Raw genomic sequence first — 144179 nt, forward strand, 5'->3', positions numbered from 1 at the left:
GTGATACGTTTCTGACAGGTCTAGAGGAGAGGAAGTGAATTATAGTATAAAAATACAGAATCTGTTCAAAACAGACGTGCTACTTTTCATATCTTCGTAATGAATATACTTACAAGACAGGCAAGCGTGCTGGTTCACGGCCCCCTGATATTGAGGCATAATTTTGACACATTTATAATTTGCTTCGGCACAAAATTCATTTGGGGTGATGAAGACAAAAGAGGCACTCTGTATCGTATTATCTTGTGAATATTCTTCGGATGGCACCCCTTCTCACTCCAAGTTTTAACTTCATGCGATCACGCCAATCTCCTTATAGTCCTCTGGCATCCACCGAGTCATGGACCTCTCCAGCTCCTCTCGGGTTTTTCACGCATTCTTCTCTCTGCTGGAGTTCACTGTCACACTTTCTTTGGCCATAAGCTGTCATCCATCCTTTCCAGGTGTGCATACCATTTTATACCTTTCAAGCGAGCTGTGGCATCTCCAGGCTGGACCACGCACCAAATACCAACTTTCATATATTCAGTGTGTTTCATGTGTAGATCATTGGTACCTTAATGTATACCCATATCACTGTGTTAATTGTTTTTTCTCTGGATCTAACAGTATTCCTGCATACACGTCAGTACCTCGTGTTTTCTGCATGGCGTAACTGTGCTGCAAAATGGACTATGTCTGTCAGTATAGACCATCGCTTTTGCGTGCACACTTCACTGCCTGATCTGCTGCCCAGGGGACGAAAACGTTAATGCCTTGTTTGTGCCACACGTTGTTGGAGGTAATAACCCAAAACATACTACTCGTCATAGCTGTGATTATTAGTTAGTAAAAGAAGAAGATACGGATGTAGTGTTGTTCAGTACACCGTCCTCAGTCATCAATAAAAACATCTGCATTTGTGCCCCTAACGCCTTGGATACTGTGTGTGTGTGTGTGTGTGTGTGTGTGTGTGTGTAATAGAAAATATATAAATTTCATTTTCAGATTAGGGCTGATTGTGCATATAAGCTAGTTAAGTTCTACTGATGAACTGGACCTATTTAGCTGAGTGACCACACTTCACAGCACAGTTTTGCAAAGACTTTTACTTCTACTACTGTTTAATCAGTATAAAGATATATGTAACATCCTATAAGGTAGTTCTAATACAGTTCTTGAAAGTAAGATTATGCTTCAGATATTCCAAATATGCATCAACAACTGCTGAAGGTGGTTCTAATGTTTCATTCTGTGAATTCTGTTGAAATGTTTCTGTCTTCCAAGGGCATCTCTAGGACTATGGAATGACTCATACTCCAGAGAAAAGCAATGTATTCAAATAGCATAACATCTTTAACCTGCATAGCGTTGCAGTCTTTATGTGACAGCTATGTACACGATATTTACAAGGTAACAAGTAACAAATAATCGTTACAAAATGTAAATAAATATTAGACTTAATTTAAGCAAAACGTCCAACACAGCTAGCAGCTGCATTTCAGATGTACACCGAGTGTTCTTTCTCAAACGCATCGTTGACGTGGCCCTCGTCGAACTTCTTATAGGATTCTGGGGTCTCTGGAATATGACACGCTGTAAGCAAAATAAATACGAAGTTATTATTTTGATTTGTACCTTGCAGTACTTGATATATACGACATTACCGGTGAACATTGATTACGCGTCAGAAATTCAAAATTTGATTTTCTAACTCTGTCTCAAGCTATGACTGAAAACTATAAATTATAAAACTGCAATTGTTTCTACAATACTACTTTATGCAACGCAAAGTAGCCTTTATGGACACTTATTTTCTAAACAATTGTAGCAAAAATGTTAGTAAAAATTAAAATATATGAACGTATTAAGGAAGACAAAAGAAATTTTTAAAATTTGTTAGGCAAGCATTTTAATAACCAGTATAATCAGTAACGTTACAGACAAAACGAACGTTAAGCTCTCCTTCTGTTTCTCTCTCTCTCTCTCTCTCTCTCTCTCTGTCTTTAAGCCGAAGCATTTATTGATATTAAAAATGCTAACTGATTACATGGCACCACAGGTTATGTATATATCCCTGAGTCCTTTTTGCAGCAAAAGTAACTAAATCTATTTATGGGGAAAAATCGAAGTTACTTAGGTCTATATGTTTCAAGAGAGGACTGCAAGTACAGTATGCAAACAATGGAATAACATCTGTTACAAACTTTAAAATATTAATTAAAATTCGTTTAGTAACAACTTTTTTGTTTCTCATCCAGAATCTAGATTGTATAAATTCTAGAATGAACCCTCAGTTCAGCAACAACAAGGAGTTTCCTGTGGCAGAAGCATGTTGATCTCAAATCCAACTCTGGACACTTCCTTCTGTTCGACTGAACTTGTGCTCATATGTCAAGGGGATTGCAAACAATGACCTTGTTCACCCCAAAAACTATAAATTCGACACTAGCTTTACTTCTACATACTCGCTTCAAACTTCTAGGTAACCTAGAGGTATCTTACGTACACACTATCTTTTTCCAGCCAGCAGGTTTAATTTAAACTGCTCACGGCGAAGGAGAATGATGTTACCTAACACTCACCCCTCTGCGTTCTTGGATTGTCTTATCTTAACAGAAACGTTTCCCACATAGTAACATGTTCATCGAACTATTTAAAATCTTACACTTTACCTCACGCTCTTCACATCCCCTGGCCCATTCGTAACGGATCTAGGGTATCTCACAACGAAATAATTTATTTTCTCAGTTAGTAAGCCATGTGTGCACCTACTTCGGTTGAAATTACTCTACGAGTTTCTCACTTACAAACCCATTTCTCTCTTCTACAAGTGACACACCCAACGATGTTGCTGGCGGGATCGAAATGTGAATGGAAGACTGAATTTGCTTGTAGGAAAGGAACACAGGCTATGTATGTATGTGATAGGGTGCGTTCTGTTTTCGCTGTCACAAGTAACGTTATATACTGTTTCTCAAGCGCATATTTCCTGAGATGAAAGACAACGGTGAAAGGTTTCCAGGATCTAGTTTCAAAAGGCGGTAAGTGATCTGCTACAGCTGATAATCAGAATCTATAAGTCAACTGGGACAAATCTAAGTTCGTTATCTGATTATCTGCATTGACCCACAATAGTCTTCATTCTAAGAAAGAAACAACGAGTAGAATGGTACAGTTAAGCATTTTTTTCATGATATAAATGAAACTACAGTCTTAGTTCCTTGTATGTGTAAACATTCCAGATATGTCTGATTGTATTAGCCAAGTTACCTACTGCAAATGTCAAAACTTTTGAAATTGTTAAAATCTGATCTGCTGTCATATCTTATTAAGCAACAGCATATGTACTGCTTTAGGAACGGGACGTGGCCAGAATAGGACAAACAAATGAGAAAGGCATAATGTTGATATTAACCGCCGCTTACACAATTTGTACAATATGAGTACTGGAGACGTCAGCGAGGTGCTGTAGATCAATAGATGTACATCTGTCGCCAAAACTGCAACTAACTTTTTTTCAGCGTAAATCAGTTTCATATTAATGCTTTAGCATGTCTACCTACTTTCGCTGCCCAAACTACACCTTCGTGAGTAGCTTCACTTTAATTATAACGAGGAAGTAAAGTGAATGTAGAACGACTAATACTGATCAAAACCATAGTGTCATGGTCGTGAGTACAATCACATGTGATAATGATACTGCCTGTGGCAGCACTTACGTATATACGGAATAACAGCGGTCTTATCACATTTCACCATCTGTATCTATATACAGGATGGAGAAATATTGTGTCACGAGTTTTTAACCCTGGATAGCTGATGCCAGTAGAAACCAAAATTACTAATGTTGTGTAGGTCGACAACGCACCATTTTTAAACTACGGAAACTTGGTGCAAAGCGCTCCGATTGGCCGTGGGATTGCCCCGTTACCATTCATCAGTTGACGGTTCACACATACAAACGTCCCTCGCCCCTTCACTGCCCCAACGTGATAGCCACACGTGTCAAATAGATCTTGCTGTTTGTCTCTACCTCACGTAAGATTCACTTCGCTTCGGAGTACACACACACCTGCGATTTAGTCATGTAGTAAGCATGGCGGCACAGTATTCGTTTGAAGAACAACGAGATATGGAAGACATCATGTTTACGCTAGTGACTGTTAAACTTTTTATTTCCACTATTGCAATTTCGGCCTTAGGCCATTATCAAGTGCAGATGTTTTGGCTTTAAGCCATGTCAACTTTATACACGCTGAAATGGTTTAAAGCCAAAACATCTGCACTTGAAAATGGCCTAAGGCCGAAATTGCAATAGTAGAAATAAAACGTTTAGCAGCCACTGGCCTAAACATGATGTCGTTCAAAAAATTTTACATGACTGTGCATCCCAGTTACGAAAAGTTAACGAGGTATAGTTTATGTTTTTGGACAATCCGACGGTAATGCGCATGAAGCTCGACGGTTGTATGGGGAACCAGCAAGACGCCGCCAACACCCGCAAATGTTAACAGCAACTCACCAGCGACTTAGCAAAACGGGCAGGTTAGCGGGATATCATGGTGATGCTGGAAGACCTCGAACACAACAGTATGCTGCATTTGAAGAGGCTGTTCTCTAGCGCTTCCAGCAAACACCTACGACAAGTACTCGAGCCGCTGGACACGACATGGGGCTCACTCGTTGGTTAGTCTGGGAGGTTTTGAGGGACGACGGCCAGCATAAACTTAGTTTCCACCTTGTCCAACACCTGAATCCTGTGTCGGACTATGAACACAGGCTAGGGTTCTGACGGTGATTAGCCGGCCGGGGTGGCCGAGCGGTTCTAGGCGCTACAGTCTGGAACCGCGCGACCGCTACGGTCGCAGGTTCGAATCCTGCCTCGGGCGTGGATATGTGTGAAGTCCTTAGGTTAGTTAGGTTTAAGTAGTTCTAAGTTATAGGGGACTGATGACCTCAGAAGTTAAGTCCCATAGTGCTCAGAGCCATTTGAACCATTTTTTGACGGCGATTCTGCGACGTGTTGCACGAGATCCCGACTTCTCCCCTATGGTGTTGTTTACCGATGAGTGCACCTTCCATCGGAATTGCCCTTACAACACTCGAAACGTTCATTACTGGGAAAGGGGAAAACCTCGTCACGTACGTCCACGGACACGAAGAACGAATTGCGCTTAACATTTCGCAGGCATTGTGGGTGACCATCTGACTGGGCCGGTCCGTCAACCTGCTCGACTTACCGGGGCGAATTACTCTACCCTGCCTGCTGGAAGATGTTCCTCTGGTCATACGGCTATGCATGTGGATGGAGCATGATGGGGCGCTTGCACATAACAGTTGTGCTGTGCCTTGATATTTAAATGAACTCTACGACGGCCAGGTAATTGGCAGAGGTGCTTGTAGGACATGGCCCCCGCTATCACCAGACTTCACGCCATTGGATTTTTTCCCGTAGAGATTCTTCAAGGTTCTAGTTCACCCACCCCGACGCGAACCACCTAGAAACGAAGAGGAATTAATGGATCTCATACAACAGGCCGCCAATCGCATCAGGGCAATTCCAGAATTCTTTGAAAGAGTTCGGCAAAACACCGTTCGACGTTACCAAGCTTGTGTCGCGTTAGAAGGCCTCCAGTTCGAGCACCTGCTTGAAGTAAACAATGTCCTGGCTACAAAAAAGGGCTTTTTCAGGGCCGACACAATTTGCAAAAGACTTTATGCGAACTAACAGCAGTTGACGGGTTTGTTCTCGGTACGTCTTATCATGAAACTAAATTGGATGTGTCGTGACCCCGGCGGATGCCCCCCCCCCCTCCCCCAGGCCACCAGAGGGGAAGGCTGGCGCGCTACCACCGAGCATGCAGGCCGCCTTGGATACATCGCGATCTGCGGCAGGCAAAGCAATTGCGGTTATGCGTTGTCCAGAGCATCCCGCGACAGGGTAAACCCGCGGCCAGTCGAAGCGCGTGGTGCCAAGTTTCCGTAGTTTAAAAACTGAGCGTTGTCGACCTATGCAACATTGGTAATTTTGGTTCCTATTGGCATGAGCCATCCAGGGTTAAAATTTCATGACACAATTTTTTCCACGCATTATGTACTCCACAAGCCACCGTATGGAGCATAGCGGAGGTACCGTATACGACAACAGGCCATTGGTATCCTTTTCCACTACCAAACAGAGACAGGGGAAAACTAATGTCTTTATACCTCCGCAAGAACCGTAATTTCTTCCGTGTTGCGGGTTTTTATACGAAATATACGCTCGGGGCAGTAGAATCGTTCTGTAGTCAGTTGCAAATCTCTGTTCTATAAATTTTCTCAATAGCGTTTCGCGAAAAGATCGTAGTGTTTCCTTCAGGGATTTTCACTTGATTTCATGAAACATCTACGTAACACTCGCGCACTTATCACATCTTCCTTAAGAAATCTGGCAGTATGTCTCTGAATTATTTTTATATCTTCCTACAATCCGAAATGGAGGGAATCCCAAACATTCGAGCGATACTCAAGAATGGGTCGAACAAGTCTTCTAATAACTGATCTCCTTTATAGATCTACGCTTTCCTAAAATTCTCCCAATAAACCGAAGTCGTCCATTCTTACGTGCTCGTTCCATTTCATATCGCTTCGAAACATTACGCCTTAATATTTAATCGGTGTGACTGTGCCAAGCAGCACGCCACTAACACTCATTGTTGTTATCTCTTGCTGTCTTTCCAAGGATCCATTTACGCCATTGCGCCTTGCTCCTAACGCGGTGCGACTGTGCTTGTTCCACACGCAAGTAGAGGCACGTGTGTAGGTTGCATGCCTCTTGCTCAGCATCTGCATGCGAGTGATTCCATTCACACTTGTGGTCACGTTGGGTGCCTCTGCCTCCAGGTGGGACAAGCCACAGCCGCACGGCGACCAGCTGCGAGGCGCTCACGTGTAAACGCACCGTAATTGTCACCGTCCCCTCCTCCCAGTGAGAGTCTTCTTCGCTCTGTCCTACCAGTACTGTCTCCTCTCGCTGTCACTCTCTCCCTCTGACTCTCTCTTACTATTAGTATCTCATTTACTTCTTCCCACTGCCGCTGTTTCTTCTCACTGGCACTCTCTTAATCGTTGCCAACGGCATAGATCCTCTCCCTGTCACTGGCTTTCATCCACTTCTACTTTCTCCTTCCCACTGGCACTGTTTCGTTCACTCTTTTCCTAGTATTGTTCTGTCCTGTCAACTACGTTCCGCTGCCACTGCGTCCTTTTCTTTCTCTCAGGCTGGTATTGCTGCTACTCCCTTTCTATACCTCAACCACTGTCTACTATCTTCCAGTATCTGTGACTTCTCTGTCTCTTTCCCAATGCCACTGTCTCCTTCTCTCTCAGCATAAAATAGTGCGAATATCTTCGCATGCCAAAATTTTTGCGAAAATTTTTAAAGGTGCTGAGGAAGGTAGAATGGGGCAACTGGTACCTCTTTTCGGTGAGTCTTCTGATAAACAGGAGTATATTCGCCTTTTCTGGACACGGATAGGAGCATTTTTCCGCTGGTACCCTTATTCCCCCCCCCCCCCCCCCAAAGCAGGGCATGTCACTTATATGAAAAGAACTGTATAGACAGCAAAATTTTGATAGTTTACTTATGCGAAATTGAAGTAAAGTAAAACCAATTTTACACCTGAGACTGAAATTTAAGTGCACAAAATTTTTTGCGTATGCTTCAGTTCCGTAACAACGTAGAACTTCTGATGATAACGGAGAAACTTAATGGCATATTTCTCCTTGCTACGTCGCTTTATAAGCTACGGTTAACCTCACAACGGATTTTACGAGTACGTGTAGGGTAACTTAGAGACCTCTGTATCAAGAAAACTTAACATCTTACAAGGGAACCACCCCATCGCACCCCCCTCAGATTTAGTTATAAGTTGGCACAGTGGATAGGCCTTGAAAAACTGAACACAGACAAATCGAGAAAACAGGAAGAAGTTGTGTGGAACTATGAAAAAAAAAGCAACATCAAAGAGAGTGGGAGTCAAAGAGCGTCGTGGTCCCGTGGTTAGCGAGATCAGCTACGGAGCGAGAGGTCCTAGGTTCAAGTCTTCCCTTGAGTGAAAAGTTTAACTTTTTATTTTCAGTTTATGTGACAAACTCTTGTTTTCATCACTTTTTTGGGAGTGATTATCACATCCACAAGAAAACCTAAATCGGGAAAGGTAGAAGAATCTTTTTACCCATTCGCTAAGTGTATAAGTTAGGTGGGCCGACAACATATTCCTGTCATGTGACGCACATGCCGTCACCAGTGTCGTATAGAATATATCAGACGTGTTTTCCTGTGGAGGAATCGGTTGACCTATGACCTTGCGGTCAAATGTTTTCGTTTCCCATTGGGGAGGCACGTCCTTTAATCTACTAATCGCACGGTTTTGCGGTGCGGTCACAAAACACAGACACTAAACTTATTACAGGGAACAGAGACCTCAATGAACGAACGGACAGATCATAACTTTGCAAAAATAAAGAAAGTAAAATTTTCAGTCGTGGTAGGACTTGAACCAAAGACCTCTTGTTCCGCAGCTACTCACGCTAACCACGGGACCACGACGCTCCTGAGCTCACTTTCTCCTTGATGTTGCTGATGTTCGCATGGACTACTCAGTTTGTATATTTTATTAATTTTTTTCATAGTTCCACACAACTTCTTCCTGTTTTCTCGATTGATCTGTGTTTAGTTTTTCAAGGCCTATCCACTGTGCCAACTTATAACTAAATCTGAGGGGGGTGCGATGGGGAGGTTCCCTTGTTAGTAATATATCGTCATAATTTCAGCCATTTCCTGTTTTTAGCGGTCTTGGAATCCACTACATTGCATATACGCTCCAGCGACGCTCTCAAATGGAAACTTTTTCATCGCCCCATGTATAAACGTCTCGTCAAAAACCTGTGCTCGACAGAACTATGCGTCGACCAAATTGTTTTATGTCAGTGTTTCATTGTCACGGTGTGTAACTCCATTAGAATTAAATCTGATTAATTACTGAGCGCGGCTCTTTCTAAAAGTGGCCGACGTTTCGCTACTGTGGAATATTTTTCTGTTATAAAACTCCATATGGTCCAAAGGCTAAATGAAAGAGTGGTACAAAAAGGCGAAACGTGGTTATTAGATAATCGAGGCATGAACAACTGTTGAAATACACGAATGAGCACATTCATACAAACAAAAGCTATGGACACATGGCGAAGACTTGAAAACAGACCACGTATCAACCACAACACATCGTAACACAAGCCACAGTGTCTTTGACAACTGAGTAACGTAAGGGAGCGTGTATTCACATTTTGCTAAACATAACATCTTATCTTAGTTGAAGGATAAACATTGTAGTACTCTATTAGTGAACGTTGGTCCATGAAGAGGTTCTTTCTATGGGGTGTCGGTAGTGACATAAAAACTACGTTCTTTGCGTTGGATCAGCTGCAGTTTGGATTCTGAAAGTTCTTGTGAACACTGATGATTTAAGTTTTTATCACCACCTTTGGAAGAGTACTGCAGAGCAAGTAGAATGGTGCGTATTTTTGGAAATGAGAAGTACAAATCCGTGCACGTCGGTACCGACCTTGTTCTTCAGGCCTGTTCCAGGGCTGCTCCTTGTCGGTGGCCAGCACCAAGTACAGCAGGAACGTGACCAGGCCCACGCCGGCAGAGATGAGGAACATGATGTCCCACTGACCCCTCGTTTGCTGAAACAGTCAGGCCGGACGAGGAATGAAGCACTCGCTATCCTCACTACTTCACAAAAATTATCATTCGTACTAGGAGTTAACCAAATATCAGTAGACCTTTGGTACAAGTTACGTTACGTTTATCACTTTATCTCAAAATTTGCATACATTTTACTGCACTGTCAGCAACGACGCTGTCCACGTTATTGTACAGATCTACAGTGCTTATACATTGTAAGAACTTCCAGCATTGCAGCGCGTCAGCAATCGTAAGTATCGAAATAATTATGAAAAATCCGCCTCGGTTGCACAAACTACCTGGTGTTTACCTAGGTTTCAGCGTGGGTAACCACGCCTTCTTCAGAACAAATATAAAACAGCTTGCCTAAATAGGCATAGTCAAAGGCTAAATTAACACGTACAGCGGCAAGACTCCATAAAAATTTTTTACAAATACACGATACATATGTACCAAGTCAATAATATAACTTATCTCAACCCTGTGTGTGTTGCCTCGCCCCAGCCAACGTACGATGGTCACAGGCTCTCCACCGAACTGAGGCACCGCAGGCTGCTCACATGCGCGGCTATCGAAATCACTGCGCATGCGCGCGGCCAGGAAACGCTCTTCTTATGCACGGGAGCGGGATTACAAAGTTAACACGGATCGGGATCTAACTGATTGCCAAAATTTATCGCACAAATAGCAAACTGAGCAAATGATAAAAGCGGTGATGCAGGAATTAAGACATATTTAAGAGCAACGCACGACAAACTTTGTGCAGCCGGCCGCGGTGGTCTAGCGGTTCTAGGCGCGCAGTCCGGAAACGCGCGACTGCTACGGTCGCAGGTTCGAATCCTGCCTCGGGCATGGATGTGTGTGATGACCTTAGGTTAGTTAGGTTTAAGTAGTTTTAAGTTCTAGGGGACTGATGACCATAGATGTTAAGTCCCATAGTGCTCAGAACCATTTGAACCATTTTTTGAAACTTTGTGCACGGATGGTAAATCAGCCACAAGCTAATATGGAGGCCCTGGAAATAGGTAGAAATTACAACTAAACTAAAAAGATAGCTATGCTGAGGACGTTATTGTTAACGGATAAGACCGCACTAATGATATCTGCTGCAGAAACAGCCATAGTCGCTACATCGTCATAATACTAAGCGGCCGACTAGGCCGTAATCAGAAGACGTTTAAGCTTTATGACATACCTCGGCTCCATGATTTTATAATTACATAGAAGCCAACGAAGATACACAAAATACTTCCTAAAGCGCTCAGCAATAAGAAAATACAAATTGTGTTCATCTAGTCTAATCAAACTCTCAGCACAGTAGGATGGAAAACGTATCAAAATGGGGGGGGGGGGGGGGGGGGCGAGGCGTCGTTAACATCCGTGAACAATCAACATCGTGCGCGTGCATCAACCAACTTCTTCCACGTCATGCAACTTAATGTGAGGAATTAAGTAAGGGACCGAAACCCTCAAAGAAATTTCTGTTTTTTAATTGGAGCTGATCGTTAAGGACATCGTCTTTGGCACACTGTAGGTGTTTAAAAATCTGCATTTCCTCTAAGATGTCCAATTTTAAACCCTTAACTTCAGCATGAAGCAACTCGATATTAGACGGAGGTCTCGGCGCATGAGCCATTTGTATAAGGTGTTCTGCATAATTGGAACCCCTCGTACCATCACCGCTTCTAGTGGGGATGTACTCTTTATATCTAGTCATGAGAGTTCGGCCTGTCTGATCTATGTAAAATTTCGGCCAGTAACCGCAAGTAATTTTATACACTCCAGACTGAGACAGTTTATCATCTGTGATCTGCAACGAGTGGATTAAATTCTTGTGCAGATTATTGTTGGTGGAAAAGGCTACTCTAAAGGTATAGGCTCTAAGCAATTGATTTTAGCCGTTTATTATGCCTATTTAGGCAAGCTGTTTTATATTTGTTCTGAAGAAGGCGTGGTTACCCACGCTGAAACCTAGGTAAACACCAGGTAGTTTGTGCAATAGAGGCGGATTTTTCATAATTACTTATACATCGGCTTGTCAGTTATCATTCATTGCATTTTTATTTCCCAATAGTGAAGTAAATGATTTATCATGGCCAATTATAATCCATATAACGAATTAATCTAAAGAGAGGAAGAAATGGACTGCTGTTCACTCAAGTGTCATTACCTTCAGTGTATCGCTAACGGCAAAACTGTCAGGAAAAGCTGAAATTTTTTTGTTGGCACAGGTGTACTATAAGTAGCAGCAGAATAATTCCGGGTGACAGTTTGTTAGGTTTGCAGCTACGTCATTGCAAACTGTGTAAATCAGAATCTCCCGGAAACCCATGTCGTGCAATTTAGAATAAGTAAACATTACTAACAGCAATGAAAACTATACATTGACAGTCACATAGAAAATGCATTTTGCGCTGTCAGAGTGAGTGTTAAATTCTGCAACGGAGTGTGGGCTGTTTAGCAATCTTGCCACATCATTCCCGTTCTCCTAGTTGTACCGTATTTTGGAGTTCACGCTGGACTTTAGCAACCCACTTAACTGGCAGGGTACATTATTTCAAACGTTGGAGAAAGGCAATATCTACAATAAAATGATGTCTAGTAAAGCGCTGTGGTGCTCAAACCAATCTTCACATAGCATGCTTTACTAGGAAATTTCATTATAGATATTCAGTAAGATATTTGACAGATATAAGTATCACGACTTAATGTATTTTATGCTGAAAAACAGAAATAGGCTGTGACCGTTACTGAAGCGACAGAGTTGCACTGGAGATCTCCCACTGCTGAGCGTGATGCCATATTTTATGAATCTTACAGGTGTACGCAAAGATTAGCGGCACATTTTGTAAAAGCCTGTTGTGAATATTCAACGCACCAAATAATCCACAAAGAGTACGAGCTCAGATGAAATTATTTTGAAAGACCGCAGGCACTTACTAATTTGTAAAAACATTGTTTCAAACCAGAACTACTATGCGTCCTGATGATACGATTGTAAATGGTAAAATCGTGCAACGTACACTCAAACAAAAACAAAAAAAATAAAAAAAATAAAAAAAATAAAAAACTCGCCACAAAGAACTTGTCCGAATGGAATGGAAATCGGTAGTCGTGATATACATGTACAGAAAAAAACTGATTACAGTTCCAGAAAACTTGCCTGATTTATTTAAGATCGAAAGAGCTTCACAAAATAAGCAAGTCAGTAACACATCTGGCGCTTATGGAACCAGTCATTCGGCTTGGCACTGATTAACAAAGTTGTTGGACGTCCTGAGAAATATTGTGCCAAATTCTGTTCAATTGGCGCTGTAGATCGTCAAAATCGGGAGCTGTTTGGAATGCACTGTTCAGAATGCTCCTAACGCTGTCATTTGTGGAGAGATCCGGCGCCCTTACTGGCCAAGACAGGTTTTAGTAAGGACGAAGACAAGCAGTACCAACTCTCACCGTTTGCAGGCGGGCACTATCTGCTGAAACGTAAGCCCAAGATGGCTTGCCAGGAAGGGCAACAAAACGGTGACTAGAATTCCGTCGACACACAATATTGTCGGAAAACCGATGTGGTTTAAGGGTACCGCGGATGACAATCAAAGAGGTCCTGTTATGAAGAGAAATAGCACTCCTGACCATCACTCCTAGTTGTGAGGTCGTATGGCGGGTGATACATTGGTATTCTAGCGCTGCAAGGGGCGTCTGCAGATATGTCTCTGCTACTTACCAGGGTTCACTCCGAAGTGGGACTCATCACCGAAGACAATTCTACTACAGCATGAGATTCCAGGCCGAATATGACTTAAACCTCTGCATACTGGTTTATTGATGTACAGAGGTCAATGGGAGTTGGTGCGAGGGGCTTCGTGAGCTAAGCCCCTTTCCTGTTAGTCGCCTATTAATGGTCCATGTGGTCACTGAAGCACCCGCTGCACTTCGGATGGATATAATGAATCCCGGGTTCTGAGTGCCTCTCTGACGATTGATGATCCTCTCGTCTGTCGTCTTTCTAGGTTGACCAGATCCTTCTTGGGCCATGGTTCACTCAATCCTTAGTAGTGGCATCGCTCCTATTCAAATGTTAAGCGATCCGCTGATTGTACCAACCGGCTTCTCTGAAACCAACTATACGTCATCTCTAAAATGTTGGTATCTATGGACATTGTTCACACCCCTGTCTCCCAGACATAGTTACTGTCCAAATGATTTCACGGAATGAAATTTGTAAAAACGTTATTCTCTGGTATCGATATGCCCGCAGTTCGCTGTTCTTCCCAGCAGCGAAAATGTGCTGCAGCGTACCACATTTATCCATCGGCTGCCAGTGTTTGCATTGTTGCATTTTCCGTCGATACCTGTATGATTAGAGCGTATAACATACTGTCCTAGGGACTCATTTATCCCTATGTCATGTTCCACTAAATCCTTTCGTGTAAATTACTGTCTAAACTAAGTATGAAACATACGGGTAGCAACTCTACTAATGGACTCCGGATATGTGTTAAGTACTAATTTACGACTGCCTAAAGCATATGAACAGTGTAGATAAGTATCAGTGTTTTAAATGTATGTTGGTAATGCGAAAGCCACCATATGTTGTATGGTGGAGGTTGCATAGTGAACCAGAATCATATTCGTCATTTCCTATTCAATTCGCGGATGGCCCACGTTTAGCAGAGCACAGGGCCTTTCTTGTAACATCAGGTCGGATTTTGTACAGTAGTTTCGTGAAACATTTTCGCCAACTAAAAAAACACAAGACGGAGCTAGCAGCTCTTTGAATTTTCTCTAACTTTTCCGTTAGTCAAAATAGCTAAAACGGCCTAAACAGGTGACCATTACGAAAGAATTAGTTTTGTTCGTGACTTTCTTTGTGTGTGAATCACACTACCTTAGGATTTTTCTGATAAATATACGGCATCTATCAAATAAAGCAACATGTAATTGTTCCACCTTAAAGATATCTAACGTTCGTAGCTGATTCCAGCGCCTGATCCTAGAACACACAGTGAAATCATATTGTGTCTTTTTATCTGTATGCGAATAGTAGCTACATGTGTTAATGTTTTGTATTAGCTTTCACAGTCAGCCTCGATCCAAGTGCTAACTATTTTCAAGTCGTCGGTATTTATATAAGGCATATTTTCAGTAAAAGATTTTTTTCTCACTATGTGATCTCCCTTCATAATATAGCGTGCCTCATAATTAACAGTGATAACTAACACTTGTGAAAGTCTAAGAAACTGAAGCAAAAGCGTTCCTTTCGTTTACGAGGTAATTGAGACCTTTGACTTCTGATACGATGTATCGTCCATAGTACAAATATATTTGAATTGTAAAATTTTCAGTCTATTTCCCACCTAACTGAGCACAAATTTCACTCATGATCTGTTACTTGATAAAAGTTATTGTACAGTCGTTTCTGTTACCGCAGGTGTTCTACTTGTCGTTTTCTGCAGAAGGAGAATTCATCCAAACACCCTTCGACCATTCTATTAATCACGACAAGACTGTACTATTCGGACTTCAGTTCTGAAACCCTACGAAAGGGAATGCCACGCCATTCCTGAGATGGTCCCTGAAAGAAAAATCACAGGATCGGGGCAGGTGAGCTAGGAGGCCAAGGCAGAGACCCGGCCGGCTCGACCCACCTATCTAGGACCATAAGGCTTGTTATATGTGATGTTACTCTCGTCAGCAAAATGTTGATGTGGCACATCACGCATGTATCGCATTCCATAACCAAAGTACGTGAGTGAAATTTGAACCCAATTCGTATATATTTTTACTAACTAGAAGAACACTTCATGACGAGGTCTGTGGTGGCTCGTAACTCTACATACGGAACTTCATTGTAAAGTACTCATTTGCTGATATACGTTTACCAGAACCTTTTTTTTGCATCTGTTACTGTATACTTTCACACATGTGAGTTTTTGCTAAGAATTATTATTCACACTGTATAATGGTAAAGACGTTATGATTGATTATCAGTTAATTATCATGCCCTGTAAAGTATAAATCCAAGATGGCGTTGTCCAGAAATTCAGAAATTTTATGCCAGTGGTGGGGTATTCAAAAAGGCAAAATGGCAGAACTAACCTGTTTGTGCTAGCCAGAAATTTAAAAAATCCAAGACAGTAGAACTAGCTCACTTCTATTAGCACCCATTATAATGTTATGTTCAAAAGTATTTGATGCATATGAAATTAGCGAAATGTTCAAATATATCTGAAAAATTGACTTATTCATCATTAATTTCTAAATAATTGTCAATACTTCCATCTAAAAAAAACACATGAGCTTCTTTTTTTATTTTTTATTAATTAGTGCCATCTTCAAAAGTAGTCAATTATTTATCAAAAATGCGTAGAGATATTAACAATATCTGTTTAAAATGGCACTAATGATCTATTTTATAGGTTAAGCAGCACTTGTAAACGAATTTAGTTTGATCAATGTACCACAATTGGAGCAAGACACAGTTGACTCAAAATGAAATGATCACACACACACACACACACACACACACACACACACACACACATAAGCACATCTGCCTTTTGCTACATGCTCAAAAGTGTGTATGCTTCAGTTAAATTGTGTCAGTTGACCCCATATTCAAAGTATCCTAACGTCCTGCATTATTTATCAAAAATACATAAAAGGAATAACTTACAGTAATTCTACATGTAACAAATTTGTGAAAAAGACGTTAGCAAGACAATGTTTATGTTAAGTATTACAATGTTATTTTCACGTCTAAAATAGCCATCAAAATGCGTAAATGGTGTAACTTACAGTAGTTACATGTCTAAGATGTCTGTAAAAAATAGGTAAGTAACACAAACTGGGTTGATATCAAGTGTTGTAATGGTATCTTCAAATATAAACTATCTGTCAGACTACATAAGGGGCGTCGACATTTCGATTGTGGGATTATTTGAGGCTATGTTACTCATGGTACAAAGATCAAACTATGAACACCTGACATTTCAAAAAAATTTTCAGTTTCTCTTCACCAAAGACCATTTTAGGGGGAAGAAGGTAAAGCTCCATGTACCGCACGAGAAAAACATAATCGTTAATACAGATTGGGTAATACTGATTTTTAATAAATTTGATGTAGGCCTACGAGAGATTATGTTCCGTAGGTGGTGCCGAAGTGAAATTTCGAGGAAGGCTGCGACATCTATTGATCGACACTATGGTACCAAGGCTCTCTAACACTGTATTTATCTCCCTTCCCACAATCAGCTACTGAATAATTCCAATATCTAACTGTAATTCTCCAAACATATTGTGTAAATACACTAAATGACGAAAGATAAAGTAACTGACCAAGCACCATTTTAGGGGGGAGGGGGGAGAAAACATTTCGACAAGATCTTTAATGTGTAGCAACACATAAATTACATATTTTCGTAATACATGCATGAAATGCAGATGTAAACATGACCAAAGACAATGATAAACTGGTTTTGACAGAGAGAGAGAGAGAGTGTCTACACTAAAGTAAAATCATTTATCAAAACACAAGCAGGCTGTTTATTGTAATACACAAGTATGATTATAGAGCTCTTACTGTGAACAAGTATTCGATCTTGCACCAAAATACAGTTATTTCTCAAAACATGTAAAATTTTGTGTACAAAACACATGTAGCTATACTGTCGTAACCTGGTTGTTCTATAACATTTAAAAAGTACATGTCTCACATAGTAACACTAAAGATAAAACCTACAGCTTAAACAGTGGTTGTGGATTAACTTAGTTCCATCTGTGTACCACGCATTGAAGAAACCAAAATAAGTAATGATATATCCTACAACATTATTAACATTACAAACACATGTGGGCACTACTGTTCTCTAACTTACAGTACACCTTTCAATGAGAATAGTTTGATCTTTGTAACAATGTAGACAATACTATTCCCGTGACTAAGGTGAATTATTTCTAAAGATAAAAAAAATCTCATCTTACTTCAGCTAAAACCAATAATAAAATCACACCGACATTATAGAAATACCATACTAGGGTATTAACTTTATCCTGCACTGCAAAACCTTGTCGTCTTCTCTTTATAATGGTAAATTTTGTTGTCACACAGTGGAGAGTACGGCACTGTGCCCAAATACATCGTTATGTTCAGGAAAATTGCAACAAATTGTCCTAGACATCGTCATGTTTACAAAACGCATGTGGGTTCCATCCAAGCACTGTAAAGTAATTTGTAAGACAGGCTTTTTACATTTCCGAATGGGGAGACGGGAAGTGAATTACAATAAAAGATTCGTTCTACAATAGTTAACGGATTTATGAGCATACATTTACAAAACTATAAATTTGTCATCATTTTACAAACATTCTGCACTTTGTGTTAGATATGCTTGGTCAGCATGGTCTCATTGCTGTGTGGGCTGCAGCTCATGTCACTGCAGCACAACAGCAGTGTACAGCGTTCGCTTGTCAATTACTTGTAGAGCTTCAAACAGAAACAACTTATTTTCACTGAACTGTGTGTTCAGTAGCTTAATTCGTAAATTTCCTATGTATTTGTGTGCTTAGTAGACATAGTTTCGCATTTTAATAACTATGTGGTCAATAGTTCCACTGCCTGTATCGCCCCATTCTTTGTTTGTTTCGATCTGAACAGCCAGTTCAGCTAGAGCTCAGTAGGGCGGCAGCCTCATGTCCCTGTAGGAACGCAAGAGAGTACAGCGTTCGTTTGTAAATTATTTGTACAAGCTTCACTCCAGAACGTCTCACGTGAGCCCGTATGAGTCCGCTACTGCGGCGACCTCCATCTCTGCCCGCACTGTGGTCGACCCCTCACCCAGTGACGAGTGGGAGGTCGTTCTGAGGTGTGGAATGCAGCAAAAGAGTCTCCGGGGGGCCGGTCGTAAGGCCTCTCCAGCGGGTCTGACAAAAAGGTTTCAGGCGCTGCTTGTGGCTGATAAACATCCTGAGACAAATTCAGTCGCTTGTCCTGTTTCAGGGGAAGGCTCTCAGCCTACAAGATCCGGGCAAAGGGTGAGGTTGCAGGTAGTTGGAGCTCCGATGTTGGGCACATAATGGAGCCTGCTAGGGATATCTCTGTCAAGACGAAGTTTGGTGTGCACTGTGTGTGTGTATACTGTGGGGGAATCACTTCAAATATGGAACTGGTCTTTTCAGATGTCATGAACAGTTCAGGATGTAGACAGCTGCAGGTAGTGGCCCGTGTTTGTGCTAATGATGTGTGCCTCTTTGGACTGGAAGAGACAGTCTCTGATTTGGGACGGCTGTCTGATGTGGTAGAGACTTCCAATCTCTCTTGCAGAATGAAGACAGTGTTCTCCATCTGTAGCATCGTCGACAGGACCGATTACGGACCTTTAGTACAGAGCCGATTGGAGATTCTGGATGGCAGCTACAGGGGCTTCTGCAACCATATATGGTGCAGATTTCTTTACTTGCGCCGAAGTTTGTCGGGATGTCGTGTTCCGCTTAACAGGTGTGGTTTCATCACACACAGGAAGCCGATTCGTGGGTAGTGGATCTGTGCGGAGTGGCCTTTTGTAAAGCTAGAGGACCTCAGGAAAGAACAAATTGGGCTTCAGTCTCAAAAAGAGCAGGCCAAACTCAGGACGAGGGTAGACCTAGAAACATTAGGTGTTATAGTCTTAAACTGCTATATCTGTCATGGAAAAGAACCAGAGCTACAAGCACTGATAGAAAGCACTGAACCTCAAGTCGTTATAGATACTGAAACTTGGCTAAAGTAGGAGAGACATTAAGTCGAAACTTTTGCAGAGGACCTAACGATTTGCAGGAACGACAGATTAAATATAGTTTACGGTAGCGTGTTTGTTGCTGCGAGAAGTAGTTTTTTTAAGCGAAACTTAAACAGGTGCTTCCTGTGAATTAGGACAGATAGAGGTTGCACTGTACAAACTAAACTAAACTCCGTCCGAACAGAATTTGAAAGGCCCAACGGTACCAACCGGCCGCCGTGACATCCTCAGACCACAAGCGTAGATGGATGCGGATAAGGAGGGGCATGTGGTCAGCACACCCCTCTCCCGACCGTATGTCAGTTTACAAGACAGGATATACTGTGCAGCCGGAATAAATTAATAATTGGTTCATTTCACTGTCTCCCGCTCCACCACTGAGCTAATAGGGAGCATCATAACGGATGCAAGATTTGTAATCACAAAGTCATCGTAGCGATACTGAAAACCGTAACATCCAAACCCACCAAAAATAAACGCAGAATGTATCTGTCTAAAAAAGCAGGTAAAAATTCGCTTGACGCCTTCCTAAGAGGCAGTGTCCATGCCTTCCGATCTCATTAAACAAGCAAAGCCATATGATTTTAAATTCAAGTAGTAACGATGGCAATTGAGAGATCTATACGAAACAAATTAATACGAGAAGGAGTTCATTCCACATAGAAAAAAAAAAAAAGAAAAAGAACAGGGTAGGCAGAAGCAACGATAAATGCACAAGAAATTTAACAGAACGCACAATCCCAAGACTGGTGAAGCTTTACGGACGCTCAAAATTTAACACTGAGTCCAATGCGAGATGCATCAGTGGCAGGACATAGTAAATACCCTCACTGCAAGCTAACGATGATAATACTACCGACAACAGTGTCATTAAAGTAGAATTACTAAATACGGTCTCCATCTAAATTCCTTCATCGAAGAACATGAAGTAAATATTTTGGAAATCGAATCAAAAACTATTGCTTACTAGAGTAAGGTAAAAGTAGATATCCTCAGCACAGCGAAGCAACTCGGATCAAAAACTGCAACTTTTCCAGTACAGACCGTGTACCAGTTAGATTCCTTTGACGTAATAGATCAATACCTACAAATCATATACAGCCACTCGCTCGGGGAAAGATCCCTATCCAAAGATTGGAAAGTGGCACAGGAAACAGAAGGAATCCGTTGAATTACAGGCCCGTATCACTGACACTGATTTGCAGGAGGATTCAGGGACATGTACTATTCTCGAACATTACGAATTACCTCGAAGAAAACCATCTGCTGAAAAATAGCATAGATTCAGAAAATATAGTTCTTGTACAACACTAGCTCTTTATTACATGAAGAAATGGGTGCTGTAGACAGGGGATCTCAAATTTGTTTCATATTTCTGGATTTCCAGAAGGCTTTTGATACCTTTCCTCACAAGCTACTTCTAATCAAATTACGTACCTATGGAGTATCATCTCAGTTTTGCGACTGGATTCGTTGTTTCCTGTCAATAAGGTCACAGTTTATAGTATTTGAGGGGAAGTCATCAATTAAAATGGAAGTGATATGTGGCATTCCCCAAGGAAATGTTATAGGCCATCTGCTGGTCCTAATCTTCATAAATGGTGTGAGACAATCTGAGTAGTACTCTTAGATTGTCTGCAGATGATGCTATCATTTAGAGTCTATAAAAATCATCAGAAGATCAAAACCAACTGCAAAATGATTTAAACAAGATATCTGCACAGTGCGAAAATGGGCATTTGGTTCTAAGCAATGAAAAATGTTAGGTCAACATGAGTTCTAAAGGGTCTGTTAAATTTCGGTTACATGATAAATCACACAAAAATATACAAGCTGTCAGTTCAACTTAATACCTAGGAGGGGCAGTTACGAACAACTTAAACTGGAACGATCACATTAACAACGTTGCGGGAAGGCGATCCAAAGACAGCATTTAACTGGCAGAATGCTTAGAAGATGCAACAAATCCACTAGATGGGCTACACTATGCTTATCGTCCTCTGCTGGAGTATTCCTGTGCAGTGAGGGATCCTTAACAGATATGATTCACGGCGGACATCGAAAATGTTCAAAGAAGCGCAGGTCGTTTGTACTCTCATAAAATAAGGGAGAGAATGTCACAGTTAACTTAAGTGAGTTGGGATGCCAATCATTAAAACAAAGGCAATTTTCCACATGGCGGAATCTTTCCATGAAACTTCAATCTACGATTTTCTCCTCCAGATGTAAAAATATTTTGTTGATGCCCACACCTACACGGAGAGCAATGATCGTCGCAATAAAATAAGAGATTTAAGCGTTCGTTTTCCCCGCATGCTGTTCGAGAATGGAACAATAGTCAGCTGTTCGAGAATGGAACAATAGTCAAATAATGTGAAAGCGGTTCGATGAAATCAGGCACTTAAATGTGGACTAAATATGATAAGTCTGTCGTTAAGGAAGCGGTTAATAAAGACCTTTCTTGGGAGTGTGCTTCTCTACGACAGCGAAACCTGGACACTTGGAGAGGACGAAAGAAGTAGGATTGAAGGATTCGAAATGTGGGGTCTGCGAAGGATGTTAAAAATTCCATGGACGGCCAGGATGACAAATGTAGAAGTCCTGCAGAGAGCGGAGGAAGTTCCAGTTCTTTGGAAGACGGTCAAGAAGAGGAGAGATATATGGATGGGACACATTCTGAGACATGAAAGTCTTCTCCACACTATAACGGAAGGCCTTGTGGAGGGCAAAAGGGCAAGAGGCAGACCTAGAAGAAAGTACATAAGCCAGATAATGCAGGACCTAGGATGCGGAAGTTTCACGGAATTGAAGAGGCTGGCCGACAATCGCACTGAATGGAGAGCTGCTGCAAATCAATCTTAGGATTGGCAACTTAAGAAGAAGAAATGTGGACTGCAGAGTAGACATGCAGGTGTAGAAAGGACAATTTGTTTGACACTTACCAGTAAGCGAGAAAAAAATGATAAAGATTCAGTAACTGACACCCACTGTACATACACATTGTAAGCTTCTGGTTGTAAAGTAAAGTTTTAACATGCGTTAGATGACACCCACTCAAAATTTACACTTTGAACTTTTCGTGTTAGAATACTATTTCAGATGCAGTAGCCGACAAACACTGCACATACACACTGTATGCTTCTGTTTTACGATACAGTTTAAGAACCAGTAGTTAACACCTGCTTTACATGCAAATTACCAGATTCCTGTGTTGAATACTATTATTGTAAAAATGGGACTGTCGTAAGAAATAGTATGGGCGTAGGTGGTGTTAATAAATTTTACGAAGTTCACAGACCATCTGTGATGTATAAAATCCCTGGAATAAATCCAATTCTAAAACAGATGGGTCCCTCCTGTATACTCTGTCAGTGTGAAGCTCGTTTAGTGAAGTGGATCTCGTTGGGCCAAGGTATTGTTTCCCTATTAGCAGACGTCAAGTAACACAATGTGTCCACAATCTTGTTGTTGAGCTGAAGCTGGATATTTCATTCGAAGATGGAAAATCTGGCAAGAAATGAATAGGATTTACTTTGCAAAGACACCCAGGCACTGCATAAAGAATTCCAGACGTAATGACCCCATAAAGACGGAATGTTACTCATAAAAGAACAAAGATACAGCATTTGCAATTAATCCTGATGTCAAGAGTTTACAAAGAGTATCACAAAAAGAAGGATATACTGCTATCATGTATGGTTAAAATCGCAGAATGTATGAAAAATACTAAAAATAAAGCATAGTATTCTTTTATTTGAGAATATGTACAAGGTGCATTCAAGTTCTAAGGCCTCCGATTTTTTTTCTCCGGACTGGAAAGAGATAGAAACATGCGCATTATTTTAAAATGAGGCCGCGTTCATTGTCAATACGTCCCAGAGATGGCAGCACCGTACGGCAGATGGTATTTTACCGCCAGCGGCGAGAATGAGAACTGTTTTAAATACTTAAAATGGCGATGTTTTCCTTACTTGAACAGCGTGAAATCATTCGTTTTCTGAATTTGCGTGGTGTGAAACCAATTGAAATTCATCGACAGTTGAAGGAGACATGTGGTGATGGAGTTATGGATGTGTCGAAAGTGTGTTCGTGGGTGCAACAGTTTAATGAAGGCAGAACATCGTGTGACAACAAACCGAAACAACCTCGGGCTCGCACAAGCCGGTCTGACGACATGCTCGAGAAAGTGGAGAGAATTGTTTTGGGGGATCGCCGAATGACTGTTGAACAGATCGCCTCCAGAGTTGGCATTTCTGTGGGTTCTGTGCACACAATCCTGCATGACGACCTGAAAATGCGAAAAGTGTCATCCAGGTGGGTGCCACGAATGCTGACGGACGACCACATGGCTGCCCGTGTGGCATGTTGCCAAGCAATGTTGACGCGCAACGACAGCATGAATGGGACTTTCTTTTCGTCGGTTGTGACAATGGATGAGACGTGGATGCAATTTTTCAATCCAGAAACAAAGCGACATTCAGCTCAATGGAAGCACACAGATTCACCGCCACCAAAAAAATTTCGGGTAACCGCCAGTGCTGAAAAAATGATGGTGTCCATGTTCTGGGACAGCGAGGGCGTAATCCTTATCCATTGCGTTCCAAAGGGCACTACGGTAACAGGCGCATCCTACGAAAATGTTTTGAAAAACAAATTCCTTCCTGCACTGCAACAAAAACGTCTGGGAAGGGCTGCGCGTGTGCTATTTCACCAAGACAACGCACCCGCACATCGAGCTAACGTTAGGCAACAGTTTCTTCGTGATAACAACTTTGAAGTGATTCCTCATGCTCCCTACTCACCTGACCTGGCTCCTAGTGACTTTTGGCTTTTTCCAACAATGAAAGACACTCTCCGTGGCCGCACATTCACCAGCCGTGCTGCTATTGCCTCTCGCCGGCCGCGGTGGTCTCGCGGTTCTAGGCGCGCAGTCCGGAACCGTGCGACTGCTACGGTCGCAGGTTCGAATCCTGCCTCGGGCATGGATGTGTGTGATGTCCTTAGGTTAGTTAGGTTTAAGTAGTTCTAAGTTCTAGGGGACTAATGACCACAGCAGTTGAGTCCCATAGTGCTCAGAGCCATGTGAACCATTTTTTTGCTATTGCCTCAGCGATTTTCCAGTGGTCAAAACAGACTCCTAAAGAAGCCTTCGCCGCTGCCATGGAATCATGGCGTCAGCGTTGTGAAAAATGTGTACGTCTGCAGGGCGATTACGTCGAGAAGTAACGCCAGTTTCATCGATTTCGGGTGAGTAGTTAATTAGAAAAAAAAATCGGAGGCCTTAGAACTTGAATGCACCTCGTATATGCATAACTCTGTAAACTACTTTTACAATAAATAATTTTCTTAAATTCGCTTCCCACCCAATGGAAAATGAATTAGATAGACTTACAAATGACATTAACCTTTAATATGGAAAGCAGGCATATATCTTACATATGACAATCTATGTGACAATTCATTGCAGTTTTCCTGTAACACGATCATGTGTGGGGTGTGATGAGTCACATAGTCTCCACTGTACGATAGCATAAATTATCAACAGAATATGACACATGTTTTGTACTGGAAGAAGAAGTTAATAGCTTGGCGTCACTATAATGATTAGCTAACTTAGACATCAGTTTTAGCCAAGTTAATATATCATTCTGATAAATAATACAGAATGTTTCGACGTGGGGCTAACGCTGTTTATTTTAGTACATAGATCAAACTATTCTCCTTGACAAGTACACTTTAAACTGTGAGTTGTATCACCCATGTGTGTTTGTAATACTGTTGGGAATAAGTTCACATAGTTTGGCCGGCCGGGGTGGCGGTGCTAGGCGCTACAGTCTGGAACCGCGCGACCGCTATGGTCACAGGTTCGAATCCTGCCTCGGGCATGGATGTGTGTGATGTCCTTAGGTTAGTTAGGTGTAAGTAGTTCTACGTTCTAGGGGACTGATGACCTCAGAATTTAAGTCCCATAGTGCTCAGAGCCATTTTTGAACTTAGTTTGCTTTCTTTTATGCACAGTTCATAGATTGAACAAAACTTATCCAAAACCACTGGTTAAGCTGTAAGCTTCATCTGTAGCACCATTATGTGAGGCATGTATAAATTTCTCAAACATTATAGAAAAATTAGGTTACAAGGATAGTGCCACATATGTTTTGTGCTCGAAATTTTATGTGTTTTTTGCTAGATCGAATTTTTGTTTGCAGTCAGAGCTCTGTAGCTGTACTTGTGTATTGCAATAAACAGCCTCCTTGTGGTTTGGTAAATAATTATATTTTGGTTAAAGATTGTGTTTTCGAGATAACAGACTTTCCTCTCTGTGTGGAAGCTTCTTCCATCAGTGCCTACAACTTCTGAACATGTTTCAAATATGAGATTTCTGAGATTCTTTTGAACACGGCGACATAATGGCTGCTAACGCAAGTGAGCTAGTTCCCCAATATTGGGTTTTTGTTACAATTTCCCACTAGCATTACTGGGTTAGCTGCGTCATCTTGTGTTTTTTGATTTCTTGCCACCACCATGTTGCGTTGCTGTACTTCCAGCCAGTGTCATCTTGGATGTATGTATTTCTCACCACCGCCATGCAGCATCTTGGATTCCACAACTTCATCGCCGAAAATTGGCAGTCGCTTGAATTGTGGCCCAGAATCCCTATAGCAACTCTAATGGACCATCTGAGGGTACACGGCCACTTGGTGCATGCCATTGCGTCTGACACCATTCCGCCGACTTGTGTGTCGGTGATGATGACATGAAATAATCAGAGCAATATAAACACCCAAATCCGGAGCGAATAAAATCTCTCATCTGGCTAGGAATCGAAACCATGACCCTGCGATCTGGAGGCAGTGACACGAATTGCTGCAACACGGGCCGTGGATAAATGACTGATAGCAAATCTTTGCCAATGAGAATATCGTTTTTACAGCCAGACTCAAAAAAACAAATATCTCATTTGTCATTATGAGTGGTTAGGCTATTGTTCCTTTGTCGCTGTTGTTCCCTTTATAAGCTCCCTTCGTCTTGGAGATTATATGGGTTAATTAATGATTATTATGTTACAATCCTCTTGTTGTAGTTGCCGGTGTATATCGAGACTTCGTTCATTGTTAAATGCAGTGGTGTGGTACTAACTGATGGAAACGCATTAAGAACTGGTAAAATTTAATTTATTTCCTTTATCACACTGCACAAACATAAACACACTATTATTCAAACTGTGTGCCACTACTATTAAACATAGAGATAAATCCTTCGCTACGCAAGTGCCTTTGGCTCACGCAGCCTACACCTTCCTCAGCCTCTCAACAACTGCATCTGCTTGCGACACTCTGCGCCACTGGGCATTGTCGCCCTCCAAAGAACAACCACTTACAGATACTACACACCAGTACCCTCACACCTTGTCGCTCCAAATGTTACATGAAAGGAATGGACAAAAGACGAGGGCAGCCCCAGTGTGGTACATAAAAGTTGTTCATTGATCATTACACAAATTTTTGATACAGCCTTCTGACTATATACTTCTTATTCAGTGTTCAGCGAAACAAACAGTTAATAAACGGGAAACCTGTAAATGTTCAGTTCTTCTACACAGTCATTTTATGCATGGTGTGCGCGACTTACGTTTCCATTGGTGAGGTAGCCGACGGCGTATGGCGCGAGGATACCAGCGACGTTGGCAAATGTGTTGGAGATGCCGTACAGCGATCCGGAAAAGTTAGGTGCGAGCACCAGCAGGTTGGAGCCGTTTCCGGCATACTGCGCGCCCAGGCACAGTCCGTTCAGCGACAGCAGCCCCACGGCCAGCATGCGGTCGCAACCGGCGCGAGGCAGCAGCAGCAGCGTCAACGCCGCTCCGGCGCCCGCTGCAAGCACAGTGGACAGTATCAAGAGGTGTGCCGGCTACTAAGGTCAAGGCTGAGGTTCAGTAGGTATTTCAGGGAGTACTCGAAGAGTCAAATGTGCATGAACGACCAGCTCTAATTACTTTGGCCTCCTTCGTCTTTCGCTCTAACCCCAGCAGTATAAAAAACAATTATACATCGTAACATTACACTGAGGTGACAAAAGTCATGGGATACCTCCCAATATATAATACCGTGTCGGACCTTCTTTTGCCCAGCGTAGTGCTGCAACTCAGCATGGCATGGACTCCACAAGTCGTTGCAAGTCCGCTACAGAAATACTGAGTCATGCTGCCTCTACAGCAGTCCATACCTACGAAAGTGTTGGCGGTGCGGGATTTTGTGCACGAACTGACCTCTCCATTATGTCCCATAAATCTTCGATGGGATCAGTGTCTGACGATCTGGGTGGCCAGATCATTCCCTCGAACTATTCAGAAGTTCTTCGAACCAATCGCTAACAATTGTGGTCCAGTGACGAAGTCCATAAAAGGCCGCAAATGGGTTCCAAGTAGCCGAACATAACGATTTCCAGTCAATGATCGGCTCAGTTCGACGTAAACACAGCTCACACCATTATGGTGCCAACACCAGCTTGTACAGTGCCTAGTTGACAACTTGGGTCCATGACTTTGTGGGATTTCAGTCACATTCGAACCCTACTATCAGCTCTTGCCAATCGAAACCTGGACTCATCTGACCAGGCCTCAGTTTTCCAGTCGTCTAGAGTCCAATCGACATGGTCGCGAGCTCAGGAGAGTCCCTGCAGGCGATGTCGTGCTGTTAGCAAAGGTCTGCTGTATCGCTACCTAGCCGTGGTAAAAATTGTTGTTTTCAAGAGCGCTCCGCAGCGCGTAGTGTAAAGCAGTCGCCCTCTGTTTCTGGCTGTGGCGCCGCTGCTGCAATCGCAGCTTTGGTGTCTCCCTCTGGTGGGGAAGGGGAAAAGTTGCCTGTCCATGTGCATTTAAGCGGCGCTATGAGCTCGCCAGTGGATCAGTCAGTCAGTCTGGGTGAGTCTGGACTCAGTCTGGGGCCAGTCTCTCGTTCCCAGCTTGCTAGTCTGTCTCTCGTCCGAATTTGTGGTGCAGTAGAGAACTCAATGAGTGGTCGCCCAGTCGGGGGCTTAGTTCCTGCATCTGAGTCTGCGCGTTAGGCCGCCAGTCTGCTCGAGTTGCTCAGGCAACGGTCATTGGCGGTTGGATCGATCGGTTAGTCGGTCGCGCACTGAGACACAAGGTGACTGGTCCGCCTTGAACGTCGGTGCATGTGAGGTCGCCACGTGAGTCCAGTGGGCCGCCCCGTATAGCGAGGGGTAGTGGCTTCGCGGCCGACACGAGAGGAGTCAACCCACGACGTCGGTCGGGCCGGTGCGAGTTGCGACGCCGTGAGACGGGAGATCGGCGCGCCTTCCTGCGTCCGCTGAAGCGTCTGGCAACGGACGGTTCGGGAGAGCGGTTTGGGGGTGCTGCGCCAGGTCTTCGCCAGAAATCGCAGTTTATTAGAAGTTTTTTTCACCTTGTGGAGTAGGGGCGGGTTAGAGCAACCTGCGGTTCGGGTTGTTCGGTAATCGCCGTATCAATCTGCCGTACGTTAATAGCTACCTCTGTCATGTTTGTCGGATTCGGTGTGTCCACGAATTTATTGCTTGAAGTGTAACGGCCTAATTCCTGAAATCATCTTGAGAGGCGGTATATGTGTACTGTAGAGCATGTTTGGCCAACCTTGTATAATTTGTTAGATTGCATTTTTATTGCATTTCATGGGCTTTTATTTTAGTATATAAAGTTGCCAGCCTTCCACCATAATACTTTTCTGAGATGTTAAAAATAAGTTGCACCTTCGGTGGCAAGTTAATCTTTTAATTTTAGTGTTTTGTATCTTTTCCATCCCTCCTACGGGGTACATAGTTTGTGTGTTTGTGTGAATTGTTAAAACTTTTACTTTAAGGTAATCTGGTGTCTTGCAGATTTGCACCTGAGTAGTCTTTCAGAGGTTGTTGTGAGCGGTCGTGACTACGGCCGTGTCAAAAGGGAGCGGCAAGGTTCTCAGCCCAGGAGCTCATACACTCAAAAATTTGTTTCTTTCTGCCTGTGAATAAATTGTAACTTGATATTTAGAGGGTGCTTTCTGCTTATAATTTTAAATCTGTTTCTTAAAAAACAAAGGCTTTTAGGAATAAAATTCCCATTTGTTAAAAGCAATTTCAATTTGATTTCATCAGTTACTCCCTGGCAACTACTTCCACGCTCACATAGTGTGATTAAACGGGTTAATGTTCTTGATGAATCGCTAGTAAATAAAGTAAATTCTTAAGAAAAAGTTTTGAAAGTAAATCCACGGTTCAGCCACCTTTCGCCGCACTGTGCTAACGGATAGGCTAGTCGTACGTCTCACATTGATTTCTGCTGCTATTTTAGACAGAGTTCCTTGTATGTTAGCACTGACAACTGTACGCAAACGACAGTGCTCTCGGTTGTTTAGTGAAGGCTGTCGGCCACTGCGTTGTACGTGGTAAGAGGTAATGCGTGATATTTGGTATTCTCGGCACACCTTGATACTGTGGACCTCGAAATAGTGAATTCCCTGACGATTTCCGAAACAGAATGTCCCGTTCTTCTAGCTCCAACTGCCATTCCGCGTTCAAAGTCTGTTAATTGCCGTCGTGCGGCCACAGTCAGGTCGGGAACTTTTTCACAGGAATCACCTGAACACAAATGACAGCTCCGTCGTTGCACTGTCCTTTTATACCCTGTGTAAGCGGTACTACTGCCATCTGTATGTGGGCTTATCGCTGTCCCTTGACTCTTGTCACCTCAGTGTATATGTCTCAAAGAACAATACAAGAATTAAGGTGTGTTTATAATATGGTATGTTGGCCTTGTGAAAGAGACGACTGTCTAAACTTTCCATTCACATAAAGCGAAATGTTTCGCGACACAGACATGAAAAGGACGAGCTGTCAGTTTCGGAGGCAGCCGTTTTGGTGGAGTGAAGAACTATTCTTATGAGGGAAATCGCAGAGCTTTATCTATATGCCCGCGAATGTTTTTTATATATTGTATCACTGTACTATGCGTCAAACATGTAAAACTTCAGTCGCATGGCGGAATATGGAGAGACGACTTACAGTGATATGATGACGGAACACTGCAGGGGAAGGAAGAGAAAACAATAGATTACGATACTGATACGTATTCGTTGATATCGTCGGAAGGAGCAGAAATAAATCGTCACGGGCAACTTAACAAGTAGTGCTGCAACACGTGAGCTTGTTAAAACATACATGTCACACTGTTGAAAACAATACAGGTTATCATGATTTTTGTAGCCAATAAAATTTCTCTGAGCACTATGGGACTCAACATATTAGGTCATAAGTCCCCTAGAACTTAGAACTACTTAAACCTAACTAACCTAAGGACATCACACACACCCATGCCCGAGGCAGGATTCGAACCTGCGACCGTAGCAGTCCCGCGGTTCCGGACTGCAGCGCCAGAACCGCACGGCCACATCGGCCGGCTGTAGCCAATAACCTCAGCAGCGCTCAAGAGAGAGCATAGAAGCGTTACCGTTCCCTTTCTGAAGACGTGTTCTCTAACTGGCTGCACAATCCTCCTTCCCTTCTGCACTTGTACCACTTCACTATCCAATGTGCGAGGTTTTAATCATTGCAGAGCTGTAACAGAAGACCTAACCGCATGTCCTTTCATTCGATTACTTTGTCTAACACCCCAACTTTTTTTCCAGTGAGTGTAGTAACAAATATCACAAACGCTTAAAATTTTCTTCCGAAAGGCCAACCATACTGACATATATTGTCTAGCTACTTTATAGTGTGGTTTACAACTTTAGAACATATATGTCAGAAACAACTATGTCGTGACATCATAAACGTACGTATATTTAAAATAAACTGCGAGTTATCCTGAACTGTTTGTGGCAGTTACGTAAGAATGTGATGTAAAATTTGGGAAAGAAGAGAAATCCAAGGATTGGTTGTGAGGGAGTAGTGCACACTAACACTACTGAAAAACATAAAACCTCCAGTTAGTATTTGGATTCTGGAGTGGCGTAATCTATACGTTTTTAATTCATGGTGCACCTATTGTCTGTGTGTGACCAGCAACAGGTACTCACTGAGGCCGTTGAAGATTTTGTAGCCGGAGAGAGGCGTCACCAGGCCTCTCTTGATGATCACGTCCAGGATGATGCTGGATAACACACTCGCCACTCCGCCGACCACGTAAGGCAGTGCCGACAGAGCTGCGTTCTGCAAGAGTGATGTAGAACATTTGTTGGACACTATATGGTTTATAAAAACTTATAACCATAGTGAAAGTCACGAAATACTCGCAAATGATCACAATCATCCCACAGTCATACATGATTGAGTTTAAGAAAATGTTCCTGCTGACTCATTAGTTAATCTGCAGCATTCTTCTGTAGCACCACATTTCTAAAGCTTCTATTCTTACCGTCCACGTTTCAGTTCTGTACAAGACAACAGTCCAGGTTAATACCTCCAGAAAATATATGCTAACAGATAAATTTGGATTAGATATTAACAAATTATTGCTGCTGAAAAATGCTTTTCGTTTAGTACATTTTTTTGGAGCCGAAAAAAAAACGAGATCGTCTTTTACGAGTTGTTCTATTGTTCGGCATATAATCCTTGTCAGTATTTTGCATGCTTGATGTATTAAACTGGTGATTCGGTAATATTCACAACTGATGGCGCCTGCCTTTTTTGCAACTGGGATTATTACATGGTTTTTGAAGCCTGACGTTATTTCTCCTGTTTCGTGTATTTTGCACACCAGGTAGAACAGTTTTATCATGGCCGGTTCTCCCAAGGATCTCAATAATTGTGAGAGAATATCATCTAATCCTGGGGCCGTTTTTCGGCTTGGTAATTTCATTTTCTATCGAATTCTTCTCGTAGTAATAAATCTCACAATACGTTTTCTACTACTTCCTCTTCCCTTTTTATAAAACTACCTTCAAGCTCGTTTCCCTTGTAGAGTAATTTTATATACTACCTCCCCCTTTCACCTATCCATTCTTTCCTTAGTATTGGTTTTCCATCTGACTGCTTGGTAGTTATACAACGCCTCTCTCTCCGCCAGTATCTCTGTAGACGACATCCACATTTTTCCTAGTTATGCATGCTTCTACATCACTGAAGCTCGTGTCCGACCCGTTTCTGCCTTGCCATTTTGCACTTTCTTTCAATATAATTTTCTAGACGCTTATATGCTATTTTGGTCTGCTCTGTTTCCTGCATTTTTATATTTTCTCCTTTCGTCAATTAGATTCAATTTCTCGTGTGTTATCGAAGGATTTATACTGGACATTGTCTTTCTGTCTATTTTAACAACTGGTCTGTTTACTATTTCGTCTTCCACAGTTACCCATTCGTCTTCTGTGGTATTCCTTTCCCCGCTTTCGGTCAGTCATTGTCTAATGTCACTTCTGAAACTCTCAACTACCTCCAGTTCTTTCAGTTTGACCAGCTCACATCTCCTTCGTTTCCTATCGTTTTGCAATGTCTTCAGTTTTAATCTACAGCTGATAACGAATAAATTATGATCAGAGTCTGCATCTGCCAGTGAAACGTTTTTCTGTGTAAGATCTGATTTCTAATCACTGTCTTACCATTTTGTAATTTTTGTCAAACCCACCTGTGGCTTAAATGTATCTTTCATGACTATTAAACCAAGTATTAGCGAGGATTACATTCTGCTCCGTGAAAAATTCTACCAGAGGGCTTCCTTTTTCATTCATTCCCGCCACTCCATTTTCCCGTAATAGTTCTCATTTTCTCCTTTTTTCCTGCTTAAATTCCAATTCCATCACAATTAAATTTTCTTGTCATTTAACTATCTGAATAACTTCTGTTGTCATATCATACATTCTTTCAATTCCTTATTTCTTCATCACCTGCATAAACCTGTACTGACATCGTGTTTATCTTGGCTATAATAAGTCGTTAACTATACTGTTCATAGTAGCTTATCTGCAGTGCTAGTTTCTTATCCGCCACTAGACATGTCCCTGCAATACCCCTATCTGATTTTGTTTTTATAACCTTTTACTCACCTAACCATAATTCCTGTTCTTCCTAGCGCGACACTTCACTAGCTCCCAGTATATCTAACGTCAACCTCTTCAACTGCCCTTTTTAATTTGTGTGGCTTACCTAGCCGATTAAGAGATCCAACAAATTTCGCTCCGACCAGCAGAATGCCGGGTTTGGTGTCCCTGATGACGACGTACTGTGGAGTGATCTCCACGTAGAGGTCCAAGTGTGGGACTATTAAGGAGATGGGAGTTGGACAGACTGAAAGAACCGAAGATTACTGAGAGTTTTAGGAGGAATATTAGACAATGATTGACAGAAATCGGGCAAAGGAATACAACAGAAGACGAATGGGTAGCTTTGAAAGGCGAAATAGTGAAGAGAGCGTTTGTTCAAATAGACAAAAAGTAGAGCTGCATGCTCTTGGGAAATATGTCTGTAAGTAGTTTCACCCTGCTTTCATTCGTTCGCAGTACCAGCATAGCGAGGCCATATTGGTTAATGTTACAATGCCAGATCAGTCAATCATACAGAGAGCTGGTTGCCTCCTTCTTCTACTGAAAATTGCCTGATCTCCTCCGCTGTGGTTGCACCAGCGGTACTGTTATCTGTATCGTTATATGGATCATCCAACCTTGACAAGTTCCATGGTTCAATGAGGGACCAAAAAACTATAGAACATTAAACGGTCACCACAACAACTGATTAACCCAACATATTAAACATGGCATTATCATATGTGATTCTTGACATTTTCCCTGAGGAGGGAGTATTCCATGTAGTTTCCGGATTGCAACCGCTTGAAATAGCCATCATGTCACGATATTACGGCTGACAACCATTCAGACATCTTGAGGTAGATGTTTTGCACTGTAGAATATTATTTCGCTTTGCTAACTTTATACTAAACATTGGCGTGGAGATGCACGCGCAAAGACAGCTTCTACATGAGCGATATCTATCTAGCGTAGCGCCATCTTCGAATGTTGCTCAGTCTATGGCACGTAATGGCCATACCACATGCGCACTGTCTGTCGGAATGCGGGCTCGTGGATTTACGATTCAGATATCGAATTAATAAAATTTACTGTGGCTAGACATGTCGTTAAGTATAAAATGTTTTCTTCTGACGATATGGAAGAAATCACTGGTTCCTGCGATTTGATGATGGTGAGGTCCCATTTTCCGAGGATCGTAATGGACGATGCGGAGACCCGCACCGCCTACTAGGCAAGGTCCTAGCGGAGGTGGTTTGCCATTGCCTTCCTCCGACCGTATTAGGGATGAATGATGATGATGATGATGAAGACGACACAACAACACTCAGCCATCTCGAGGCAGGGAAAATCCCTGACCCCGCCGGGAATCGCACACAGGACCGCAAGCGCGGGAAGCGAGAACGCTACCCCAAGACCACGCAAGACCTGTGATTTATACAGCTGAAAACTGCCATAACGAGTAATAAGATTTCCCGCCAATCTGATTTCCTGAGATTCCTTAATTACTAAATCTCAGAAGGATATCGTCGAGGCCAATATTTCCTTGGCAGAACAATCCGTGGTATGTTCTGTGGGGATACAATACTCGGCTGTGGCTTACTTACTGCAGTGCGAAAAACGAGTGTCGCCTTCTCTGCGTGTTGTCTGACCACTAAAGACTTTGATATCCTGGCAAGGTATTGCGTAGATTCCAGCCCTCCACCGTCGTAATGCGTGCAACCGCGCCGGCTCCGACAAGCCGTACCGCGTCGCAACACACACTCTCGTTTCTTCTGCACCAGCCACATCGCGTTTATTTTCACGCTTGAAATAGCAGACTCAGCAATAAATGTAGAACCAGCTGCAAGCAGCGGTATCAGCAGAATCGCGATAAAATCCCCACCGTTCTGACTACATAACCCTGTATTATGCTTCGCGGAACTGGAAAGCCAGTTCGTACTAGCAAAGATATCGTCAGATGAAACCAAATGTAGCTACGTAGTCGCAGCACTAAATGAAGATCTAGCTGCGGAAGTGCAGGACATCCTAGCTGTACCGCCAAACACCCAACGTTATGCAATATTGTAAACGCTTTATTTTCAGGCCTACACCAAATAGAGGCGAAGCGAATGGAAAAACCTCTGTGAGCGGAAGAACTCTGCGATGGGACCCCATCTCAGCTTTTACGACGTCTACGGACGCTGGCGGGTATTACAGTCAGTGACGCCATACCGCGAAACATCTGGTTGTCACGCTTACCTCCGATACACAGAAAATTTTAACGCTTTGCGCCGGTGATTTGAAAGCCCTAGCGCAGACAGCAGTTTAGTGGAAATGTATCCGACTGCGAGTGTGTCTGTATTAGTTTCACAACAAGACAACGTTCCCGCAGTGACTCTTTCATCGTTGCAGTCGCACTTAGTAGAACTAGCTACACAAATCGTTACAATGCAAACGACACGCACTCGTCGTCGGCTACGAAGTCGATCGTCGCGAAGCCGCAAGCGTGCCACGCCGAATATCTGCTGGTACCGTAAGAAGTTCGGCGCGACGACCGGAAATGTACGCCACAGTGCAGTGGAGACATGACGCAGAGCGCATATCTGCAGCCTGCTACTCCTGACAATACCAGACGTCGCCTTTTCGTGACGGACCGTGAAGCAAAAGTGAATTATTTGGTAGCCACAGGGGTGGAAGTGTCAGTGTACCCGGAACCCCGACTACAATGCCGCAGCTCCGACGATGATTACTGCCTATTCGCCGCCAACAACTCCAATTTCAGTACATATTGGTGCGTGACACTAGTACTTAATCTCGGATTACGTCTCAGATCCCAATAGCAGTTTCAGTTGCAGATGTGTCGCATCCTATTCTGGGAGCAGATTTATTGTCTTTTTATGGCTTGGCCCCCAACCTACGACATCAGCAACTGATAGATTCTACTACTAATTGCGCAGCCGAGGAAAGGTATGCTACGTCACTCATACGACAGTAAATACGATTTCGAGAGATACTCCACGACATTTTAGCGATGTCTGCGTCAGAAGCGGAACATCTAGAACATTTAAACAAGATATTGATCGTTTACGTATGCAAGGCCTGATTATTAACCCTGCACACTGTATCTTTGGGGCAAGTTACGAAAGATCCCCGAGATAACAAAATAATCGCACATCCTGGCGCCAGTGAAGCACGCCACAGAACACCATACCCTTATCACACCAGGACCATCAGTCTACGCACCTCCTCGGGGCCAACACCGGAAAAATTAAAAGTCGTGAAGCAGGAATTCTGTAGCATGCTGACACGAGACATCTGTCGAGCTTCCTGTAGCAGTTGGGCAGCCACTTTAAACGTGGTACCAAACAAGAATAATGGATGACGTCCATGCGGCGATTACCGCCAACTCAATGCAAGGACCACTTCTGACCGGTATCCGGTGCCACACATAGGAAATTTCGCTTTCAACATACACGGTAAGAAATATTCTCTGCGTTTGACTTAGTTCGAGCGTACTATCAAATTCCTGTTGCACTAGAAAACTTGCACAAGATGGTAGTAACAACGCCCTTCGATCTTTTGAGTGTGTGAGAATGCTTTTCGGACTGTGTAATGTGGGGCAGATATTTCAACGCCTTATGGACGAAATCACAAGAGCTCTGGAGTTCTGTTATGTCTATATGGACGACATGTTAGTGATGTCTGCGTCAGAAGCGGAGAATCTAGAACATTTCAACAAGATATTGATTAGTACCTCGTCTCCTACCTTCCAAACTTTACAGAAGCTCTCCTGCCAACCTTGCAGGACTAGCACTCCTGAAAGAAAGGATATTGCGGAGACATGGCTCAACCACAGCGTGGGGGATGTTTCGAGAATGAGGTTTTCACTCTCCAGCGGAGTGTGCGCTGATATGAAACTTCCTGGCAGATTAAAACTGTGTGCCGGACCGTGACTCGAACTCGGTAGGTAAAGGTCCCGAGTTCGAGTCTACTACTGCAGTGGATGACTTCTACCTACGAATTATGGCTCGGAGGAACCTTGACAGCAACGGCACTATGTTGAGTAATGTGTTTTGTGCAGCTATAGGACGTCGTGTTACTACTCAAACTGTGCACGTTAGACTACATGATGCGCAACTTCGCTCCCGACGTCCATGGCGCGGTCCATCTTTGCAACCACGATACCATGCAGCGCGGTACAGATGGGCCAGCAACTTTCCGAATGCACCGCTCAGGAATGGCAACACGTTCTTTTCACCGATGAGTATCGCAAATGCCTTCAAACAGACAATCGTCGGAGACGTGTTTGGAGGCAACCTGGTCAGGCTGAACGCCTTAGACACACTGTCTAGCGAGTGCAGCAAGGTGGAGGTTCCCTGATGTTTTGGGGTGCCATTATGTGGGGATGACGTACGCCGCTGGTGGTCATGGATGGCGCTATAACGGCTGTACGATACGTCAATGCCATCCACCGACCGATAGTGCAACCATATCGGCAGCATACTGGCGAGGCATTCGTCTTCATGGACGACAATTCGCTCCACCATCGTGCACATCTTTTGAATGACTTCCTTCAGGATAACGACATCGCTCGACTAGAGTGGGCAGTATGTTCTCCAGGCATGAACCCTATCGAACATGCCTGGGATAGGCTGAATATGGCTGTTTATGGACGACGTGATCCACCAACCACTCTGAGGGATCTAAGCCGAATCGACGTTGAAGAATGGGCCAATCTGGACCAACAGTGCCTTGATGAACTTGTGGATAATATGCCACGACGAATACAGGCATGCATCAAAGCAAGACGACGTGCTACTGGATATTAGAGGTACCGGTGTGTACAGCAATCTGGACCACCACCTCTGAAGGTCTCGCTGTGTGGCGGTACAGCATGCAGTGTGTGGTTTTCATGAGCAGTAAAAAGGGTGGAAATGATGCTTATGTTGATCTGTATTCCAATTTTCTGTACAGGTTCCGGAACTCTCGGAACCGATGTGATGCAAAACTTTTTTTGATGTGTGTGACAGTATGCGAAAAATTCGCCTGTGGCATAGGATAATCTCATTGTCGTCGAGTAAATATCACTCGCCTAAACTGCTCTCAGCCCTATTTTAAGACTATTTCTAATGAAACTCAAATCCAATTCACAACAGAATACTTCGTAACCATTCAGCAGAAGGAGTACTCCACGACCAAACTACTAAACACTTCCACCAAAATTCAGAAACAACATCGTTATATATATTTTTAATACATACAGTAATGCGCCACTTAAATTCCGTAACTAGTTCTTAGTTTAATACAATGTTCAATAATAAATCCGCAATCCTAACATGGCGCTGTATATATTAGTACATGACCAAGTCGAACATATCCAAAGAGTTTTAAATTTCATGGAGTACCTATACGTCCGTCCTTTTGAAGTCAGCTGAACTGCCTTTTTTCCGGAGAATCAGTTAGTGTGCCAAACATGTCGGTTCAATGTCTCCTGTACTTCAAGAGATATGGAATTTCACGTAAAACATATAATAAATTTTCTGTTGTTAGTTAACTGAGCTAGAGGCTGTAATTTATTCATTTATAATATCAGTTGAAGCTATAACTACAAAGATTCAGTTCATAGAACTTATTTTTCTATTCTTTTCTTTGCTTTCGTTACAATAGCTTTCTGACATTATAGTAACCACTTTAGGAATTCTTATTTATCTTTTGTTGGGTTCAGGATACAGGGAGACAGAGAGTGTGTGGAGGACATACGTAAAGTGCAGTTGCTTCATTTCATTGAAAACTATGTAAAATGTATGCGTGGGAAAATCCTTGTGCAGTGATGTATCATGTGATGTATGTCCAGAGTGCATGCTTTTGTATCAAGGCAGCCAGAATAAATGTTACGTGTTAAATAGGTTAGAATTTCATTTCTGGAAATAATAATTATTTTATTTTATTTAAATTAACTTTGGCTCCGTAAATTCAGAATGTTTTCATAAATTTACTTCAGTTTTCTATTGGATGGCATCGGAATTACCGCATTTGACGGCTGCAGCTGATCTGATTGGCTGTCTAAATCATCAGCCAATAGGGTCTAAGAATTTCCCGTGCTATGTGCAGTGCTTTATGGTACAGTTCTGTGTATATAGGATTCGCTCAGGAACAGTCTTATTGTGCAGATCCTTGTGGAAAAGCTGCTTCATATTTCTATTAAGACGAACAACATCTTGTACTTTTTCAGTTGTTTTATGGTATTTATAAAGCGACTTTAGTTTTGAACATTACAGTGAAATGATTATCTAACATAATCAGTCAGTGCAGGAGGCGATCTATAATTTTGTATTGTAGCCTTCTTCTAAAAACCAATTTATTTGTCAAGACCGTTGTTTTAAACACAGTTACAGGATTACTAGTTTCGTCAATATATGTATGTTGCGATCCTCATATCCATAAAATCGGGTAGTGGTGTTACATCATACAATGCTTACATCACTCTGTCACATGAAGACTATACAGTATGCAAAACAGCAGCGACTGTTTTATGCGTATTATATAGTCCTCATGTAAAAGACTGATGTAAGCACTGTATGATGTAGTTACCACTCCTTATTTCATGGATCTGAGGACGTCAAAAGTAGTAGTCTAGTGATTGTGCTTACGTAGCGATCTTTACGAATAAATTGGTTTTCAGAAGAAAACTACTATACATTATTGTGAAAGTTTGGAAGTTAGCAGCGTGTGAATTTCCTTGTCGTACTTGAAACTCTGCATGACTTGTTCCGTGTATACCTCGGGATATTTTGGGGAGTATTTCTTTTCAAGAAGTCACTGAACAATTTGATGCAGCAACTCGCGAATAGCTGCGGGTCATTGACTGTATAGAATGTTAAAATCGTTCGGGTCGAAATCGTGAACTTCTGGCTGCTTTCGTGGAGAACTTTTAATAGAAACTGTTCTTAATTTCCATCGGTATTAATTGGAATGTAAGTAGGGAGCTTGATAGCCATTTACAACATATTTTGAAGCAATAAAGCCTGATTAGTTGAACTTTAAAACATTTTCAAGCAAGTTCCTTAGAATCCCGAACGCCAGATATTTTACGAACTTACAGATGCTGCTTCAAAGCTTGAATTATGCAGCCTTTGCTTTGTAGGTATTTAGTTGGTGTTTCTTCAACGCTACACATTCAGAGTGAAAGGTCAGACAACAGAACACCTGTGAGGGTAGGTGGGATTGTAGCAGTTCTCCATATTCTATAATAACTACATTATTAGTTCGTATTGAACAAAAACTGTTCATTCATGTTCTCTTGAAAAGCAAAATCAAACTCTTGACTAGTCAATACAAAGAACAAATAGAAGCACTCCTTGACCACTTTAATACCATCTCTGAACTGTTGTCGACTCTCGAACATCCGCACATCACTGTAGTAATGCGTCACAGTGACCCTCGCCCACCCCCCCCCCCCCCCCTCCCCCCAACGTTTTGAATGTGGGGAACGCAGTTACCATTGTGCTATTTCCTCTTCTCGACCATATAAATCTTCTCTTGGAAACCTGGTTCCCTGGTACCTCTGGAAACATAGGATAAAGTTGACGGACAGCTTGGGAGAAAACCCGTCTGTGAAACCCGGTCGTCGTTCTAATCTCTGTCGCTGCCTTGTTATTGTACCTTCGGGTGTTAACGCCTTTCCACCACTGTGGTTGTCGGCGGTTGAGTGTGCTGTAGGCAGCATTGCGTCCTCTTCATGTTTCACATACGTTGGCTTTAGCCTCTCTGTAGATACTGTCGTGGTCTTGCTCTGCTGCTGTATGATAAAATTATGAGTCACGCTCCAGACCCGATAAGGTCCTACATGCAGTGGGAACAACGGTGGTTTGACTGCATCTACTCGTAACTACACACGTGAAAATAGCTGAGGATCCTTATTAATAAATATGGGTTTTTGTACCGTGACGAAGAGGGACCTGTGGACTGATCCTTCTTAGCTCGTGATCAGCAATGTAGCAGTTCCCTATGTTCTATAATAACTAGATTATAGCCGGCTCCGCCGCAGGTCTTATAGCCACGCCGTGAAGTTTGAGCTCTTTGATCATACCACTACCCTCCATTTTTATTTTGTAATATTTATTGTAAGTTCAACCCTCGACCGTTTCAGTTATGTGTTCTTTGATGCCTGCCAAATTCTCACTAGGCCGTCGGCTATCCGCTTTTGGTGACCAGTTGTCGGTCGTAAGACTGACAGCAGAGCCCAATGATACATGTAATGGTTTGTACAACGTATTTTCGGAATAGCTTCAACACAGAATTTGTCCCATTTTGGACCATGGTTGCACCCTCCGCTGTCTCTTTATCAAATATCATCTCCAAGTGAGCAGGTCGCGGGGTTTGCTTATAAATTACCACGGTGGCAATAATCGGTAGCTTACAACCTGCAACAGTTCAGTAACATGTGAAAACACCATGCGTGTGTCGCTAAAGTTGCAGGGCTAATTTCCTGAATAACGGGTACACGACAATGTGTGGAGAAAAGGTACAGTTAGGAATTAAGTATAGCCATGATAATTTCCGGTGACATACTATCCTATTCCCGTACCAACAAGAGAACAGACACGCAAGGAACACGTAAACAGGTCATAGGTACGGAATTTGGAGTGGAATTTAGATGAGTTTGGTAGATATACTTACGCTGCGGATGGGAAACCTGAGGATGGCCGCCATGTAGGTGGGCAGGTAGGTGATCTGGCCGAAGAAGTTCCAACCGATGCCCACGTGCATCATGGCGCACGCCCACACTCCGGGGCACTTGAAAATGGAGCACCACGGCACTGGTGGCCTCTTCCGCTGGCCCTGAAACACATGCAACACGCCCACTCAGGTGTAACTGTTTTCAAACGATGAATGGACGGAAATTATTTCCCGAAAACTACTTGTTGAAAGAAACAAGCGAGAATAAGATTGATCGAGTTACTAACTATCAATGAATAAAGATTCTTATAGCAATGAAACAATATCAATAACAATTACGTCGGGAAGTGCACCAACGATTCGTGCTGTTATCAGAAATTTGTGCATGACAAAATTATTAAACTATCGATGAATGAAACTGACATAACAATGAAGCAATATCAATAAAACCTAAGTCTATAAGTGCACCATCGGTTTGCGCTGTAATCAATCTGTGCAATCTGTCTTTCAAGTGCGGTCCATTTCCAGAAAGAGCCAAATGAGACACTAAGTTTTCAAACAGGAGATAAAAAACGCAGAAGACAGATTTTCTTACTTCCACTGTTTTCGAACTTTCTGATGAGGCCATGCGTAAATGACCGTAATACACAGTCTCTTGTAAGATTCAGTCTATATTGTTGTTTGTTTCGAATAAGTTGGAGCAGTATGGAATAAGTGGATAACGTCGCCATGCTTGGAAGAATAAGGTTGGCTTCCAACGCTAAGAAAATGAGAAAAAGTTTGAACCTGAAAAGATGCTGTAAAAACTGCTGTAATACTATTGCTTCTACTTTTCTTTATATATATTAACGAACAGCCAGAAACACATCAAATCACTCTAATTTTTTTCTACTTCCAATTGACGCAAGTCTTACTGTAAAATACGTTCTGACGTTTTTTCGGTTACATCAGTCACTTATTCTTAGCCTTTTGTCTCGCAATCTGACACTCATACTTGTCGGACTATTTCTGAGGGGTACAGCGCTTAGCACCACTTTCTAGTCAGAGGATTGGAGACGCACAGCTGTGCGGTGACAGATTTTTTTCTGACTCACTATTCATACAGTTAATAACAATTGTTTATCATAACATGATTGTAACACTGAGTAAGTTCGAGGGAAAATTCTTAATATTTATTGATTCAAATAATGTATTTTACTCCCCGCCCGGCTAGCCGCGCGGTCTAACCCGCTGCGTCCCGGGCGGGAAGGCGTGCCGGTTCCCGGCACGAATCAGCCCGGCGGATTTGTGTCGAGGTCCGGTGTGCCGGCCAACCTGTGGATGGTTTTTAAGGCGGTTTTCCATCTGCATCGACGAATGCGGGCTGGTTCCTTTTATTCCGTCTCAGTTACACTATGTCGGTGACTGCTGCCCAAACGCTGTCTACACGTTCGCGTACACCATAATTACTCGACCAGGCAAACACTGGTGTTACACTCGTCTGGAATTGCGGACCGAACCGCAAAATAACCCTGGGTTCGGTGTGGGGCGTCGGCGGGGTGAGTGGACTCCGGTCCCTGTTGTAGGGTTGTGAACTACTGAGGGCTACGAAGCCCCTCCGTCGTTTCTAGTTCGCCGGTTCAATACACAATACACACTAATGTATTTTATAAAGCAAATGAACTTAGGTTTGAATAAACAGTGAAAGATGGAGGTGTTTACCTTGAGAATTCGGTTGTGGCTAAACCTGTGTGAACATTGATGAGGATAAAATCTAATAACGGTTTACTCAGCGCCTGCACCTTCAGTAAAAACGTTATTGTCTACGTAGAAACATGTGTCAGAGACTGTAATAGTGCCGATAGAGGTCACACTAAATTCATGTAATGAAATTCCCATTTCACTTCAAAGGAAACCCACAAAGTCTACATTAAGTAATCCCACTTAGTTACTAATATGGAAGGGGGGCAAAGAAGAGGTAAAACGAATAATTTAGTCAGTACCCGTTATGTGTTTTAGTTTTCTTTCAGGTGGTGTCGAATTCATGCGTCTGTCTGTTGGGCATGACAAAGAAACAGGGGACTACTGCGTAAAAGGTGTAAATCAAGGGATACGTTTATAGACTTCCAAGCCGACGAAACGCGTTTGGCAGTGCACGAAGCCTTCAACGACTACAGTAGCGGAATGTTACAGAAGTGCCTTTTACAAAAACGTAAGAAATTATGGCCACATGTAAAGGCTATGAGTCGCACTAATTTTAATGTCCAATAACTCAGAGATGACACAGCAACCGAGATTGAGGGCAGCTAAGCAAAAGATGAACTCTCTTACGAATTATTGTTTCTTTACAAAAAAAAAGATACGGTGTTAACGTCTTAGTTTAATTCTAGCACCACTGCAAAGATGACCGATTTGGAATAGTGCCAGTGGCGTTGAAACACAGTTAAAATCCCTAAAATTAAACTAGGGTCTAGGGCCTGTCAGATTATACGCAGAATACGCAGCTGTGCTAGCTCCCAGTTTCACTATAATATACCGTAGATATGACAACCATGAATAAAAGTGCCCGTTGGTTGGAAGAAAACAACGGTCACACATCTCTAAAAGGGTAGCCGAAGTGATTCACAGAACTACCATCCAATCTCAGTGACGTCCGTCTGTTCTTAAATCTTAGAAAATGTTCTGAGCTGAAACCTACTGAGGTACGGTATCTCAAAGAAAATGATCTCCTCTATGCAAATCATTATCGATTCCTAAAATAATAGTCACACGAAACTGACATGAAATCCTGAAAGCCATGGATAAAGGTAACCAGGTGGATGGTGTTCTTCTTGGCTTCCGGAAAACGTTTGATTCGGTAGCACACCAGTGTTTATTAAGATAAGTGCAATCATGTGGTTATCAGACCAAGTTTGTTACAGGACTGAGTATTTTTGGACAGGGAGGACGCAGCCTCTTGCCTTTGCTAGAGAGATGACTACTGAAATATTTTGAATGCAATGATCCACACTGGCTGTAAAATACTTTTATTAAAAGTCACAAACCGTTTCACGTCAATATAAAACTCATCATCGCGTGATAGAGATTCTTTTAAACAAGTGATAGTAGTACTGCTCTGTCTGCTGACGCTCAACCACCTTCCTGCTCGTGGCTCGATTTAACTACGGACTGCCGTTTTTACAGCGCTATGTGTTTCTACCTTGACGTGAATGATGAGGAGTCGGTCTACGGCAATTAGCTTCCGACCATCACTTGTCAAAAAGAATATCACCTGAGCATGTGTCTTAAATTGAGGCAAAACCGGAGGTAATTTTTAAGAAAGGCATTTTACAGCTAATGCGGATCATTTCAGTGAAAATGTGGAAATTTGCCTGTGATGGCCCTTAATTTAAAATAACATGCTCAAGACTGTCTACACAAATAGGTGTAACATTAGGCGTGCGCCAGAGAAATGTATTTCAACACTTACCGTTTGTTATGTATATTTATGAGCTGGCAGACAATATTAATACTAATCTGTGACTTTTTTCAGAATACGTGATTAACTACGGTGAGGTATTTGAAAAAAAAATTGTGCAAATATCCAGGCAGACCTAAGAATCCAGAACTGTGCAAATATTGGAGAACTGTGTGCTTCATGAAAGGCAGAAAATTAGTATCCTATGGTTACAAGATCAATGAGTCACAGCTACTGTCAAGTCAAATACATAGGTGCAACGCTGTGTATGGATAAGAAATGGGTTCATCATATTGGCTGATAGGTTGAGTAAGTAGCAGACTTCTGTCCATTGACCGGATGCTGGGAATATGCAGTCAGTCGACAAAGTAACTTGCTTAGAAAAGACCTTTGGTAGCACGGATGGTCACACGTTTATCTGACTCAGGAAAAAAACGTTACGGAAATGCTGAAAACCAACCATTGGCAGACTTGAAGATTGGCGCCAATTTCCCCAAGAAGGCCTACCTTTATTAATTGAGAACATCCAACTTTAAATCAACCTCTTAACTGAAAGGGTTAGACTAATTACAGAGCACACGTAGGTGTTCATGTATTCATTCTTGTTGCACCCTATGCGGTAATGGATCGGTAAGAAACCATAACATGTGGTGCAATACTAAATATTCTGTCATGCAATTCTCGCCCCTAGTGTTCAGAGTATATACACTGATCAGCTAGAACACTATGAATAACTACCTAAAAGCCGATATTCCACGTTTGGCACGGATAACAGCGGCGACGCGTCGAGACATGGGAGAATAGAGGTCTTGTTACGTCGCTGGAGGGAGTCGGCACCACACCTGCACTCACAAGACACCTAATTCTGTAAATTCCTGGAAGGGTGGGGATGAGCTCTGACGCCACGTTCAATTGCAGCCCAGATGTGTTCGATCGGGTCCTGATACGGCGAGTTGGGCGACCAGCACACCAATTGGAACTCGCCACTGTGTTTCTCTAAGCACTTTATCACACTCCTGGCCTTGTGATTTGGTGCTTATTTTTGAAAATTTCCACGGTCGTATGGAAACACGATCGAGATGAAGGAGTGTACGTGGTCTGCAATCAGTGTATGGTACACCTTGGCCGCCTTGGTGCCTCGCAAGAGCTCCACTGGACCCATTGATGCCCATGTGAATGTCCCCCAGCGAATAATGGAGCCGCCGCCAGCTTGTCTCCGTCCTGCAGTGTCGAGGAGCTGTTGCCCTGGATGACGACGGATTTGCGACTGTCCGTCGACATGATGAAGAATGTATAGGAATTCATCAGACCATGCAACGCTCTGCCACTGCGCCGACGTACAGTGTGGATGGTCACGTGCCCATTCCAATCGCAGTTGCCGATGTCGTGATGTTAACATTGGCACATACATGGGTCGTCAGCTGCGGAGGCCCATCGTTAGGAGTGTTCGGTTCACTCTGTATTCAGACACACTTGTACTTTGACCAGCAAGGAAGTGTGATGTTAGTTCTACCACAGTACGACGTCTGTCCTGTTTTACCAGTCTGCCCAGCCTACGATTTCTTATATCTGTAATGAGGGGTGGCTGCCCAATACAAGAACACCTGGATGTGGTTTGGCTTCCCTACGGGTTGAAGACAGTCATTACAGTACTTGTAGAACACACAAAAAATCGTTCTGCTTCCGAAGTGCTCCTGCCGAGCTTCTGGGCCATCACAGTCCGCCCTCGGTCAGACTGAGACAGGTCGCGCGCCTTCGCCGTTCTACACATGGACAGCATGCTCACTGTTAAAATACATGCACTGTGCCTGTGTCTGATTAACAGTCAAACCTCAGCAGATGGCGCTGCTATCGCCTGGACGGGTTTACATCGATAGTAGATCAGTGGTCATAATGTTCTGGCTGATTAGAGTATGTACACCTAGATTTTGGGGTGGGGGAAGTGGAAGGGGAAGGGGAAGGGGAAGGCTGTTCATTTTTCCAGTTCCTTACGACGAAGCCGTCAAGGTCTTAATGACATTAATGTCGATGAAAGAGATGTGTTACACGACAATCTTTTCCAGTCTAATTTAGTAATCAATACACGTCCTAATGTAAGAGTGTGTCGTACATGTAGTGTAGATGTGGCCAGAATGCAAGACCGACCTGCAGCTTATCCGCGCCGACTGAGGCCTCGATGTAGCGGCGCTCCTCTTCAGAGATCCATGGATGGTCTGCGGGCGATTCGTAGACCAGCACGAGCCACGGCACGTACCATAACACGGTGATGGCGCCGAACACGTAGAAGACTAGCGGCCAGCCACCGGCCAGGTTAGAGTCGCACAGTAGGCCGGACACGGGCAGGCAAATGCTCAGGCCCAGGTAGCTGCCTGCCGCAGACATACCGTCGCTCATCAACCACTCACAAGCAACAACAAACCTACTACAAATCAAAGTCAGCAACAAATATCTGTAAAACCACAATCAGTAGTCCATATGCAGCACTAGTTTCAGAACATTCGACAGTGTAACACCTGACAAATGACGGAGACATAGGAATCTGCATTATTTATTATAAATGTTAATGGTCTCGATCGCAATATAATATAATTACAACTAGATGATGAGCACTTTCGGTTGATTAATAATAATTCCCCAGTCTGTGTAACCAAACAGAAAAAAATGCCTTTCACTTCACATGTAAATCCCCTGCAATATTTTTTTAAAAAATACACGTTCTATAAATAAATATTATAGCACTTAAATAGTGAAGGATCTACCATGCTTATACTATAACTGGTATGTGGTAATCACAACAACATCATTAATAAGTGCATCTCGTCAATACTAACAGACTGGTTAAAGCATGACTTTTGATGCATAAAACCAGTAGGAGTCTCACTGCTGCAGCTGTTTGCAAGCAGATGCAATTTGAAGAAACAAACGTTATGATGACAGCTATAAAATTATTGAGACAAATACAAAGATATACATTTTATTGATAATCCCAATATAAATATAAAATAGCAAAGAGCAATATGAGTTCGATTGGAATGGTTGTTTTAATAGTTTCGATGACCTATTTTAAAGTTAGTGTTTTGATATCACTAGTGTGCAGATAGACAGGAACCTCTAAGCCGTGAATGGGTTCCCCATGGAAGACTGCCAACACAAATACCCTAGCTTCCCTACGGTTTGCTGTGCTGCGGCATTGTCTCTGCTATGCAAACCTGTCGGAAGTTGGTGCCTCAGCCATGAGGTATGACCATTGGCGATTAACAACGATTTTAGTATCAAAGTGCTGTCCTCGTTAGTTTTCGTTATTCAAAAATAAATTACATTTCTTGGGTAATACATTGTTTTAATAGCTACACATTATTTTCTGTTCTTATGTAATCCTGTACAAGTTTTAGTGTTTTTTATTTGTTTTGGGATTTTAATGTCTTGCTTGCTTATCCAAGAGCTGGAATCCCTTATCCCCAGCGGCTATTGACTACAGTGGCTAGGGCACGCCCTACTCACTGGTACTAATTTGATAGCTGCACTTCTCCCACCACCTGTACTGTTCAGACAGCTAGGAGCCCTCTCCCATTATTCACAAATAGATCAGTAGTATGCATCATATACAATGCCTGGTCTATTTTGTCTTCGTTTTTCTGTATGTGCCGTTCTCGTTCACGTCGAAGAATCCGCTGGGTTTACCGTTTTCGCCTTGGGGATCGTCAACATAGCCGCCCTCCTGGTGACTTCTACCAATTCAGTCATCTCCGCTGCCTCTGCCTCCGCCTCTGCCACCACCTTCACCCCTGTCATTACTGCTGTCACCCCTGCCAACCTCGAAGACGTTTTGTCGCCAACCACTGACTCATCAGCCACATCGACCACTCTACATCACCATCACCCTGGGCACCACTTTGGCTGCTGCTTACACATCACTCACTGCCTCTCGTTGCCATTCTCCACCATGGATCAGTCAACCACGTCAGTCACCTGTACTCCCCCATTTCCTATTCGCACTGCCACCACGTGGAGCACATTATTTCATGCACCGTCCTAAGTTTGTCCTGCTTTACGTACAATATGCTTCACCATCATTACCAATATACATGCACCTCACTCCTTTTCCACACCTCTTTACAATGTCTCTTTCAGCCAAGATTCAGCAGCCAACACTTCTACGATTTCCACATCCAGAACAACCTGCTGAGCAACAGATGATGACACGAACATCCCTTCCACGAGCAACACTGTACCTACCAATGCAAGTCATGCTGAAGGTTCAGCACAAATAACGCTAAATAACGCAATATTACGCCACCCCCATCCCACATCCGTCCTTCCATCCATCAGCCACTAAAAGACCACCAAAACGCCGAAATACGGATGATGCTCCCAGTCCCACACCCAAGAAACATGAGACTCAACTGGACAACACTGTATACATGGACACATCATCCCCTCTCCCCACTTACCTTTTTCATCTTCATCCTCTGCAACTCACAACCACAATTTCTATTACCCAAGTCCCTCGCCCTCGAAATCATAAAATACCTCTCAAACCTACAAATCCAACAAATCATTCCAGGAAAGTACCACAGCTTACTGAAGTCCCTAAACTAACTTTTATACCAACCTACTCTCCAAAAGCACTACATAACCTTTGCTCCCAAAGCCTCCTTAGCACCTCCCACCACAACACCAATCCCTCACCATCCTTGTACACTCACTGTAGTAGTCACAAAAGTCAGCCTTGAGGTCACAAACGAGGATGTGTAATTCTATCCTGATTTAGAGGTCTGAAACATCCTCCAGGTCAATAGTGACCTTGGCCCCCTTAACTCATGTTTTATTCAAAAGGGGGCTCTGAGCACTATGGGACTCAACTGCTGTGGTCATAAGTCCCCTAGAACTTAGAACTACTTAAACCTAACTAACCTAAGGACATCACACACATCCATGCCCGAGGCAGGATTCGAACCTGCGACCGTAGCGGTCGTGCGGTTCCAGACTGTAGCGCCTTTAACCGCTCGGCCACTCCGGCCGGCCTGTTTTATTCAATCTGTCTCCACCTCATGTAATCTGTTTAAAGAGGGAGCCCTGATAAAACACTGCTAAAATAAGATCTGACCTTCCAGATCCCATCCCCAACCCCAAAAGTGTGATATTTGCAGTGATCACCTCTAAGTCGAATGTCAAAACACACTCAATTGTCCAGTCTGTAAGGCTGCTCATTTTCTTAAACCTTGCCCTCCTACCTGCAACAATTCCCAAACCACCTATCCCATGAAATGCAAAGCCAAGCCCCAACCTACCAATACTGAACTCACTGTCGGAATCTGCCCTATCGATAACCCCATGAATCCCGAAAATTCCCTTGAAAAAAACCTCCCTTTGCTGAAGAATTCACAGCATTCATTATGATCATCCTTTAAAGTGTCCATCAATTTCAAAATCGACACACTCTCCAACAAATCTCCCTTACTGCCTATTCCATCTTCCATATGAACACCCAAGTTATTTGCTCGCACAGTCAGGTTCATGTCGTCTTCGTCCCTACCGACACCCTACTCTAAATTCCCTCTAGTTCTCACCCACACAAACCACACCCAATTTCATACTGCTGTGCGACAACACTACAACACCATATTTCACAACAACCATTCCCTTCCAATAAGTAAAGCCTTCTTTATACATAAATTAAACTAAACTCCGTCCGAACAGGCTTTGGAAGGCCCAACGGTACTGACCGGCCGCCATGTCATCCTCAACCCACAGGCATCACTGGGTGAGGGTATGGACGGGCATGTGGTGAGCGCACCACTCTCCGGCCGTATGCACTTTACGAGACCAGACCAGAACCGCTACTTCTCAGTCAGGTAGCTCCTCAGTTTGCCTCACGAGGGCTGAGTGCACCCTGCTTGCCAACAGCGCTCGGCAAACTGGATGGTCTCCCATCCAAGTGCTAGCCCAGCCCGACAGCACTTAACTTTGGTAATCTGACAGGAACCGGTGTGGCAAGGCCGGTGGCTTCTTTATGCATATCCCACACAAATACAAAATCCTTGCCTTGCTTTTAAATCAGACCTTTCTTCAACCCTGTATCCCATACGACATAGATAATTCCATTCCCTGACCAGGGGCTGAGTTGCAGTCGGTCACAAAAAGAATATTCCTATTTGGCCACAACCCTTATACAATGTTCCCACCGAACACCTTATCCTCCTTTTCTTCTTCATAATCTTAACTGTTACCTTGCTCACCTGCTACATCTGACCTAATCATCTCATCCCCTATGACTTGTTCACCCACAACGTTCATACCTTTTCTATCTATGTTATTCCACTGACCTTAACATCCGTAGCAGATCTGTTGCGAGCACCAATGATGTCAGTTTACAGACTCCCTTCAAGGAGACATTGTCCCTATCCCCCAGCACAAATATCTTGAAATATGCACCATCCCAGAAGTCATATTATCCTCTCCCAACACTTGAGGCCTCAATGCAGCGTCCTCGATTGAACTGGAAGTAATCACCTAGCTGTTCTCCATTCTATCCCCTGCACCCTGTCTCTTCCCCCTTCTTCCCATCCCAATCTCCATCCAAAGGATATCTAATATTACTCCCACAAAAACTGGAAAGTCTACAAGGAATCCATAGATATCTTTTGTGCCACGTCTTTTCTAGAGCAGACCTTTTCAGACGCTATCACACTCCTACAGAAACATCCTCATCGCTCCCCCATCCCCCAACCCCCATACACACATGCACTACTACCCCTTCCGAGAACCCCGTCGCTTACACTACTCCTTCTTATGGACGTGACCCAATTACTGGCAAATACAGACACACATCAGGAACTTATCTTGCTTCTTCTCCCCAGAAAGGATTAGGTCTTAGTGACCTGTTCTGGTTTCATAGGACTGTAGGATTTATTCCCATCTTTTCACTAGACTCCTCGCCTAACTGCAACTGGCTTGTATCTGCTAGCTGCTTTTTTTAGTCTTCTTCCACTCGTAAGTTCTGATGGCCTTTCCATTTTTTCATGTAGGTCCATTTTATCGTTTAGTTTACATATTTTCAGACATTCTACAATCGCTTCATTTCTAAATCGATATCGTTTAGAAAACCCTTTCATAAACCTTAGAAACTTCATTTTCGCTGTTTGTACGCGGCTTTTACCTCTCTCTCTCTCTCTCTCTCTCTCACTCTCTCTCTCTCACTCTCTCTCTCTCTCTTTCTTTCTCATTATCCATGGCTCAGTTGCATAAAGCAGGATAGGGATACCGATAGCATTATAGAATCTGAGCTGGTTGTCCTTGTGGCTTTTATTTTTTAATGTTCTTATGCTGCCACATATGATTTGGAACTTATTTAAATAAATATTTTCTCTCTTCAGAGGATGTGTTGATCATTATTTTGGCTCTTAGGAAGGTTTCTTCCTAAGAAATCTATCACATTTATTTTGTTTATGGAAATATTTAGATTATATTGAGTTGAGCACAGCTGAAAGTTATGTGATATTCTTTTCGATCAAAGATAGCGTTTTCGTTTATCATAATTCAAATCAGGGTTCCTTACTAATTTCAGATCTCGATCGATCGGCAGTAATATTAAAAAAAAACTAGCTGAGCACTTCTACTGCTATATAACGTGTTGTACTGAAGCAAAAGAAGTTGAGAGTGTAGCCTATAATGGTTACATTTAATGATATGTGTTTTAGTAACATTAATCTCGAATGATGGGACAGGGGTCGCTAGTAGATATGTCTGTTTCTAAAATTGGGGAAAGGTGTAAGAAAGTATACCTGAAAATATCATGGAGAAACGACTTCTCTCTTCCGGCGGCGACCACTTGGAGATCATATATTGGATAGCTGGAAAAGTCACACCCTGAAACAGAAAACATTCGTAACCTAAATTAATTGTGTTCTCAACCCAATGGTCGATCTAAACACCAGAATACATGTTTGACACAGTTCCATTGGTGTTACGCCCTTCCCTGATTCCGAATCCGGATACAACAAGTAACTTTTCACATTAAGAAAATAATGTCAGAGGTGAAAGAAGATGCAAGCATCAGAAAAAGTCACTACTTTGGCCACATACTGTAATTTAAAATATTTTTCATCTACGTTGTTAATTGCAAGTTTTCGCCCTCCTCCGTCACCCACGCATTGCACCATTTTCAAGTTGATGATTCTTCGCTGCTTCTCGATGTATGTTTATGCCAAGTTTTACAACTCTCTTTCTTTCCAGTTCCAATCAGTACCCCTCCATTAGTTGTCTGATCTACACATCTGATTTCAAGCAGCACCATGTCTGAAAAGTTTCTCTTCACTTCTTATGTTAACTGCTTATCGTTCACTTTTCACTTCAGTACAAGCTACACTCCAGATTAAAACCTTCAGAGAAGTCTTCCTAACTGTTAAATTTATACTAGATATTAAAAAAATCTCTCTTTATCAAACATACTTTTTGTGTTTTAGCAAGTATGCATTTTGTATCCTCTCTACTTCTGCTTCTCATTTCGTTAATCTAATTCTTTCTTCGGCGCCTGATTTAACTCGAGTACATTCTATTACTGCTTTTTTTCCTCTTTTGTTGACATCCATCCTACAACATGTTATCAATACTCTATTCATTCGGTTAATTGATCTACTACGTCCTTTGCCACCTCTTTTCCATGAATGTTAATGCCCTTTGGAAATTTCTCCATATTTCCCTATACTGTTTGCTCAGTGTACAGACTGAGTAACATCAGGAATACGCTACAACCCTCTCCTGCTCCCTTCTTAATCACGGCTTCCCTTACACATTCTTTGGCTCCTACAATTTCTGATTGGTTCCCTGAAGTTTACACCTAATACATTCATAATTTCAAATAACGTATTCCTGTCAATATTACCAGAAACCTACTTTAGATCAACAAATGCTGCAGTGTTTCTTTTTACCGATATTGATATCTGGGGTGTTATGGGTATAGATGGAGATACTACCACTGGTGACTGAACAACATTACGTCACCATTTACATCATCTACAGACGAATAATTGTAGCTATTATAGGACATACGTGCACTACTGGAAATTGAAATGAGAACACCGTGAATTCATTGTCCCAGGAAGGGGAAACTTTATTGACACATTCCTGGGGTCAGATACATCACATGATCACACTGACAGAACCACAGGCACATGGACACAGGCAACAGAGCATGCACAATGTCGGCACTAGTACAGTGTATATCCACCTTTCGCAGCAATGCAGGCTGCTATTCTCCCATGGAGACGATCGTAGAGATGCTGGATGTAGTCCTGTGGAACGGCTTGCCATGCCATTTCCACCTGGCGCCTCAGTTGGACCAGCGTTCGTGCTGGACGTGGAGACCGCGTGAGACGACGCTTCATCCAGTCCCAAACATGCTCAATGGGGGACAGATCCGGAGATCTTGCTGGCCAGGGTAGTTGACGTACACCTTCTAGAGCACGTTGGGTGGCACGGGATACATGCGGACGTGCATTGTCCTGTTGGAACAGCAAGTTCCCTTGCCGGTCTAGGAATGGTAGAACGATGGGTTAGATGACGGTTTGGATGTACCGTGCACTATTCAGTGTCCCCTCGACGATCACCAGTGGTGTACGGCCAGTGTAGGAGATCGCTCCCCACACCATGATGCCGGGTGTTGGCCCTGTGTGCCTCGGTCGTATGCAGTCCTGATTGTGGCGCTCACCTGCACGGCGCCAAACACGCATACGACCATCATTGGCACCAAGGCAGAAGCGACTCTCATCGCTGAAGACGACACGTCTCCATTCGTCCCTCCATTCACGCCTGTCGCGACACCACTGGAGGCGGGCTGCACGATGTTGGGGCGTGAGCGGAAGACGGCCTAACGGTGTGCGGGACCGTAGCCCAACTTCATGGAGACGGTTGCGAATGGTCCTCGCCGATACCCCAGGAGCAACAGTGTCCCTAATTTGCTGGGAAGTGGCGGTGCGGTCCCCTACGGCACTGCGTAGGATCCTACGGGCTTGGCGTGCATCCGTGCGTCGCTGCGGTCCGGTCCCAGGTCGACGGGCACGTGCACCTTCCGCCGACCACTGGCGACAACATCGATGTACTGTGGAGACCTCACGCCCCACGTGTTGAGCAATTCGGCGGTACGTCCACCCGGCCTCCCGCATTCCCACTATACGCCCTCGCTCAAAGTCCGTCAACTGCACATACGGTTCACGTCCACGCTGTCGCGGCATGCTACCAGTGTTAAAGACTGCGATGGAGCTCCGTATGCCACGGCAAACTGGCTGACACTGACGGCGGCGGTGCACAAATGCTGCGCAGCTAGCGCCATTCGACGGCCAACACCGCGGTTCCTGGTGTGTCCGCTGTGCCGTGCGTGTGATCATTGCTTGTACAGCCCTCTCGCAGTGTCCGGAGCAAGTATGGTGGGTCTGACACACCGGTGTCAATGTGTTCTTTTTTCCATTTCCAGGAGTGTATTTAGGTTGGTCAGTATGTCCAAGTACATGTGGCAAGTGCAAGCCATTAATGCTTGTTTTACCCCGGGCAGCAGGTCAGGTGTTGAAGTGCGGACGCCAGAACGCAAAACGGTTAGCCCATACTGGCAGGTGTAATACACTTAGTGATGCCGTTACGACCAAGCAGAAAACATCAGATCGTCCACTTTGTGACATGTTTGTGGGAAGACTGTTCAATGCAGAGAAAATACAACCACCACAATGATATGTGTACATGTTGAGGTACCAATGCACACAATATCTGCACTCATATCTGTTACACACATACACACACACACACACATACACACACACACACACGTGTGTTTTCTCGCTCACTGCATGGAAACTATTAGTCCGACACAAAAATGAACAGGACCTTTTTGTAGAAAATTTTTTAGTTTGTAGTTAAATAGGATAAATTTTTTCTAGAGGCTTTAATTGTCGAATTATCCAAGAAAAACATACAGAGAAACTTTCAAATGTATTTCTCTTGAATAACTTGTAAACCGTGACTCCCAGGGAATACACATCTCTACAAAATTTAACTACATCAAATTTCCTACAAAAAGGTCCTGTTTGCTTTCTCTGTACGACTAAACAGTCTGTGCACAGCGTCCGAGAAAATATGGACATCTCACATGTGGTTTCGAAACCTTTCCATACAATGAATGACCTGTGCTACTTACCATTCGTCACGAACCACATTATACACACTATATTGAAAGATTGTGCTCCAATCAATGCCTCACAATTCTAAATGAAAATGGTTCAAATGGCTCTGAGCACTATGGGACTTAACTTCTAAGGTCATCAGTCCCCTAGAACCTAGAACTACTTGAATCTAACTAACCTAAGGACATCACACACATCCATGCCGGAGGCAGGATTCGAACCATCGACCGTAGCGGTGGCGCGGTTCCAGACTGTAGCGCCTAGAACCGCTCGGCCACCCCGGCCGGCACAATTCTAAATATAATGCTCGGGGCGACAAACATCTGTTCATAATTTTAAATACAAACAAACAACAGCCCATCAAAACCATAAAACGATTGTGCATACTCTATCTCCGGCAGGTCTTACCTCGGCAAGGCCTTCCAACAGGCGTACAACAAAAAACAGGTCCTCTTGCAGCCAGACGGCGAACGGGCTGACGATGGTGAGGATCCCGGTGAGGAAGGTGCCCAGACCGAACACCAGCTTGCCGCCGAACCTCTCTGCCAGGATGCCGCCGGGCAGCTGCCCCAGGGCGTAGCCGTAGAAGAAGCCGGCCAGCATGTAGCCCTGGCGCTCCTCGTCCCACAGGAACTCCCCTGTCTGCGGGTGGCGCATCATAGTGCCGTATTACCCAACGTCATACGACTCTCGTACATAAACATTACCTCATTATCCGATGTACGCAAAATTTCACATAATGGCAGTAGAATGAGTGAAAATGGTGTTACAAAAAATTTCAATTGTTTTCGCAAAAGTATATCCTACGCCTGAACGAAGACAGAAACTTGGGGTGAAATTCAAGTTACGCATTGAAAACGAAGGTTTACCTTGGCCTCTTTCGTAAATTTCCGGTCCATGTTGTTACCGGTAGGAGTCTCTGTGGGACGGCTGGCTCACATGTTCGCTCGTTCTTTCCCCATTGAGGCTCAAGATAACGATAGCACAGCAATAAGTGGCGTTTTGTGTTTTCCGGTTTAGCAGGTCCAATTCAGTTACAACTGTGGGGCGTGATATTTGTCGAGAGCACAGTGCTATGCTTCCTACAGCTCTGAGCAATGTACGTGGCATTAGCGCTGTTGTGTATACAAAGCGAAATCCAAAGGTCACCGCCGTATGATCGAAACGTAGGTTACATCAAACAGTGTTCTGCACATAGTCCACACAAGTCTACTCGTCGTGCCAGCCATGATAAAGTGGGGCGAGTTTTGCGGTGAAATTTAAGGTCCAAACCAAATAGGGTTCTAAAAATTGACATATTACTGAGTGGAAGTACCCGACCTTCGTAATGTTTGTATTATGAGTTATTACATCAACGGTCACTTAGATATACATAAATGAATATTCGTGTTATCGGTTTCGGCAATTACATGCTATCTTTAGAAGTGCTTAACCCAAAGAATATTTCGTACGCGTTAAACATAGTTAAGCTCTTGACATCGTAAAGTTCCTTAAAATTTTAATTAATGTACATCATATCGTCACATAACACAAGACACTTTTGTCATGTGACGATCTGAAGCGCAATGAAATTTTAGACAACTCTAAGATATTCAAAGTGCTTAACTATATTTGTTTAGCCTGTACAAAACTTTTGCGGGCTAAAGGTACGTTGTCCAAGACGCGACGCACACTAGCGACTGCGACGGGTCGCTACGTGACGTCAGAAGTTGCCTGCTGGCGCATGCGCAGTTCGAGTTTGGGATGCGACGCGCGACTGTTGCGGCAGCTGTCGCAGCACTGCACCAGTGAGCAGTGTTGCGACGGAAGTCGCACGACACAAAGACGTACGGCTGCCAGAAAGCCACTCAAGGAAAACTGAAATGAGCCACTCACAGGATGTGATGCTCTGTGAGCTGGTCTCGCTACATCCTTGCCTTTACGATTTGAAGAACCCTAAATATAGAGACACTATGTTCAGAGACAGAATTTGGGAAGAAATTGGTGCACAGTTGAAACTGGCAGGTGAGTGAAATATATAATATTTTCCCATTATGCAAATTTTTCAGGCCTGTTATGAAAATCATATAATCCATGCAGATGTAGAATTAGAATGATGAAAATGAACTTGAAGGTCAATTTTCGCATTACTCTTTTTTGTGACGATAAAAATTGAAAACGGCAAGTACATTATAAAATGAACAATCTAAAGTATAACGAGAAAGTTACATTTTACAATACCTTCACTTCGAAAGGAAACGGTAGATTGGTGTCTTGATGATACCTTCTAGTTGTGAAAAACCACCACCAGATTGTTGTACAGCTTTCTGTAATCAATAGATGTTCGTTTTTGAGGAAGGCGTTTCTCAACAGATTGCGCAAACAGTTTGCTGCAATAAGTAATTTGTCACATTCACTTCAATTCATTGGTAGAAGGTGGTGCTCAAAAAACTTGTGCCAAAAGTGCACTACTGTTTTACAAGGTCCTTCTGGTCTGACACAGTTCACAATTGAAATTCGTCTTTTGTAAATCCTGGAGTCATCTTTTGAGTGCAGCTTGGCAAGATTAAATGTTCATGTCATCCATAACGATGTATGCTGTCAGAATATAAGAATATGGAAGTTCATTTGGATGGGAATAAAGAGTCAGTCGGCTATGAAAGTTGCCTTAGCTTGTTCCAAAAGTTTCTGCATGGGAGAAACTGACAAGTATAATTTGGGGAAATTTTGTGAACAAGCATGGACATTATTTCTTCCACATTTCTGCTAGTGTATACTGTAGACGTTCAGAATGAAAATTCTAGAGATGTTCAAGGTGAAACCCTATCTTGTTGTCAAGAACTTGAAACAATGCAATGACGCTAGCGTGCGCTTATTGTTAATAAACTTATCTTTCATTGGAATTTTAGGTGAAATGTGCAAAAACACATGGAGGAATATTCGGGACTCGTGTCAGAGAAATAAACGAGAAAGAAAGCTTGGAACAGGTTCAGATGCCTCAGCAAAACCAAGAAAATGGGTTCTGCTTGATCACTTGGCTTTAAGAAACCTACATTTCGTGGCATTTTAAATGAAATTGTCAAGAGCATATGGAGAAATATTAGTAACTCATACCGGAGAAATATATGACATAAAATGGTTTCATTGGGTCCAAACGTGTCAGCGAAACAAAACAAATGCATTCTCTATCGTGTGATGACCACACGATTCTCGTTGCGCGTCGACAGAACTGGCGGCTAGTCGCGACGCTCCCGGAGATATATGAGCCCAAATCTCGGAAACGGAGATCGATATCATTCTGATCTCAACTTTAAAAATAATTTCGATATGTTAGCTTCTTTTCATCGGCAACGATGTATGACCTAACGTGAACCATACGTAAAGTAGCCAGCGACCACATTTTTCACTGTACACAATTCAAATTTTATGCAGTAGGTTACTTGTAAATTAAGTATCGGAATAACTGTGACGAATATCGGAAAAATAGACACCTCATTATCAGGCTGTGATGTGAAACTGTAAGATACGCAAACATCAATTTTTTGTGCCTTTTACTTTCCTCACAATTGATAGAGAAGTAATATACAGCGAAAAAAACACGCAAAACCGGAAGGGATACTTTTCAATTTTTTAAAGTAAAAGGAGAATCTGTATCGAAAAAGTAACTCTGGGAGCCGATGTAACTTTGTTGCATTAACATACAGTATTTTTTACAGCAAGAAAATCGGAATTCTTATTTTTCTTATGTATTTGAATCCGCCGCCGCCGCCGACCGGAGCTTGGGAAACGGCGACGACTCCAGTCGTGTTGCGGCCGTGTCGCCGTCTGCCAGGGTGGGAAAAGAGGAGGGGGCAGCGTCGCAGTCGCAGCCAACTGTCGCGTCTTGCACAACGTAACTTAAGACAACCGAAGATAGAAAATAATTTCCGAAATCGGTAATGTGAGTAATCTTTTATATATCTCAGTGATCGTTCGCGTAATAAATAATTTTCAAATTGACAGTTAGGTGCTACAAGCTACAAGAGGTAATTAATATCGTGAAAGATTTTGGAAATTCATTATGGTCGTGGAGAAGTATAATAAAAATTTATTCTTTACTGTTCATTGATGAGACTACATTCGATTTAAGCTGAGAGTAAAGTGCAGCAACTCGAGAATATGGGGAACACAATCGTCACAAAGCGCAGCAGGGCGTGAGGAAGACTCTCCAAAGCTTAATGCGTTATTTAACCGCTTTTTGGAAAAAAACGTTTCATGTACAGTCTTCTATACAGAAAGGACGGTTACAGAAATCATGTACTGTAAATGTATAATTATGGAATAAAAAATTTTTTATTTAAGAAAATTTCATACCTATACCCTAATTTTCTTTTATAATACAATTAAATCACAATAAGTAGTTTCTATTGTTTACTACAGCTATCTTCAGATAGACGAAACTGTAAGAAAGCCGCCAATACGCAGCAAAAACTATCGTTTATCTGAAATTATAGTTACATGCATTCGTATTGTGGGCCAATAAGACAACGATATCATGTAGTTACAAACTTCATAATGAGACAGATAGGTCATGTAGTGTCCTGGATTATCAGATAATTCAGTTAGTTTTTAAGTATCGTGTCCGGCTGGTTGGGCTGTTAGTTTCCACCTTGTACAAGTTTCATAAACATAACTATTCTATACGCTAAGCTGGGTCATTTCTGTGGAAGCCAGGCTCTGCAAATACTGACACTGCATATACTTTTCTCACCATAATACTTGCTATACAGTTACAAAAATTTTTTTACTAATGCAGATAGCCATTCGCCATCTTTATTACCGTCACGTTGTGAAATTATGGTTTTTCAACCTGGCTCGTTCGTGATGTTTGTAACTACATAATGTCAGTCTTGTTGGCCCACAATACAAATGCACGTAGCTACATGACTGCAGGTAATGATGATAGTTTTCACTGCATTTTCATCGCTTCTTTTTCGGTTTCGGCGATGTGAAGATGGTTGGAGAAAGGAACCGAAACTAGTTACCGCGCTTTAATTGTACCAAAAAAATGCACTCTAGACATTTATAATTTACAAAATTTTAATTAATAAATTTTTATGACATTAAGACCTCCGTCTCCTCCCCGACAACACAAGATTTTACCAGTACTTGGATATATTGAAGATTCATTTCTTGTACAATTGAGAGAGTATTCTGAGAAATTCATTTTTCAACAGGTTGGAGTATCGCCGCACTGACACCAGTATTTGACAACAGTTCTTAAAAATGTGCTACCTCATGGATCGACGGTAAAGTGCATACGGGATCATGGAATGTGATTTTTTGGGTGGAGGAGGCTTTTAGAAGAGTCCAACTTTGCGTGAACTGCAACACCATATAGCAGTATCAGCTAATACAGTATCGCGAGACATGCCTGAAAAAGAATGGGATGAGTTAGCGTGTTGTGTAGATGTTTTCCGTGCGTCCAGTGGAGGGCACGCTGATCATTTGTGAAACGTAAATGAAAACTTTGACCCGTAACCTAATTGTAAAAAGTACCCAAAGATTATATGTGAATACTTCTGAACGATGCCAGATACTTCCTTTGAAAATAAAAACTGAGAAACTTGAAGTAAATCTTAACTTGTATATCTCCATCCATGTAGGATATATATAGCCTAGTCAAATCGGATGAAAGTTTTTACTACATCCTGTATATTCCGGACAAATGCTAGAATAATACCGTGCAGGTGTTAGAGGCAAACCAGAAAAGTTAGGATACAGTCACAAAACCATCACTGCGCTATACAGCAGAGTATCTTCCTGCCTTAGAAAAGCGGGCTGAAACTTCCCGAAGTTTTTGGTTAGCCTATCCACGTGATGGCACCACTTCAGTATTTTTTATCTACATGGTTTCATAGAAACTTTAGACACTAAGCTCTTTAGTCTGTGTCCATTGATCTATACTGATAACTGAATTCTATTCTTGTCTGGAACAGATTAATCTGATTAAGAGTTAAGCTGTTTTATATGAACCATTAGTAATCGTTTCTAAAGTTATTCTCATTTCAGTGTGTGCTATGGATGTATTTGTGCCCTTCACCAATAATATAACCGTTGCATATTGAGGCTTGAAAATTTCTGGTTGTATCCAATATGCATTTTATCTCGTTAGAGAAGGAGAAGTAAGCGTGATACCAGTGTACGCATGTGTTCATGACAACAAATACAATACACAGTACACATTCTCAACGCTAAATAACCCGATTTTCAACGCACAGGGTAACGAAATTTTCCACTGAAAACAATTTAAAACATTTATTCTTGGAGCACTTGTTGAAATGACATGTTACCAGTTAGATACAAATTAAATGTTTCTCATCATTTTCCTGTAGCCTTCTTGACAATGAGCTACGGACCTGTAACGAAGCGACCAGACTGGAGAAAGCCGAGAAACGCTAGCAACGTTCTTTCATCCGATATATTTATGTCGTACAGGATGTCCTGTTACTGATCTTAACAAATGCAATGATTTGTATAGTGAGTTTCCTGATTTGGGTCACTATTACATATCTGTCACATCAGTTCAGTGCTCCACCTTAAAAAAGCTGACAACTGGTGGAAGCAGGTTCCATTTAGAGAGCTACTCACGTCCGAAGTGCCGGGTTCGTAGATTTCTCCAGGGCAGACGTCTTCGGTGCTGGTGTTGGCGTAGCCGTTCAGGTGATGACCCTCCCTGGCCTCTCGGATCTCCAGCGCCGTCAAGTTGACCATGGTCACGATGGCCACCGAGAGGTTGACACGCAGCGCATACAGGTTTGCCACGCCCAGCATGCCCATCAGCAGGAGAGTGTAGCGTACTTTCCACCAACCTGCACACACAAGTGGGGTTTTGTTTCATATAAACTACATTTCCTCTCTGTTGACAAGATAACACTAAGTAGCCTTATAGCCGTTCCCTTTACTGACGTGCTGCTCTTCTATTAGGTAACCGGTTCGAATGCTACAAAAGACTTTCTTACCCAGTATTTGACACGCAATGAGATAACGGCTTGTGCTGTAGAACCGATCACCAGACTGTGCCCCAAAATCTAGTGTTAAATCTGGAATGTGTCAGAGTATGTAGTAGGTAGTGTTCCTGCTGATCCGTCTGTGTCATTCATACTTTAAGCTCTGCAGTGCTTTTGGTATAATTACGTGGATACGGAAAGTAGATGAATATTTTCCGATGAGTCAACATTTTTTTCGTGTGTAGTAGCAAACAAGTCCAATGTCTATGTATGGTGGAGAGGAAACGATGCCACACAAAAGTTGTGTGTGATAAAAACAAAGTCAATATTTTCTTAAGGGGGGTAGGACGTCAAACGGGCTGACTTGGAGCAGGGGAGGCACCACAGGACATTTTAATTTCCACTGTCTATACTTTTACAAGTAAATTCATAAAACTTTGTCAGCATGACCAGGAAGGATTCAGGATTCACACTCGTAGCAGCGGAGTTCAAGAACATAACAAAATAATTTTTTTTACATGTGAAATTTCATCATTTTTTCACTTACTATTGGCTGCATTTGTTACTATAGGTACACTTTTCTTCATAAGTAAGAGAGACTGTTCGATGAATTTTTCACAGCATACAAACCATACTTACAGGTGTCTGAAACTCTAGAATCTATTTAATTTATGAAAAAATGAATGAGCTGTTAGGTTTTAAACTTTATGTTTAGAAAAAAATCCAATTTTGTAGTTAATTACCTCAATTTTTACCACAATTTTTAATAGATTTGGAAAATTCTAGAGTTTCATACACCTCTAAGTATGGTTTGTATGCTGTGTAAAATTCATGAAAGAATTTCTCTTACTTGTGAAGAAAAATGTACCTATAGCAACAAATGCAGCCAACAATAAGTGAAAAAATGATGAAATTTCATATCTAAAAAAAATTATTTTGTTATGTTTTTGCACTTCCACTGGTGTGAATTCCGGATCCTTCCTGGTCATGCTGACAAATTTTTATGAATTTATTTGTAAAAGTATAGACAGTAGAAAATAAAATGTCCTGTGGTGCCTCTCCTGCTCCAAGTCGGCTCGTTTGACATCCTACCCCCCTTAATGGGTTCAGGTCTGTTATTCGCAATGGACAGAAGAGATCACCAACATCGCAAAAAACATATTCGGGAATGGGAAAAGAGTGTATATGAACATTGTCCCGTTAGAAGTGGAGACCCTGACGTTGTAGGAACGACTATAGAATGAGATAGATCATGATCTTGAATCATACTACGTTGTCAAATGATTCCCTCAAAAACTTCTTCTCGGTTCATTAATTATTCTGCTTATAAATGGGCTAAATTTAATTAATGCGACATTGATATAAAGTTTAAAACGTTTCTTCTGCTTTTCATTGCATAACATCTTAGTTGGAGCGTCTATTGTCGGGAATTTTACTGCGCTTACAGAAATATTTTGTGATACATTCCTGCCCAGTAAACAGTCCGTAAATCCCAGCCAATAAATCTGGGAGATGTGTACAGTATTTCTCTGCTGTGGCCAGAATTTAATCCTGCATGTCGCCGTCTGTAACACCTGTACAGCTACTCGTAAACGACCCTGACGTCTCTTCTCATCAATTCGCATCTTCACAGCATTCATTTCAACTGTACCTTTCGCAAATAGGGTGACTCGTGATGCAGTGTAACAGGCAGCCCGGTGAGCGGCACCTTCGCTCGTAGCCCAGCTTAAAATAAAATCCCAGTAATGTTAGAAAATACTTAGAATGCGAAAGCAGTTATGTGGCAACGTTTAACCGCAGTGTAAATTATTCTGAATTTTACACAAACAACTCGTTTGAAGAGCTAAGGCGTTAATCATCATTTACATCACATTATTAAAAGTTCTGAGCCGGACAGACTATAAAACATACATCACACTTTAAAATCGCATTTTGTGACTGGGGATTCACATTGACTGTGACACTACAAAATAGTGCGGAACTACAACAGGACTTCTGGCGCAGCAGCTAGTAAATTCACTGAAGGAAGAGGGCATGTTCCAAAACGTGGATGCGCTGAAGACGAGGCTGCCAAAGTGGACAGTGATGGGTAGTTTTGAAGTAAAAAAAAGGTCCCTCAGATCAATGTGTCTTTGAAATTTTGGTGGGAGTAGTGATCAGTAGTGGAATGTAACTGCCGACTTTGGTATCTAACAGTGCTTAAGATTCTCTACCCAGTATGAATATCGATGCAGACGCGTGATCAGAGGTCTTCAGACAGTGTTGGCACACGATCTCGTGGAGGGTGCAATACAGTGCCATGCGAGATGGATGTCGCCGCTCCTTAGCTGACTAATACCACCTTGCCATTTTTCAGTAACTGCCTCCTTGAGTCAACGAGACTTTTGCCTACGTCTCATACTACGAGTATTATTCCGAGCTCGATCTGGGCTGTTTGAAAGAAATCGTTCTGGGAATTGGCCCTCGTCATTTTGAAGCTTAGAAACGTTTCGATCGTCTTTGCAGAATGACTAATTGTTAATAGTTCATGATAGCGCGACGCAAAATGACTTTATTTGATGAAGTTTTTTTATTTCCGCCAGTGATCACAAGACTTTTGGTCCTTAGACTACCAGTTTCGGTAAGTAATGACCATCTTCAGATCTGTAGCAAAACATGGGAAATAAAATACAACCAGTGAACAGATTACGTCTTGGAAAAATGAAATGTGCCAAAAATAAAAATTATTACTTTCATAGATGTGAAAGCATACGCTTAAGATATGACGAGGCATAACTGTTTTATAACATTTTCTAATACAATAAAGCCTTTCTGGCATCGTCACAAAATAAACACAGAATCAGCTTAACAGTGTCTCACAAATTTGAAATGTGATGTAAACTAGGTCACAGTTCTGGCAGTCACAATGTCTCTATCGCTACTGTTTATGACTAACTACAGTGCAGTAGCCACAGCAAATGCTCGTGCCGTAAGCTCATTACATGTCGCTAATGTAAGTCTACACATATTCGCTGATTATAATATTGTAAAGTATGCAATAAATGAGCAATGCAATAGGTAAAGTCTATAGTAAGCTTACCAAATGAATAAGTTATTACAGTGATAAACTTTAATAATTATAAAAACGAATAAAGTTAAATTTAAAATTGTTGAAGGAAATAGTTAAGTGATGATACATGTTTGTGAGACGCCCTTATGGCCATTTTAGATAAAAATAATAACATATACAAGAACAAGGTTATGGAGCTAGTGAAACAACGAAGTTGATAAAATTGCTAGAGAAAGAAGCGAAAAATGATGAAGACAAATCAGTGACGTCTGTTGGCGTCGTCACCGGAATGCAGCGTAGGCAAGAAGCCAGTGGAGTTTAATAAATAGAGAGCCTCGAAGTCAGTGGAGTTTATTAAATAGAGATCCTCACGTACCTTCGGGCACGCCGTTCCAAGAAAACTGTAATGAAATATTGTAATAATCACTTAATAAGATTATCTTGTTAATGAAATGTGTCATATAAAAAGAGAAGGGAGACTCAAATTCGAGCAAACGGAGCAAATGTGTGATGCGATGCGCCCTATACTACGTAACGACAGGGCAAGATATACAGATGAGAGGCTTTCTATCATTAACTTAAAACATCGTCAAACAAAGAAAAGCAGGCATTGGGTACAAAATCATGTTCCCCATTGAGCACTTTCGCGGCTCTATCTTTTGGCTTTATAAATTTAAAGTCCATCCAATAAACTGAGAGCACGGTCTTTTTGCGCTCTGTGGAGAACACGCAAACTTTTTTCAATACTCCCTACAGTATGGTCGGTTTCCGCTAAGTGCAACCCAAAGGCAGTTTTGTTACTCGGCTGTAAAAGCTCCTCAAAACTAACATTAAAAGAGCGACCGGTTTGGACGATACAGTACTTAACACAATTATTACATTTGAGTCTGTTTACGCCGCAGCTGTCAAATTTGTCATGTGCACTTCTCAACTAACGTTCTACGCGAAGTTGTAGCGTGTTGTTAACTTGGAAACGGCATCTGACTTCAGATTTTCTAACACATTTCTCTGGTTGGGGGCACATTGCTGTGAAATTTCATTGAGATGGTTTTCATTATTTCTTTATTTGCACGGTCTCCTGGTTGGGTGTGCGTTTGCCTACTATTTGTTTTTTTTTATTTCTGTAGTCTCTTGTAAGGGCACATGAACAGGCATTCACGATAACATATCTGCATTTGGGTTTACAGAAAATGGATCATTTGTGTTTGTTGTCAACTTTTTTAATAGTAAGGCAACAGAGTTCTTCTACTTCCGTAGTAAAAGTTATTGTGGGGCGTGCTGCATGTTGCCTGGGCTTAAGCTGAAACTGGCCGTGGAAGCCTGTTTACGTTTCTTCATTTGTGTTACTCTCTGCATCGCCGTCTGTGGGAGCCATCACAAACTTTGATTCTGCCTAAATCAGAGTAGAGTGGAGAATTATCAACGTAATTATCAGAGGTTTGGCCTTTGAAACGCTTTATTGTGACATTTGGATATTATACAGGATGGCTGAATCCTACAAAATGATTTTTGTTGCAACAAAAGCACCGGTTGCCTCCAGCTCCTAAAGTATACAGCATCATAGAATTCCTGTTGCAGCTGCGTTTCTCATGCGGTGCACAAAGGCTGCTTTCCTGGAGCAGCACGTCAAGTGTGAGTGTGTGCTCTGCTGGTCTCGTGAGCCACGGCAGCGAGCGCCGGAGCATCCTGTCACTGTCAGTGATACTCGACGTCAAACGTGTTGAACAATCTCTCAGCAAGACCATACAGCCTCCCACGGCCCCACAAGAGTAACGAAGTTCTGTCAGTTGCATAGTGATCCTTGGTGCTTTTCAGTATTATGCGCACTGTTTACCAAGCCGGAATTAAGTTCTATACAACAGAACACTCGTTGAGCAAATCAAATAAAGTTTTATGTGATCGTGTTCAGCTTTGGCTCCAGTTAAGTCAACAGCACTAGGGTTTGATTGATTACTTTAAGGTGTCCTCGATTAGTGCCCTATAGGCCACAAATCTTTTTCTTCTATCATTTATTCATGGAATACTTCTTCTCCTTCATTGCAGTAGCTGTTCTACAGCGTCGACTACCAATACAATACCCAGTATGAAGGTACTTGATAGTAACCCAAATGTCCCGCATGATAGTTACTACACTCTTGCTTATCGAATGCTCGAACAGATTGTTCTATACTTTGAAGAAAGAGTCATACAAGTGTGTTACACGCTTTGGAGCTGTAATAGGTTAATGAAGTTTGGGCTATAGGAAAGGGCAGCAGTTTTGGTCCCCACTAGTACTTATTGACGTATAGCCATTCTAAACATTCACTATCACTCCACTTACATATTTGTTTTAAGAAAGAAAGAAACTACACCCCACGAAGGAATTATCAAATAGGGACGGATATTGGTAGATGTGAAACACATGTACAGACAATGTGAAATACATGTACAGACAAACAAATGACCACAATTTCAGAAAAATTGTATGATTTCAAGAGAAGAGTTTTACAAATTGAGCAGAATAATAACGTATTGGTCAACCTCTGCCTCTACTGAGGGACATCGTGCAAGATTCTGTCAAACTGGCTCATTAGATCGACTCAATCCCGACCTGGTTTTAAGGCCCTGTTCCAAAGATTGTGAACTGGGGAGAGATCCGGCTATCTTGCTGGCCAAGGCAGGGTTTGGCAAACACGAATCCAGCCAATAGAAACTCTCGTCAAATGCCGGTGGACATTATCTTGCTGAAATGTAAACCCAGGATAGCTTGTCATGAACGGCAACAAAACGACGTAGAATATCGACATACCGCTGTGCTATAAGACCTCTGCAGATGACAAGAGGTCCTGTTACGAAAGAAAATGGCACCCCAGACCATGACTTCTGGTTGTCGGGTTATGTGGTGGGTGACAGTTAGGTTGATATCCTATCACTGTCCGGAGCATCTCCAGATATGTCTTCTATGGTCAGTGGGGCTCAAATCGAAGCGGGACTCATCATTGAAGACAGTACTTCTCCTGTAAATGGGATTCCAGCGGACAGCTGTGGCATATCAACCTGAGTGTCGCCTGTCTTACGGCCCGACTACCTGGCGTGATGGTCTGGTTAGCCATTTCTTTCCGTAGTACGATCCCTTTGGTTATCAGCCGGCCGGAGTGGCCGAGCGGTTCTAGGCGCTACAGTTTGGAGCCGCGCGACCGCTACGGTGGCAGGTTCGAATCCTGCCTCGGTCATGGATGTGTGTGATGTCCTTAGGTTAGTTAGGTTTAAGTAGTTTTAAGTTCTAGGGGACTGATGACCTCAGAAGTTAAGTCCCATAGTGCTCAGAGCCATTTGAACCATTTTGAACCTGCGGTTGTCATCCTAGGAACCCTTATAGCACAATGTACGTCGGTGATATTCTACTCCTCGTTTTACTGTTCTGCATGGCGAGTCACTCTGGGCTTACATTTCAGCAAGATACTGCCAACTCGCAAATGACGAGAATTTCTACTGCCTGTGCTCATGCTTGACCTTGACCGGCAAGGTCGCCGGATCTCTTCCCAGTTCAAAATGTTTGGATCTTCTCGGGTTTCCACGATCTAACGTGCCGATTGCATAGACTTGGGCACCGTATCCCTCAGGAGGACATCCTGCAGCCCTTTCAGTCAATGCCAAGCCGAATAACTGCTTGCATAAGGGCCAGAAGTGGATAAATGAGTCAGCTTTGGCAGCAGTCATTGGCCTAAACCAGCTAAGCATCGAGTCGAAATCTTGGAGAACGTTTACTGGTACGCCATTACAAGCTGCCCGACGCAGGATTCGAACCTACGACCGTAGCAGCAGCGCGGTTCCAGACTGAAGGGCCTAGAATCGCTCGGCCACAACGGCCGGCAAGTACAGTTTCGTGAAATGCTTTTTTTACCAAGTGGAAATTAGCGAAAATTTTGTAAATGTACTGAAGAATCTAGATTCAATCGTAAAGGAATTCTCAACTTCTACAACAGCCATTACTAGTCGGAACACAACCCACATTTCATCCGTGAACGTGACTTTCAGACACGCTCTTGGATAAACCCGTGGACTGGAATCGTGGGAGCAGTGCTTTTAGGTCCCTGCCTACAGTATTGCCATACAAATTCAATGTCCCTATGTATCGTATGTTTCTTTGAAATACCTTGCCTGTCGCATTAGAAAACTTTCCATTTGGTGTTCAGCGGCAACTGTGGGTTCAGCATATTGCTGCACCCCCAGAGCTTGGAATGAATGTGCGTAACTATTTAAATGAGGTGTTTCCAGGGAAATGGATTGGACCTGGAGGTCCAATGTTTTGGCCTCCACGTTCCCCGACCTTAATCCACTAGACTTTTATTAGTGGGATACTTAAATTAACAAGTTTATACTACCCCACCCGTGGATGTACAAGACCTAATAGCCGCTTCGGCCATGGTCGATGAAGGTGTGTTGCCTAGGGTTCAGCAATGTGTGATTCACCGGTTGGCGAAGAGTTTGCAAATGCAAGGTGCTCACTTTGAACATCTTCTTTAAAGTGAACAATGCTCATACGTGTATGTACTGCCTCTGTGAAGGTAAACTTATATGTCAAATATACAGAATGGAATCCTTGTGCGAAGCATAATGTGCAATCCAGCGTAGCCTACCTATTTTGTAGTTGCACCTCACTGGATAAAGTCGATGTTACTGTATTATTTTCTGTTGGCTTTATATGCGTTATAGACGAAACAAAGTGTTCGTTTAGGTCTGTAAGAACTTCATGTAATGTCTTAATGTTTAAATAAACGTAACAGTAAAAGAAATAAATACACAAGATACCGCATTGTGGAGGTGTAAGTTGGATACAGTTCTATGCTGTAACTGGAAAAAGAAGTTTGCTGTGAACGCGAATCGAGCCTCTACGAGCCTGCATATCCGTTCCCCGTAACATTACTTGTCCCACTGAGGTAATGCTTCTTCACCGCGCCAACTTCACGCTCTCTGTTCTTGGCCACGCTTTACATCATTTCTAGGGCCTCAGTTTTTAAATCGTATCTCCATTAAACCTATTGGCGGGACTAGGTTGGTTTTTCTTGGTACATTTTTGGCTTGAATTGGGATCAAGAATCACTTGTCGACTTCCGAGTGCGGCATTTTTTCTTCACCCGCATACCGCCACATCTATAATGACAACGAATTTTTTTTCTCTCGAATCTGTGTGTAGAAATGTGCAGTCCTGTCCTACCTATTGAAATGAAGTGGTGGGCAGAAGAAAGTGCTAACCCACATAAGCGTATTTTGTGTTATTGCATGTTTTACGTTCGGTTAAATTCTAAGAAAAGAACTTAAAATAAGACAAGACAGTTTTATAGCAGCTAGCGCTTTTTAGTAATACATTGCTCACAAGTTTTATTCAAAACTTAAGCAGGGATTGAGTCAGGTCCCAGGACGATTCGCTTAGTGGTCAGACTAACTCCTCTTAGTCTTAAAACCGTATCGCAGAAAAACAATTGCCAACATTTGTGGTCGCGGATCAGAGTGCGGAGGCATCAGTTATACACTCCTGGAAATTGAAATAAGAACACCGTGAATTCATTGTCCCAGGAAGGGGAAACTTTATTGACACATTCTTGGGGTCAGATACATCACATGATCACACTGACAGAACCACAGGCACATAGACACAGGCAACAGAGCATGCACAATGTCGGCACTAGTACAGTGTATATCCACCTTTCGCAGCAATGCAGGCTGCTATTCTCCCACGGAGACGATCGTAGAGATGCTGGATGTAGTCCTGTGGAACGGCTTGCCATGCCATTTCCACCTGGCGCCTCAGTTGGACCAGCGTTCGTGCTGGACGTGCAGACCGCGTGAGACGACGCTTCATCCAGTCCCAAACATGCTCAATGGGGGACAGATCCGGAGATCTTGCTGGCCAGGGTAGTTGACTTACACCTTCTAGAGCACGTTGGGTGGCACGGGATACATGCGGACGTGCATTGTCCTGTTGGAACAGCAAGTTCCCTTGCCGGTCTAGGAATGGTAGAACGATGGGTTAGATGACGGTTTGGATGTACCGTGCACTATTCAGTGTCCCCTCGACGATCACCAGTGGTGTACGGCCAGTGTAGGAGATCGCTCCCCACACCATGATGCCGGGTGTTGGCCCTGTGTGCCTCGGTCGTATGCAGTCCTGATTGTGGCGCTCACCTGCACGGCGCCAAACACGCATACGACCATCATTGGCACCAAGGCAGAAGCGACTCTCATCGCTGAAGACGACACGTCTCCATTCGTCACTCCATTCACGCCTGTCGCGACACCACTGGAGGCGGGCTGCACGATGTTGGGTCGTGAGCGGAAGACGGCCTAACAGTGTGCGGGACCGTAGCCCAGCTTCATGGAGACGGTTGCGAATGGTCCTCGCCGATACCCCAGGAGCAACAGTGTCCCTGATTTGCTGGGAAGTGGCGGTGCGGTCCCCTACGGCACTGCGTAGGATCCTACGGTCTTCGCGTGCATCCGTGCGTCGCTGCGGTCCGGTCCCAGGTCGACGGGCACGTGCACCTTCCGCCGACCACTGGCGACAACATCGATGTACTGTGGAGACCTCACGCCCCACGTGTTGAGCAATTCGGCGGTACGTCCACCCGGCATCCCGCATGCCCACTATACGTCCTCGCTCAAAGTCCGTCAACTGCACATACGGTTCACGTCCACGCTGTCGCGGCATGCTACCAGTGTTAAAGACTGCGATGGAGCTCCGTATGCCACGGCAAACTGGCTGACACTGAAGGCGGCGGTGCACAAATGCTGCGCAGCTAGCGCCATTCGACGGCCAACACCGCGGTTCCTGGTGTGTCCGCTGTGCCGTGCGTGTGATCATTGCTTGTACAGCCCTCTCGCAGTGTCCGGAGCAAGTATGGTGGGTCTGACACACCGGTGTCAATGTGTTCTTTTTTCCATTTCCAGGAGTGTAGTTCTACTGTACAATTGCCTACTGCTTGTTAAGTATCTCCATCGGGGATCTACAGTCTCTACCTGCTGTATGAAGATACCTAGTAAAAATAAACCCATGCAGTGAAGTTGAAACACATTGGAAACTGGGGAGCGGCAATATGTACTTCTACAATCACACCACATCTTTCTCGACACAACAAGATTGTGAAAGTTTATTTCGACGATTTTTTATGGAAAACATTTCGCATTTTTTCCTTAAAACAGATGTTTAACCGTGTAAATCTCAGCTTTTTAGACCCTAAAAAAGCAGAAGATCGTTGTAGACGATAGGTTTTTACCAATAGACCTGCATACCGGCGCAGTAAGCTACAACAGTAAGTAATTGCAAATTCACGTATTGCACTGAAAAATTGGTACCGTTTATAGATTAAATATTCACCACTATGCTGTTACCATCCGTATATTTTTGGACGCGTTGTCACTTTTGTAATGTCAGTACAATATAACAACATTAAAATTCATAGGCAAATAATATTTATTTTAACTTCGGTACCAATTTCAGGGATAAAGATTACTGAAAATAGCAATACTTTTGCTTTGAATAATGTATAATACTGAATAATTACAGTATAAATCATTTACATGTATTTCTCATATTAATCTAAATTAATGATATTACAAATTACAACACATATAAATATAAAAACATTAAATATCACTCGCTCTGCACTTCCATTTCTCCGAGTGCAATCGTACTGGAATCCAAATAGCGAAGAGACGCTTTCTCAGGATTTCAGAATCATAAAGTCTGAGGGGTTTTGTTCTTTTTTTATCTTTCATTGTACCAAGAAATATCACCCGTTCACCAGAAGAAACTGCGCCAAGGGATAGCTAGTGTAGTAATTGTCGGTGGTCACAATTCTGTGAGAACCTAAGACGGGCCGAACTAGTGGCTTGATTATGTTCAAATGGCTCAAATGGCTCTGAGTACTATGGGACTTAACATCTGAGGTCATCTGTCCCCTAGAACTTAGAACTACTTAAACCTAACTAACCTAAGGACATCACACACATCCATGCCCGAGGCAGGATTCGAACCTGCGACCGTAGCGGTCGCGCGGTTCCAGATTGAAGCACCTAGAACCGCTCGGCCACGCCGGCCGGCCTTGATTATGTCGAACGGTTTGTTCGATATAAAGGAACTACCTTCTCTTCGTTTGCCGCGTTATGTCTCAAAGCTGTGCACATGGCATAAAATTTCAGGTCGAACTTTACCGACTTGGCAGGCATTTGTTGGATGAAACTACACCGTTCTCGAAAGGGAATCAGCTTTTCATCAATGGTCACAAATTCTGATAGTGAGTGGATGTCTTTACAGTTACTTTCAAAGTTTCTGTGTATCTCCCTAACGGATGATAATCTCTCATACTTTTCTCGTATTCCCCTAGCCGCCCTCTCATCAGACTTGATGTTTCTCACTATGAGCCTACGTCTATTATAGGAAAATGCAGCTCGGCAAGCTCTTCGGGCATTGTCGTAGCTACATTTGTTGAGACCGATCAAGAACAAATCTCCACAAAGATCTTTCATTTCGAAAGAAGAAGTTAACCTAGTATCTCTTTCCCTCGTATATCGAACTGTACATCTCCGTTCTCAAATATATTGGTTTGTGTAACCAACATATTTGTAGGAATGAATCTCATAAAGGTGTCCAATACCGAGGAAATATTTCTGCCTGCGTGGGTCGGGCCTGGAAATACTTTTATAATGTGTTTTTTTTTTTTTAATTTCGTTTTCATCGACAGAGATAAGGAGTCACTCATCCAAAGTGTTTCCCCACCTATTCCGAAGCAAAAACTGTAATCATTGTCTTGAATATCATATAACGGATGGGAATGTTTGTCCCCAGATTGTTCTGAGCAGCTACGGTGGCAATCCATGTTCACACTTTCTCCCTTCCCTCCACTTTCATTGGTGAAATCGCATGGAAGCTCTAACCCTTCACCTTGGTCCTGTGACAGCCCACGAAGCATTTGAGGTATAATTTCATAAGATATATTGTCATTGTTCCTAGAAAAGCAAAAGGGAGCAAAGACGTAATATGTGCATCGCTCTTACCTCAATATGCAGCGACTGTCAGCACAGAGGACGGTAAAAGCAAAAGGAGCTACGGCAAAGTGAATAGGTAAATGATTGACTACGCGCGGTATGCAATGCTGCCTGTGCGATGTTTTCAGTTCAACGGGTAGTTTCTCACTAACTACACCATGAAACAAGGGACAGATACGTGCAATACTCGGGGGTAGGGTGAACCTGGGAATTCCTAGAAACAGTCAGCACTAACACGCACTTCCGCGAAAACTGCGGTTGCGGCGCTCTATGCTACCGCGCGGCATTTAGAGGGTTAATCACAAAATAGGAATTAAAATGATTAAAGAAGCTAACACAGTTGTCATGCAGAAGTTACGTGAGCGAAACATGGGGAATACTGCGCATAAAATTTAATACTCAATTCAGTGAGTTATAAAAATGTCATATGAAGAATTTAAGTTCACGTGCCGGTTACTGTAGTTTACGCTACATGAAAGCAAATATCGTAATACAATTACCACAGAAAGTACAGAGAGTTAAATATTTATATTTAATTATTGTCGGTGTATCAGTGGGACAGTGTTAGATGCGCAGGACGCCATTTGGGATTTCGAAACGCAGTGAAAAATATGTAACAGAATGCTGCCGTGCGGATACGAAATACGTTCCATCTGTACACGAGCCGAGGCTCTCAGATCTTTCGGAAAATGAACTTGACGACAGAATAGTCCAGGGTGAAGAAATTCATACTTCAAGCTTTGTCGGTTAGATGGAAGAGAACCAGGAAGGTTAGGTCTTGGAAAGGTATCACGCGATGAACTCAACAAACGTACAACAATGGTAATAGGATCCAGCAGGATTGACTCAGGGGACACTGAGGTTCTAAAAGTTGTAAATCTATTTTGTTATATTGGCTGTAAAATAACAGTAGATAGGATATACTAGAATGCAGACTGGCAATAGGAAGAAAATAATTTCGGAAAAAGAGCTATCCGTTAAAATCACATATAAATTTCAGTGTTAGGAAGTAATTTGTAAAGGTATTCGTCTGGAGCGTATCACTATGTGGAAGTGAAATGTGTACAATATAAAGTTCAAGCAAGAAATGAAAATAGAAGTTTCTGACGTGTCATGCTACAGAATGTTGCTGGAGATTAGATGTGAAAATAGAACTGAACGAAATAAGGAACGAAAAAGTTTATGGCATAATTCATAGGTATCGAACTGAGACATCAAAGAATCACAGTTTAGAAATGGAGCACAGTGCAGGCGACAAAACCATAGACCGTGACCAAGACTGGAGTGTAGTGATCCGATTCAAATGGATGGAGGATGCAGTAGTTAGGCAAAGGTGATGAGACCAGCACAGGGTAGACTATTGTAGAGAGCTGCATCAGTCCAGTCTTTCCATCTAAGACCACAACAAATATAATAACGTCATATTGTTCTATAAAACAGAAATCAGAATACTATATATAGTAGAAGTAGTTCTTTGTTTAGAAGTGAGCAGTCATTCAGTACTAACTGGGTCAGTGTTGGAGACTGTGTGTAGTTCCTAAACTTACCCTGCTCGAACTGGGAAATTTGTCCCACGGACAGTTCCAGAGCGTACAGATACTGGTCATAGATCCTACCAAATATACATACATCACAAGAAATTAAATCTCTTGTCAGTTGCTGTCTTCCCTGGCACAGTTACTTTATCCTAATGTACTTCCCCAATACATATCCTACGCTTTTGTGGAATAATTCGTTTATCATGGTGTGTATTTCACTCCCTTAGTTGAATCTTTGTGGAAAGCACTGAAGCTCAAATATTTATAGGTACAGAAAGCTGGCTAAAGCCGGAAATAAGTTCAGCCGAAATTTTTTCAAACGATCTAACAAAGTTCAGACAGGATAGATTAAATAGAGTTGGAGGTTGAGTTTTTATTTCAGTCAGAAGTAGTTTGCCATGAAGTGAAATTGAAGTAGATAGTTCCTGCGAAATGGTATGGGTAGAAGTTATACCTGGCAATCGGACTAAACTATAAATTGGATCGTTTTATGGAATCCCTGACTCAGAAGACATAGTTGCTGAACAGTTCAAAGAAAACCTGAGTTCCTTTCCAAATAGGTATCCCAATCATACAATTATAGTCGATGGTGACTTCAAACTACCCTCGATATGCTGGAAAAATTATACGTTTAAAGCTGGCGGCAGGCATAAAACGTCATCCGAAATTGTACTGAATGCTTTCTCAGAAAATTATTTTGAACAATTAGTTCATGAGCCCACTCGAAGCGTAAATGGTTGCGAAGGCTTACTTGACCTCTTAGCAACAAATAATCCTCGACAAATAGTGAGTATCGTTACGAAAACAGGGATTAGCGACCTTGTAGGCAGTAGCTGCTAGGCTGAATACCGTAACACCTACAACCATCAAAAAGCATAGCAAAGTATATTTTAAAAAGCTGATAAAAATGCTGTTAACGCCTTTTTAAGAGACGGTCAACACTCCTTCCGATCTGATCATGTAACGTAGAAAAGATGTGGAATGATTTCAAAGAGATAGGACCAACAGCAATTGAGAGATATATACCACCTAAATTAATAAGTGATGGTAGTGATCCCCCATGGTACACAAAACGGGTCAGATAGCTGTTGCAGAAGCAGCGAAAGAAGCATGCCTAATTTAAAAGAACGCAAAATCTCCAAGACTGGCAAAGTTCTGCAGAAGTTCGAAATACGAGTATAGCACGTACTTCAATGCGAGATGCTTTTAATAATTTCCACAACGAAATTCTGTCTCGAAATCTAGCAGAAAACCTAGAGAGATTCTGGTCATACATAAATCCCACTAGTCGCAATACGCAATCAATACCTTCACTGAGCGATAACAATGGTGAAGTTACTGATGACAGTGCCACTAAAGCAGAGTTATTAAACACAGTTTTCCTAAACTCCTTCACCAAAGAAGACAAAGCAAATATTCCTGAATTCCAATCAAGAATAACTGCCAAGACGAGAAACATAGAAGTAGATATCCTCGGTGTCACAAAGCAACTTAAATCACTTAATAAATGGTTCAAATGGCTCTGAGCACTATGGGGCTTGACACCTGAGGTCATCAGTCCCATATAAATTAGAGCTACTTAAACCTAACTAACCTAAGGACAACAAACACATCCATGCCCGAGACAGGATTCGAACCTGCGACCGTAACGGTCGCGCGGTTCCAGACTGAAGCGCCTAGAACCGCTCGGCCAACCGGCCGGCTCACTTATTAAAGCCAAGGCCTCCGGTCCAGATTGTATACCAGACAGGTTCCTTTCAGAGTATGCTGATACAATAGCCCCATATTTAGCCATTACAACCGCTCGCTCACAGAAAGATCCGTACCTAAAGACTGGAAAAAAGGGAAGTAGGAGTAATCCGCTGAATTACAGGCCCATATCACTATCGTCGATTTACAGTAGGGTTTTGGAACATATACTGTATTTGAAAATTATGAAGTACCACGAAGAAAACGATTTATTGACACATAGTCAGCACGGATTCATAAAATATCGTTGTTGCGAAACACAAATAGCTCTTTATACTCATGAAGTAGTGAGTGCTATCGACAGGGGATGTCAAATTGACTCCATATTTTTAGATTTCCAGTAGGCTTTCGACACCGTTCCTCACAAGAGTCTTGTAACTAAACTGCGTGCCTATGGAATATCGCCTCAGTTGTGCGACTGGATTCGTGATTTCCTGTCAGAAAGGTCACAGTTCATGGTAACAGACAGAAAATCATCGAGTAAAACAGAAGTAATATCCGGCGTTCCCCAAGGAAATGTTATAGGCCCTCTATTGTTCCCGATCTATATTAATGACATAGGAGACAATCTGAGTAGGCCTCTTAGATTGTTTGCAGATGACGCTCTCATTTACTGTCTTGTAAAGTCATCAGATGACCAAAACGAATTGCAAAATTATTTAGATAAGATATCTTTATAGTGCGAAAAGTGGCAATTGACCCTGAATAAAGAAATGTGTGTAGTTATTCACATAAGTACTAAAAGAAAACGGATAAATTTGGATTACGCGATAAGTCACACAAATCTGAAGGCTGGGAAATTCAAATAAATACTTAGGGACTACAATTATAAATAATCTAAATTGGAACGACCACATAGATAATGTTGTGGGTAGAGCAACCAAAGACTGCGATTCATTGACAGAACATTAAGGAGGTGCAACATGGCTACTAAAGAGACTGCTCATACCTCGCCTGTCCGTCCTATTCTGTAGTACTGCAGTGCGGTGTGGGATCCGCATCAGGTGGGACCGACGGATGACATCGAATCGCGAAATAGGGGAGATAATGCCACAGACATTATACGTGAATTGGAGTGGCAATCCTTAACACAAAGGTGTTTCTCGTTGCGACAGGATCTTCTCATGAAATTTCAATCACCAGCTTTCTCCTCCGATTGCGAAAACGTTCTGTTGGCACCCACCTACATAGGGAGAAATGATCATCAGAAAAAATTAAGTGCTCGTTTTCCCGCGCGGCGTTAGAGTGTGCAACGGTAGAGAGACAGCTTGAAGGTGGTTCCTTGAACCGTTTTCCAGTCAGTTTATTGTGAATAGCAGAGTAATCATGTAGCTGTAGATGTAGATGATACTCATTTTGCTATAGGTTTCTGCATCTGTCATAACGTCAGTTAATATTTATAAAATTAACAAACATACGAACATCATCAGTTAAAGCTTCTCACATCATCGGGCTGTATGTTCTTGGGAAATGTTATTGAAATGTCCGGTAAGAGAGCTCAAAAATTTTTAATCTGTTGTCTAATGTTATTAAAAATATGTTCGACTGATTTTTATAACAGCTGTACTAACGTAACGAGAAGGAAGTAATGTATCTACTCACTCAGAGAAAAGAAGAAGCAAATAAATCTTCCTGGTGTTATTCTTCCTTGTCCATTATGCAAAAGTACACCTTACTCCATAGCATTCATTTTCAAGGCCACTAAATTCTCTCGGTGGTTAACCACAGACGTTTCATGTGGCACCTTAGTGCTATATGCAACGGCAGCTCACACCGAGGTACTTCGTCTTAGCTAAGACAGTCGCACTGAAATTTTCCTTTTTATTTACCGTTTCGGACAGACTGTTTTCTGCTAATATTGTTTGTTAAATTAGTGGAGTTAGTGCATGTGCTGTCTGCAGTTCATGATTTCGCAAAGTTCATTTTAAAATCCTCCAGTCTCCTGGAAAGCGAAAGCTAGCTGTAAATTATAACGAATACCTTGTTTTGAAAAGTAAATTTCGCATATACAAGAAAGTAAAGAAATCCTGAACAGATGGATAGAAACAATATACCTACAATAATAAGACATTTTTCTGCAACAAACGAATTTATGCAGAGAAACCTGTACAGCTTACAAGATCGAGAGCTCTTTAAAAGTTTCACTTGCCACAGTGCATGTCCGGTGCTGTTGTATTTGAACATTTTAGGTGAATGTATTTCAGTCACCTATGTCCATTGCAAGATAATCTGAACCTACAGAGTAAATCACATAGACACAAAGGAATTAAAGACAGTATTTGCCAGTAATCTATATCAATGGGGCAAGTTGAAAATTTGTGCCAGACCGAGATTCGACCCGGGTCGCCTGCTTACTAGGAAAATGTGCTGGCCACTACGCCATATAGACACAGTAGACGCAATCACCGCACGCACTAAGCTAGCACGCTGCCCTTCAGACCCAAATTAGCCTCATTGATCGCGGCATCTCGCCAGTTCCCGTACGGGTTCGGGCTTCGTGCGCATCTTCACTGAAGGTATGTCCGAGAGAAGTGACAGCACAAGTGATTAAGGCAATGACCCCTTTGAGTGCAGATCCACACCAAGCTCGAAGTCTTACAGCAATCGGCGAGAAGCCGCGATCAATGAGGCTAACGAGCAGGGTTACTACACCAGTAGTGTGTGGTATAAGTTGAGAATTTGGGTCTGACAGGAGGCGTGCTAGTGTAGTCCATGCCGTTGTAGTGACAGCTGTACCCGGATGGCGTAGTGGTGAGCACGTTTTCCTAGTAGACCGAACATCAGGGTACAGATTCATCAGCTTGCCCCGTTGATATAAATTAATACCTACTGACAGCTATAGTCCTTAATTCCTTTGTGCCTTGATTCACAGCAGCTGCAGGATCACCAGATTTGCAGAGATTCCTTGGTACCAAGATAACTTAATCCTACTCTCATCCCACTTGGATTCGTACGTGACCTGACTTTACAGCTCTAATTTTTCGTTGCTACAGATAAATAAGATGGGAGAACGAGCTGGAGAAAGAAGCGAAACTAACCGGGAAACAGAGCATACTGTAAAAGTGTTGCTATCAAGGAATTGTTTGCTGTTTTGTTTAATTTCTGCTATGTATGATAATTGAATATGTTCATCATATTCTTAAAGTTGTATAGTGACCAAACATAAGCAACACATTCATATATGTAGTGGGGCCTTTCGAAATTTCCTAGAAATTCCGACTGTAGAGACTCAAGGTGTTACAATAAATCTGAATGCTTCTGACAGTTTTCGGAATTTTCTTTTTTTACCATTTATTTCGCATGATAATTAGGCCGACAGAAAAAAATCTATACCACAGTCATGCAAATTCGAGATTTAATTGCCTTATTTTTTATTGTACCAGCCAGGTTAGCTGACAGCGCTAATGCGCTGCTTCCTGGACTCGGGTAGGCGCACCGGCTGCAGATAGAATCCGCCCAGCAGATTACCGACGAGGGCCGTTGTGCCAGCCAGCCTGGATGTGGTTTTTAGACGGTTTACCACATCCCGCTAGGTGAATACTGGGCTGCTCCCCACGTCCCGCCTCAGTTACACGACTCGCAGACATCTGGGCACGTTCGCACTATTCCATGGATTACACTAGATGCAGACAGCTGGGGTACACTAATTCTGTCCCTGGGGGTGTGGGGTGGCTACAGGAAGGGCATCTGGCCACCCTCTGACACTAACAATGCCAAATCTATAGTATCACTCAGACCCTGCAGCAAATGGAGTGGAATCCGGACACAACAAGAATATTGTATTGTATTTATATACGTTAATGATAAATTGTAGATACTGATTCATATGAAGATTCCGTATGCCTTTTCATGCATCGCATGAATTATCTTAGGGATAACACGTTTCTTTACGAAGAGCTGCAACACATGCACTAAATAAACGCATAAAAGCTTATTACACCAGTTTTTCAGAATTAATTTTCGTTGTGTAGCGCAGAGTGTGCTAATACGAAACTTCCTCGCAGGCTAAAACTGTGTGCTGGATCGGTGATTGAGCTTGGGACCAATGCCTTTCGCAAGTGCTCTACCGACTTAGCTCTACAAACACAGCCGAGAAACGCTCTCACTTCTGTAGTTCTGGCAGTATCCCTCTCCTATCATCCAAACTGCATAGAAGGTGGACATAAGAGAATCGTGGAAGTGGAACTGTGGGGGTGGGTTGTGACTTGTGCTTGGGTAGCTCAGTCGTGTGAGCTCTTGTTACAAAAAGCAGACGTTCCAGATTTGGGCCCAGGTGTGACGCACAGTTGAAGCCGCCAGCAACGTGTGTATCACGTTTATTTATGAAAGGGACCAAGCATTCACTGGTGGGAAATGAAGCAAGTGATATGTGCCACCAATGGAATAAAATATTTAACTATCATCTTAGATATTTTAGTAAAATCCTGGGTTCTGTAGTGCTCAGAACGTAGAGTTAGAACAAAAGTATATGAAACTAAACAGGTATATGAACTTGGATGTTAAGTAGACTGCGTCACTGCAGATTCAGAAAAGGAGACAAATTTATCACGCAGATTTCCTTTAAATTGGGTATCAGTTATCTCATGTAAAAAAGCTAGGGCTTGCAGATGACATGCTGTATCTAATACAATGTACATAAATATTAGATATTACTGTATACTATTTAAATCAATGGAAGCTAACTACTGTTACTGTAATTTGGTAAATATTATTCAACACATACAAAAATTATTACATATTCGGTATGCGGGTAAACAGACGACATTTTCTGTGTTAAAATTTAATGTACATTTCACTATTCTCTTCGAAAACTGGATATCACTGTAAAAATTTGCGTATTTTTACCAATCTGTTCTTTCATTTATTTTTTCCGTTTTCGTTGTTTTATAGTAACGGACGAAAATGTTTTGCTTAGTAAATAAACTAGATGAATGTGGCCAGTATCCATTCAGGTCTAGCTTGTTCAAAGATTCTTCACGATATTTTATGCCATCGAGTAGTACATGTACGAGACATTTTTTTTGTATAATAGAAAATGTATGTTGTTGACTCATTTGGCACACAGTAGGCTAATAATCTAATGGCTGAAAATGAGACCCACAGCCGACCGCTGAGGTTTGATTTTTTTTTTTTTTTTTTTTTTTTTTTTTTGCATGTGGTGCAACATTTCATTTAGGCAAAGCCTTGTACTTGTTGGCAGCCCTAATCCGTACTGTGGTTCACCGTTGAATTACCGGTCCCCGCAACGGACTGAACGGACTGGGTGGGTTGGTGGAGAGAGAAAAAGAAAGGAATCGAATCAATGCTTTTCACATCTCCGTAGCCATGCGTCAGAAAGGACTATAGCTCAGACTGGACCATTTTAACCTTTGCGCAGTACACTCAATGTCCGTTACAGGTGGCAACTTACTACAGTGTGGCTGCCACTTGCCTTTCATAAGCAGCACTTATCCAATGGAATCATCAAAGCATGCATCACCGCCGATTCGATACTTCAACTTTCCTATGAATTCCCTTCATTGAAATTCCATCAAGGCTCTCTCACAATGCTGTGTAACAAATATCACCGGAAGAGGGCATGAGCTACACTTGATAAATATAAGCAGCACCTTGTAGCTTTCATCTATTACACTAGAATACCTTTTCACTTACATCCAAGAGGATGTTCTGAAGGACAACCTGTGTAAAATTTCGACCGAAGTGGAAAGGAGTCAGTAGCGAGTTTCACTTAAGAGTTAATTAGTGAGGGACGCGCTATATCAACTGTAAGAGAGTGGTGTCTTGCTCGAGTCACAAATTGGATCAGAACTGTTACTTGTTACAGAAACCTATGATGTTCAAATAATCCTGAAGTTAATCTACTGCGACACCTCCAAGAATTATGGGGACCAAGGCGCAAGGTGAAGGTGGGATCAAGAGTCTTCTCCCGTCGTTTACTCCTACAGCTCCACAGTAAAACATTAAGTTGTTGGAAGACTGTTACTACAGTATGTTACAACGCATTAGTATTTGTTTTCGCAATAACGTTCGGGATACATAATAAAAATGTATAAATAAACTATTAGCAAAGCCATATCCAATTCAAGAATAGTCATAAATACGATAAGTCAGGGAAGAGAAGTACGTATTTTGAATGGCTCTCAAATATCATGTGAAAGCACAGAGATCAGTTTCCTGCCAGATTTTATTCTAGGACTGTGCCACTATTAATTCAACAAGTTTGGAATTAGAGGTTTATATTTTACAGGTAGGGCACTAAGGATACTCTGAAGGTCATTTAGAGACAGTGTTTGTCCTAGGTCAGGGCAAATAAACTGCTCTGCAAAATTTAATGTGGAGATACATTAAGTACCAAAAGTTATTATCTGCTCGGAGATCATGTTTCCAGACGTTTCCCAGTCGTAGAGAGAAATGTGAACATCGGATGGCATGAGGTCAGCGTGACTACAGCGCCAATGAGATGGGCTCCACAACACGAGACAGATCGTTTTTGACATCAGCGAGCAGTTAATTTGCAATGTGGTGGTGTTCTTCATTACAACACGGCCTGAAGACGACAGACACGTGGATGACTTCATCCGGTGAAGTATCATAGGGAAACTGGAAGAAGGACGAAGTGTGTTGAGTACAACCCAGGAGTTTCGTATTGCTCACAGCATTGCTTCATGTGCATAGTGGGCGTTTCAAACGATAGGCGCTGCTGCCCAATGGAGATGATATGGTCGACCACGGTCAACTGCATCAGCAGATAACCGCTACATTGTGCAGCAGAAGGGACTCACATAAAACAACGGTGGCAACTGCAAGCACATTTAACAGGACTACAATGCACGCAATCTGACACTCTACAGCCGCAAGGTGACTGCATGTGGGTCTTCGCTTTGTCCTACGACAAGTAAAATTTGTCCTTTGACACCGACACATCAGCCCGTTTGCAGCTATTCCAAAAGCATGGGGACTGGAGTAACGAGGAGCAGGGCCTTCTGCTCTTGTCGGATGTGAGCAGATTCTGTCTGAATAGTGAGTCTGGTGCATCCTCACATGGCAAGAGGTGGGAATGCACGAAGGAACATTGTCGAACATGATCGTTTTTGTGTTTCTGGTGTTACGGTGTTGGGAATCATATGTTACATAGGTGTACTGACCTCCAGATCGTCGAACATGGTGCATTGACTGGCTAGTGTTATTATGACGCTTTATTCCTTTATTGTGTGCGACTTTAAGGGCTGCATTTGGCCCTGATTTAATTTTCATGAATGACAACGCATGACCACATCAAAAAGTGCAGATGCAAAAGCCCTTACAGCAGAGGCTATTCCGCGAATGGACTGACCTGGCCGTTTCGCCGACGTAAGTAACATCGATCATACACTATGTGATCAAAAGTATCTGGACACCTCGCTGAAAATGTCTTACAAGTTCGTGGCGCCCTCCATCGGTAATTCTACAATTCAATATGGTGTTGGCCCACCACTCTCGCAGGTATACGTTCAATAAGGTGCTGGAAGGTTCCTTGGGGAATGGCAGCCATTCTTCGAAGAGTGCTGCACTGAGGAGAGGTATCGATGTCGGTCGGTGAGATCAGGCACTAAGTCGGCGTTCCAAAACATCCCGGAGGTGTTCTATAGGATTCAGGTCAGGACTCTGTGCAGGCCAGTCTGTTACAGGAATGTTATTGCGTGTAACCACTTCGCCACAGGCCGTGCATTATGAACAGGTGCTCGATCGTGTTGAAAGATACAATCGCCATCCCCGAATTGCTCTTCGGTTTCTTGGGGAATGGCAGCCCATTCCTCGAAGACTGCTGCACTGAGGAGAGGTATCGATGTCTGTCGGTGAGGCCTGGCATGAAGTCGGCGTTCCAAAACATCCCAGAGGTGTTCTATAGGATTCAGGTCAGGACTCTTTGCAGGCCAGTCCGTTACAGGGATGTTATTGTCGTGTAATCCAGACCGTCACAGGCTGTGCATTATGAACAGGTGCTCGATCGGGTTGAAAGATACAGTCGCCATCCCCGAATTGCTCTTCAACAGTGGGAAGCAAGAAGGTGCTTATAACATCAATGTAGGCCTGTGCTGTGATAGTGCCACGCAAAACAACAAGGGGTGCAAGCCCCCTCCATGAAAAACATGACCACACTGTAACACCACCGCCTTCAAATTTTACTGTTGGCACTACACACGCTGGTATATGACGTTCACCGGGCATTCGCCATATCCACACCATGACATCGGATCGCTTCATTGTGTACCGGATTCTTCACTCCACACAACGTTTTACCCCTGTTCAATCGTCCAATGTTTACGCTCCTTATACCAAGCAAGGCGTCGTTTGGCATTTACCGGCGTGATGTGTGGCTCATGAGGAGGCGCTCGACCATGAAATACAAGTTTTCTCACCTCCCGCCTAATTGTCATAGTACTTGCAGTGGATCGTGATTCGGTTTGGAATTCCTGTGTGATGGTCTGGATATATGTCTGCCTGTTACTCATAACGACCCTCTTCAACTGTCGGCGGTCTCAGTCAACAGACGAGGTCGACCTGTACGATTTTGTGCTGTACATGTCCCTTCACGTTTCCACTTCACTACCACATCGGAAACAGTGGACCAATGGATGTTTAGGAGTGTGGAAATCTCGCGTACAGACGTATGACACAAATGACACCCAATCCCCTGACCACGTTCGAAGTTCGTGAGTTCCGCAGAGTGCCCGATTCTGCTCTCTCACGATGTCTAATGACTACTGAAGTCGCTAGAATGGAGTACCTGGCAGCAGATGGCAGCACAATGCACCTAATATGAAAAACGTAGGTTTTTGGGGGTGTCCAGATACTTTTGACCACATAGTGTATGTGGGATGCGTAGGAGAGACGAATTGCAGCACGTTCGCATGAAGCAATTAATATCCCACAGTTGTGTGCTGCAGTGGTGAAGGAATGGAACGCCCTACGAGAACAACTCCATATCAACCAGGGGTCTAGCATGGGGGCATGTTACAGAGCATGCATTGCTGTCTATGGTGGCCACACATCCTACTAAGGCCCATGAACCAGGTTTTGTAAAATCCAGAGGGCCCTCAGAAAACGCGTGACTTCAGTGTGATTATTGTCTTTGAATAAGAGCATCATTTCTGTTCGTCTTATTACATATTTCTTTCAGCTACTTTCTCTGCTACGCATAGAAGTTTTTCTGTGTATGGCGCAAGTTTCATTGAGCTACGTCATTTGACACTGACACATCGAGGGAAAATTACTTTCGTCATAAAGTTTTGTACACTAGTGTCTTTATGTTTCATAAAATATACTGTTGATTGATGCTTTCAAACTATTTTGATGAGGAGGGTAAACCGCTAACAAGTTAACAAATGTAATTCGTGAATATTCTATGGTTTTTCGCCAAAACTTTCTCGCCCATCCAAATTGCAGCGCAATAGGCGGCTGCCTACTTCGTGTCTACGATATAGCTGGTTATGTACACTGCTTCATATGCTACAGATGAAAAGCACAACTCACTCACATTTGCTTCATGATTTAAGCTTTGAGTAGCAGTAAGAGAAAATGGGTGGGATTTCTTTTTCTTTTTTTTTTTTTTTTTGGCATTGCAGTGTGTCACGTCGGCTGCAATTAGTAGTTATCTGGCTCACTGACAGAAATGTCATACCGTTGGGATAGGTACACAATTTATGTAATGTTTTAGGCCGGCCAGAGTGGCCGACTGGTTCTAGGCGCTACAGTCTGGAACCGCGCGACCGCTACGGTCGCAGGTTCGAATCCTGCCTCGGGCGTGGATGTGTGTGATGTCCTTAGGTTAGTTAGGTTTAAGTAGTTCTAAGTTCCAGGGGACTGATGACCTCAGATGTTAAGTCGCATAGTGCTCAGAGCCATTTGAACCATTTGAACCATTTCATTGGCTACCGGTTTCGGTCAGAGTGTGACCATCCTCAGACCATTTATACCATGAGCGTAGGCGTTGACGGTGAACGGAACAGGTGTTATGACGCAACGTCGAGCAGTCCTTCTCCGTTCACTTCCATCTCCTACCACCAAGGTATAAACGGTTTGACAATGGTCACAAACTGACCGAAGCCGGTAGCCGCTGAAATAAATATCTTATTGCAGTCGAAACCATTTGTAATCCATTTTTAAATTACTTTTAGCGAGGCCACTGCTTCTCCAAGAGAAATGTTGTCAAAAACTGCCAAAAAAATGCATCGGGATCCTCGACATACAGGGTGTTACAAAAAGGTACGACCAAACTTTCAGGAAACAATCCTCACACACGAAGAAAGAAAATATGTTATGTGGACATGTGTTAGAGCTCATTTTATTACTTCTCTTCAAATCACATTAAACATGGAATGGAAACACACAGCAACAGAACGTACCAGCGTGACTTCAAACACTTTGTTACAGGAAATGTTCAAAATGTCCTCCGTTAGCGAGGATACATGCATCCACCCTCCGTCGCATGGAATCCATGATGCGCTGATGCAGCCCTGGAGAATGGCGTATTGTATCACAGCCGTCCACAATACGAGCACGAAGAGTCTCTACATTTGGTACCGGGGTTGCGTAGACAAGAGCTTTCAAATGCCCCCATAAATGAAAGTCAAGAGGGCTGAGGTCAGGAGAGCGTGGAGGCCACGGAATTGGTCCGCCTCTACCGATCCATCGGTCACCGAATCTGTTGTTGAGAAGCGTACGAACACTTCGACTGAAATGTGCAGCAGCTCCATCGTGCATGAACCACATGTTGTGTCGTACTTGTAAAGGCACATGTTCTAGCAGCACAGGTAGAGTACCCCGTATGAAATCATGATAACGTGCTCCATTGAGCGTAGGTGGAAGAACATGGGGCCCAGTCAAGACATCACCAACAATGCCTGCCCAAACGTTCACAGAACATCTGTGTTGATGACGTGATTGCACAATTGCGTGCGGATTCTCGTCAGCCCACACATGTTGATTGTGAAAATTTACAATTTGATCACGTTGGAATGAAGCCTCATCCGTAAAGAGAGCATTTGCACTGAAATGAGGATTGACACATTGTTGGATGAACCATTCGCAGAAGTGTACCCGTGGAGGCCAATCAGCTGCTGATAGTGCCTTTTTGTACATGGTACGGAAACAACTGGTTCTCCCGTAGCACTCGCCATACAGTGACGTGGTCAACGTTACCTTGTACAGCAGCAACTTCTCTGACGCTGAAATTAGGGTTATCGCCAACTGCACGAAGAATTGCCTCGTCCATTACAGGTGGTCTCGTCGTTCTAGGTCTTCCCCAGTCGCTAGTCATAGGCTGGAATGTTCCGTGCTCCCTAAGACGCCGATGACTTGCTTGGAACGTCTTCCTGTCGGGACACCTTCGTTCTGGAAATTTGTCTCGATACAAACGTATCGCGCCACGGCTATTGCCCCGTGCTAATCCATACATCAAATGGGCATCTGCCAACTCCGCATTTGTAAACATTGCACTGACTGCAAAACCACGTTCGAGATGAACACTAACCTGTTGGTGCTATGTACTGATGTGCTTGATGCTAGTAGTGTAGAGCAATGAGTCGCATGTCAACACAAGCACCGCAGTCAACATTACCTTCCTTCAATTGGGCCAACTGGCGGTAAATCGAGGAAGTACAGCACATACTGACGAAACTAAAATGAGCTCTAACATGGAAATTAAGCGTTTCCGGACACATGTCCACATAACTTCTTTTCTTTATTTGTGTGTGAGGAATGTTTCCTGAAAGTTTGGCCGTACCTTTTTGTAACACCCTGTATGTACTTTAGGCAGCACTTAGAAACAGAGAATTTATTTATAAGAAGTACAATTTTTATTTTTATTCACGTTGTAATACGTCACGCTAGTTTTGATTAGTAGCGTTTTGCAGGAAAGGTAATGCACATGAAACTGACAAATCTCTGGTGTGCATCGTGAGACAGCAGAACACTTACTCTTGGTGTCGGGGGGCAGCGGCGGCTTTTGGCTGTCAGCATTGGCATCGGCGCCGGCGCCTGCGCCGCAGCCTCCGTTGGCTGCGGCAGCTTTGAGGGCCTCCTCGACGCGCAGCTGCACGGCGGCGGGCAGCGGCAGGGGGTCCAGCGACACCAGCGTCCTCATGGCGGCGGCGGGCTGCACTGCGGCCACGGGCCGGCCTCCGCACCTAGTCCTCCCGGCGGCGGTCGTTAGCCGCCGCGTGCTAAGTGGGCGCTCAGCGCCGGCACGTGATCACTGACATCACGCCGTACCCCGGCGACTCTACGCCTTGTTGATGTCTGGCCTGGCATCCAGCGGACGCAGCCGGCACCGGTCATTGGTCAGGCGGTCGTTGATCGGAGCTGGGGGTGGGGAGTGGGAGCATCCTCACTCCTTCTCACGGACGACCGTGGTTCCGCTTCGCAAACTTTACCATGTTTGGTCGTGTGTGTCACTGCATTCATGCCGACTTGAGAATCATGAATGTATGAGACGATATCGCTAAGGTAGAGATTCTTGGTTAATTTTAAACTAAAAGACGTGTATTCGTTAATTAAGAGATATCACAACGCTGGAGCCGGCCGTGGTGGCTGAGCGGTTCTAGGCGCTTCAGTCTGGAACCACGCGACCTCTACGGTCACTGGTTGGAGTCCTGTCTCGGGCATGGATGTGTGTGATGTCCTTAGGTTAGTTAGGTTTAAGCAGTTCTAAGTTCTAGGGGACTGATGACCTCAGCTGTTAAGTCCCATAGTGCTCAGAGCCATTTGAACCATTTTGAACGCTGGAAAAACAAAAGTAGCTTACTTTTCGCTAGACACACATTCAAAAAAATGTTATGTTCTACACCCTCAAAAAGAGTCGTCGTGTATTCTTGCATTGTGCAGGTGTTAAATCCGGACTGTCGGCAGCTGCACATCCAGAGAAGAGACCTGACGTGGAGTAAGTACATGACCCCCCAAACAAAAATTTTCTTAAAGCTGTTTATATTTTTACTCGTATCAGTTTCCCAATTTCTCAGACATCTTTCCGAGAATATAAGAGTATCAAAACAAAGACTCTCAAAATGGCAAGGAAATCTAAAAATTTATAAACTATGTTTAACATAGTTTACTCCTCAGTTCGTGTCCAACATGGATGAGCTTGCTTCCTGACCCTCTGCTGAGAGAATTCCAGTTCATAGGCCTCCCATACTAAAACAGTTTCTATAGTGAGACACTGAGAACCATAAGGGCCCAAAGCACACACAAAAACTTTTCGTAAAAGTAGGCCCTTGTGAAAATCAAATAACAAGCCACCAGTCTCATAGGTCTGACCTGCTTTTCGACGAAGTCTCGACATCCTTAATTTCCAATGAGAAAATAATGAACCCAATTTATGATTATATTTACTATTAATGTTAATTCACAAATTTAAAATTAGAGGCTACTGACAATAGTGTCTTTCGACATTTGTTAAGACTGTAACTAAGGTGAAAGTTCACTCGGAACATAAAGAACAGGTACTATATGCGCCATACATACATTTATAAGCATTCTAAACCTTCGTTGTCCCTGTTACCATCATTTTCATTAACAACGTTCTCTGACTTCTGGTTCAAATGGTTCAAATGGCTCTGAGCACTATGGGACTTAACATCTTTGGTCATCAGTCCCCTAGAACTTAGAACTACTTAAACCTAACTAACCTAAGTACATCACACACATCCATGCGCGAGGCAGGATTCGAACCTGCGACCGTAGCAGTCGCGCGGTTCCGGACTGAGCGCCTGAACCGCTAGACCACCGCGGCCGGCTCTGACTTCTGGTTCATATATAACTGCCCATATATATCCGATTATGAAGTACTACACTGTATACATGATGTAAAGGCTAAACTATGTTGCCAACCTTAAATAACAACTGATCAGCGCAGAGTAACAAAATTATGCTTTTTCTTTGGGCCCATATGAAAATAAATATCTGAGAAATCGATAAAACTACTGTTGTCTTACAGATAGAGATAAAGGTGAAACTTCCTGTCAGATTAAAGCTGTGTTCCGGACCGAGACTCGAACTCGGGACCTTTGTCTTTCGCGGGCAAGTGCTATACCAGCAGTGTTAATTCTGCAAGGTATGCAGGAGAGCTTCTGCGAAGTTTGGAAGGTAGGAGACGAGGTACTGGCGGAATTAAAGCTGTGAGGACTGAGCGTGAGTCGTGCTTGGTTCAAATGGCTCTGAGCACTATGGGACTCAACTGCTGTGGTCATCAGTCCCCTAGAACTTAGAACTACTTAAACCTAACTAACCTAAGGACATCACACACATCCATGCCCGAGGCAGGATTCGAACCTGCGACCGTAGCAGTCGCACGGTTCCTGACTGCGCGCCTAGAACCGCGAGACCACCGCGGCCGGCTGAGTCGTGCTTGGGTAGCTCAGTTGGTAGAGGACTTGCCCGCGAAAGGCAAAGGTCTCGACTTCGAGTCTCGGTCCGGCACACAGTTTTAATCTGTCAGGAAGTTTCATATAAGCCCACACTCCACTGCAGTGAGAAAATTTCATTCTGGAGAGATAAAGGTGTTTCACCGTAAGATCAATGGATGTTAGGAGCGTACATACATTCTACAATCTCAAAATCGATGATGGTTTACTTGAAGCCCTTATGGTTCTAAGCGTCTCAATAATATGATGTGATAAAATACCGCCACTATTTATCTTTCTATACACTCTCCACTACTGTTTTCACACGTCTGAACACCTCCTGGAGAGGCAGAATAATGATTGCAGCCACTAACAATGACAGTTGATGCTGTTTCACTTTCTACAGTAGGCTAAAACATTTAAAATATGAGGTGCTGTTACTGACTGTTTTGAAGCACCCTGCAATAGTGCTGCTGAGCACTCTGTCTTGGAAACTTTCTTTCAAAACTATACACCTTTAGCTTGCGTCACACTCGACCAGAAAACCAGAATATCTTCTGTGTATACATTAGTTGAAAGGTAAACAGTTTCTCTAGATCATTTTAAAAAACATCGTAATGTTCAAATATATTAAATACCTCTTTTAAGGTTTGCGGCTTCGATTTTGCATTAAAGCGAACTGTTAATGTACTCTGATTACTCCGTAAGTTAGTCGATATTCTGAATGATAATATCAATAAACTCTACCTGTCGAAATAGTTTTTGTGTATGTTTTACGAGACCAATGTCATTGACGTATAAATAGACTCCAATTGTTGAACTTTGTAGAACCACTTCAATATAAAATTGAAATAGCCAGCATCTTAAAAGATCTGTTGTGAAATATCTGTCATATTTTGCGGTATTCTGTCGCTTTAATAGTGTTCTCGTTAAATAAAAGTAAATCTGAACTATTCCAAATGAACATAGGGAAATGAACAACTTCGCGATTACACTGTGGAATTCGTATTAGTAGTTCAGTGTAGTTTAATGGAATTGAGCACAAATGATTCCACAGTACACTTTATTAGGTGGTGCTGCTGTTGCAGTAAATTGCTCGTTTTGTACCACTACAGATGTTAGACGATTCATGGGACTAGGACTAGATGGCAGACACTATTTTGTTAATGCAAATTCATTTTGAAAAAATACTAAATAAATTTCACTACTGCCCCGGTACGTAGTCCCACCATGGAATGCACACTGTTAAAATTTCGACCTACCTCAGGGAGGATGTGGGACTGAATTGTGCCAGGATAATGTGCAGAGATAGTTCTAGTTGCATTCAACAATGGACGACTGCTCAACTACACTGAAGAGCAAAAGAAACTGGTACACCTGCCTATTATCGTGTGGGGCCCCTGCGAGCACACAGAAGTGCCGCAACACAATGTAGCATGGACTCGGCTAATGCCCGAAGTAGTGCTGCAGGGAACTGACACCATGAATCCTGCAGGACTGTCCATACATCCGTAAGAGTACAAGGGGCTGGAGATCTCTTCTGAACAGCCCGTTGCAAGGCATTCCAGATATGCTCAATAATGTTCATGTCTCGGGGTTTGGTGGCCAGCGGAAGTGTTTAAACTCAGAAGAGGGTCCCTGGAGCCACTCTGTAGCAATTCTGGAAGTGTGGGCAGTCGCATTGTACTTCTAGAATTGCAAAAGTCCGTCGGAATGGATGCAGTGATCAGAGAGGATGCTTACGTACGTGTCACTTGTCAGAGTCGTATCTACACACATCAGGGGCCATTATCATTCCAACTGCACACGCTCCACACCATTGTAGAGTCTCCACCAGCTTGAACAGGCCCCTGCTGACATGCAGGGTCCATGGATTCATGAGGTTGTCTCCATACCCGTACACATCGATCAGCTCGACGCAATTTGAAACAAGATTCGTCCGACCAGGTCACAAGTTTCCAGTCATCAACAGTCCAGTGTCGGTGTTGACATGGCCAGACGAGACGTAAAGCCTTGTGTTGTGGAGTCATCAAGGTTACACAAACGGGCCTTCGGCTCCGAAAGCCCATATCGATGACGTTTCGTTGAATGATTCGCACGCTGACACTCATTGATGGCCCAGCATTGAAATTTGCAGCAATTTGCGGAAGGGCTGCACTTCTATCACGTTGAACGATTCTCTTCAGTCATCTTTGGTCCCGTCCTTGCAGGGTCTTTTCCTGGCCTCAGCGATGTCGGAGATTTTACGTTTTACCCGATTCTTGATATTCAGGGGGTACTCATGAAATCCCCACTTCATCGCTACCTCAGAGAAGTTGCTTCCCATCGCTCGTGCGCCGATTACAACACGATGTTCAAACTCCCTGCAATCTTGATAACCTGCCGTTGTGGGAGCAGTAGGCGATCTAACAACTGCGTCAGACATTTGTTGTCTTATATAGGCGTTGCCGATCGCAGCGCCGTATTCTGCCTTTTTAATATCTCTTATGTGGAAACGCAAAATTATATCAGATTCTTTGGCCCTTCAGAGTATTTATTTCACAGTTAGTACTGGCACTTTATTGGTTTTCACTTTCAGTTATCATACGGTTTGCCCCACGCACGAAATAGATTAATCATATTAGTCTGTTCAAGTTCGGTCTTTCAGTTCATGAAATAATTGATAACAGTCACTCTTCATAATGGCGGCTGTAGGACTTATGGTCTCTCTTCAATCTAAACCAAACTGCCCAGCACGCTGCCTAAGTGGAACGACAACACACTCGTAAACATTCTGAGCGCTCAGACTGTTTACAAGTGTACAGCCACGCTACATTCTCTGGTGTGGATACTAGTTCACTTTTTCTGGATAATTTCTCTGGAAATACAAGCTCAGCCATCATGATATCATAATGGAATGTAAAAATCGATTCCCTCTGGAATAAAGCAGAGATGAAAATACAGCTCTTGGTTCACTTATACCTGGTAACGGCATAACAATAGGTGCCGTGGTAGAAGTATCAGGGAACTTCAGTATGATGCAATTAATGGAAGCATGTACCGATTACAAGTAAATACTTCATTTCAATTTTTTTAAATTTAACTCGTATGGAATTCGCTGGGACATTCTGAAGGTGAGAATCAGCCGCCTAACTAGGGAGGGTTTTTTGTGATTAGTGTGCTTTGTGTTGGGTCTAGGGGTAGCGTCTTAGGCAGCCGTGGTCTAAGGGTAGCGTGTTTTTTCATAATCAAACGTTTTCGGTACCAGTTTCGAATCCCGCCACTGCTTAAATTCTGATTAATATCCAGCATTGGCAGCCGAAGACTTCCGATATAAGAAGCCAGTCTCATTCTGCCAAAGGCCTTGTCAAAGAGGGCGGGGGAGGGGACAGAGGTTCAGGGCACTCTCTTCTCCTTGGAACGGGAAACTGCCCCTATAGGCGGAAGAATCAGAAATGATCAGCGGCATGACGATGCAGAAGGCAATGGAAACTACTGCATTAAAGACATGGAAAGACTATCCACAGAACATGTGCCCTGTAATTGAAGAGGTGTCATGATGATCTCTCCATTGGCGAAAGATTCCGGAAAAGTCTCCCATTCGAATCTCCGGGAGGGGACTGCCAAGGGGGAGGTTACCATAGAAAAAGATTGAATAACCAACGAAAGGATAATGTTCCACGAGTCGGGGATTGGAAAGTCAGGAATTTAAATGTGATAGGGAAACTAGAATATCTGAAAAGGGAAATTCAAAGGCTCAAGCTAGATATAGTAGCGCTCAGTGAAGTCAAGTAGAAAGAAGACAAATATTTCTGGTCAGATGAGTATAGGGTAATATCAACAGCAGCAGAAAATGGTATAGGATTCGTTATGAATAGGAAGGTATGGCAGAGAGTATGTTACTGTGAACAGTTCAGTGACAGGGTTGTTCTTATCAGAATCGACAGCAAACCAACTCCGACAACGATAGTTCAGGTATAAATGCCGACGTCTTATGCTGAAGATGAAGAGATAGAGAAAGTATATGGGGATATTGAAAGGGTAATAGAGTATGTAAAGGGGGATGAAAATCTAATAGTTATGGGGGACTGGAATGCAATTGTAGGAAGGAGTAGAAGAAAAGGTTACAGGAGAATATGGCCTTGGGACAAGGAATGAGAGAGGAGAAAGACTAATTGAGTTCTGTAACAGGTTTCAGCTAGTAATAGCGAATACTCTGTTCAAGAATCACAAGAGGAGGAGGTATACTTGGAAAAGGCCGGGTGATACGGGAAGATTTCAGTTACGTTACAGACAGAGGTTCCGAAATCAGATACTTGATTGTAAGCCCTACCCAGGAGCAGATATAGACTCAGATCACAATATAGTAGTGATGAAGGGTAGGCTGAAGTTTAAGATGTTAGTCAGGAAGAATCAGTACGCAAAGAAGTGGGATACGGAAGTACTAAGGAATGATGAGATACGGTTGAAGTTCTCTAAGTCTACAGATACAGCAATAAGGAGTTCCTCAGTAGGCAGTACAGTTGATAGAGGAATGGCCATCTCTAAAAAGGGCCATCACAGAAGCTGGGAAAGAAAACGTAGGTAGAAAGAAGGTAACAGCGAAAAAACCATTGGTAACAGAAGAATACTTCAGTTGATCGATGAAAAGAGGAAGAACAAAAATGTTCCGGGAAGCTCAGGAATAGAGAAATACAAATCGCTGATGAATGAAATAGAACGGAAGTGCAGAGAAGCTAAGACGAAATGGCGACAGGAGAAATGTGAAGACATCGAAAAAGAGATGATTATCGGAAGGACAGACTCAGCCTACAGGAAAGTCTAAACATCCTTCGGTGACATTAAAAGGAAGGATGATAATATTAGGAGTGTAAAGGGAATTCTACTACTAAATACAGAAGAGAGAGCGGATATAAGGGATCCAGTATTAGAATCAGAATTTAAAAGAGCTTAAGATTAAATATGGCAGATGGGATAGATAACATTCCATCAGACTTTCTAAAATCATTGGTGGAAAAGCCAACAAAACGATTATTCACGTTGGTGTGCAGAATGTGTGAGTCTGGCGCCATCCATACACAAAATTTCGAAGAGCTGCGAAGTGTGACAATTACCGCACAATCAGCTTAACAACTCATGCATCGAAGTTGATGACAACAATAATATACAGAAGAATGGAAAAGAAAATTGAGAATGCGCTAGATGACGATCAGTTTGGTTTTAGGAAAGGTAAACGCACGAGAGAGGCAATTCTGACGTTGCGGTTAATAATGGAAGCAAGACTAGAGAAAAATCAAGGCACGTTCATAGGATTTGTCGACCAGGAAAAAGCGTTCGATGATGTAAAATGGTGCAAGATGTTCGAAATTCTGTAAAAGTAGGGGTAAGCTACAGGGAGAGACAGGTCATATACAATATGTACAACAGCCAAGAGAGAATAATAAGAGTGGACAACCAAGAACGAAGTGCTCGTATTAGAAAGGGTGTAAGACAAGGCTGTAGCCTTTCGCCCCTACTCTTCAATCTGTACATCGAGGAAGCAATGATGGAAATAAAAGAAAGGTTCAGGAGTGGAATTAAAATTCAAGGTGAAAGGATATCAATGATACGAGTCGCTGATGACATTACTATCCTGAGTGAAAGTGAAGACCAATTAGATGATCTGCTGAACGTAATGAACAGTCTAATGAGTACAGAGTACGGGTTGAGAGTAAACCGAAAAAAGACGAAGGTAATGAGAAGTAGTAGAAATGAGAACAGCGACATACTTACCATCTGGATTGATGGTCACGAAAGAGATGAAGTTAAGGAATTCTGCTACCTAGGCAGTAAAATAACCAATGACGGATGGAGCAAGGAGGACATCAAAAGCAGACTAGCACTAGCAAAAAGGACATTCCTAGCCAAGGGAAATTTATTAATATCAGATATTGGCCTTAATTTGAGGAAGAAATTTCTGAGAATGTACGTCTGGTGTACAGTATTGTATGGTAGTGAAACATGGACTATGGGAAAACCGGAACAGAAGAGAATCGAAGCTTCTGAGATGTGGTGCTACAGACAAATGTTGAAAATTTGGTGGACTGATAAAGTAAGGAATGAGGAGGTTCTGCGCAGAATCGGGGAGGAAAGGAATATGTGGAAAACACTGATAATCAGAAGGGACAGGATGATAGGACATCTGTTAAGACTTGAGGGAATGACTTCCATGGTACTAGAGGGAGCTGTACACGGCAAAAACTGTAGAGGAAGATAGAGACTGGAATACATCCAGCAAATAATTGAGGACGTAGGTTGCAAGTGCTACTCTGAGATGAAGAGGTTAGCGCAGGAGAGGAATTAGAGAAATTCGTTGCGGGCCGCGTCAAACCAGTCAGAAGACTGATGACAAAAAAAAAAGGATGAGAAAAGGGGGAGGGTGGAACCCGGAGCCGGAACATTGCCTCCTCCTCTCAAATAAAACCAAGGGGGCCGCCGAGCTTAACGTTCCCATACGACGGATGTGTCATCACCAACAGTGCCTCACTTTATGAGACACAGCACTCGTATAGAGGTCTGGAATTTAATCCGGAACATTAGCGGAAAGACTGTTGATCAGAACTTTACACCACCACCTCTACTCCCCTTTGCCATAAAGGGAAAAAGGAAAGCAGTTAGCAGTACTTAGCTTCTCCTGGGATGTACTCTCCAAATACCGGTCACTCCCGTCGTTGCTTGACTTCGGTGATCTGACTAGGACCAGAATATTCAGCGAGGCAACGCCGCTGGTACAATTAGACTTTCGAATAAAAAATAAATAATAAATTAGAAATGATGCGTCATTAACATGACGAGAGACAGAGGTATAAACGCGTCTGCAAGCAGATAAAACACTACAATGTATATGCCAACTCTTTTGGTTAAACGACATGTGGGAACTGGAAAGCTTTGACCACGTCTTTCAGTTCAAATTATGTTACTGAGCTTGTAAATAACTTTTCTACTACCAGTCACGATTCTCTATCATTTATATTAGACACACGCGTTCCGGGAAACGGTTCCCACTTTCAAGTGCGTTTTCTCTGTGTACTAAGCCATTATGAAGTAATGATTTTGGAGTGTGAGGCTCTACTTCATTTTCTGCTTCTTTCTCTTGATTCTACTACAAAAAACGTGCAGTTCTCACAGTTTTCTTATGGTACATTTTTATAGAGTTGCACACTTTTTGAACACTACACACATTTTTTGTGCACAGTATACATCGAGAATAATGTACATAAACAAACAATTACAAAGATGTTCTTAGATGTAGTCGGCAGAGATAATGTTATAGGTCTTCTACAGCGTATCGTATGCTTTTGTGCAGAGTATATTTACCTAAACAATTTCGATCATGGTTTGCTTACATCTGTTTTACAATGGTACTTATTTCTATGTGTTGCTATTATTATTTAAGTATACTGTCGAAGTATCTGAAGAAATTCACTGATTCACTTTCAGTTTCGTCGCTTAACATTTTATCATCACATTTTTTTTTGTAAAGTGAATACACTCAGGTGATAAGTCATAGGTTAGCGTAATGCGTATATACAGATGGTGGTAGTACCGCCTGTACAAGATATAACAGGACAGTGCATTGGTGAAGCTCTCTTTTGTACTCAGATGACTCGTATGAAAAGGTTTACAACGTGATTATGGCCGAACTACAGGAATTAATAAACTATGAAAGGGTAATGTTTGTTGCAGTTATACGAATGGGACATTCCATCTCGGAAATCATTAGGGAATTCGATATTCCAAGATCCACAGCGTCAAGAACACCAGGTTTCGGGCATTACCGCTCACCACGGAGAACGCGGAGGCTATCGGCCTTCCCTTAACGATCAGAGCAGCTGCGTTTGTGTAGAGCTGTCAGTGCTAACAAATAAGAAGCAACATTACGTGAAATAACAGCAGATATCATCGTGGGACCTAGGACGAACGCATCCGTTAGGACATTGCGGTGGAAGGTGACGTTAATGGGCTATGGGAGCAGACGACTGACGCGAGTGCTTTTGCTAACAGCTCGTCATCGCCTGAACCGCCTCTCACGGGATCGCGCCCATGCCGTATGGTCCATAGACTATTGGTAAACCTTGGCCTGGTCAGATGAGTCCCCATTTCAGTTGGTAAGAGCTGGGTAGGGTTCGAGTGTGCTGCAGTCCCCACGAAGCCATGAATCCAAGTTGACAACAAGGCACTGTGCAAACCTTTTGTGGCTTCATAAGTGTGTGGGCTGTGTGTAGATGGGATGGGCTGGGTCCTCTGGTCGAACGTTCGGCTGCTTGGAGACCATTTGCTGCCATTCAAGGACGTCATGTTCCCAAACAATGAGGTCATATCAGTGGGTCACAGTTGTTTCCGATTGGTTTCAAGAACATTCTGAACAGTTCAAATGATATGGCCACCTATTATCGACGGCTATAGAGGCAACCGCTTTGTCAAAGAGGGCGGAGGAGCGAACAGAGGTTCAGGACACTTTGTTGTAATTGGGGTGAGAAACTACCCCCAAAAGCAGAAGAATCGGCAATGATCATTAGTATGTGGATGTGGATAGCACTGTATTATAGACACATAACGTAAGTCTCATAATGATCTCTCCATTGGCGAAATATTCCAGAATAGTCCCCCATTCGGATCTGCGTTAGGGAATGCCAAGAGGAGATGACCATGACAAAAGATTGAATAACCAACCAAAGGATAACGTTCTACGAGTCAGGGCGTGGAATGTCAAAAGATTGAACGTGGTAGGGAAGCTAGAAAATCTGAAAAGGAAAATGCAAAGGCTCCACCTAGATATAGTAGAGGTCAGTGAAATGAAACGGAAAGAAGACAAGGATTTCTGGGCGGATGAGCATAGGGTAATATCAACAGCAGAAGAAAATGGTATAACGGGAGTAGGATTGGTTATGAATAGGAAGGTATGGCAGAGAATAAGTTACTGTGAACAGTTCAATAATATGGTTGTTCTTATCAGAATCTACAGCAAACCAACACCGACAACATAATTCAGGTATACATACCGAAGTCACAAGCTGAAGATTAAGAGATAGAGAAAGTGTATGGGGATATTTAAAGGGTAATACAGTTTGTAAAGGGGGATGAAAATCTAATAATCATGGGAGACTGGAATGCTGTTGGAATAGAAGAAAGGGTTACAGGAGAATGTGGGCTTGGAATGAGGAATGTGAGAGGAGAAAGACTAATTGATTTGTGTAATAAATTTCAACTAGCAATAGCGAATATTCTGTTCCAGAATCACAAGGGGAGGAGGTATACTTGGAAAAAGCCCAGGGATACGGGAAGATTTCAGGTAGGTTTCATCATGGTCAGAGAGAGATTCCGAAATCAGATACTGGATTGTAAGGCGTACGTGGGAGCAGATACAGACTCATAACACAATTTAGTAGTGATAAAGAGTAGACTGAAGTTCGAGATATTAGTAAGGAAGACTCAATACGCAAAGAAATGGGATACAGAAGTATTAAGGACTGACGAGATACTCTTGATGTTCTCTAAGACTGTAGACACTGCAATAAGAAATACCTTAGTAGGCAGTACAGTTGAAGAGGAAAGAGCATCTCTAAAAAGTGCAGTCGTAGAAGTTGGAAGGGAAAACATAGGTACAAAGAAGGTAACTGCGAAGAAACTATTGGTAACAGAAGAAATGCGCCAGTTGATCGGTGAAAGAAGTACAGAAATGTTCCGGGATATTCAGGAATACAGAAACACAGGTCGCTGAGGAATGAAAGAAATAGGAAGTGCAGGGAAGCTAAGACGAAACGGCTGCAAGAAAATATGAACAAATCCAAGAGGAAATGAGTTTCTGAAGGACTGACTCAGCTTATAGGGAAGTCAGAACAACATTCGGTGAAAGTAACAGCAAGGATGGTAACATTAAGAATACAACGGGCATTGCACATTAAATGCAGACGAGAGAGCGGTTAGGTGGAAAGAGTACCTTGAACGCCTCTATGAGGGGAGATTTGTTTGATGTGATATAAGAAGAATCACGAATTTGTAAAATTATTAGGGGAAGTGGCAACAAAACGACTGTTCACTTTGGTGTGTAGAATGTATTAGTCTGGCGGCGTACTATTTGACTTCTGGAAAAATGTCTTCTACACAATTCTGAAGGTTGCTAGAGCTGACAAGCACGAGAATTGCCGCACAATCGTCTTAACACCTCATGCATCCAAGTTGGTGACAAGAATAATATACAGTATTATTATTATTACAGGATTACTCAATATAAAGATTAATTAATAACAACATCTTGTTCTATTCCTGTTATCCTCCTTGTCGATGCTGCGATGTTCCATTACTCCATTTATGTGGTCTGTCCAAGAACGTCGTGGTCTTCCGTGCTTACGTCTGCCGGGTGGTTTTCATTCATAAGCCTTCTTTGGCCACCGATTATGACATCTCCCTTACTTTATGAATGCATATGATTTATTTACTGGTGCATTAATAAAATTACTTTTATATTTGCACCTGGAGTGGATGTAAGTAAGGGCGATGCATAACAAAGTATTTTTTGTACTTATCTTGTAATTTGCCTGAGTCAGGTAGCTGGTGATTCCTTCTAATTAAACCTCCAGGTCATACTATTTGCGGAGGTTTATTTGTTCATGATAACATTTTTCCAAAGTCATTGCAGAATACATCAAACTTCACATTTAGTCTCTTTGACAATCCAACAGCTGACAGACTGACTTACTGACCGAAAAGACTTGACTGCAAAGTGAACCCCTAGGCGAACTGACGCTGCATTGCCGCGTTTCCTTATATATATTCAGAAGGGGATTAATAGTTACAATTAAAAGTTACAAATATACAAAAGGTTGGCAATCAGATTACTTACTGCATAAAATATTAGTTCATTACAGATGAGTTTTAGGTTAGAAATTGTACAGTTTAAGATTAAAAATTAAATATGACTTTTTTACAACAGTGTGTTTCATTAATTTAATAAATACAAATCTATTATCGATCGGAAAATATTGCTAACATTTACGTAATATATACACAAGTTGATTAACCTCTTTAATAGCTCATAACTTTGAAATATGCATCCAAACGTAAGTAATGGAGTTAATTACATGTGCTAACAATGACCAATTAATTATTTGAGTAATAGTATTAATTCTGGATTACAAATTTGGGTTTGAAATTACATATCACTTGACATTACGTGAATTTAAATTTGGTTCTTGCTTTTTGATCGATTTACAACAACGTTTTCCAAACTGAACTTTCGAGATCTAATTGCAGTAACTTAACGAAAGTAATAACGATGCTAACGTTTATAACTACTTCTAATCAAATGAATTACATACTGATTATTGTAGTTCTGAGTAAATATTGATGGTTCATAGCGATTATTATGTTACATATTTACATATTATTTAATTATTCATAAATTTTGTTTAAATATAATTCATTGTGCTGTATAGTACAATTACATAACAGGGAAAGGTACCATAGTGGCATGATTTTTATTATTTGTGTAACAGAAAGTACTGCTACCCGGCTACAAATTCCGGGTATCGAATACTATAGTAATGTTGGGGGGGGGGGGGGGTGGTATGTTACAAGCTTACCCCTGTGGATGTCAGAAACATCTGTAGCGCATTAATCTGTACAGGGACCTTATCGATATGCAGATTGCTCCCCTTATGGTCACGTGAATTTAATTGCAGGTGTCACACAACTTAATGAATTTAATTCATTAAACAAGTGTGGCGCGAGCACACGTGGAACATGGGTTCTGTAACACACAACAGACGAAAATAGGGAGTTCATCAAACTACTGAATGAAACAGTGGTCACTACAAAACCTTAGTTATTAAAATTCCCTATATATTTCGAATTAAATTCAGGTGCACACAGACAAGAACCTTTTACATCCATTAAGCACTAACAAACGTAATAATAAGATTAAAATATCAGTACGCTGGAAAAGGTTAGGTGATGGGTTTGGGGTGAATATGTTAAACACCAAAGTTCGCAGAAGTCACATAGTGATTATCGAATGTTAATCAGAGAGGAAACATGCTTTCACCTACTATCTTGACTGAACACATGTTGAGCTCGGAATTGCTAATAAACGTACTTGAACTAAAAATCTGAAAATTCTAACGTCAATCTGAAATTTTCGCGTGCATCCTATAACTCGAGCTATGAGCACTGCAGTGGTTTACCATTCCTACAGATATCGGTTCCTGCTGTTGTTGGTGTGGTGGTTGGACATTTTGTCATCTGGTTCGCACCGAAGACTGCTATCCCTCAGACCCCAGAATCGATTTCCCTCTTTCGGCTGAAGAATCCCATGCCGAGTCTCGACTCAAAGTAAGTTTCCCACAGCGCTCCCAGCAGGAAGCAATATCTTTCCTCAAACTTTCTGAGTGTTGTGCTTGACTTTGATCACCAATGACAGTGATTCTTCCGAGTGCTGACGAATCAGGTCCATTCTAACAGTGTAACGATCTCCTCACAATGTTAAACTGTAAATGATGTATAAATATGTTCAGACAGTTCAATTTGTATACATAAAATTAAAATATTCAATTTGGTTATGATTACTACCATTATAAGTCACGATGAAGAACATTGGCATAGTTTTGCACAGGCCACCACTGTCTGCTTTGTTTGTTAACGCAGTACTCACTTTCTCCCATTTCGTTCCTCAGCAGATTTTGCATGACTTCCTCTCTGAAAGCTGTAAGGAATCGAATGTTAGCGTCCATGTTAAAAATACATTAATCCGGAAGCTGCTCCTTCCATGTGTAAGCCCCATTGACACTTCCTTATCGACTTCTAGTTTATTTACACCCAAAGGGTACTGAGGCGTGAGCCTTGTCAACGGATATGCAAGCGTTCTTTTCCTCCTCGTGGCCACAGTTCCGAGCAACCCTATGGATATCGCATTGTCCAAACAGCTCAGTACCTCAACTCTCCCGCATAGCACACATGGAATAGTGTGGTCGTACTACCGCGGCTCGATTCCCGGTACTGCCAGGGGCTTTTCCTTGGCGGGAGGACCGGAACTGGGTGCACACAGCCTCGTAATGTCAACTGACAAGCAATTTGACAGAGCAGCTTCGGCTTACTGCACTATTGGCCATTGAATTGCTACACCACGAAGATGACGTGCTACAGACACGAATTTTAACCGACAGGACGAACATGCTGTGATATGCAAATGATTAGCTTTTCAGAGCATTCACACAAGTTTGGCATCGGTGGCGATACCTACAACGTGCTGACATGAGGAAAGTTTCCAACCGATTTCTCATACACAAACAGCAGTTGACCGGCGTTGCCTGGTGAAACGTTGTTGTGATGCCTCGTGTAAGGAGGAGAAATGTGTACCATCACGTTTCCGACTTGGATAAAGGTCGAATTGTAGCCTATCGAGATTGCGGTTTGTCGTATCGCGACATTGCTGCTCGCGTTGGTCGACATCCAATGACTGTTAGCAGAATATGGAATCGGTGGGTTCAGGAGGGTAATACAGAACGCCGTGCTGGGTCCCAACGGCATCGTATCACTAGCCATCGAGATGACGGGCATCTTATCCGCATGGCTGTAACGGACCGTGCAGCCACGTCTCGACCCTGAGTCAACAGATGTGGACGTTTTCAAGACAACAAACATCCGCACGAACAGTTCGACGACGTTTGCAGCAGCACGGACTATCAGCTCGGAGGCCATGGCTACGGTTACCCTTGACGCTGCATCACAGACAGGAGCACCTGCGATGATGTACTCAACGACGAACCTGGGTGCACGAATGGCAAAACGTCATTTTTTTCGGATGAATCCAGGTTCTCTTTACAGCATCATGATGGTCGCATCCATGTTTGGCGACTTCGCGGTAAACGCACATTGGAAGCGTGTATTCGTCATCGCCATACTGGCGTATCACCCAGCGTGATGGTATGGGGTGCCATTGGATACACGTCTCGGTCACCTCATGTTCGCGTTGATGGCACTTTGAACAGTGGACGTTACATTTCAGATGTGTTACGACCCGTGGCTCTACCCTTCACTCGATCCCTGGGAAACCTTACATTTCAGCAGGATAATGCACGACGACATGTTGCATGTCCTGTACGGGCCTTTCTGGATACAGAAAATGTTCGACTGCTGCCCTGGGCAGCACATTCTCCAGATCTCTCACCAACTGAAAACGTCTGGTCAATGTTGGCCGAGCAACTGGCTCGTCACACTACGCGAGTCACTACTCTTGATGAACTGTGGTATCCTGTTGAAGCTGCATGGGCAGCTGTACCTGTACACGCCATCCAAGCTCTGTTTGACTCAATGGCCAGGCGTATCAAGGCCGTTATTACGGCCAGGGGTGGTTGTTCTGGGTTCTGATTTCTCGGGGCTATGCACCCACATTGCGCGAAAATGTAATCACATGTCAATTTTAGTATAATATATTTGTCCAATGAATATCCGTTTGTCATCTGCATTTGTTCTAGGTGTAGCAATTTTAATGGCCAGTAGTGTACATTTTTGCTGTACGTACACTGCAGAATCAATACTGACGTTTCAATTTATTTCTTCTTTACTATTGCTTCTATTCCCGACACACTTTGCAAACAGTGTCCACATATGGCAATGAATATACGTGAGAATTATATCGTTGTACAATGCGTAGTTCGGGAGGTATGACGTCATTAACAGTGAGACGAGCGGAAAACTAGTTTTGCTTAAAACTGAGAGCAAATTACTCGGAGTATATTCAACCACTGTTTGAAAATTACAGCACTTAGTGATTTTCAACAAGCTTTGAACAACGTTTTCTCATTTACATGCTTAACGCCAATATTTAACACATTCATAATTTGTAAAACAGAAGTCTGATGCTATGTCATACATGTGTTTCCGATTCTTTAAGGAATGGTGGGTATATTTGTAATGTCTATAATACAAATAAGAATCAAAGGAAGGGATCATAATTCTTCAAAGATTAGGGACCCTTTTAACCTGATACCAGTCGTAGAGTAGCTATGCTGCGTTATGGCAGCGAATCCTGGACTGAGAGCCGGCCGGAGTGGCCGAGCGGTTCTAGGCGCTACAGTCTGGGGCCGCGCGACCGCTACGGTCGCAGGTTCGAATCCTGCCTTGGGCATCGATGTGTGTGGTGTCCTTAGGTTAGTTAGGTTTAAGTAGTTCGGAGTTCTAGGGGACTGATGACCGCAGAAGTTAAGTCCCACAGTGCTCAGAGCCATTTGAACCTGGACTGAGAGGAAAAGAGATAAAAATAATTTACAGTCAGCAAAAATGAGATTTTTAACAACTGTCAAAGGTTGATCAGTGCAATGAGAGACCACAAGAAAAGTCACATCCGTTTAGAATTGGGAATTTATATTTTAATGAGAAGGCTGAAGAACACAGGGAAGTACAGAGTCGAAACCTCAAGCGGATGGACGAAGAAATTCTAGTCGTTGTAAACAAGTACAAATACTCAGAAAGAGGAGAGGTAAGTCAGCCAAGAAAGAGATGCAGTTAGGTATGTGAAGTAGGAACAGACATAACGCCCAAGCCCTGAAGTACTGCTGCAGCACCAGCAGAAGCAGCAGCAGAAGAAGGAGACCAGTTGTGCACCATCTACAGCGTTCCAAGTCAAGTGTGTTCTCCTGAACAGGTAGCTAATATTATGACAGAGATACGAAGATGACTAGCTTCGTACGAGATCTGTTTTGGTGTCACCATGGTTTCAGTGGAAGCCTGATTTCTCCATCAATCATGTCCACCATTGCCAAGACATGCGTTTCGTTCTCAGTACCCTTGTTACTTTTATTGACGGAATTTCGTACAGCCAGCTATGCTGCCTTCTACGAGTTTCATTCCCTCGAAAGCACGAGAAAAATCAGTGAAGGACATACTATACCGGTATGACAACAGATTCAAACGACACTGCAGGAATCACGTGAACATAAGCCATCAGCAGTTATTTAAATTAAACATCTAATACACTCCCCCATGCACATTGTCTGCACTCTTACGTGATAGACTACTGAATGCGCCTGTCGTATTTCACTAAATGCAGTCTGTTGCAAAATTTTATTTCTCATATGAAAAAATCTCATGTCGAACCAACGTCGTCCAGTATAAAATTACAAACATATATTAACACAAAAATCAATAAGCGAATTACAAGCCACAATAATTCCATAAATTTCTTCATAATTAGTGGCAGTCCCACGGTCCAAAGGCCGTGTCAGTTAAGCCCCACTTTCAGTCCGAGTCTGTCATGAAGTGTTTGCTAAGAAGTGGCTGGTCTCACCTTAGACCGTTGCTAAATTACCATTGACTGAGACCGTATTACGTAACCGTGAAACAGGGGGGGGGGGGGGGGGGGGAGGTATGGACAGAGGTTCAGGCCACTCTCTTACCCCTGTGGTGCAAAATTTCCCTAAAAGGTGGGAGTATCAACAGTGGTCAGCACCTTAAGGATTCAGAAGGCAATGGAAACTACTACGTTAAAGACACTTAAAGTGTATCGAGGGCACGTGTCCTGTCATTGAGAAGTGTCATGACGACCTCGTCATCGGCAAAATTTTTCGAATTAGTTCCCCATTCCGATCTCCAGGAGGTGACGGCCAAGGGGGAGGTGACCATTAGAAAAATATCGAATAACCAAGGAAGGATAACGTTCTTCGAGTTGGAGAGTGTAATGTCAGAAGTTTGAACGTAGCAGGGAAGCTAGAAAATCTGAAAACGGAAATGCAACACTCAACCTAGCAGGTGTCAGTGAAGTGAAATGGAAAGAAGACAAGGATTTCGGGTCAAGCAAGTACAGGGTAATATCAACAGCAGCAGAAAATGGTATAACAAGAGTAGATTCGTTATGGATAGGAAAACAGGACAGTGAATGAGTTACTGTGAAAAGTGCAGTAATGGGGTTGTTCTCATCAGAATCGACAGTAAGCCAACACTGATAACCACAGTTCAAGCATGCATGCCGACTTCGCAAGCAGAAGACAAAGAGATAGAGAAAGTATATGAGGATACTGTACGGGTAATTCAGTACATAAAGGGAGACGAAAATCTAACAGTCATGTGGGATTGGAGTGCGGCTGTAGGGAAGGAGTGGAACAGAGGGTTGCGGGAGAACATGAGCTTGGTACTAGGAATGAGAGATAAGGAAGCCTAATTAAGTTCCGCAAGAAATTTCACTTGGTAACAGCGATTACTCTGTTGAATAATCGCTAGAGGAGGAGGTATACTTGGAAAAGGCCGGGAGGTACGGAAAAACTTCGGTTATATTACTCCACGGTCAGGCACAGACTGCAAAATCATGTGCTGGATTGAAAGGCGTACCTAGGACTAGATTTAGCCTCAGATCACAATTTAGGATCATGAAGATTAGGCTGAAGTGTCAGAGACTTGTCATGGAGAAACAATGTGCAAAGAGGTGGGATACGGAACGCTAAGATATGAAGTTCTCTGAGGATATAGCTACTGCGATAATGAATAGCTCAATAGGCAGTTCAGTTGAAAAGGAAAGGACATCTCTAAAAAGTGCAGTCACAGAAGTTGGAGAAGGTGACCGCGAAAAAGCCGTGGGCAACAGAAGAAATATTTCAGTTGATCGACGGAAGAAGGAGCACAAAAACTATCAGGGAAATTCAGGAGTTCAGAAATACAAGCAAGTTAGGAATGCAACAAATAGGAAGAGCATGGAACCTAAGGCGAAATGGTTACAGGAAAAATGTGAAGAAATCGAAAAAAAAAAACCGATTGTTGGTAGGACTGACTCAGCATATAAAAAAGTAAGTCAAGGCGTCCTTCGGTGAAATTAAAGCAAGGGAGGCACCATTAAGAGTTCAGTGGGAATTATACCTTGGAATGCAGAGGAGAGAACAGTAGGTGGAAAGAATACATTGAGACACGATAAAGGATGACAGCCAAAACAGTTGCAGGACAACAATTTTTTATTAAAATTCTTGACCAAGGTTTCGGTACATATAAATAAACCTTCATCAGAAGTAAAAATTCCTGAACAGGAAGACACTTTCATTAGAAAAGCCTTAGCATCGGAAGTGAGAAACGCAAAAGCTTAAGTAGCAGTGAAATTACCAGAGTAATACAGGCACAAAAATATTTATATGTACCGAAACCTTGGTCAAGAATATTAATAAAATATTTTTATCCTGCAACTGTTTTGGCTGTCATTCTTTATCGTGAAGAATTTCAACAGTTGCTGTTGCAGCCATGTTTAAAATCTTGAAATACATTGAGAGCCTGTATGAGGGGGAGGGCTTATCTGATGGCATGACTGATGACGAAAGAGGAGTCGACAGGCAAGAGAGAGGGTAACCAGTATTAAAATTAGAATGTAGAAGAGCTTTGGAAGTATAACAATCAAATCAGGAAGAAGAGATAGGTAACATTCCAACGGCACTTCTAAAAACATGGAGCAAAGTGGCAACCAAACGGCCGGCTGGGGTGGCCGAGCGGTTCTAGGCGCTACAGTCTGGAACCGCGCGACCGCTACGGTCGCAGGTTCGAATCCTGCCTCGGGCATGGATGTGCGCGATGTCCTTAGGTTAGTTAGGTTTAAGTAGTTCTAAGTTCTAGGGGACTGATGACCTTAGAAGTTAAGCCCCATAGTGCTCAGAGCCATTTTTTTAGTTCACTGATACAAGCGATAGCGTCCGAAGATCGCTGTGCTGCATCACAGTCGGGAACGCACATCGATACGACAAACATTAGCAATATCTCGCTGCAACCCGCAACGACGGATGTGAGAGGCTGAAGAACGCACATCTCTCTCTCAGCAGAGCAGAACCCTCGCACGGAGGTCCATACTATGTATGATCATGGTAGTGCTCTGCCCCAGTTCGTGACGTCAGCGGAAGCAGTCAACATTATCTAGTAGGGTTAAAAACTTATTAAAGTATCAGATGGAAATTTACTTTTGTAAATGTTAAACATTGTACTTCAAGAGAACAGTTTGATAGTTAGTGCATTAAGTAATGCTTTAATAGTCAATGGTAGTTGAAAAATATCAAGCAATCCTGTTTCAAAGGATTAGGCATATATCAAGTTCAGTACATCTTTTTGTCATTCGTGTAATAAAGTGAACTAATATTTCATCCGTTGTAGTTCAGATGAGCCATTTCCCTGAGCAATCAAATAACCTACAGTTACGGCCGGATGATCGTGGTTTCGACTAGTCATAACATCATGCTTAAACAATATTCAGTACTTCGTGACCATACTTACTGTATACCAAGATATACACCCTTGCGTTCAATACCACGAATAATGATTATGTGAATTCTTGTGTGTCCGGGAAGCGAACTGCACTGGTCATATCACGAGGAAACAAAAAGCAGGACAACAATGAATAAAACAGCTCGTATTTCTCTGTGTTATTTAGTGCTAGTCCCTGTATAACAATATGTATTCCGAATTTCTGGCGGAAAAGATTAAATCACACAACATAACAAACTACACAAATGACCTATCTTATGTTCAAGTTTCAGTATGTCCATCCTTGTAACTGATAGTCTGCGGGACTTAGACTGTTCACTCACGTAATAAAGAGAAAAACTTGCAGCCGTCGTTTTAGTGTTATTTTATTATATTGCAACCAGTTTCAGTGACTCAGTACATCTTCTGGCTTTAACTGTCGTTGAGGGGTGAACTCCAATCGTACACACGACACCATCAGTGGCAACATCTATCAACTGCCTTCCATAGAATACTGTATCATTGGCTGCAGACGCAGCTTTGCTTATACAGGATTCGGCGATGGCAAATTCATAAATGTGGCCACTCATGGGAGCGTGTGTAGGATTGGAGTTCACCCTCTTAGCGTCGGTTAACGCTTGAAGATGGTATATTGAATTAACGAAACTGATTTCCCTATAACAAAATAACAGTGCAGTGAATTACACACACACAAAAAAAAAAAGTTTTGCATCACCGAGGTTCCAGGAGTTCCGGAACCTGTACAGAAAATTGGAGTAGAGATCAACGTAAATATCACTTCCGCTCTTTTTATTGCTCATGAGAACCACACACCGCATCATGTAGCAACACACAGCGAGACCTTCAGAGGTGGTGGTCCAGATTTCTGTACACACCGGTACCTCTAATACCCAGTAGCATGTCTTCTTGCATTGGTTCATGCCTCTATTCGTCGTGGCATATTATCCACAAGTTCATCAAGGCACTGTTGGTCCAGCTTGTGCCACTCCTCAACAGCGATTCGGCGTAGATCCCTCACAGTGGTTGGTGGGTCATGTCGTCCATAAACAGCCCTTTTCAATCTATCCCAGGCATGTTCGATAGGGTTCATGTCTGGAGAACATGCTGGCCACTCTAGTTGAGCGATATCGTTATCCTGATGGAAATCATTCACAAAATATGCACTATGGGGGCACGAATTGTCGTCCATGAAGACGAATGCCTAGCTAATATGCTGCCGACGTGGTTGCACTATCGGTCAGAGGATAGCATTCACGTATCGTACAGCCGTTGCGGCACCTTCCACGACCACCAGCGGCGTACGTCGGCCCACATAATGCCACCCCAAATCGTCAGAGTACCTCCACCTTGCTGCACTAACTGGATGGTGTGTCTAAGGCGTTCAACCTGACCCTGTTTCCCCAGCCACGTCTCCGACGATTGTCTGGTTGAAGGCATATGCGACACTCATCGGTGAAGAGAACTCGTTGCCAATCCTGAGCGGTCCATTCGGCATGTTGTTGGACCCATCTGTACCGTGCTGCATGGTGTCGTGGTTGCGAAGATGAACCTCGCCATGGATGTCGGGAATAAAGTTGCGCATCATGCAGCCTATCGCGCACAGTTTCAGTCGTAACACGACGTCCTGTGGCTGCACCAAAAGCATTAGTCAACATGGTGGCGTTGCTGTCATGATTCCTCCGAGCCATAATCCGTAGGTAGAAGTCATCCACTGCAGTAGTAGCCCTTGGACGGCCTGAGCGAGTTATTTCATCGACAGTTTCTGTCTCTTTGTACCTCCACCATGTCCGAACAACATCGCTTTGGTTCACTTCGAGACGCCTGGACGCTTCCCTTGTTGAGAGCGCTTCCTGGCACAAAGTAAAAATGCGAACGCGATCGAACCTGGGTATTGACCGACTAGGCATGGTTAACTACAGACAAGACGAGCCGTGTGTCTCCTTCCTTATGGAATGACTGCAACTGATCGGCTGTCGGACCCCCTCCGTCTAATAGACGCTGCTCATGCATGGTTATTTACATCTTTGGGCGGGTTTAATGATATCTCTGAACAGTCAAAGTGACTGTGTCTGTGATACAATATCCACAGTCAACGTCTATCTTCAGGAGTTCTTGGAACCGGGATGATGCAAGCCTTTTTTTGATGTATGTATTAACTTTTATTACGGCGGAGACAGCGGTATCTTGGCAGCATCGTCTCCGACCTACGCTATAAAATCAAGCAACGGATATCAGGGCTCTTCAGCCACTCGCCTTTGCAGGAAGGAATCGCAAGGGCTCGTAGTTTGAAGGAGAGGGCTAAAGGCTGCCCAAGGTCACTGCTCGTTTTGTCGTAGTGCTTTCTTTCTGGCTGCAAGTACCGGCCCGAGACAGGCGGTCGACAAAGGGCCACACGGAGGAGGCCTCTCCAGCCTCTTGAGGCGCCGCTGCAGAGAGCACAGAGGCGCCCCCGTGCGGCGGCCCCAGCAGCGGACTAGGTGAGGACGCACCTCCACTAGAGGGCCGACAGCCGCCTTACTCCGTGCGCCTCGCAGGGCCGCTGCTGCCTTCTGGGTGCTCGGCGGTGCGCCACACGTCTCCCTAATTGCTGTCGTCTATGGACTCTAGAAAAGATCTTGCTCGTGGGGTATCGTGGTCAAATCGTCAGAAGCCTGTCGCTTTAGACTCTTTATAACGTCGTATGAATAGCTGCTCTACAATAAGAATTGTAAATCTTTCCAGAATGAGATTTTCACTCTGCAGCGGAGTGTGCGCTGATATGAAACTTCCTGGCAGATTAAAACTGTGTGCCCGACGGAGCCTCGAACTCGGGACCTTTGCCTTACGCGGGCAAGTGCTCTACCAACTTTTTTTATTTTATTTTTTTTTATTTTTAGGAACCGCTACGGGAGCAGAACGACGGGTAGGGCAGGGGTCGACACCCGAAGCCTGGCCATCCCATCCCGCCGCCACGCCCAAGCAACGTGTTCGAGGATCGAAGGATGAGGAAGAGGATGTTGTGGGCTTGTCTATGTTGTTTTATTTATTTATTTATTTAATTTTTATAACATTTTAAATTTTTTTAAGAATTTCATTTTGTATTGTATTTATAGATTTATTTTTGTTTCATTACAAAAAAAAGATCCTGCAACTGCCGTAGCCGAGCGTCCGAGTCGTCTTCTCGTCTGTTGGGAGGGGTTTCCCCCTACCAACTGAGCTACCTAAGCATGACTCATGCCCCGTCCTCACAGCTTTACTAGAGAGTAGGAGAGCTTCTGTAACGTTTGGAAGGTAGGAGACGAGGTACTGGCGGAACTAAAGCTGTGAGGATGGGGCGTGAGTCGTGCTTGGGTAGCTCAGTTGGTAGAGCACTTGCCGCGAAAGGCATAGGTCCCGAGTACGAGTCTCGGGCCGGCACAAAGTTTTAATCTGCCAGGAAGTTTCATTGTAAATCTTCCGCACTCTCACTCTTTCTACCGAGAATGCGCTGGTAACTATCAGTCGGAACAACTTGTTTACTTCCTTGTGTAGTTCATCTCTATTAAAGAGCCACAGTACGAACACAGTACCATCCACAAATATAGGGGTTGGCTTAAGGAGATCTCTCTGCGTGCGGCTTAACTTGGCTCTAGCACAGAGAGGAACACATTCTGATGCCATAACAACCTTACATCCCTGATGAATTAAAGGTGCTGGTGAAGAACAAATACACAAAAAGTATGGTTTAATTTTGTTGAACCAAGTATTCGTTCCTTGTGGAGTGTCGTTACCTTAGTTTACAGAGGTAATTTTTCAGGCTCGCGTACCAAACAAGCCAAGAGCTTTAAATAGGCCGAGCAATCATCAGAGTTGGGAAGGATAACCGCCGCGGAAACGCGGAAACCCACTGACAACTACTTCCCGCTCTTGGCATCATAACCAGATGCTGACAAAAATTTTCCGTATGTCCTCCCATAATATATATATAGGGTGAGTCAGGAGAAATGGAACATGCTTTGGCTGGCTCTGAGCACTATGGGACTTAACATCTGAGGTCATCAGTCCCCTGGAACTTAGAACTACTAAAACCTAACTAACCTAAGGACATCACACACATCCATGCCCGAGGCAGGATTCGAACCTGCGACCGTAGCAGTCACGCGGTTCCAGACTAAAGCGCCTAGAACCGCAAGGCCACACCGGCCGGCGAACATGCTTTGAGGGGTGATAGTATTAGTGATACTGAACAAAAAACCTCGTATAGACGTATTCCATATTCCGAATGGTTTCCGGGGTAGAACACATTTAATATCACTTTTGTACGTTTTTCTTGAATAACTCGAAAACCGTACCGTCTAGCGAAAACGGTCGCAGTACAAAATTAAACTATATTAAATTTGCTACAAGAAAGGACCAATTCAGTTTTGTCTATAGAAGTAATGGTTTATGCTAAAAGAGCGCGAAAATGTTGAAAAACTCCCTCGACGCGCATGCGCTGTACCTTACGTAGTTTTTGGAGGCCAATTTGTGATAGTTTCCGACTTGATAGACCACAAGTGTTCCGTTTCAAACTGTTCGCCTCAACTTGCTACTTCAATATGCTAACGCAAATTGGCCTACATAAACCACGTAAGCTACAGCACATGCGCGTCGAGCGAGTTTTTCAACATTCTCGCCCTCTCTTCGCACAAACCATTAGTTCTAGAGAAAAAAAATGCATAGGACCTTTTTTGTAGGAAATTTAATGCAGTTTAATTTTGTACTGTGACACGTTTTCACTGGAAGGTGCGGTTTTCGATTATTCAAGAAAAACGCACAAAAGTGATATTAAATGTGTTCTATCCCGGAAACGATTCGGAATAGGGCATACGTCCATATGAAGTTTTCGGTTCAGAATCACTATCACCCCTCGAAGCATGTACCTTTCCTCCTGACTCATCCTATATATATATATATATATATATATATATATATATATATATATATATATATATGTGTGTGTGTGTGTGTGTGTGTGTGTGTGTGTAGATGGGTGGGTGATTGGGTAGGTGGATGGGTGAATGGTTGTGTGGGTGGGTGGCTGTGTAAACCCTAAGTGCCCTCCCAGCAATACTTGATGCGGACAGTTCCGTCTCATGGATGTGTCCTCTAAAAGGTAGAATACAGGTAGTGATTTTTTAGGGGAGGTGTTACGCTTCTGATGTCATCTGAGGTTCCATGAGGGCCGCCTGCCACAAATGGCCACGAGAGGATCTGCAGAGAGATGCGTCGCGTCAGCTCAACACTTGTGAACCACGGTAATTTACTCATACGGCGACAAGCTTCAGCGAACTGTGTAACAGCGTCGTCAGTAGGAACATCTCTGTTTCCCACTATACGTTAAATTCGTCCTCCACCATATTAATATTTCCGAGCATATCCAGTTTCGGATCAAATTAATTTATATATCAAATTTAAGATCTGTGATCGTTTTTTCTATCTGTTTATACATTTACTCAAATTATGGATTTTATTCAACGATATACAAGTTTAAAATGCGCTATAAAATGCTTTAACTTGTTGCAGTCATAAGCATTCCACACTTCATGAGATCTGGAAGAATCACTTCAGGAACATCCGAAAATATGTTTGCTATCACATTCCCTGCCCTATCAGTAGGCTGAATTTTTTTGGATGATAATTTAGAATGTTTCAGTTCAACGTTAACTCATTTGCCACGAACTTGAACAGTTCAATAGTTCACTACCTTCATCATTCCGCAGCTAAAGTTATTCTAGGGCTACATTGGTGCAACTTATTATAGAGGGTGATTACTGTAGACAGGGCAGCTGCGTCGTATGTCACCTACGGTATGTAGCAAGTTGGATTTAAAAGACAAAAATACTGTTTTAATGAGAATAAATGAATAGAGTTGCTGGGTGTTGATATTTCCTTCACGTTTGCCGTTGGCTAGATTCCTAGAAGTGTACATACTGTATTCTCACTACTCAGAATAGGAACAGTCGCAGCGGGCTACGATTTTGGGGATTGTCAATCGCATCAGAATAGATGATGTAGGAAAGAATACGTCAGCAAGTTCTATTCCATTTCTACAATATCCACTCTATCACCTATTGCACCCCATGTCGAATGGAATTATGGAGAATGACCTGTGTGAGCTAATTTTAAACCGCTTTGATGAGTTTTTTTTAATGTTTTCTTTCAAATTATTCACGAACTTTGTACGAATTTCTTATCGCGAGGCTCAAATATAAATTTTGTCCATGGAATTACAGGTACCCCAACTGAAAAGCACCTTTTATTTTTTATGTTTCGGAGGCCTACTAACACTTCATACCTAACTACGGAAAAACTTATTTACTCTTCCCTCACCTTAGGAAGCTTCATCCCTTCTCCAAAATAACATCCAACCAGAATTATTGTAAAATTTGAAGACGTGTTTTTTTAATTTATTCACGTAGGGTTTGTTCCATACTGAATCACCTGGGAATTATTCGTAAAGCATCTACCAATGTTCACCACGGGAGTTACTGTAACCCTCCCTGCGGTTGACGTTGTATATTAAACAGTCTTCGACCTTTGTTTAGAAGGTTCCAGATGAAGCTGTACAAGAAATTTTTACAGTTACTTTCCAATCCTGTGACGACACACTCTTTTTGAATGCCTTCCATTCTACAGTTATTGTTAACCGCAATTACTACATTTGTGCTATTTATTAATGTAGCGCGATTACTACATTTGTGGTATTTACTAGTGTAAACATAGATTCAGGACAAACGCTGTACGAATTTTATAGTGCACTTTAGTTTTACGACATGACCCTCATTTCTCATAAATGATGCAGTAGTGTGAAAATTATGTGGCTCAAAACTCCAGTAGCAATAACATGGGCCTCTGCCACTGATGCTGTACAAGTTGTGTATCGTAGCACTTGTCCCCCTCCCCCCTCCTCACAGTGCTATTGCTATTACTACACTGAAGGGAAAAAAATCGATGCTTCAAGAAGTCATGCGACATTAATGAAAGTTGACAGGCGTGTTTCTATATCAAAAAGAACATGTCTATTAAAATTTCGCGACAGTTGCTATTAGCGCCACTTTAGCGATGCAAATCAGGTATGCTTTAAAAACACGATCTAACGGTCTTGAGCGTTAGTTGCTTTTGAGATTGGACGCGGTGAGGTGCTGTTAGTCAAGAATGCCTTGAGGGTGACAAAGTTGCTATTGTCAAGAACTGAAAGAGTTTGGACGAGATCGTGTAATAGGGCTACGAGAAGCTGGATGTGCCTTCTGCGACACTGCAGAAAAACTGGGCAGCAGTGTAGCTACTGCATATGATTACTGGGAGCGGTAGTCACGATAATGTACGGTCGCAAGAAGACCGAGCTCATTACGGCAACATGGAGGCAGCCGAGTACGGCTCCAGCGCATCGTACTGCATCTGTAGCAGCAGTTTTAGCAGCAGTGGGCACCACAGTGACCCAACAAACTGTTATAAATCGGTTACTACAAGGGCAGCTTCGAGTCAGACACGCTGTAGAGTGCATTCCACTGAACAAAAGCCACCGCCATATGTGACTATAGGGGTGTCAAGCGATAGCTCATTGGAGTTCAGGTCTGTTGTGTTTTCTGTTGGATTCCTTTCACGTTAATTTTTTAAAACTGTTGTCATTTACGGCATACATTCCACTTCTAAATTTACTGTTGTGTTTCTGACTATCTGGAAGGAGACTGAGCTGTGGAACGTGTTACTTTTACACACAAACAAGAACGATCTGTCACACTGCTACACTTTAAAACACAGTTTATATGTAATTCATGTCACACAGTCTCATACGGAACCTACATCCGCTTTCTTTTATATACTGTATATGATAAGATACTGTCATCCCCCTTCCCTTCTGTGTGAAAGGATGAATGAGCAATGTATTTCTAGTTGCATGCTTGATGGTAGCAGACAAGCCTGTCTGCTAGAGAAGAGTAGGACCAAAGTCGGAACAAGTAGCTACGCTTCCTAAAAGCAAAGAGGTTTCTATTCTTGGTATGGTCCTGTCCGTCCCTTGTCATGATGGTATAGGAAGCTACCTCGCTGGTCACTTCCGTTTTGTATCTGGAAGCACCCTCGGTAGGGGCCCATGGCAGTCTGTCCGCGGCGAGCGTCTGAAGTGGTAAGATCTCCGGCTAAGCGCGTCTCTGCTAAGTCCATAGGACAATGGATTTCTTAAGTTCAGCCTAACTGAAAATTTAATCACCTTTATTTCAGGTTTAGATCTAAAATATCTAATGTTATCTTAAATTGCAACGCTGTGTAATTCGAGTGTGAAGTTCAGAATATCTTCCAGTAGTTGCTTTGTCCCTACTTTGTGAGTAAAGTGGAACCACGTGTGGATGATCCGTGACTCTAAATAAGATCATCAATCTTAAATGCGAATGTGCGTGAGATTATAACGTCTCGTCTTGACAATATTTTTCAATACAGCAACTTTTCTTTATGTTCAACCCACGTGGGGTGTACTTTGTGAGACCAGTACCACGTGCTTATACAATTGTTTGACCCATAAGGTTAATAGCAAGACGATAGTAACCAGTTCGAGGTTTTTCTTTTGTAATTTATGTTTCGATGTAATTTATTTTAATTATCTAAATTATTGTGGAGTCACACTCTTTGTGTAAACCAAGTTGATCACGTGAAGCATGTAGTGCAATCATCAAAGTAGCCCTCAGCTATTCTTTTCGGGAAAATTTCACAGAGAGTTAGTATGAATTTAGTATACCAGTGTGTGGTAATTTCATGACGGACAGGATTGCGCTATGAACGTAACTTCTTTGGGTGAAAATTGAATCGGTTGGTTGTGGTTAATTTCCTCTTGCATATGTTTCAACGTTCTTCGTGTGTTATTTTATGAATGCAGTGTTGTATGCAGTCTCCCAATCTGGGCTCCATATTTGATGTGTTCCGTAAGATTACAAACTCACATTTTCACAATCCTAAATAAGGCACCAGTTTAGTTATGAATCAAGTTTAATATGCTGAAAATTTAACGGAACAACGATCAATGTTAAAACAAATGTCCATATATAAACTGATTCATTTATTTTTATTTAAATTGTCTTTATATATATATATATATATATATATATATATATATATATATATATATATATATATATATATCACCGGTTATCGTAAGGTGACTACTAAAAGATTATAATTAATGTTAGTCTGGTTGGGAATTTGGTAAGCTAGACTGGATACCTGGTGAAACAGTTGCTCAGTAATGCAAGGTTAACTTCCCCAGATAGCTCACAGCTTTTAACCCGCTTTTACTGTCTTGAATATCAGCACCGCTTTCAGAACAACTTAATGCATCAACATTACACAGTGATGCCTATGTGTTACAAGAAGGAGGGCAGTTGAGGACCTGCAGCCAACCTGTTGGAGTGCTGGACACGCTGGACCTATACCTGGACGTACGGTCTGAGGTGTGATATAATATGACAGCAGGAGCGCTCTCGTGGTTATCCCACGCACCGTGGCAGCAAATCTGCACGTCAGTCTGGTGATTCGACCTGTTGCGCTGCTATTCATGAGCACTACTCCAGTGGATGTTTCCATTAGGATAACGTTCGCCCAGATATCGCTGTTGTAACTCAACGTGCTATACGGAGTGTTGACATATTTCCTTGACCTATTCGATCACCATATCTGTCTCCAGTCGAAGACATATGGGACATCATCGGACGACAACTCCAGCGTCATCCACAACCAGCATTCGCCCCCCCCCCCCCATGTGTTGACCAATCAAGTGCAACAGGCATGGAGCTCCATCCCATAAACTAACATCCGGCACTTGAACAACATAATTCAAGCACGTTTGGATGCTTGAATGCAATATTCTGTCGGTTACACCAGTTGTTAGTGTGCCAGCATTTCACATTTGCAGTGGCTTATCTCGCGCTTACGTTAACCTGTGCTCTTGAAATGTTAATTCCTTAAATACGTTACCTAGACAAATGTATGCCAGAAATTTCATTATTCTACGTTAACTATGTTCTTGTGTTGTGATTTTTTTTTCCCTTCGCTGTATGTTAAATACACTACTGGCCATTAAAATTGCTACACCAAGAAGAAATGCAGATGATAAACCGGTATTCATTGGACAAATATATTATACTAGAACTGACATGTGATTACATTTTCACGCAATTTTCGTGCATAGATCCTGAGAAATCAGTACCCAGAACAACCACCTCTGACCGTAGTAACGGCCTTGATACGCCTGGGCATTGAGTCAAACAGAGCTTGGATGGCGTGTACAGGTACAGCTGCCCATGCAGCTTCAACAGGATACCACAGTTCATCAAGAGTAGTGACTGGCGTATCGTGACGAGCCAGTTGCTCGGCCACCTTTGACCAGACGTTTCCTATTGGTGAGACATCTGGAGAATGTGCTGGTCAGGGCAGCAGTCGAACATTTTCTGTATCCAGAAAGGCCCGTAATGGACCTGCAACATGCGTTCGTGCATTATCTTGCTGAAATGTAGGATTTCGCAGGGATCGAATGAAGGGTAGAGCCACGGGTCGTAACACATCTGAAATGTAACGTCCACTGTTCAAAGTGCCATCAATGCGAACAAGACGTGACCGAGACGTGTAACCAATGGCACCCCATACCATCACGCTGGGTGATACGCCAGTATGGCGATGACGAATACACGCTTCCAATGTGCGTTCACCGCGATGTCGCCAAACACGGATGCGACCATCATGATGCTGTAAACAGAACCTGGATCCATCCGAAAAAATGACGTTTTCCCATTCGTGCACCCAGGTTCGTCGTTGAGTACACCATCGCAGGCGCTCCTGTCTGTGATGCAGCGTCAAGGGTAACCGCAGCCATGGTCTCCGAGCTGATAGTCCATGCTGCTGCAAACGTCGTCGAACCGTGCAGATGGTTGTTGTCTTGCAAACGTCCACATCTGTTGACTCAGGGTCAAGATGTGGCTGCACGATCCGTTACAGCCATGCGGATAATATGCCTGTCATCTCAACTGCTAGTGATGCGAGGCCGTTGGGATCCAGCACGGCGTTCCGTATTACCATCCTGAACCCACCGATTCCATATTCCGCTAACGGTCATTGGATCTCGACCAAGGCGAGCTGCAATGTCGCGATACGATAAACTGCAATCGCGATAGGCTACAATCCGACCTTTATCAAAGTCGGAAACGTGATGGTACGCATTTCTCCTCCGTACAAATCGATTGGAAACTTTCCTCATGTCAGCACGTTGTAGGTGTCGCCACCGGCGCCAACCTTGTGTGAATGCTCTGAAAAGCTAATCATTTACATATCACAGCATCGTCTTCCTGTCGGTTAAATTTCGCGTCCGTGGCACGTCATCTTCGTGGTGTAGCAATTTTAATTACCAGTAGTGTATCTGAAGTTATCTTGACCGCCTTTAAGAGCATGCGAACATGACAGTGCTTCTCAGAAACTAGCTTCTTCCCATCACACTATTCTGCACTAATCCTACTAAGAGCGATTCCGTGCGACTCCATTCACGTCGTCGTACGAGATTTGCCTCAATTATGTCGCTAAAATCGCTTAATTTATGCGGGACGGTGGGACGAACACGGAGTCTCGCCGACCGCCAAGGCCTGCCCGCTTAAAAAGCGGACGTGCTGCGACTGTGTAAGGTGGGCCAGACACTGCATATCGCGCAGCATTCGGAAATCAATGTCCCACCTTGCTGAGGCCCGCGTCCGTGCTCAAGGGTGGGCTGCGCGCACAGGTCGGCCACTGAGCAGCCGCCCGCCGCTCCGTCCCTGGCCCCGGGCGCCCGCGCTCGGCTGCCACTGTGCGGGCAACAGCGAGCCAGCTGTCCTACTAGTGACGTCCCATTGCCTTGCTTCTGTTTACTTCGTCAGGCAGCCGTCTGTTCTAACTACGTTGTCCCAGCAACGTCTTTTGGAGTATACACTCCATAGTACTGACGACTGTAGTTGTGGCGCCGTAAGAAGATTCCTGACAGCTCGAAGCTCCGTTGCCAGATTCCGACTGCGAAAGGCTAACGGCTGCAAGCAAATACAGTAGCGTCTACAGAGATGGGACGGCACTGAGGCGTTGCCGTAGGGACGTTTGTAAAATCGCTTTCAGTGATTGGTTGAGGTAGGTGTGCGAAACTGCCGCGCCAGCCGATTGCAACTGTCGGGGATCAACTTACTCCAACTTAACTACAGAGTGGCAAAACTAACGTAGGCTACAGTAGAATATGATAAGAAAGCGAAGACGACAATAGTTTTCCAAGCAGCTTTGGTCAGTTAACGTCGTACCCGTGTTACCTGAACGTCAGGTGTGCAGCATACCTTTTGGGCGTTACCTCATTCGATCCTATTGTTTGTGCATTCACCTGTAAACCGGAAACGGTGAACCGTTTAGGAACTTAGTAAGGATATACAATGTGTTCATTTTAACTGAAGGCATTGAAATATCACGAAAACTAGAAATCGGACGAAAAAAAGTTAAGATCTAAATAAGTTTTGTCTCAAGCATTTTCTTCGTCTCCCAAGAGACGGCGCTGTAATCGAAGGGATAGAAACGGGTACAAAATCGTAATTGACGACACGCCACGCTGCGAGGGTACAGGCCAATATTTCATAGCTTATAATTGCAAACCCCATTCGCAACGTAGTATTCAGGCGACATATCGAAGCAGCGGACTACTCGACGAGCCACCGTATAGCTAACTGCGACGTATCATAAAAGGCAGTACACCGTGACCGGAGCTCATGTATCGTGCAGACGCAGAACAGACAGCGGCTCTAAACGTTACAATACTTGCGCAGTGTTTATCGCCTGCACACCTACCTATCATTTGAAGAACAGACGTGTAAGCGACGATGAATGTTTCAACCACAAAAGAAAAAAATATAATGATCCTGATTAAACGCCCTGCTAAACCCGCAGGACAGGATATGTACTTGGAATTGAGGAAAGGGGCCAAACTGAGCGGCAGTCAGTTACACTCGAACACATGTAAATTTATTTATGTGACCGAACATTGCAGTACAATTTCTCGAACTTAGTTATCGGCCTTAAGGGCACAACCACATTAATTTTTTTTTTAAAAAAAACGGCTAAAAGCCATTAACTCAAAATTCCGACGCCAAAAAGAATATTCAGCAGGCAGAAGGCCTTACGTTAAGTAAGTTTTATAATTAAACTGAAGGCCCAAAAATCTAACACTTGAAAAGCAACAACCTTAATTTAAAGACGGCTGAAGGCTGATGATTTAAGACTCAAGGTAAAATTAAATAAAAAGACACAAGCCAGAAGGCATTATCTTAGGCTGAAGGCCCCAAACAATCTAGCACTTGGCAAGCAAGGAACTTTAATTTTAAAATGGCTGAAGGCCCATGACTTAAAACACAACCAAAATAATTTTTATTAGGCAGAATGCCCAAGGCTTTATCTTTAAACAATATATTAATCAGACTGACGGCCCAAACAATCTAACACCTGACAAGCAAGAAACTTTAAATTTTAAAATAGCTGAAGGCCCATGACTTAAACACCACTAAAAGAATTCAACTTTAATTCAAAACCATCGGCTATGAGCCATACAAATACACACAACAGAAAATAAGGAAAGACAGTGAGGGTAACAGCTCTCAGAAGTTTCGGGAGTCGGCCAGCACTTGAAATACTAACGTTCACTTAGGTGGGACAGGCAGTCGGCCCAGCCATTCTCGATCTGACGACAACCCTACCAACAGACAGTCAACCGACAAGGTAGCTTGCGCTCCACTTGAACAGCACACAACCGGGAGTTAAATGCAAACGTAAAAGGCATGGACGCCCACAACCAAGCATATATTAAGCTGTCGAACTACACACCGTGCTGGACAGTGACAACACGGTGAGGAAAGGACACTGCCCAAATTTACGTCAATGTCCAGGGCAGGTAACCGGAACGTTAACGGCCACAAGGCAGAAAATTCCGCTGATGCACTTCAATTGCAAATAACCAAATATAGTTAGACTCCACCGGATGGCGGCTAAACCTTCGCCAAATCGAACACATGCGTTGTTGCCCGCAGGAATGTCCCAGCAGCCAACAATGAGAACCAAAAGGCACAATGTAAACAATCTTGACTTGCTGGTAAATTAAATCAAAACTCAACTTTCGTGTCCAAGGTCGGTGAGCTACGGACCTCGTAGCAATGGGAACAGCCCCACACACTCCGACACTGCATAGAGACCGTCAGCGGGCCCAGCCAAACTACGCACCGCAGAGATTTCCTCGCTGCTCCACGCCAACCGACCGACTCCCCACACACAACACAACCGGAAACTATAAGCACCAGACCAAAGATAGTACAAGATGCGAATATCTATACGCACCGCTGCTGTCTCTCACAGAGAGAGCGAACAACAGCATAATCGCAATAACAACACAGAATAGGAACCAAGGTTTAAACCAACGAATACATGAGCCCAACACGTCTCACTTGATTTACAGAAAATGTAGGAGAAATGTTGAGGCTAATGTTGCCTTTTACGCTGAGCGTTTCTCAGAGAAAGCTCGCTCTCGTTCAATCTTTTATAAGGTTGTTAACGCCTTTATATGTGATGGCAGACGGGCAAAAGGGAACGAAGGAAACCTGTTACAGGAAAAAGTAAAGAAATAGCTGTACTAGCGGCAGTGCACCACAACCCACGGATAAGCGCCCGGAAATTACACCACGATTCCAATATGTCCGTAGACAGCATTGTCACAATATTGCGTCGTCATAAATATCATCCTTATCATGTGTCACTGCATCAAGAACTTCATGACCCAGAATTCCATAAACAGGTAGTGTTTTGTGAATGGGCACATCAACAAATGCAAACGACCCCCACGCTCTTTGCCGATGTACTATTTCTAGATGAGTCTACATCCACAAAAAACGGTAGCATTACTGGAGTGTAGCCAATCGCCACTGGTTACAGTAAGTTGATAGTCAACGTCCTTGGTGTGTTAACATATGGTGTGGCATCATGGGGAACGAACTCATTGATCTGTATTTTATCGACGGCATGTTGAATGGACGCAAGTATCGAACGTTTTTGGAACAGGAACTACCGGTACTACTGCAGGATGTTGCCCTGGAATTCGACAACGTATGTGGTTTCAGCACGACTGTTGCCCAGCGCATCACGTAATTGAAGCACGGGAGGTATTACACTGTGTTTACACTGGTCGGTGGATCGGCAGAGGAGGCACTATTAATTGGCCTGCTAGGTCGCCGGATTTGAGGTCGCCAGATTTCTTTTTGTGGGGATAAAAGATAAGGTAAAAGATAAGGTGTACCAACAAGTCCTAACAGCCGTGAAGACACGGTCGACCGCATCAGAAACTCCTGTGCTGATATTCGCACAGATAAGCTTCTGTGCCGTGTACGGCCATTTGTAACGCGCATCACTTAGTGTATTGAAGCTGGTGGCACGACGTTTGAATACTTACTCTAATTGGAAAAGTAGAGAAGTGTTCGCCTCGTGCCACGGCCGCAGTGGCGCATCGAGTAGTCCCATATTTCGATATGTCGGCTGAATAAAACATTGCGAATGGGGTATCCAGTCAGAAGTTATGAAATATTGGCCCATCCTGTCCTCGTAGCATGGGGGTGGGGTCCCACATGCAATGGGATATTCAAGGACCGTTGAGTAGGTTGTCGTAAATTAGGATTTTGTACCCGTTTCTTTTCCTCTGATTACAGCGCCATTCGTGGCGAAACGAAGAAAATGCTTCAGACAAAACGAATGTAAATTTTAACTTTTTTTCGTCCGATGAGTAGTTTTCGAGATATTTCAACGTCTTCAGTTAAAATGAGCAACCTATATAAAGGGCCGCTTAACCTTCGGAATATTTTTTTGCTACATAACTTTCCTCCTGGTTGTTGCTCAAAAATAAATCGTATTTATAGCAAAATTTGAATTGCCGATGTAACGTGCAACGTGCAACAGAGGGATGTGTAGCAAAAGGAAATATATATATATATATATATATATATATATATATATATATATATATATATATATATATAAAAGATAGGGATTTATCGCCGGCCGCGGTGGCCGTTCGGTTATAGGCGCTGCAGTTCGGAACCGCGGGACTGCTACGGTCGCAGGTTCGAATCCTGCCTCGGGCGTGGATGTGTGTGATGTCCTTAGGTTAGATAGGTTTAAGTAGTTCCAAGTTCTAGGGGACTGATGACCTAAGTTGTTAAGTCCCATAGTGCTCAGAGGCATGTGAACCATTTTTAGGGATTTATCATATAGCGACAGGAAAAGCAATTGCCTAAAAGGGGTAACATTAAAAAACAACGTAAGAAGAAAAAGAAATCAAACATCATTTCAGTATTTTGTCGAGCTTATGTGAAACATGTGTCTGTTATTTATAAACAATTTTCGCATTATCAGCAATAATAGGAAACTTTTGCCTTTCATTGTGACGAAGAATGTTCTACTGAGTACTAGGTAACTACAATTACCGCATAGATTTTTTGTGTTTGTGCATGTAAACTGTACTTGCATCAAAAGTAATTGCTTTGGTTACATAAGAGCGCAATAGTTACGCTACTAATTTGTGTCACTTATAAATTGCAGTTTATGTTCTGTAAGGATGTAAAATAAACAGATGACTAGTATTGAACTATGTGGGACTCTAATTGTCTACAAAACAAACAAAAAAAAAAACAAAAAAAGAGAAGTACTCGGATCCTAGTTTCTTTCCGTTCCAATGCTACCAATATTTCCTGTAGTCCTACTATTTACTACGTCATTTATCTACTGTACCAAAACTACCATACTGCGCAACCCTACTGACTACAATTGAGTCAGAGTGTTTTATATGTAGGGCTGCCGCACGTCCGGGTTTCTCCGGATTTGTCAGTTTTGAGGGAATCCAGAGGCGTCCTGGTGATGGTGGTTGGTGGGTAGGGGGATGGAGGGGTGAGGGTTGGGGCGTTTATACAAATGTATGGGGTAAACTCAGGCCCTCTTTTGTGTACCGGAGAAATTTGTTTTTATGAATGCGTGGTGTCTGTTCTTTTGGTCATCTTGAGTGCAGATGCTCAAGTACGTCCGACCTCCAGCAGGGAATTCAGAGTAGCGAGCACGGAGGAAAAGGAAAAGGGCAGCGGCTAGGTTGCGATCGATGGGAGTGTGGGTTGACCGAAACACGTACCGAGGTAGCCCTCGCAGTCGCGATAAACGCTGTGTCGCGGGTGACGTAGTGGTTGACGCACCTACCTAGGAAGCACGAGGCCCCGGGTCGATTCCTGGTCCAGCACACATTTACACTCGTCACCGCTGACGCTGCACAAAGTGATGATGCAGCTGACTTCACTAATTCCTTCCCTTTCCTTTCCTTTCTCTCCTCCCTCGAATAATTAGAAATTCGAGTGATTAGGAATAAATCGGTCTTAATAATCTTAGTTGAAATCACTAAATGAACACTGGTGCGTAGGTAGTTTCGTTTGTTAAAACCAGCGGCAAGCACACTTAGGCGCTCTCCTATACACATATTTTCCATAACAATAAATAAAGTAGCCTCATGCTCCAGGTATGGCGCCACTCCTATGTCTACATCTACGTGATTAAGTGGCTGTCAGAGGGTTCATCGAACCACCATTCCTCTCTACCATTCTACTCTCGAAAACGTGGGAAAAAATAACACTTAAATCTTAGCTAACCCCGATTTCTCATATTTTATTATGATGCTCATTTCTTCCTATGTAAGTGGGGGTCGACAAAATATTTTCGCACTCTGAGGAGAAACCTGATTGAAATTTCCTGAGAAGAACCTGATGATTGAAATTTCCTGAGAAGGTCCTGACGCAACGGAAAATACCTTTGTTTTAGTGATTGACAATCCATTTTGTCTACAATATCCGTGGCAATCTCTTCCCTGTTTAGCGATAATACAAACGGACTGCCACTCTGTGAACTTTTTCGATATCCTCCGTCCATCCTGATACGGATCCCATACGGCGCAGTAATACTCCAGAATAGGGTGGATAAAAGTAGTTTAAGCAGTGTCTTTAGTAGACCTGTTGCAATTCCTAAGACTTCTGCCAATAAATCGTAGTCTTTGGTTTGCTTTTCCCCACAACATTATCTATCCCATCGTTGCAATTTAATATATTCTTAATTTTAATTCGAAATTATTTAGTTGAATTTATAGCTTTCAGATTTGTGTCATATATCGTGCAACCGAAATTTAGCGGATACCTTTTAGTAGTCATGGGGATGTTTGATGATGTTTGTTTTGTGGGGCGCTCAACTGCGCGGTCATCAGCGCTCTACAAAGTCCCAATTTTTACACAGTCCATTTTTTCTCACAATCCAATTTAGTCATTGTCACAAATGATTATGATGATGAAATGATGAAGACAACAGAAACACCCAGTCCCCAAGCAGACTTATTACATGATAGATTTCGACACCACTTACCATATTAAGATGTACCTGTCTAATCGACGGTTTCGTGTTAATTTCACAGATCACACCAAGTTCTCAACCGAAATACCGGTAACCACGCCCTACGACCGCAACACGATGCGGGTGACGCCACACCTGTGGGTAAGAGGCAAAGCACCTTACCCAGTAGTGTAGCGTCGCTTGCACCATGTTGTTGTCTTAGGGTGTGGTTACCGATCTATCGGTACCTGCTATGGTCTGGGAAATTAACACGAAACCATCGATTAAATGTGTACTACGATGCCTCTGAAGATGAGACGTGATGTTTCTAAATCGATCATGCAGTAAAACTTGTAATGTCATGACTGCAGCCTGAGGCTATTTCATGTACTGGTTTTACTATATGTGGGTGTAAGAGATGTGTCGTCCTTAGCCCCTTCTGTTCCATCTATACATCGAAGACGCAATGAGGGAAACAAAAGAAGGTTTCAACAATGGAATTAAAGTTGAACGTGAAAATACATCAATGATAAGATTCGGTCGTGACATTGCTATCCTCAGTGAAAGAAAAGAATAATTACATGGTCTCTGGAATGGAATGAACAGCGTAATAAGAAAAGGTACTGAGAGTAAATGGAACAAAGGAGACAGTAATGATAAGTAGCAGAAATGAGAACAGCGAGAAACATAATATCAGGGTTCGGGATCACGAAAAAGACGAAGTTAAGGGAAATTAACATCAAAATTTTGGATCACGAAATAGACGAAGTTTTGAAATGTTGCAACCTAGGCAGATGATAGATGGAGCGAGGAGGACACAAAAAGCCCACAGTCACTACCAAAAAGGGCATTCTGGGCCAGGCGAAGCCTACTACTCTCAAGGAATATTTGAGGGAGAAATTTCTGATCATTGTATGATAGTGAAACATGGACTGTGGAAACATTCGAGTTGTGGCGCTACAGAAGAATGTTGTAAATTGTGTGGACCGATAAAGTAGGAAGTGAGGAAGTTCTCCGCAGAATCGGCGAGGAATGGAATATATAGAAAATACCGACAAGAAGAAGGGACCGATTGGAATATATCCAGCAAATAATTGAGGACGTAGCTTTCAAGCTCTACTCTGAGATGAAAAGGTTGCCACCGGATAGGAATTCCGATGCGCCGCATCAAACCAGTCAGAAGAATGATAACTAAAATAATAGAACTGTATGCGGCTGCGTCGCCACCATCAACTACGATGGATAATGAAGATAAATCTCTTCCATATTTCGTTATTGAGAATAATGAGAGACCGCCGACAGTCGACTGTTGCATACACCGCACCGCCCGCCACACAGTTGTACGCAGACATGCAAGTTGTGCAAGTGCATGTTTCACTACACATGTCCCTGCTTCACATAAAATGTCTCGATACTGTAGTACACCGATTTGCGTAACCTTTTATCATCGGTATTTGTTAACTTTTTTAACTCCTCATATCTTTGTCAGTATCATGGCTATTGATCCGCACAAGGAGCGCGCACACAGCACTGAATAACTTAGAGAAATCATCCCCCCCCCCTCTCCCCCCTGACCTGCTCATCCCGAGGTACTGTGGGCATTGGCCAACTTATTGTCGATGGACTGTATGTATCTGGCAAAATAAAGTCTTCGTCTGGGATCGGCAATTTGAGTTGCAGTATTTCACTTTATATGTAATAATTCATCGAAGCATTTGAGATGTGGTGCTATAGACGAATGTTGAAAATTAGGTGGACTGATAAGGTAAAGAATGAGGTGGTTCTACGCAGAATCGGAGAGGAAAGGAATATGTGGAAAACACTGATAAGGAGAAGGGACAGGATGATAGGACATAAGACATGAGGGAATGACTTCCATGGTACTGGAGGGCGCTGTAGAGGGCAAAAACTGTAGAGGAAGACAGAGATTGGAATACGTCAAGCAAATAATTGAGGACGTAGGTTGCAAGTGCTATTCTGAGATGAAGAGGTTAGCACAGGAAAGGAATTCGTGGCGGGACGCATCAAACCAGGCAGTAGATTGATGACAAAAAAAAAAATGTAATAAAATAAGCTGAGTCTAGACGAATGAGAGAAACTGTGCAACTAGCGCTTAAGTCTCGAAAGAGGCGCTGAACACAAGGATCCCCGATTTGAGCATTCCAAAGAAACTGTTACACGTCTCTAATATCGTGTAGGGCAGTAGTATACTCGTGTAGGTTCTGGACCAAACAGCATCTCAGAGTCAAATTTCAAGTTTCCAAACCAAGAATTCAATTTCGCGTTCCGCCCAATCACCAAATAAAAAAAAAATTGTTCAGCCATCTCGAGCCGTTTAAACCATATTTGTCTATATCGAAGAAACCAAATTCTCTTTTATCGTTTTTTAAAATTATTATATTTTATTCTCTACAAAGATGAGCTGTTTGAGAGCTTAGAAAATTTTTGCAAAGTAAATTTTACACTGGCGGAAAACCATAGCTTCGCAGATATTCATATGCTCTTGCTGAATGTTTATGAAGCCCTGGCAGTAAACAGAAGCGTGGTGAGTCGATGGACGTGACGTCTAGGCCGGCCGGCCGCACACAGTTGTGGCTCCTGCAATGTTGGAACATTCGGATACTCTCACTCAAGGTGATCGACGAATTATAATCGAATTAAAAAAAAAAGAAATCTCTGAGCACTACGAGACTTAACTTCTGAGGTCATCAGTCCCCTAGAACCGTAGCGGTCGCGCGGTTACAGACGGAAGCGCCTAGAACCGCTCGGCCACTCCAGCCGGCATAATCGAACACCTTGCTGCTCAACAACACGTTCCTGTTAGTGGCGCTGACACGCATGTCCACCAGTTGGGATAGTCGAAAGTGTGTGCCCACTAGTTCCCTGCGACCTAACAGAAGACTTCCATCTGTTTGGTCTAATGAAGGATGACGAGGTTATTGACGCAGTAATATGTTAGCTCCGACGTCAATCTGTAGAGTGGTAATATACGGGGAAACAGGTCCTCCCACTAAGGTGGCTTAGAGCCATTGCATTGAACGGATTTTGTAGCTGAAAGTGTGGGGAATAATATGGTGTATTGTAATCCTGAATAAAACCAACTGGTTTTCGGAAAGAAATGTGTTGCATTACCTATTGAACGGCCCTCATATACCCAGGAGGCTGTAATGCAGTAAAGAAGAATCAACTGTTCAGCGACATGGTTCAAGAGGATGAAATTCACATGGGGAATTTGCGTTGGTTTTCATAAATCAGTTATAGCATCACTAAAATGGCAACTGCTTAAAAAATTATCTGACGAATGTGGTGCATTACAGTAAAATTTATAGAACACATGACACGAAATAAAAACTTAAATTTTACCTACCCATTCAAATTTAACCTAAACGTCTAAATACAGGGCAGTGGGCAGTATTGTGAGTATTGTGATTAGGCTAGGTAGGTCGGAGTCTGGAGCGAAGAGCGGAAATGGGGAAGGCGGGGACGGGGAGGGGGGGGGGGGGGTTGATAGACATCCAGTGGTGCTTCTTTCTGTAGACTTGGCTATAAAAAAAATAATCATGTAATTTGAAAACAGGAAAGGGAGGCAGCAACACTGTTGCTGGGGTAACTTTTAGCTCATTGCCGAGTTCAGTTGGGATCGATTGTTGTTGCTGCTGCTGTTCGCAAACGTTGTGCTGTTATAATTCGATCCATCTGGGCATAAATTGGCATTGCTGTGGTTGTCAGTTACCTAATATTGCTTTTTGCCGCGCGGTCTGAGGTGTCTTGTCACGGTCCGCGCGGCTCCACCCGTCGAAGTTTCGAGTCCTCCCTCGGGCATGGGTATGTGTGTTAGTTTAAGTTAGATTAAGTAGTGTGTAAGCATACGGACCGATGACCTAATCAATTTGGTCCCATAAGATCTTACCAATTTACAAAAATTTTAATATTGTTTTAAAGTGGTCTATTCAACGCAGTGAGTGGCGTGAAGAAGACAAATGGTGCACATAATAGGAAATGAACTGCTAAACGAAGAAATAAGATTCCGCTCAAGCTAAGAGATTTAGCAAATACTTTTCTAAATATGGAAATGCGAATTATAACAGCCCGATCGTTAGTAGGGGAGGGGAGTAGAGTAGAGCAGGGATTCCCCAACGTTTCCTCTGATGGAGCACTATAAGAATCCTGGTACTTCGATGGAACAAGTCGTTTACTTTGAAGGATAATAAAATTTTAAAAATAAGAGAAACTTGTCTTATTCACCGATTACTTCAATTTTAAATTATAGCTAATAACAGATAACTCATTATAAAATTTTAAAAAAATAACTAGCATCGTCAAAATGTTGAAAAAACAAACGCCAAGTTATTAACAGTTTTTGGCGGAGCACTTATTCACTTCTCATGGAACACAGTTGTTACACGGAACACAGTTTGGAAAACGCTGACGTAGAGGACAGTGTACCTAGGAACATTGTTTTCTGGTCGGTATTTCAAACTAGTCACTGACAATAGTATTACTCAAAGGAACGACCTGAGGTAGTATTTTGTGCAGCGTTTTTAAATATCACGAGTTCTCCATGTTTAAGTGCCGTATAATTTATTAAATCTGTTTGGAAGACATTGTTAATTCCTCAGATACAGAGTTTTATGGCAAGTAAATTTGTGTATATATTTAAAACGAGTTACTTAATGTGTGGACGATTAAGTTGTACTTTTTCAGCTGTGCACCATCTTGTATTCTGGACTAGAAGGTCTCTTTACGATGGAATACGTATATTTTCAAATGATCTGAGTTTCGTAAATGTCTTAAGAATTTTAATTTGCGTTAGCTGCCAATAGCTCCTATTTCAAAATGTTTTTAACTTGGAAACGGTCAGTGATGGAGCATCTTCTTGCTAACTTAATTTCACTTACTGGCTATAGGTGTGCAGTTGACCATGTTGAATGTTGGAACATTTATCTATAGAAAATCTTACTTTACTGGAGCAATATTTGTAAATTCAGGAAAAAGACTGCAGCATACATAAACTGAATGCTATCATCTCAGAATGGAATAAGAAAATATATTAAAGTTCTATTACAGGGCTGGTTAAACGTTAGAGTTTCAAAACTGTTCCTAGCTACAGTACTCTCCCCCTACTAATACTAACAGTCAAGGTGAAGTTTTAATATCGTTTATGTTAACTTTTGGTGGCAGTGGCAGATGTGGTAGCAGAGGTGGTAGACTTAGAAGTCATCGTTGTTTTCGATACTGATGCTGAAGAGGTATTAAAGGTAGAGGCTTCCAACATTTGTAAGGGAGGTGGAAGAGGACGCTGCTGGAGATAAGGAAATTTGTGAAGAGTATGTCGAAGAAAAAGAACAAATGACATACTTGAGTGTAAGTACAACTGTGGACATTGTAATACTATTGGATGTTAAAGATGTGAACAATGAAGACGAATCAGTCAACACCTGGTGAATGTATTTTTTAATTATGCTTTCCGAGATTTTGTTGCTGTTGACGATGCTCGGAGAAACATATATTTTGAGATTTTCGAAGGGATGAGGTGATGGGGAGAGGGGGGGGGGCGCAGGGGGAGATGCACTGGAACCTCTTTGGTTTAGGGCACCGCCGCCTGCAACTCTGGTCCCCTCTGGATGTTCCTTTGAAAATGACAGTTTGTTAGTTACATGTTCCGTAGGTCACATGGACGGTTCTTCTATAGAAATGATGTGGAATGAGTCAGTTTATAAGTTATGTACACTAGATAAGTGTTAACATTAATGAATGCATTATTATTTTTAGTACTACTCATGCAGCGACACATTTTTTCCAAGAGAAATGATTTTAAATTACATTTAAAAGTTGCTTCGCTATGTCAGTTATTTTATGTTCATGGACAAATGATCAAAAATGTTTGTAGCTGCATATTGAAATTTCTGAGCAACTGGTAGCTTCAACAATGGGTATAAAGCTCTTTTTCTCTTCTACTGTTGTAGGTATGGGCATCACTGCTCTTCTAAAATTGTCTTAGATTATTTGTGACGGCCGGTCGTCGTGACCGAGTGGTTCTAGGTGCTACAGTCTGGAGCTGCGCGACCGCTACGGTCGCAGGTTCGAATCCTGCCTCGGGCATGGATGTTTCTGATGTCCTTAGGTTAGTTAGGTTTAAGTAGCTGTAAATTCTAGGGGACTGATGACCTCAGAAATTAAGTCCCATAGTGCTCAGAGCCATTTGAACCATTTTTTTTATTTATGACGAAGTTCATTATCGAAAATATGTATTGTCACTGTACAGTAAAAGAGTCTAACTGCTGGTAGTGGTTACTACTGACAGCCACAGGTAAACACCTAACATTATTCTTACTGTTCCCCTTTTTGAAATCATTGTTTTGTTCCTAAGTGATCAGTTACTACAGAAAATTATTCCGTAAGACACTATTAATTGTAAATACACAAAATATGTCAAGAGGCTGATACGTTTGTTTCCAAGATTATCAATTATATGAAGAACAAAAGAGACTGAACTTCATTGATCGAGATGCTTGGAAATATCCTTTGCCCAGTTCGAGTTCTCATCAACATGCAAAGCCAAAAATTTGGAGCATTCTACGCTGTTTACTGACTCCTGCTCACGTGCTACATCAGTATTTGGTATGCCCTGTCTTTTCTACAGAACTGAATGTAGATACTTTTTTTTTTTTAATTTAGCGAGTCCATTTTCAGAAAATCTCGTAATAATTCTTTGGAAAATATCATTTATTGACCTTTCTGTTGCTTTTTCCTTAACAGGGTTTATTATAACACTAGTACCATTTGCAAGAAGTATCAATTTTTCTTGTTGAATATTAAGGGAAAGGTTATTCAGAGACACAAGGAATAGCAATGAACCTAAAACTGAACCCTGTGGGACTCCCTTTTTGATTTCATTTTCCTTGCCACAAAAAATTTCTACCTTTTCAACGTTGTTTGAATTATTCAACAAAAAATTCTGCATTCTATTTGTTAAGTATGATTCAAACCAGTTGTGCATAAAGCCATCATTTCCATAACGAGTTTTCCAAAGAGAGTAATATGAGCTACACAATGAAAATATCATAAAAAATACCAACTGGTGATATGTTATTAAATTATTATTATATTAATAACATTGCATAATTCCTTGTTCATCCTTCCGTAACTAAAGCTTAAGCTTTGCTTCCAGTGGCCTCATCATTTCATCATCATCAGTTATCTGCTATATTAGCAGGTCCTTTGCCTCTCCATTTTCTGCGATCCATTGCTTCCTTCTTAAGGCTGCTGTATGGTGTACCGTCCATCATGTCATCCAGATGTGGAATCTCTTCCTTCCTCGCTTCCTTTCCCCTTCTACATAACCTTCTAAAACTGTTTTTATCAGTCCGTCATTCTTTCTTTATATATGCCCAATCCAATTTCTTTTTCTTCTCTTTATTACATCTAGTAACTGTCTTTTCTCTCCCACTCTTCTCAGTACCTCTTCATTTCTTACTCTGTCCATCCAACGTATTCTTTCCATCTTCCGCCATGTCCAGATCTCAAAAGCCTCCAGCCTTTCTCTGTCTTTTTTCCTCATAGTCCATGTTTCGGCCATATAGAAGAACACTCCATACAAGACATTTAATGAGTCTCTTTCTGAGTTCTCTGTCTAGACCGCTGCAGAAGATTCTCCTTTTCTTATAAAACGCCTCTTTTGCCATTGCTATCCTTGTTTTAATTTCTGTGGTGCACTTCCAGTCGGTGTCTATCCTGCTTCCAAGATACTTAAAATTTTGCACCTGTTCTAGTGTTTCTCCATTCAGCACAATTTTTATTTTTTTATTTCCTCCTATTGCCAATACTTTTGTTTTATTTGTGTTAATTTTCATTCCATATTTTTTCCGTTAGTTGCAATGGTGTCCACCAAATCCTGTAATTCTTTTTCCCCTGTGCCTAGAAGGACCATGTCATCAGCAAATCTCAAACACCCTACTCTTCTTCTTCCAATTTCTACTCCTTTGTCATCTAATGAGCATTGGTCAATCATCTTTCCAAGTACAGGTTGAAAAGAGTAGGTGATAAACAGCATCCTTGTCTTACTCCTTTCCCTAGCCTGATCCAGTTTGTACTTTCTCCTCTCACTTTAACTGAAACTTTTTGATTAAGGTATAATGAGTTTATAAGTCTTCTGGTTTTCCAGTCCACTGTCTTTTCCCTCATAATAGTCGGCAGCTTGTCCCAAACCACATTGTCAAATGCCTTTTCTAAATCGATGAAGCACATATATAGGTCTTTTCCTTTTTCAATAAACCTTTCTCCCAAGATTCGTAGGAACACTATTACATCTCTGGTGCCCGTATTCCGTCTAAAGCCAAACTGCTCCTCGCCGGGATTCTCCTCTATTACTTTTTCAAGTCTTTTATTAATTATTCTTAACATCACTTTGGCTGCATGTGAAATGAGGCTGATTGTCCTGTGCTCGCTGCATTTCTTGGTTCCTTGTTTCTTCGGTAATGGAATCATTACTGTTGTCAAACAGTCCTCAGGCCATTCACCACTGTCATATATTTTATTACATAACCTCAATATTTCTCTTATTCCATTGTGGTTCAAGCATTTTAGTATTTCTCCCGGTATTTTATCTGTACCTAATGCTTTGCCATTTTTCATTGCAGCAATGGCAGACTTTACTTCTTCCATTATGATGGTCGGTCCTTTCTCTTCATCACTTACACTGTTGTGTGATTCAAGTTCCAGAGTTTCTGGTTTACTATTTGTGTCATATAGCTCTTTTATATATTCTTCCCATCTCTGGAGGACATCGTCACGATCTTTGTACACTACCTCTTCGTCTTTACTCAAAATTTCCATAGTAGCACTTCCTGCTCTGTCTTGTTCCCATGTCATAGTCTTTACTCTGTTGTATAGTAAGTCGTATCTTCCCTTCCTGTCCAGTTCTTCAATTACATCACATTCCTCTTTTAGCCATTTTTTCCTAGCTGCTCTGTTTCTCTTCGCAGTTCGTTATTTAACCTTCGGTATATCTTTCTTGCATCTTCAGTGTTTTTGTTTTTCAATTTTCTTCTCTCCTCCATCTTGGAAATCATTTCTTGTGTGACCCATGGTTTTTTTTACCTTTTCCCTTTTACATATCCTATATTTTGCTGTCCTGCTTTAATGATTCCTTCTTTCAGCATATTCCAGTACACGTTGGCATTATCAGGTGGTTCTTTGTGTCGTAATGTGTTTAGAAAGTCCCGAGACAGCATTTCTGTAATTTGTTCTTTGTTAGACCTTATCTTCTCTAAATCCCACTTCTTCACCATGGTCGCCTTTTTCAGTTTTTTCATTCTTATTTCTATTTCTGCCATAAGTAAGTTGTGGTCACTATTAATATCTGCACCTGGTAACATGTGCACCTTCTTGATTCCATTCCTGTATCTTTCTTCTACCAGTATAAAATCTATTTGGTTTCTGTATTTATCCCCTGGTGATTTCCAAGTATAGAGCCTCCTCTTATGGTTCTTGAACCATGTGTTTGCCGCTATCAGCTGCCTTTCCCTGCAGAAGTCAATTAACCATTCACCTCTGTCATTTCTCTTTCCTGGACCATGACTGCCTACTATGTTTCCCTCTTTCCCTTCTCCCACAATGGCGTTCCAGTCTCCCATTACTATTTTGCAGCATTTTCTATTTTCGTCCATTATTCTCTCTATTACATTGTACGTTTCCTCTACAATTTGGACATCATGTTCTGAAGTTGGCATATACACCTGGACAATCAGTAAATCTTTTTGTGCTCCTTTCAGCCTTACACCAATAACCCGGTCATTTGCATAGTCTACATATTCCACACATTTAGCCAATATCTTTGTAATAATCATTACTACTCCATTAATTCCTTTTACTTCTCCTCCTGAGTAGTAGAATACATATGCATCTGACTGCAACTCTCCATGTCCATTCCATCTTACCTCAGCAACTCCTACGAGGTCCATATGATTCTTTTCCATCTCTCTTATAAGGTTTTCTAGTTTTCCTGCTTGTAGCAGAGTTCTGACATTCCAGGTACCAATTACCAATTCTCGTTTTGATTTTTTGCCTCCCCCCCCCCACCCCACCCGGAGATCCGAATGGGGGACTATTTTACCCCCGGACACTGATTTAACATGAGAGGAAGCCATTTTTTGTGCATAAAATGGAGACTGCATTAAGCAGGGAAGATAATCTGCGGTGGTATTGCGTTGCCTTCCGCAGTTCTGGAGGCCGCCCCTAACATGGGATACAGACGCCTTTTGCAGCCGCCCGCTCCGGGTCAGACGCTGCATGAGAAGTATAGATTGGAAAATGAAAGACCCCTAGCCCTCGAAACCTAATAGCGTCAGGGTCGAAAAAGAACAAGAGCTGGCCGAGTGTGGCCAGATAGGAAAGATAAAAGTGAGGAGCCAGGCATAAGTAAGTGGAAGCAATGCCAGGACTCACCTCGGGGCCCCGTGGTCGCCAGCCACGTATCACTAGGTGTGACTCCTCATCATTTAGGAGACGTTAAATCTTAATGAGCTAGTGCAGTCCAAAAACGTTAGCAGTGAGTAACAATAACCTTATGTGTTATTAGACTGTATCAGTCCTATCTATCACATTATGAACTAACTTGATGTTTCGACCCCTCCACTGCGATCTTCAGTAGTGCTGTTGTGTCTGCATGTGACTGAACACTGTAGGATGCTAGTTTCGTGTCGACATATGAAAGCGTGTTCTGCCACGTTTTTCTTTGAAAAATTGGAATTGTTGAATACAGTTCCTCAGTGTTTCGTTTCCACACACCCGCCATTGCGTGGATAGTAACTGTAGTTAGAGACAAAAAAAGGGGTAATGGCTCCAAACATCTCAGAAATTAAAATTTATTTGTTACCGTGCTGCTACTGTGGCCCGTTCGTGCATGGAACACTGGATCCCAGAAGCCTAAATTGCCAGAAGCCTATATTCCCATCACTCTTGAAATTAGATTCATTACAGGTGAAGAATCACGGAAGCCATAGAAATACCTATCGGTTTCATTTCAACAGAGACGATTCGCATTGTTGTTAAAACAATTGCCGGACTAACTTGTAACTTCTTTATCCTGCATCGGAGTTAATGTCTTTATGACTTCTCAAGTGACAGTTGCAAGATTGTGTCAGGATGACTCGAAACTGGATTTCATACTTCCCATTATACTATCAAGAGTCACCTCAAAGTCTAATCCAAAGTCTCAGTGCTGCTTAATCTATCCTTCTATATGTCTAACGCTAGCACACAAAGTTTAAAGAAATATAATTTATCCTAATGATCCAGTCATCGGCACGAACTTAAATTTCGAGAAAAAATTTGAGAATTTTTTACCGTACAGTGAAATATACACGAAATATACACCATATAACGGATCCTTCAAAGGTGTCAGCAGTTCATCATAACCTTGCTTCAGTCACCTTGACCACATAAAGGCCACAGAGGAACCTGCTCGCACTCTGTAGGCCTTGCAGAGGCTTAACATGAGGAGATGTCCAGGAGGATTAGGGCGTGAGACGCAGTCGGCGGCCTGTGCAGTTTCTGCCGCAATCAAAGCGACTATTGTCGTCCGGGTGAAAGCGCCGAATCACTCGCGCTACTCTCAGCAGGCGATTACGCATTGGTGACAGCAAGTCAGCAGTGAACGCAAATATTGCGGAACAGCTAGTTAATCGAGCTGCCTGTTAATCGTCAAAACCATGGGAAATCAAACTAAATAACAAATTTTCTAGAGAAAGTGACGTATCCTTAGTACATACGGGAAACTGTCATGTGATGTGGTTACTTTGAACTTTGGAAGTAACTGGTGCCGGTGATATTTAAATAAATCGATGAATCACCGTCTCAGTCATATTTTACTTTCTTTCACACTTAAATAGTTGGAAAAATACAGTCACCAAACGACTTACAAGACGAAAATGAAAATAAAGGTATGAAAGAGCAGTGCCTGTGTTATTAAGATGTACGATGAAATTTTCCAGTGTATGCATTTCCGAAGGAACAGGCACTGCAGCGACAGCAGCCGTCAAGATACACAGGAAATATATTCGGAGTTGTGAATACGAACCACCTTCCGCTGTATATTGGAATGACAATGAAAATTTGTGCCAGATTGGGACTCGAACCCAGATTTCCCGCTTTATAAGAGCGGTTAGCTTCGGCTATCCATGTAAGTAACACGGCCAATATCTAAAATGTATCTTCGTCCTTGTGGCATATCTGGACTCGTACGTTACGTATATTCCCAGCCAAGAAGAACATACTTATTTAGAATCGAGGTCCTGGTAATGGCGAATAAACATGAAATGCATGTACGAAGGAACATTGCATCGGACTTCTTAATAACTCAGGTACTGGCGCATCGTATTTATTCGACATTACCAAACCCCCGACTCTCAATAAATATGTCCTTTCAGGAAAGAACATGCGTAACGTACTAGTGCCGGTTGTGACACAAGGACGAGGACATCTGGAACTTGTGTCTGTCCGTGATTCGTGCACGAACAGTCGAAGCGATTAAGGTGACTGCTCGCGTAGAGCGGGAAATCCGGGTTCGAGTCCTGGTCCGAAACAAAGTTTCACTGTCGTCACCGTAATATACAGCCGAAGGCACTTTCCTTGAAGGTAATTTCCTTCAGACAGAGAAGTTGCTGTCCATGCACCAGCACGGCTTTAGAAAGCATCGCTCCTGCGAAACGCAATTCGCCCTTTTTTCACATGATATCTGGCGAACCATGGATTGAGGGTATCAGACGGATGTCGTATTCCTTGACTTCCGGAAAGCGTTTGACTCGGTGCCCCACTACAGACTCCTAACTAAGGTACGAGCATATGGGATTGGTTCCCAAGTATGTGAGTGGCTCGAAGACTTCTTAAGTAATAGAACCCAGTACGTTGTCCTCGATGCTGAGTGTTCATCGGAGGTGAGGGTATCATCTGGAGTGCCCCAGGGAAGTGTGGTAGGTCCGCTGTTGTTTTCTATCTACATAAATGATCTTTTGGATAGGGTGGATAGCAATGTGTGGCTGTTTGCTGATGATGCTGTGGTGTACGGGAAG

General features: G+C 42.7%; 1 protein-coding gene across 1 annotated transcript; it reads right to left on the bottom strand.

Annotated features, from left to right (window-relative positions):
• Window positions 1–1480: 1480 nt before the first annotated feature.
• LOC126252460 (putative inorganic phosphate cotransporter) lies at window positions 1481–91193 on the bottom strand. The gene is made up of 10 exons (XM_049953356.1): window positions 91028–91193; window positions 63351–63571; window positions 57150–57383; window positions 53355–53439; window positions 47716–47939; window positions 42135–42296; window positions 31536–31668; window positions 27115–27356; window positions 9585–9708; window positions 1481–1575 (listed from the first exon to the last, which is right to left on the bottom strand). Exons 1-10 carry the CDS (start codon window positions 91191–91193, stop codon window positions 1481–1483), a joined length of 1686 nt encoding a protein of 561 aa, XP_049809313.1.
• Window positions 91194–144179: the final 52986 nt, after the last annotated feature.

Source organism: Schistocerca nitens, chromosome 4 (genome assembly GCF_023898315.1).
Source record: "Schistocerca nitens isolate TAMUIC-IGC-003100 chromosome 4, iqSchNite1.1, whole genome shotgun sequence".
NCBI classification, from domain to species: Eukaryota; Metazoa; Arthropoda; class Insecta; order Orthoptera; family Acrididae; genus Schistocerca; species Schistocerca nitens.

Coding starts and splice junctions, on each gene's coding strand:
- LOC126252460 (XM_049953356.1), bottom strand. CDS start 91,193: ATGAGGACGCTGGTGTCGCTGGACCCCCTGCCGCTGCCCGCCGCCGTG. Junction 42,297..47,715: donor TCGGCGCGGATAAGCTGCAG/GTCGGTCTTGCA, acceptor CATGTGTTTCAG/GGCCAGCGGAAGAGGCCACC. Junction 9,709..27,114: donor GCTACCTCACCAATGGAAAC/GTAAGTCGCGCA, acceptor TGACTGTTTCAG/CAAACGAGGGGTCAGTGGGA.